Source organism: Lampris incognitus, chromosome 8, assembly GCF_029633865.1.
Source record: "Lampris incognitus isolate fLamInc1 chromosome 8, fLamInc1.hap2, whole genome shotgun sequence".
NCBI classification, from domain to species: domain Eukaryota; kingdom Metazoa; phylum Chordata; class Actinopteri; order Lampriformes; family Lampridae; genus Lampris; species Lampris incognitus.
The window spans coordinates 23831794-23973584 of NC_079218.1; the positions used below are offsets into that span (position 1 = coordinate 23831794).

General features: G+C 42.7%; 3 protein-coding genes across 3 annotated transcripts in view; 2 read left to right on the plus strand and 1 right to left on the minus strand.

Moving 5' to 3' along the window:
• vps37d (VPS37D subunit of ESCRT-I) overlaps positions 1-19482 on the minus strand; it is a 24134-nt gene extending 4652 nt beyond the window's left edge. The window contains exons 1-3 of the mRNA XM_056285514.1: positions 19267-19482; positions 14337-14508; positions 4388-4470 (exon numbers count right to left, since the gene is read on the minus strand). Coding sequence (XP_056141489.1) covers positions 4388-4470; positions 14337-14508; positions 19267-19389 — 378 coding nt within the window. The 5' untranslated portion in view covers positions 19390-19482. The remainder of the gene's footprint in view (positions 1-4387; positions 4471-14336; positions 14509-19266) is intronic.
• An 11068-nt stretch (positions 19483-30550) lies between these two features.
• Positions 30551-86583, plus strand: rabep1 (rabaptin, RAB GTPase binding effector protein 1). The gene is made up of 18 exons (XM_056284488.1): positions 30551-30685; positions 44215-44343; positions 44669-44872; positions 47218-47378; positions 47815-47934; positions 48596-48731; positions 50941-51119; positions 55237-55347; positions 57751-58209; positions 62879-62983; positions 63311-63427; positions 68373-68471; positions 68866-69006; positions 70919-71108; positions 72380-72435; positions 80278-80376; positions 80603-80719; positions 83142-86583. The coding sequence occupies exons 1-18, from the start codon at positions 30649-30651 to the stop codon at positions 83241-83243; spliced, it is 2562 nt and encodes an 853-aa protein (XP_056140463.1). The 5' UTR covers positions 30551-30648; the 3' UTR covers positions 83244-86583.
• A 1562-nt stretch (positions 86584-88145) lies between these two features.
• mpzl1l (myelin protein zero-like 1 like) lies at positions 88146-117772 on the plus strand. The gene is made up of 6 exons (XM_056285360.1): positions 88146-88256; positions 99599-99768; positions 108524-108728; positions 112848-112977; positions 115317-115422; positions 116374-117772. Exons 1-6 carry the CDS (start codon positions 88184-88186, stop codon positions 116473-116475), a joined length of 786 nt encoding a protein of 261 aa, XP_056141335.1. The 5' UTR covers positions 88146-88183; the 3' UTR covers positions 116476-117772.
• The last annotated feature ends 24019 nt before the right edge of the window (positions 117773-141791 follow it).

A 141791-nucleotide genomic window follows, 5' to 3' on the forward strand; every position in this document is an offset into this window, starting at 1 on the left:
TCAGCTGTGCCAGAGATGTACAAATGTGCCCCTTGTGTAAATCCTTTTAATAAACAAATGGATCCAGGTGTTTTCTCAGCACTATCTCAGAGGGATGGTTGTGGTGGGAGTTTGATTAATCAAATCAACGAAACACTGCTCTAACGACTCAGTCATGGAGCCACTGATTACAACCATGTGAGACAGAGGAGAGTGTTAACTGCATCGATCAATCTCACCCTAGAGTAGCACCAAGGTGTGGGTGTGGGTGGAGTTCATCTGTAAGAAATATGCTTTCCTCATCTTTATGGGTCATGCTAAGCTGCAGAAAAACTTGCACGGAGGATTTACAGGGACCAGTTTTAAATGCATCATGGTCAGAAAAGTACATATCATGCGATGTCGTAATAAAGCTGCAGTTTAAACTGAAAGTAGGAGTCAATCTATCCTTGTAGACAGAGCATACTTGAATACTGGTAGTATTAACAGACATTCAAGTGCAAGCATGAACCCCATCTTGAATTGAGAGAATTATTAATGGCATGCATGACTGACACAGACAAACTGTGAAGTGACTGGAGGAGAGAAACTAACTCATCTTGAGTAATGTATGTTATCAGAGTGTGTTGACTGGTTTGTAGCATTGATTTCTACTTTATCTTGGCATAAAACTGGTGGAAAATGCAGCCAATTGAAACTGGACTGACTGCATAGAGGGGTGCAGAGTGAATGAGCTTTTCAGCTAATTTTCTTTGCAAACTAAACAAACTGAGCTAAAATGTTCTCCATAGTCATTGAGAATTGTCAGGACAACAGTTGTACAACTAAAACGTGTTTTGGCTTCAATAGAGTGGAACATGGTCCACATAGGCCTGTGGTCAAATCAGCAGAGAACCTTGGAACATTGTCTAGAGGGAGATTAAATGCATTTGAAACATGCTCAAAAATAACTGTAGCTGCAAGTTTTAAAGAGCCAGGTTCAAGGTTGTAAGAGCCGGTTCATTATTTAGGGTCATTGAAAGATTGAGGGGGGGGTGAGCATCAGTCAGGAGGTTTACTCATTCAACAGATATTTTTGTCCAAGGTGACTTACAAGAGAGTCAGCAACCAGCATGCATATTTGTGTGTTACTCAGCAGGTATCTGAATAGTAATCATATCATGTAGCAGGTCATGTCAAGTGCAAACTAATGTCAGTGCACAACAGATAGATCACCAATAGTGATGGAAGCAGTGGGGGATTCAAATTATAAATTAGTGGGGCAATGTCATGGATCAGTATCACATGCATCTATGGATTAAGCTATGGATTGGTAAAGTATGGATTAAGGTACACCTGGAAAAGGAACATTTTTTGAGCCTTCCTTTTAGCCTTCTTTGAATCAAGTAAGTGAATCTGCAGCCCTGAAGGAAGACTAGATCAATCCACCATTTTGGGGCCAGGGGAGAGGAACATCTAGACCTTGAGCTCGGTCCAAGCAGTGCTGAAGTGGGCATCACAGACAGTATCCCTCCCAGGAGTGTAGATGGTAATATTAATATATATGAACAATACTTCATATTTCAGACTGATAAGAGAAGAGATAAGCTAGATAGATAGATAAATAGATAGATATAGATAGATAAATGATATGAATAACACTTTTACTTTAATATTAACTTTCTATGCAACATAAAATTAAACATTTTATCAATTTGCACCTTTTATTACTTTTCTTAAATGTTGTGTTCTAAGTGCCACAGTGAGCAAAGCATCAAGTCAAATTCCTGATAATGTGAAAACTTGGCAACAAAAAGATTCTGAGTCTGTTTCTATGAATTGAACTAAATAATGAATTGCATGCCCTGGAACTCTGAAAAAGCTTTGCTTTTATATTGTTCTATCTACCCACAAAAGGGGAGATTTATTTCAAGACTGTTAGATTTATCCCCTGCAGAGGAAATACTTTTGAACAGTGAATTTCTTTTGTGTGTCAGCGACACAGAAACTGTGCTCAGTAAATTTTTGCAGGGGTGAAAACCAGAACACGTCTCCAAGTACCCTTCCACGTTTAAGACAGAATCTTTTGCTACAATGCTCTTCTAAATAGCCCATGAGTTTAGTTTTCTGTTGTCAGCATCACAAAGGTAGCTGGCTTTTTGTAAGTTATTTCTACTTGGCTTGCTATAACATGGCGAAATTGACAAGGAGCAAACCATATTTCATAATGGGCATCTGGGTAGCATAGCGGTCTATTCCGTTGCCTACCAACATGGGGAATGCTGGTTCAAATCCCCGTGTTACCTCAGGCTTGTTCAGGTGTCCCTACAGACACAATTGTCCATGTCTGTGGGTGGGAAGCCGGGTATGTGGGTATGTGTCCTGGTCACTGCACTAGCGCCTGCTCTGATCAGTTGGGGTGCTTGTTCAGGGGGGAGGGGGAAATGGGGGGAATGGCATGATCCTCCCATGCGATAAATCTCCCTGGCGAAACTCCTCACTGTCAGGTGAAAAGAAGCGGCTGGTGACTCCACATGTATGGCGGCATGTGGAGGCATGTGGTAGTCTGCAGCCCTCCCTGGATCAGCAGAGGGGGTGGGGCAGCGACCAGGACAGCTCAGAAAGTGGGGTGATTGGCCAGGTACAATTGGGAAGAAAAGCGGGAAAAAAAAACAAAAACGAAAAGAAGAAAAAAATTCATGTTTCATAAAAATTAATCTCCGAAAACATCCTGGGAGAGTCACATAATGTGTGACGTCACAAGATGCCCATTGCTTGCAAAAAGCAGATAGTGTATGCCGTATTAGAAATAAATCAACATTTATTCATAAAACTGCTTTTAAATGTGAAAGTGGATCAAACATTTAGTTTGAGAAAGTTTTGTAATAAATGGAAGGCTTAGGCTATATTTTATCCAATAGGTTGAAAATTTTGGCTAAGCTAGGCTAGGACAATGCACAAGTGAATAGTACATTGAATTACATAATCATTAAAAATTTCTTCCCCTTTTATCCATCATCTCCTGAAGTTAATTGATGATACAGCTTCATATGTGATGGCAATGAGTTAGCTTAAAGATAGGAGGTTAAACCAGCTGGTTTCTTCTGCAGACACAAGAACCTGAAGCCTAATGCTCTAAAAACAGAAGACCAGAGACTTTAAGAGAACTCTTTTCTATCCCATTCATTCCTCCACAACATCAACTGCTCAGCAGTCATCCCTGTGGAATCGTTCAACTTACTGGGAACAACAATCTCCCAGGACCTCATGTGAGTGGACACCTCCGAATCCCTGGTCAAAAACACCTTGCAAAATATGTTATCTCTATAACGTGCTGTGGAAATTCAATCTATCATAAACAATGATGGCCCAATTCTATATGGCCATTGTTGAGTCCATCCTCAATCAGTTCTGCACCTCTCCGCTTCATGTCAGCCATCAAACAGGACAGAGCCAAACTACAGCACACCACCTAGTCAGCTCAGCTGAGAAGACATCATCTGTAGGCTGCCCACTTTCCAGACAACTCAATGGCTTCAGCTCTAGGGGGCGCAGTGGCCTGATCACTGCTGACCCTAGTATTATGCTCCTCCTTCTCATACTGATACAAGGACAGCATCTTCCCTTGAACCCTCATCAATGAAAGACTCATGCCAATTATACCATTAGTGCTGGTATCCAGGACCTGCTTCTGCTATTACTTAGTACATGGTCAAATATATGTTCTCAATAACCATATAGCTACTATAGTTATAGACTATAGTTAGTGTTAAGTAGTTTCCCTTATACCATCTTCAGAACTACTTAGGATAATATATGTGAGACCCTTTATTCCCTAATCTTTCTCCCTTGCCTACCTTATACTTGGATGTTCCACTGTGGTGGGTCTTATGCGTTTCCTAAAAGATTAGATTCCTTAAATGTGTAAACTTACTAGGGTAACAGAAATTATTCTAAATCTGATCTGTAAGTGCAGTCTGGTCACCAGATATTTTACTTTATTGTAGGCTAGTCTACATTTATGAGAAACATCCTTTAACTCACATGTGCCTGACTTTGCCTCCTTTGAAAAGTTTCACACACATTATGTAATGAGGATGGGTCTTTTAATGCTTAGGCAGTCTCATTAGAAAGTGAAAGGGCTGGGGGCACCCCGGTGGCCAAATGGATATGCTGCATGCCACGTAACCGCAATGTTCCTGGTTCAATTCCAGCCAGGGACATTTGTTGCATGTCATACCCATATCTCTCTCCTCTTGTTTTCTGTCTACAGCTTCACTGTCATCTATGCAATAAAGGCAACAAAAAAAATCTTGAAATAACAAAAGTGAAAGGGCTAAATATTTACCAACCCCCCCCAAAAGTCCTGCACCATAATGTAGACAAAATAGTATTTATCTTGAGCTCCAGGATAGCATTTGTTTCTTACCTCAGAATGCTCCTCGGCACGTGCCACCTCTTCCTGGAGTAAGCTCTGTGCTGTCTGCAGGCTGTGCTTCTGAGTGTGGGCCTCTGCAAGGACAAAGAAACATCATTGATTCACATGGGGGAGGGGAGGGAGTACTGACTTCACTTGAGTCAGAAGGGAAATCCAGTAAAATATGTCTTGTCCACATTAATCCCGAGAAATTGGAAAATGCAATTTTCCGGTTGAAAACAGATTTTTGACATGAAAAGCACACTTTCAGATTGTTTATGGAAAGTCTGCGATCCACTTTGAAATGCTTAAACACTTTAAGCATCTTCCATTGGGCATGCGTGGACCAGATGGCTAGAGCATGGACCACATGTCAATCATACATAGTGTTTTCAAAAAGCTCAATTTTCTTCATTGACGCAAAAACGCAGGGTCAGGGCTTTCAAATGTACCCACTTCCATTTATGAAGATACATTTTCAGTAGTCAAAGACACTGGCTTAATATGGCTGAAATGCCAAAACAGAGAGGAAAAAAGAATTTACCCTTTGAATTTACCCATGCGAGTATGGACATGGCATGAGAATAGTGTAAGAGAAATGCGATGTACAATATCACAAGCCTTTCAGGGCTTATGATGACATGGAGGTGGTTGTAAGGTGGTAGATGATTGAGTTGATGGTCAGAGCTCAGTAGATACAAGTATCATGTAATTTAGCTCAATTTCCTAGGTTAGTCTAATCTGTGCTAAAGGAAGACCATTATGGAGTGACTGCCATTAATTTTGGTTGTAAAGATTTTCCTCAAGAGCAGTTTCACTTTTTAGCACTCAATTTGTGGCAATAACACAATAAAAAGTAAGCACATCAATCAGGATACAAATATTTAATTCAAATCTCCTTTATTCAAACCACTCATGTCACTAAAGATAATCTTCTGAGGCCTGTCTGTGCAAGTTAACCCAAGAAACTGTATGTGCATGCACGCAGACAAATATTTAAATTATTTACATTGATGTCAAGACCAGTAAATTATTCAAGGGAAATTAACAATTAAGACACAAAAAGAGATTTTTAAAGACCAGCCTGAATGCAATATTCATATAAACACAACATGTTTTCAAGGAATGAGGCAATCACAACCTATCAACTTAACCAAGCTGACTTTTAAGTGTTCTTTAATTGGCCCCTAAAATGGAGCTATGGTAGTCACATTCAGCCTGCAAGCCAGACAGAGTTCAGTCATAATTGAGGGGTAAAAAAGGTCATGTTGGGGTGTCCAGGTAGCGCAGCAGTCTATTCTGTTGCCTACCAACACGGAGATGGCAGGTTAGGATCCCCGTGTTACCTCCGGCTTGGTCAGGCGTTCCTACAGACACAATTTGCTGTGTCTGTGGATGGGAAGCCGGATGTGGGTATGTGTCCTGGTTGCTGCACTAGCGCCTCCTCTGGTCAGTCAGGGCACCTGTTAGGGGGGAAGGGGGAACTGGGGGCAATAGCATGATTCTCTCATGCGCTACGTCCCCCTAGTGAAACTCCTCACTGTCAGGTGAAAAGAAGCGGTTGGCGACTCCACATGTATCGGAGGAGGCATGTGGTAGTCTACAGCCCTCCCCAGATTAGTAGAGGGGGTGAAGAAGCGACTGGGATGGCTCGGAAGAGTGGGGTAATTGGCCAAATACAATTGGGGAGAAAAAGGGGGGGGGGAATCTGACACTAATATATCTGAACCCACAGGGGAAGACTTGCCCACATCAAGACAGGTTGTGATAGAATGGACAGTGTGGGTCACAGGCAGTAAATCAAAACATTTCTAAGCAAGACGTTCTCTTAAAGATGGTTGATCAATGTCAATGGACTATGCCAGTACAGTTTGGGCAGTTGAAGAACAACGTCCCGATCTTCACTGGAATGAATAATTTGGAATTGTTGGATAGTCTCTACAAAAAGTTGAGGTGTGTAAAAAAACCAAAGTGCCTTTGTCTGAAAAAAGCTCATATCTAATGCTGCTCAACATGTTCCACTTCATATCTTCCCATCACCCCAGCATTAATAATTTAGCACTCTATTCCATGGCTTTCAGGTCAGGGCCAATGTTTTACAAACACCTACTTTAGACATAGTAAAAGTCAAGCATGCGTGAAGGAATGACCTTGTGCCTGACCCCACACTGCAGAAGTTGGAGATGGGGGAGTAATGAGAGGTGACAGCCAGGCAAACAAATACTTCTAGAGCAGCTGTATGTGACCTACATTGTAGGGGTTGGGGAGTGGGGGGAGAAAAAAAATTTATTCAGTGGACCTGGAGTCTAGTGTGGGCTAGAATATGCCTACAGGCCAATGCCATTGGGGATGGAGTAAGACAAGCGATGCATCTGGGAATGGGTCTGAGAGGATGTGGTTAAAACCTGTTAAGTGGCACTGCCAGAACAGGGATGTTGGGGTTGGGGGATGGGGATCATATCATGGGAAACCTGCATCTATAGGACAGCCAACACCAAAGAATAGTAAGGGGCTTGGCAGCAAAAATTTTAGCAAACCACAAGTGATTCATGAAAGGCACCAGAATGTGCATGAGATAGAGTGCAGCACAGACCCAATATGAAAGACAAGGTTGTCGAGAGCATTGGTTGCAGACCACTGTTCCAACCCATTAAATTTACTAGATACCTTCAACTATAACCTGCTTTTCAGCTGCGTTTTTGTCCTTGAATGTGTATGATGCATACGAAGAACTCTTTTGCCCAATTCCTTCACTCTGCTGGGCATGACTGAAGGAAAGAAAAGGAAAAATAGCTTTGATGCAGTAGAGTAAAACAGCCCAACATCCAACTCTCAGTTGTGTCTGGACTCAACCAGATTTTTCACTTGTACAATTTGTTCCTTTATTTTTTCAGTCAATAAGAACCTGGGCAGCTATTTTTCCTCATACAATTTTCTACTCAATCCACACAGCTGTTGTCTTGACTATGTTTTGAATTCATTACAAAGATGACAGACATATATAGTATGTTTTAGTTACAAAAAATATTTGAATAACCTGGGAGGGACACAAGACTTTTCTGGCAAAAATATAGAGCCAGTTTATTAAATCCGCATTGATAAATAAACAAAATATCAAGAAAATTGCATCTATATAACATGCACCACCATCTCATGATGCAGGCCAACCTTTGTAGCCCTTAAGAAGATGATCTCAGTTTAATGAATGAATTTCCAGTTACATGACCACTTGTCAAAGGCCCCTTGATAGCATTAATGCTGTTGACTGATGGAACATTTTTCCAAGGACCAGCTAGAAACACAAATTCATGTACTTCATGTGTCCAAATGAATACTTTTTTCAAAAAGCATTGATTCTATTTTACTGGAGGACTGTGAATTCAAGCTGAAAATGCCAGTTTAACATTCCTGGCAAGTTATCTGCTGCTGATATACATTGTGTCACAGATGAGGTGAGACATGTGTGTATTTAAAGCTACAATCCTGGAGATTTACATGCATGTCTTTGATACTTTATGTTGCTGGTATATTTAAGACAATAGCTAATACACAAATATTCAAATCATGAAGGCTTTTATACTTGCTCATTTTAATGTCTACTATTTTGTATCAAGTAAAATCAAGGTCAGAATTTGTAAGCTTAAAGCCAAGATGTGAAAGTTTAAAACTAAGATTTGAAAGTTTAAAAAATGAGATTTAAATGTCTGTAATACCTACTTCATGCTAATGTTTGTAGTGTAATGTTTGCGGTGTTCCAGAACTTAGTTTCTGAACACACCTTGCAGAATTTCAGCATACTCCTTTGAGGAATTCAACAAACCCACATTTCACATTTTGCTCTGCAACACAAATTATGGCCGATAATATCACGACTGTTAATTTTGAAGTTACAATGTGCTTCAGACTTCTATTAATTGCTTTTGTGGATCCAAATTCGTTAAAAAGTGGGTTGATTTGTGGGGATTATCTTGATGAACAAAACGTGTTCATATTGTAAGCCTTTGTTCGCTATAGAACTTATTTTCGTAATTCATCCAAAATCCAAATCCATAATTTTAGCATTCACGTGACCTTTTCCGGTTCCGGGTTAAAAAGGAGGCTGGAAGAAGAAACTCGCATTATGTTGATGAGTGTTAAATTGCCTTGATACAGTAATCTAAAAGCTCATTAAAATCTTATTAGGAATCAAATGTGTTTCATTGCAGTGAATTGTTAGCTTAATATTACGTTGGGATTTGTAGGTTGGTTAGACAAATTGCATCGCGTTGTTAGCATGTAACAAAGTGACAGTCTGTGGGGTAAAATGCCAAATCAAAAGCACAGTGTGTAATCAATGTGGGCTGGGGAATGAAGCACGGTGGCATAATGAATGTGGGCAGGGCTGGACGGTGAATGTGGGCAGGGCTGATCGGGCTGGACAGCCAACTCTGCCTTCTCACAGGCTGCAGTCGGTACTACTTGCTGGTCAGGCTGGACGGCCAACTCCGCCTTCCAGCAGGCTGCAACCAGTACTACTTGTCCCCATCTCAGAACACTCAGTGATGTTCTCTCAGATGCCAGGTCGAGCCATTGGCTCGAATGATGAGCCTTAGCATTTGGGATGCTGGTGCAATAGTCTGCTGTTCTAATTGGGGGCAGTAACAGCTTTTTTTTTTTTAAACAGAATCTATCAATGTGGGCTTTATTGGTTCAGGAGGCAATTTTGAGGCAAATATGTAGACTGTGTTTCATCTGTACAGGACAGGATGTTTAATTACAGCACAGCCATCTGTGATCACATTACACACAGAACTGAATGGTACCATCCTGTCATCACAATTCATCATTGTGCATGAAAGAACATAGACAACTAATTCTAACGTTTGGGCAAAAAAAAAAGAAGGTGCCAAAAAAAATAAAAATCTAAATTTAATGCCCTATTCATAAATTAAGGACAGTATTTTAAGATATATTAAAATGATCTTAAGAGCAACTGTTCTACAATACCCCTTATATTGAAGACACAATGGACGTGGCGAAGGCGATGGGCATCTCTCTCGTCAGCTAGAGTCTGTCGCTTGTGGGCATGTTGTCTTGCCTATAGGTGTATCGCTTTGATGTTTTTGTGCCCTGATTAATCAAATTAAACAGATCATAATAGCCTATATCACTTCAATCACTAACCAGGATAAAACAGATTATTCATGGCACCTGGATAACTTTGCTTCTGTACATTATATTTACAAACCAGAATGATGACAAAAACTAATATTTGGGGCCGTCTGGGTAGCGTAGCGGTCTATTCTATTGCCTACCAACACAGGGATTGCTGGTTCGAATCCCTGTGTTGCCTCCAGCTTGGTCGGGTGTCCCTACAGACACAATTGGCCGTGTCTGCGGGTGGGAAGTCAGATGTGGGTATGTGTCCTGGTTGCTGAACTAGCATCTCCTCTGGTTGGTCAGGGCACCTGTTCAGGGGGGAAATGGGGGGAATAGTGTGATCCTCCCACGTGCTACGTGGCGAAACTCCTCACTGTCAGGTGAAAAGAAGCAGCTGGTGACTCTACGTGTATCACAGGAGGCATGTGGTAGTCTGCAGCCCTCCCCGGATTGGCAGAAGGGGTGAAGCAGCGACTGGGGCGGCTCGGAAGAGTGGGGTAATTGGCTGGATACAATTGGGGAGAAAAAGGGGGAAAAATGTAATCCCCTAATCATAAATTAAGGACAATCCTGCAACCCCAATTAGGATAAGCGGCTTGGGTAATGGATATTAAAATTATCTTGAGAGCAACTGTTCTGCAATACCCCTTATTGATGACACAATGGACGTGGTGAAGGTGATGGGCATCTCTCTTGTCAGCTAGAGTCTGCTGCTTGTGGGCATGTTGTCTTGCCTATAGGTGCATCTCTATGATGTTTTTGTGCCCTAATTAATCAAATTAAACACATCATAATAGCCTATATCACTTCAATCACTAACCAGGATAAAACAGATTATTCATGGTCCCTGGATAGCTTTGTTTCTGCACATTATATTTACGAACCAGTACGATGACAAAAACTAATATTCGGGCTAAAATTTTCACAGTGGACCTTTTTCCAATTGGTTACTGTTTTTTTAGGGTTTTTTTTGTGCATCATGGCCAAATTCACTGATTAACTTTCCCACAGCACCGCCTGCTTGCCCTGTGCTACTAGCTATCACATCACGCTCTACACAAGTGACTGGCCACTTCCTGTTCAAAATGAATGGAGGTGGTGTTGCCAGCTAGCGAAATTCCATCCAATATGCTTTCAATGTTACAAGATTTTGAGCGCAATAGCGGGACACCTTATCATGACATACTACCTAGTTCACTGTTTATATGATAGGAGGGTGAGGTACTATGCACCGATTTACATGAATCTTTTTTGTACTTCTAGAGAATTTCACTTGGTATGAACCATAAAAAAGCTCATGGGGTAAATGCTAGTTTGGACATAGCCATATGATCACGATCCCATTTTTTTGCAACTGCAAGACTTGCTTAGACACCAACACTAACTTAAATATATTCATGCACACTGCCAGCTGGGTGTAACCCTTTACATATATTGTACCTTTGTGCCATCTGATGAACAGTCTGCTTCGTAGGCGCGTGTTCCTTCATAGATGTAAGTAATGGAGATTAAACACACCAAATATTAAGTGTGGATTGGACTAGATAGCCAAACACTTCATCACCCGCTCTAAATCCACAATACAAAACTGCACAAATGCCCTGAGAATTTGTCATATCCTTTGAAAACAGAAATACATTTCTGTATGTATTTGGAAATACATTTCTAAATACATAACATTTCGTTTCAGTTTTTAATGCTGGCCGACCCCATATGTCCTTACAGATCAAGGCATTAAGCCTGTCTTTTGTCTGCCTGGAAATTGTCAGTTTCAATTTCAGGGTATCGCATTTCATTTGTTAAAACAAATGAGGGGGCAGCTCAAAAGCCTTAATCCCCCTTTGATAACCGCACCCAACACCACAAACAAAAGAATGAAGACATATCTAGTGCAGTCTTGCAGCAGTATGCTAAGAGGCTGACTTGCGTTTGATCTGGATCTGCGTGTGGGTGTGCATAGTATTGCTCTTTGTGGTCAATGAATGAAGGTTGAATTTAACAATCTTTGATTGATGATTCCTCTCAGATTTACATGACATGGCCTTGGACCAACATGGACTCTTTTCCCATGCTCTGTTACGTTATTAAAATGGGTCCAAAGTTAATCAAGCTAATGCTGAAAGGTTTCTACGGAACAGGAAAGAATTGTGTTATAAAATAGGGGGAATGCGTCCTGAAAAATGCTTAACTTATAGGCCCAGGCCTGAACGCTGTATCCTAAGTTTGAATCCAGCTCTGCACATTTGCCGCATTGAAAAAAACTCCCATTAAAACTTCTCCATCTTTCTTCACTCTCCTGTCTAATAATGGCGAAATTGTCCAAAAATAACCTTAAAGAGTAGGTAAGCACTTATTTTTAGTGTCTCTGCCAACTCACATTTTGAAAAAGGCAAAAAAGTAGTGCATAGCAAGAAGACAGCCGTCAGGCTGAGTTTAGCTGGCCAACGCTGGAGTGTCGCCCTTCTACTCGGCTCATATTTTATTGGTTTAATGCATTGGACCCAACAAGTGTCGCCTATATCACACAGGTCTCAGCGTCTTTAATCCCATCATGTTAAGTAGCCAATCTGGAGGCAGTGGATGATAATGTGTTTTCCTCCGGACATAGGAAAATGCAGAGATTTCCTCCCTCAAAGCACCCATGTGATGAGTCTTGTTTTTTGTTGGACAAGGGCCTTCTAGGCCCATACCAACATGTTTCAGCTCAACAAATGTAAAAAAAAAAAAGGTTTCCTGGCAAGTTAAAAAAAGAAGAGAGGGTTACATGATCGACAATGTGCATGTGTACATGAACATCATCCATCAATTTATAATCTCACATCTTTAGACCCAATCCAATTCACTGGCAGTTGTGGTATATGAGACAGCCAGCAAATAATTCAGATAATACTGGTTGAGCAAAACTAACTGTGTGGCATACAGAGATATTCCACATTCCATGGGTGCATTCCACTTGGGGATCACATCATAGTTGACCAGATTTATCCCCTAATATATTTCGTCTTCCAACAGTAGGCGGCATTAAAAAACACAGCTGTTTGCCTTCAGACAGAACACTGTTGCTCTCTGCTACAATTATACTCGCCTCAAGAAATCTTCCTCATTCATTCTTTTTTCCTCCTAGTTTTTGCACCAAACGAGAATCAGATGTTGTGGAGAGGAAGGAAGAACTCCCACCCATCCTGCTTTGCAGGGGGGAGGTGGAACAGCGCATGTGCCTGTGTGTGTATATGCACTGACAGGAAGTTAAACATTCCACCCGCCTTCCATCACTGGGCAGCTGCTGGAGCTGTGGGAGGGGTTTTAAAACGCAAATAAAAAGTACATGAGTTCCTTAAGGTCAGGTTCAACCAAGGGATATGTCTAATCTATTAACGCTAACACAGCTTGTTTTGAATAACTAGTGAAGTACTTTCCCAAAATTAATTCAGGCGGTTTCATTCTATCACCCGCTTTGTTCTGAGTATCATAAACAATTTCAGGAAATTAGATTTTAGTGACCATTCTAAATAGAAATTAGAATTTAGAGACTTCGAAATGTTGAATTCAGTCTTACAAGGCTTTCCAGGCTTATGAGATTTCCCCCTGGTGCTGCCCTAACAGTTGCCCTTTCAAAAGCATGACTTGCCCAAACAAAGACAAGGCCCCTTCCACCCTGCAAATTCCTTGACAACTGCTGCAAGCCTCCTGCAGGCATTTGATATGCTCCATTTTGTTCCCACGATCATATTCAAGTTGGGCTTGAGCTTACACTGAGCAGCGGAGGGGCCAGCCTTACTGACATTCCGCATCCTCTATGAACAGTCATGTGAAACCTGACCCTCTTCTTTGAACTGGCAAGGTAGCAGAAGAGCGCCCAAACAAAAGTCTTTTCATGATTCACAGCAGCTTTTGAACTTGGCTATACAATGTTAGTGAGGGAAGCAGTGCAAGAGAGGTGAAGAGTCAAATAATTTAACTCTGCCGTCTGGTGCTGAAAGCTTGAATACTAGGATATAATGACTTCCAGTGAATACCTGACAATCAGGGTTATAAGGAGAAGCAAACACACTCAGACATCCAGCTCACCTTCATATCTATAATGTACATTGATATATATGAGGAACGTTAGGCAAATAGTAATTGCCATCCCATTATATTACCTAACTTACTCAGTCATAGTGTGCAAAACCATGGATACTAAAAAATAAAAAGTATACCGACAATAAAATGCTTTCTTCCCTTTCTCAGTTATGGAGTTCAAGTTTTTTGTCTCAGAGCAATTACATGGTAAGCCACCATGAGACATTGGTTATAATTACCTCTAACCTAGGTGGTTAGGATGCAACCTTTCTTTGGGATTCTGCGATTTCTGCATTTTCTGTTTTTGTTTAAGCCTAAGCTTGCATTGACATCACTGGTGTTACAGCAGATTTCATCACTTGCATGAAGTCTGCAAAGCACATGAAACCAATACAAGCAAAACACAAGCAATACCAAACTATTGCGAAACCATGGCATATTTGTGACTACAAAATAAGGAGGCATTAATCAGTATTTAGAAACGGACTATGTGAAAGTAGTCCTTACTGAGTAAACAGTTGCTGAGGGTTAGTTTACAGACTGAAGGCGTGCCGACCCTTGAGCGCATCCCATTCACTTCACAAGGCCATATTTACCCAAGCAGTCCTGAAACTTAAACTAATGACTTTGCCAGCACAACCACACTTCTTCTTCTTGAGACAGAGACAGTGATCTTCTGTAAGCATCCTATACGTTATGTGAAACATCAGTCCCACACTGCCCCCCCCCCCTTATGTCTTACAAGCATGGGGTAACTCACCAAGTTGACTCTGTTTTTCCCAGCATGCAGTTGTCAGGTTAGACAGTTCCTTGTATTTCTCAGCCAGCTGGAGTTTGCCTTTGTTAAGGCGGGGTCGCCGGGTGAGGCTCTTCTCAGCCAAACCCCGATTGGAGGTCAGTCGTGTCTCTCTGTCCAACTGCAGCTCCTGAAACTGAATGCAGGAACACAGTTGGGGTGAATGCAGGAACACAGTTGGGGTACGTAAAGCTCAGGGCAAACAGTGGAAAGGTCAAGGGATTATATCTCCTGGGTTCCTTTACGTTTTCTGTTCCTTTGACTTTTCTGATGACATCCCCATGTGACAACTATCACATTATTTTCATAAATGGTATTCATCAGTAGTGCTGCAGCTAAACAATTACTTTCATTATTAGTTGATTTGTCAAGGTTTCTTTTTTCGATTAATCAAATACTCATTCAATCTACAAAATGTCAAAAATAATTAACCCTGAGTAGTTTCCATAGTGATGTCCAAAGTGATGTCTTAAAACTGTTTCTTAGTTTGACCAGCAGACAAAAAACCCAAAAAAACAAGCATTTATCTAATTATGATATGAATCACAGAAAGGCATGAAACAATCTTGGCATTTGTAAAGATGTAACCAGGAAAGTTTCTGTATCTTTACATCATGAATGGCTAGGTCTATCTGATGAAAGAAGAAAACTTTGCACATCCAATTTTCAACACAGGTGCGTGGGACAGGAGCTCCCACTGCTCTTGCAGTTCAAACAATTATTCATTAGAGCCAGCGTCTCCGTCCAAACAGACCTTCATCAGAGAATGGAATGACTAAAATGATTGATTGATTACCAAAATTATAATCGATTAACTTTTGGTCCATCTAATTAATTGATCAACTAATCAGTTGAAGATTTGTTTGTTTTTTTGTTGTTCTTTAAATCGCTGATCTGAGAGTCCGGGTCTTTTTGGGCTGGTTATAACTTTCACTACTGTAATTTGAGGAGTTTTACTTTAAAGACCATTAAGATACATCCAGGGGGTGGAGGAGCATATTTAGTTTCTAAAACCTTCCTCCATTTTTCTCCTCGAAATGACAATTTAAACACTTGATGTGTTCCATGACTGGATGAAAACAAGCGGCCACAAGACTTTGGAATCTGCAGTGGAGCTGACACAGGCAAAAGTAACTGGGGTGGGGGTGGAGGGTGTTATGGAGGACACATAGCATAATATGCATTAGCAACGAGCGTACAGATGGAGTGGAAACAAAGCCAGACTTCTTTTTTTTTAACCCCTCCCCCTTTTCTCCCCAGTTGCACTTGGCCAATTGCCCCACTCTCCGAGCCGTCCCGGTCGCTGCTCCACCCCCTCTACTGATCCAGGGAGGGCTGCAGACTACCACACGCCTTCTCCGATGCATGTGGAGTCGCCAGCCGCTTCTTTTCACCTGACAGTGAGGAGTTTCGCCAGGGGGACGTAGCGCGTGTGAGGATCACGCCATTCCCCCCAGTTCCCCCTCCCCCCCGAACAGGCGCCCCCGACCGACCAGAGGAGGCGCTAGTGCAGCGACCAGGACACATACCCACATCCGGCTCCCCACCCACAGACACGGCCAACTGTGTCTGTAAGGACGCCCGACCAAGCTGGAGGTAACACGGGGATTCAAACCAGCGGTCCCCGTGTTGGCAGGCAGCGGAATAGACTGCTGCGCTACCCAGATGCCAAAGCCTGACTTTTTTGGTTAGACCATTGATGGGTCACTATTTTTGTGACAGTTATTCTTGCAGGTTTTTTTTTTTTGCTGGAGGGAAAATACTGGATGCCAATTTTCTGTGTTTAAGGTCAACAATCATCCTGTTTTTGCTCATATAAATACAGCTGTGAATAAATATTGATGAGGAATTAGGCCTAACCATTTGCAAAAAAAAACAAAAAAAACAAAAAACCTGACATAAACCTTTGCTCTCAGCGCAAAATGAAAAGGGAAAAATCAAATCTCGTCAGGCTCCAGTAGTGGCATTCATATAAATCCCTGACATTAGTTAACCGTTCCCCTCTTCCAAATGTAATATGATTATCCGTTTTTGCTTTAATACACACAGGCTTCCACATTCAGAAAGACTTGAATCTGTGCGGTGAGTGAGTGAAGCTTCGGCTGAAGAGGCTTCCCAGTCGTTCAGCCTTGGTTAAGATTCTGATCTGAAGCTTGATCACTGGGTTTTTCTCTCACGTCGGTGCAAAGCAAGCATCCACCTGAGCTCGCTTTCTGCCTTCACACTTAAATCACATGCTAATGTGAATAGAAACCAATAAACTGTACACATCGGTCACAGCGTTTACTGTTCATGGCAGTGCAACCTAATCGGTAACACTTGACTAAATACATGTTCAACAAGAGATGGAATTAACCTTAGTCTGATATTCTTAGTAGAGCCATGTTATATGATTATGAAATCATATTCTCTAAAATTGTGTACACATGACCATGTAGGACATGGATTGAAGCCTCATCTCCGGATATCCCTCTTGGCTATTCACACAGATATCTTTACCATCCTTCCCCGATTCAATCTTTTTGAGACTGCTGCCGATTTTGCATTGTGATTACATCCTCAAGTTCACATATTAGTACTTCTTTCCGGCTTTAGGAGAGATAGCGGTTCCCATTCGCACATAATGAGCCGTCTTCCTCCTACCTATAAGACTAAATCCATTCCCCTTTAAGTCAACATCATCCCGTCCTAGTCGGAAAGCAAGTCTAAAGGGGTCATAATACTAAATTGATGCATCATTATGAGTATTCTACCAAGTCCACAAAACCTAAAACCCCAACTTAGCATTCCATCTGAGTCAGCATTCAGCTACATTTTGCCAAATTGAATGTGTTGTGCCTTTAAACAGCAACTCTGCCTACCCTCCCCAAGGGCTATTTCTTTGCACCCAACCACAAGATTCCCTCCATTGTGAATCTTCCTCACAGTCACCAGTCATCAAAAGGATACTTGTGGGGCAATCAAAGTCCTTTGTTCAGATGAATTTGCAGAATGCGGACATAAATCAGAAGAAGCTCTGTCTGCGTGGACACAGACAGACGGGCTGCAGATCCGCTGTTCCGTTTAAACTTCCTGTGGCTGTACAGATCACAACACAGCTCATTTCAGTCAATGTGCTAATCATCCATGCGATTTTCCCTAAACAGGAATCCAACCAGACCCTTCCATTTCCTTCTTTGGCTCCTCCAGCCCATTTATAAAAAGAAAATGACTTTTAGTATCCTTTGGGACAGTGCACGTGGATTTTGATGGAATGGTTTGAAAAAGTTGAGCAGACAGTGCGTACCATCACTGACAAATGATGGCTGGGGAGCACTTTGGAGTTGCAGTACTGTGCCAGCTGAGCTTCTTTTTCTTTTTTTTCCGCAAAAGAATAGCCTAGGAGTGACAGTGTTGTATTCTGTGGTTCAACATATTTGGCCGCACGATATTCAGCACATACTTGTCTCCGTTTCTACCTTTGACTGTCTGAGGAAACAGCCTTCTAACAGAGGCTCAAGACTAATTAGGCCCTCAGAATACCACCAGATCAAGACTTGTTTCCCATTCTCCTGATGACAGCAGAGGTTAGCGGCTCAGTTCCTGTTCCTGTTGTCAGGAGCTACTGAGCCACTACAGGCATTCATCTTATTGTGCCATTAATGATCCCACTAAAATGGTTTGCCCCCAGAGAGTCGGAGACCCCCGGACATTTAATGACGCGCCCCGGTCCAAAGGCTCATGGGGCAGGCTGGGGGTGGGCAGCCGTTGTAACGTCACCTTAAGAAAAATTCTGTGGTGCAAACTGTAAGGACGAGGCAATCCACTGATGAACATCAAAACAACTGGTGACAGACTCTATATAGGGCAAACGTCTCCAGTACCCACAAGTATTATTAGTTAATGACTGTTATTCCACTGCCAGAGGGAACAGCGCCTATTATGCTACTATGTTCCCGGGACTATGGTTTGGAGTATATCTGCCCTTTTCCTGGAGGGAAAAGTTATTCACAGAGGCAAGTTTCAAATGTCACGTCTCACCAATAACTGGGCACCATCTTATTCAGTCCAACATAATCAACGTTCCCTTTCTGTCAAATTATCATTGCCAAACCTGATGGTAATAATAGGACAGAGAGCTGAGTGCTGTGGCATGGGTCTCAATAGTTTCAATGGAACAGAGAAGGGGGGGGGATACCAATACATTGCCATTAATACCAAAGCTTCATCCCTCTTGAGTGTTGGTCGATGTGGGGACAGGAATGTATAGCTTGTGTGTTTATGTAGATTATGTGAGTGTGTGTGAGAGAGAGAGACACCAACAAATGGAGTGCGAGAGACATATGGCTTGCGTATGTTCGTATGTGTGTGTGTGTGAGAGAGAGAGCGAGAGAGAGAGAGAGAGAGAGAGAGAGAGAGAGAGAGAGAGAGAGAGACAGACAACAGACAGAGAGAGAGAAACTGCGAGAGACAAATGTACGGCTTGTGTGTGTGTGTGAGAGAGAGAGAGAGAGAGAGAGAGAGAGAGAGAGGGGGGGGGGTGTTGTACATCTTCACTGCAAGGAGCATTTCATAATGCTTCATGGGGAGAACGTCTGCAAAACATCATAGACATCTTTGCAAAACATAAAATTGATATTTCAGGGTCTCATCTTTTGCAGCATCTTGAAATCGGCTGAGGCGAAATCTTCGCCACGCAGTCAATCATTCAATGAGCCGCGCGGACCTGATTGAACACACAATGCACATCATGTGCCATGCAAAACAATTCCAATCACAGCAGAAAGGCTCAGGCAGAAACTTCCAAATCCACGAATTTAAATAAATAAATACATACAAATGACACAAGGTGTGATAACAGAAGATTAGTTTCTTATTATTAGAATGCTGCCGCTTGCCACAACAAATTGATTACCTTTTCATTGAGTCGAATGATTTGATCCATTTTCTCCTCGTTCTGTAAAAGCTCCCGCAGTTCACTTGTACTCAGAGCCCTGTACCCATCAGGGCAATTGTTTGTGTCCTTAAAGTTTGACATTGTAAATCCTTCAAATTGAGATTCGGACGATCTGAAACACAAGCCCGCTCGGTTACATTTCGTTCACGCCGGAATGCGATGCGTTGACCGTACTACCAAACCAGTCCCAACGTAAAGCCAACATCCGGTTTTAGATGGATTTCCCCATTTGGGGTTTTCACAATAAAAGACTTTGTGACATTTCGCTCACAAACTTTCTACTAAAGGGAAACTCCGGTATTTTGAACTAAAAACCCCCTTTTCCTTTCGCTGGGAGTCACACCGAGTGATGTGATGCGGAACCTTTTAAGCTGGTTCAGTGCTGAACAAGCTTGCACCAGCTGACTGCTGCCCACCGAGCTGCAATGTAATGCACCGAGGCGACAGCTCTCGCCCAGTAACTTCCAATAAAAGGGCTCTTTTTTGGCACTTAATGCGTGCTTGATATCCATCCATCCATCCATCCATGATCCATCCAGCCATCCATCCATTATCCGGTCCGCTTATCCAGCTCTCAGGGTCGCTGGAGCCTATCCCAGCAGTCATTGGGCGGCGGGCCGGGAGACACCCTGGACAGGCCGCCCGGCCAGAGCCGGCACAAGGCTTTATGAGGCCCTAAGCAGAATTTGATTTGCCCACCCCCCACGCTAAGCCCACCTCCCATCACCGACAATATTGTGTCCATACTTGATCGTTACCATACCATGTCATGACTTACTACTGTGCTGGAAAGTCTTAAAATAAACCAGAAGACAATGCATTTACTGAACAAGTTAACTATTTTAATTGCTTCTGAACTGTGCAAAAGTGCAGAACAGTAACAAAAAAATGTTATTTTCTTGCATAAAAGGAAAATGCAAAAACAGATAATATTAAATAAATTAAATAGAAATTTAAACAATGACATACAATGAACAGAGAAACTTCTAACATCTAACAATATAACAATAAAAATTAAAGAAAATGTAGATGAATAAAAACTTTTTGGAAAACTACGGTGTTCAAAGGTGTGCTAATGGTTCAGAAAATATCCCAAAATAAAGTAAAGTGCTTTAATTTATCATTCTCCTTAAAATCTTTGTTTCCTGGCTTTTCTGGAGGCAAAGTCATTTATGACGTCATTGTAGGAGATCTCGCGGCCAACTGTATTGTTAATGCTCATACGTGCCAGTCCACTCAATCTCTGTCTTGAGCCATGGAAGATCTTAAGTATGTTTTTATCAATTTCAGCTTGGAAAAGCTACGCTCTGCAGAAGCTACAGGCACAGGGAGAGTGCAGGCTATCCTTAGAGCTACCCAAAGATTTGGATATAATTCACAAATCTGGTTTTCAGACAGGTAAGTCAGGAGCTCAAATGCTGTCATACTGGCTGGGGGGGGGGGTTCTGGAAGACTCTCCATTTCAGTAGCCAGTTCACTGCCATCAATGTCCGCTTCCTCTCCACATGCGAGTTTCTCCCCAAGAAGCCTGCATTGATCCCTTCGTGTCTGTGGGTCAAGTTGGCTGAAATTCAGCAGCACTCCAAAGTTGTCTCTGACTTTCCCCAGAGACTGAAAACGGTCCTCCAAAGACTGAAGGCTACAGTCTACAACAGCATTAAAAAAGGACACTTCCAGTCTCTTCATGGCGTCAGCTTGTGGCTCATCAGCTGCCTCATAGGAAAACATCCTTTTTGTAGTCCTCAATCTCTCCTCCTTCAGCACTGTTCATTTGCTCACAGATCTCTTTTGCTGAGACCTGTGCATCATTAAAACCAGTTCTCCTGTAACTGATTAAATTGTTCTTGTTTTTTTGGATGAGAGCCACTGCAACATCAAGTTGCATGTTGGCTGACTGAAGGAGCTTGCTTGTGGTGTTGATTTGTGACAGAATGCCATAACAGGCCACACAACAAATCTGAAATCTAAATGAGCCAATATCTTTGGCAAGGGAGTAGGCCTCAACTTCCACTGTTGAGTCATGACTGTTCTCCCTGACTTCCAACAAAGCTTCTCTCACCTTGTCTGCTTGGTAGCGCAATGGTTCAACACTTTTGATACAGCTTTCCCATCACGTTTCACTCCAGGACTTGAGTGTGATGGTCACATGCTTCCGCAAGATGGCCAGGCCATCACACGCGCGTGCACACACACACACACACACACACACACACACACATTCATACCTAGGGGCAAATTAGTATGGCCGATTCAACTGACCTACTTGTCTTTAGACTGTGGGAGGAACCCGAAGCACCCGGAGGAAACCCATGCAGACACAGGGAGAACATGCAACATGCAAACTCCACACAGAGGACGACCCGGGATGACACCCAAGGTTGGACTTCCCCGGGGCTCAAAGCCAGAACCTTCTTGCTGTGAGGTGACTGCACTAACCACTGTGTCACCGCACCACCCGCGTGCTTGATATGTCAGTAAAAAAATGTCCTCATAGATAGAGAGGTACTTTATTGCCCTGCAAGAGGAGGTCTGTTTTCACCTTTTGTACAGAACCTCGCATACACAGTGAATACATGACAGGGTTGCCAACTCTCACGCATCTGGCGTGAGTGTCACGCTTTCAGGCTCTGTCTCATGGTCTCGCACACCAAGGCAAGTCTCATGCCAGCATAAACATAACATAAAAGTCTTTCTGGTATAGCGATGGTCTCAAAGTCTTTCTGGTATAGTAATGGTTAAACCAAGTGAACGACTTTGACTCTAGAAGACAGCTGAGTATTCGAAAACTGGGCCTTTTATTATTATGGGTGTTTCCATGGAGATGGCTCTTAAATGACCCTGATTGGTGCGTGATGCTTATCTCCGTTTTGAATAAATGCTCTGTAAACAGCCAGCTAGCTTACATAAGCTGTCTAACGTTAAGTGCACGACAGAGAGAATGAAAGCGCATGCGCGCACGTGCGCAAAATCTCACTCCGGCCAGGTTACCGAATTTGGCGACTCTGCACATTATGTACTTAGAGAACAGGGAGACAATTATATACAAGAGTTTAGCAGTTCAGTGGGTTTAGAACTTCATAGCAACTGTGGAAAAACCACAACCTCAATGGTATCCAATGCTATTTTATTAACAAAAGTGCAAGTATTTTTTATTACATTCGTTTTGCTGGCTGTAAAGAAACTGCAGCCAGTTGCTATAGCATAAAACACAGGCAAGCAGAATACCAAAGAATGATAACAAAACAGTTTAGTAAATTAATTTCATTTATACTAGTACGACACAAACGGCATTCTGAGATGTTTTTTTCAACACTGTAAATAAAAAAAGAAAGACGAAAACCTATATAAAATACTTTACAAATTGTAAATTACAGGTATTAAGACCCCAACTGTGCTTCATACCACAACATCACAGTGTATGGAAAGAAAGAGAAAAAAAACCACATTGCCTCACATTACACTCTCCCTATGAAAAGGATTTACTAAACATTGCAAATACTTTTTGTACATGGCCCCTAAGTCTTTTATATTTGAAAAATAAATGTTGAATACGGTTTGATTTGGTTCGTAAATGTATTGAATTTACTGGATTTGTGAAGGGAGAAAAAAGAAATTTGGATTCACCAAAACTGAGATGCGTAACAGGAACAAAATGTGAAAAAGTTTAAAGGGGGTGTGTGAATACTTTGCGAAGGCATTGTATTTCCCACCTGGATTAAGTTTTTTTTGGGGGGGGGGGTTTGTACCCAAAATTGAGCCCAACTTTACCTTCAGCTAAAAAAAACAAACAAACAAAAAAACCTCTTTTGTGCTATTACTGAGTAAATAATTTTGCAGAGGCAAGAGGGCACCCCTTTTTCATCAGAAAAAAAATCTGAAATAAACATTATTTCAAGTCTTTGGAATTAATTAAATAAACTAACCCCAAATCCAACACATTGTGAGTCGGCCTGATATTGTTGCCAGTGGACAAGACCACCACATCAGATTGGTTATAAATGTCAAATTCTTCTTCTTCTTCTTCTTCTTTTTTTTGTTGATTTAAATACACGCAGTCACTTGTATTAACTCCATTAAATGACATTTTTTTAAACTACAAACATTTTTCAATTACTTTTTTAGAGGTATACATGTCATTGGTTTAAAACAAATATAGGGAGCTACTCAGAGAAGTGCAATACTCGAACAAGAGCCATGCAGTATACTATTTCTGTGCATGAATGTCTAGTGTGACATTGTGTAATTTTTCTGTTAATTTAGCGAACAAGGCGTAATCGTTGCCTCGCACAGGGGAAATGACTCGGCGAGTCATGATAAATATGAACATGGGATTTTAGATGTATCTGTCTGCAACAATGGATGACACATATTTTGCTGCAACCTCTACCACCAACAGACCATTGCTGAAGGAAAAAGTTGATAAAACTGATAATAAAAAAAAACATTGACCTAATTTCACGAGAAAGATCATTGCCTCGCCTCAAACACGGTAGATTAATGCACACTTTGACAGCTAAGTGCTTCATCTACAAATATACAACTCGAGGTTTTACAAATGGACATTTTCTTTCCTTTGAGTATTTGAAACCTTTTTGGAGCCACGTCACAGGGTTCCCCACAAAGCATTCGGTGAGATTTTCACTATCATTCCTCACGTTTGCCCCCTGAGTTGAAGCAAACTGGGCAAACAGTTAAACTAAGTGATATGTTCATACTTTGTGAAACCCATCTTTAAGTGTGATCTCTCCAAGTCATCTTGGATTTATCTCACGTCATCATAGTCCTCTTCGTCCTGATTATCATCCGCTCCGATGTCGTCATAGTCCTCGGTGGAGATGTTGTCCAGGCCGCGGCTTGCTGATGATGTCTTTAGCTTCTGGAATGGCAGTGGTGAAGGTGTATTCACAGTGGTGAATTCATCCTGCACTTTCAAGTAGTCCGGTAAGTCACCGATGTTCTCGTAGCTCTGGGCCTCTGAGAATATTTTTAAAAAAGAAAACGAAAAATAAACATGATGAAACGTCTGACTTTTCTTGTAGTCAGACACAGTAAGCTGTCATAAGGCATGCTGGGTGGCCTACCTTCCCCCTCCCACACTTTTCATCCCAACTGCATTCGGCCAATCACCCCACTCCTCCGAACTGTCCCTGTCGCTGCTCCACCCCCTCTGCCAATCCAGGGAGGGTTGCGGACTACCACATGCCTCCTCAGATACATGCGGAGTCCCCAGCCGCTTCTTTTCACCTGTCAGTGAGGAGTTTCACCAGGGGGAAGCACATGGGAGGATCACGCTATTCCCCCCAGTTCCCCTGGACAGGCGCCCCGACCGACCAGAGGAGGCACTAGTACAGTGACCAGGACAGATACCCACATCTGGCTTCCCACTCTCAGACCTGAGGTAACATGGAGATTCAAACCGGCGATCCCTTTGTTAGTAGACAACAGAATAGACCGCCATGCTACCCGGATGCCCCTCATTTTGTTTTGTAAGTGATTGTGTATAGGGGTAACGAGGTTGGTGACTGCAGGTGGACTGTTGGTGGACGTCCATTCCTTGCCCTGTGATGGCCAGGCAGCCTGTCCAGGGTGTCTCCCCGCCTGCCGCCCAATGACTGCTGGGATAGGCTCCAGCATCCCCGCGGCCCCGACAGCAGGATGAGTGGTTTGGATAATGGATGGATGGATGTGTATAGGTGCTGAAACTGTTGTTATTCCAGCGGTTCATGAACAGCGGTTTGTCTTATCTAACAGAAGTCGAACGACTTCTGATGGATAACAAATGCCGAAGTGAGAGAAGAATATCAAAATGAAGAACACTGACATCTCAGATAAGTGTGCAACATGACCCAACTCATCACACTATTCATTCAAGGCCATTTTCAAATGTTGACGTGAAACAGCCTCAAATGTCCACTGATTTCAGTTTCATTTTGATATCTTGAGCCATGGAGTTATTTCGGAAATGTTTGTATTGCGTGTTTGTGAGCTACAACATAATTAATCTATCTGAAGGTGTAACGCTCAACTCTATACCTTAACACTAAAAATTCGATTTGGCAAAACAATTTAGGTGGCCACCTTTTTCATTATCGTTTTTCCCATGGCCTTGCTGACAGAAATATTCAGTATATCCTATTACATTATATTGGTACTTAAGCCTTGGGGTTTTGGTCGGAAATAGTCATGTGATTTGTGTCTCTGTTGCCAATGCACCTGGATCAGGTGGCATATCAGTGAAATTGTATGGTGCATGGCTTATTTTGTAAAGTGTTGAACAGTGGAAAACATTTGATTCTGTTTTGGATAGTATTTAATCCACATCTTTGGGTTTCGCAAAAGGCCTCTGACAACACATACAAAATTGGTTTGACTGCAATCAGCAGCCAAACCAACATGTACCCTGGTTCTGCCGAATGACAGAGGCTAAGCAGGTATGGACTTGGATGGGAGACCTCCTGGGACAATAAGTTGCTGCTGAAAATGGTGTTGGTGGGCAAGTAGAGGGCAATAATACAATCCCATTACAGGGACACTTTCTTTAGGAGATGTCATCCTTGGGATGAGACACCAAACTGAGGTCCTGACTCGCTGTGGTCATTAAAGATCCCATGGCACTTATCACAAAGAGTAGGGGGTTCCCCGGTGTCCTGGCTAAATTCCCAGCCTGGCTCTCTCCATCTGGCCACCTAATCATCCCCCCATGTAATTCGCTCAATGATTCCTCCCTCTCCACCTCAAGCTGATGTGTGGTGAGCGCTATGGTGCAAAATGGCTGCCGTGCACCACCCAGGTGGGTGCTACACATGGGTGGTGGTTGAAGTGAGTTACCCCTTTCAATGTGAAGCACTTTGGGTATCAAGCTAAAGCGCTATATAAATGTAATCCAGTAAAAAACCCAGAGGTATTAGGGTGCCCTTTGTTCGTGTTGTCTCGTTGTACTGGTGATAATGTTTGGTCTCTGCTTCCTACACCTCCCTTCATACCACATAACATAGACCTTTGGCATAATGTCAGTCCCACTTCAGTATCTCGACTGGAATATCTTCAAATGTCCGACTGAATTTGGTACCACACATGAAAGTTTAATGGTGATTTTAATGAATTCTTCCCTTATTATTTCCACAAAAAAAAAGAAAAAAAAGCTTGCCTGTTGTGAGAAACTGGGTCCTTGGTGGCAGAGTTGGCACTTCCGCTTCAAGATCGTTTGGGTGATATTTCTCGGACCTTACAAGCGGAGAAGAGAGTACTGTGGTTAAAAGTTGAAATCGCATTGGGTAGTCATGGTCCCATGAGCTTGGGAATCCATTTAAATATCAAACCCAAAGTTTTCTTGTTTTTTTTTTTTACGATTTACTATTTCTTGCTCAATGCAGAATAGTGTGTGTGTGTGTGTGTGTGTGTGTGTGTGTATGTGTGTGTGCGTGCTTGCATGCGTGTATTACTGGGCATAAAATTGTGGTCCACTGTGAGATTGTGAAATCCTGCGTTTGGCTGTAAGAAAGAAAGAAAAAGAAACACTTTTACTGCAAAATCTAGAACAGTGAAGATCTCCACATGGCATCTTGCTTCAGTTTTGAGTATCGAAACGCTACATTGCATATATTTACATGACATATTTCCAGAGGTATGAAGCTGCAGAGTGGGGAACATGGGGGTGTGTAGTGTCAGTCGGCATGTGGTGTGAGACCCCACACACACTCAAGCCCCCTTGAGACAAATTTGTAATTTGTGATATTGGGCTACACAAATAAAATTGACTGGACTGACTGGACTGACACCCAGCGTAGTTTTAACCCGTCACTCCCCAAATGACATGGCAAAGGAAGGTCTGCATTCGGTCGAGTTTCGGTTTCAGCCATACGAACTCAAACTAGCATGCATTTGATAGCGGACCCTCCCAAAACAAAAGCAATTCCCATCTCTACAAAAGGTCCCATGATCTGCAGTAAGCTTCTAGCAGACACTGAACGTTTTCAATTACAGTCTGATTATTATTATTATTATTTTTTCCATCCAGGCACTTCTCAGATAAATTCCAGCACTGGATCTTCACTCACTCACTGTAACGTCTAGCCATATATTCCTTTACATTACTGACAGAGGGGAGAATGAGCATGCTCATTGTGAGAATAAGAAGAAAAAAAGGGAAGCAGATGAAGAAGAGGAAGATAAAGACTAATAAATGGGGTGGGAAAGAAGCAGGACAACGTTATCCAGTATCACTGTAAAAAAAAAAAAACAACAACTAAAAAAACAGAAATATTCCGGTAGCTGGGAAACCAATAAAATACCAGAAAATAACAGAATGTTTATTAATGGTTACAACATTTTCATGTTATTTTATGTTTCACACATACGTTCACAGTCTAATTTTGTAATTTTATTGACATTTCAATGTATTTCTGAAATACAGGAAAAATCTGTAAAATAAAAAGGGAAAAAAGCTGTTATATTACTCTTTTTTTTTACAGTGGCAGCGGCGCACCCCAATTCAACGTACCTTTTTTGGATATGCATTTGTTGATCAGAATGAAGATGATGGTTATCACCACAGACACGACAACCATTGCAATGATGATGAAAGACCACATGTTTCGACGTAAAAAACCCATGGGTGCTCCAATCTATACTGCACAGGGGGAAAATCATACAGAAGGATCAGAATGCAGCGATGATGTGTTGGTCTTCTGTCACGTTGCTGCTGATAAATAATGTACCAACCGTCACTTTGGCTTTGACTAAAGTGCTGCAAGTAGGAAAGAACTCATCCTCCACTTCCCCTTTTTCTTTCTCTGAATAAGTCTTGTGGTTATTCTGGGACGTAGAGTCAAAACAACCTGAGAAGAAAAGTGTAGCTCTGACAAAAGCCCTCTTTGAGGGAAAGGCTCTATTTCTGCTGTTAATAATGTTGAAATTAGCTCACTGTGTCTAATAACAATAACAGATGTGATTTTTCTTTAGTGGAGATTCTGGGGGGTTGGCCAATGCCATCCTCAGTAACCCCCCCCCCCCATGTTACCACCCCAAAAATAAACGAGAAAAAAAAACAAAGGGTATGATTCTATCATCTGCCCTATAATTCTTACAAGAGGCCTTCCAGTTATCGGCCCTGAGCTATTTTCCAGATATTTCATCAGCCTCTCGTACGGTATCGAGGGAGACGGCATTAAATTGCTTGCGCGCCATATTTTTTATTTTCTATGACCCAAAGAAAGCTTCTTATTTCTGTTGTATACTTATTGCAATAACTAAGTCATTTGCAACATCTCGCCAAATTATGTGACCTCATTTCTCGATTGCACAACTATCTATATAAGCTGCAATTTCATTGTTAAGGATGTACTTCAAATTTTAAGAGCAACTTGAATGCCCCCCCCCCCCCACCCAATATCACTGACCCCCTTTTCGGCCACCCCATTCAGAATTAGCTGCTAGCACCACTGGGGTTCAGCTATGACGTAAACAACCAAGCTAATCCCTGAACTGGGCTGCACACAGCAAATTTCACACAACTCTTTTATGCCAAGCATGAGTGCTATTTATTTTCCTTATCTCCAAGAATCAAATGGCACAAATGCTCATTTTGGTTTATCTGTGTTCACCACATCCTGTCGTATTAACATTGTGTCTTAAGCGTCTCAACAGTTTCCTTTCCCAGTCCAAGAAAATGAAAGCTAGAGAGCAAGTTACTGTAAGAAAGCAGAAGAACAAGCTCAATTATGTTAAATCACAATAAAGCATTGCTGGATTACATTCTAACAATGTCCACATGAATAGGCACACAAATGGAATGAATTTTTTTTTTTTACATTTTCAAAACAGACACATGGGCCATTTCAAGCCGTTCACTTTTATCTTACAACATCTCTATTGTTATATGGTAGTCTGATATCTTTTGGAAGATTATCATTTGATTACATTGCTTCCATTCTCATCAATGTGCCTGGAAAACATTGAGAATCTGTCTTACCTTTCCTGAAGAGCTGATCAGTTGGCAACTGAATTATAGCAACCTCGTTAGTTGATAAATGTCTAATTGTAGAGGATGAATAGAGTTGGAATCGTCATGATGTATTAAAAGGTCTTTTGTAAGGAAGTCAAAGTTAGTGACTGCACCATCCCCCCACCCTTTGCCATACTTGACTGAGCGCTGCATATGTGGGTGTGCGTGCGCGCGCGCATGAGGTGTGTATGTGTGTGTGTGTGTGTGTGTGTGTGTGTGTGTGTGTGTGTGTGTGTGTGTGTGTGTGAGAGAGAGAGAGTGAACATGTGACTGAGGAAATTTGTCTGGCAAAGAAGAATAGCCAATATGTTCATCTGTGTATACAGGAATCCAATTTCTATGCATGTAACCATCAATATTGCTCAGAGTCGAGGGAAATCTGAATCAAGACTTTCAGGGTCAAATTTGCTGTAGATTTTACTAAGCTCTTCATTTATTATGCAGTTAATTAACTGCCATTGCAAATAAGTTTTTTTTGTAGTACACTTTGTATGCTGATATTTTCACGGCTATTGAACTACAGTAAATGTGACCACAGCATACTAATATCTTAAGTCATACTAACAAAATTTTCATCAATAATTTGTTTTGTCAGGTAACTTTATTCAAGCCTGACAATCTTGCTCTTTACCCCAAAACTATACAAATCCCGGCTTATGATTTTGTGGACTTTTTTGGAGAGATCTGTTTCACTTCTAAATTCTGTGACACTGAAGATGTCAAAACAATTATGCTTCCGCTTATAACTATCTCAAATTAAGTAGAGGGAGTCATGCTCATATCTTGTAATACATATGTCAAAAATTCTAGTTGATCCTTTATTTCTATTTCACATTTGCTGTCTTGTTTAAAACGAATATTTATAGTTTATGTGGCGTTGATTTTTCTCTCCTATATGCCCCTCTAAAATCTGATTTAAAAAAAAACCTTGACTCTTGAATTGTCTATCTGTTCTGTGATCGCTTACATGTGCACCGTTTGTAGCTATTTGTACATTAAAAACATTCGTTGGATCCTCTGTACTGACACAAATACAGCAGATCTTGCTTCGAGGCAACAGAAGAAGACCAGAAGTTATTCCAGCTTGAATTAAAAAACAAAAAACAAAAACATCTTCTTATTCTTTGGATTTTTTTTTTTTGGCGGAATGAAATACCAACCAAAAAACAAACTTGTCGTAAAGGGGAGACATTTATTTTGAATATTCCAGCCCGGAAACCCGTGAGCACACCGTCCACCGGCAGCTTGACACCAGTTGCGATGTTAGCCTGTTTTCTTGAACACTCCTAGCTTCCATCTCCCTACATTGGTCATTGCCACCTACCATTAAGAAAACCATGGCCGAGGAGGCCTCGGGATCCTCCCAATCTGACGGTAAATAAAATCTCTTTCGGGGAAATATTCGTAATAAAGCGAGTCTTCGAGGTGATCTGGGCCAGCGGCCTCTGCATCCTCGGCTTCACAACATTAAGCCTGCATCCCCAGGCGACGCGTCACTGCCTGTCACTGTCTAAGATTTTATTTCAGTGGCCGTATTTTTTCGAGATACAACACGCACCGATCCCTGGAAGTGAACTTATGGCAGGTCTGTGTATGCATACCCGGAATGGCGTGTTATTACTAGTTAACGTAACGAGTTTATGTTTTTCGAGTTGGCCCCTTGTCTGGCAGTCTCAGTTAGCTCCATAATAACCGCAGCTAGGGTGACTAATCTAACCCACACTAAAAGGTCGACGCTAAGGCTGGTAATTTAGGTTTAACCGTCTCACCCTGGGCCTTGTCAGGACCTGACACAGCTTATAATTTAGCTTGGTTTTTGTTGTTTTTGTTTTGTTTTGTTTTACCCCGCTGACACTATGGAGTCTATGGGCCTGTGGGGGTGTTGACGGAGGTTTAACCTATAGCTTCGCAGCAGGGCAGGGCGATCATTCAATATCAACCGTGGTCGTCCTTCAGTGGTGTTGTGTAGGGCTGAACCTGATGCGAACAGTTCAAATGCAGAGAGGAGTGGTAGATAACAGGGCTTCGATCATAGTAGGTTGCATGCAAACATGGTGATCGCATGCTATCTCTATGCAACGCATACATGGTGAGTGAATCAAGGTTTATAGACAACTCAGTTGAATAGTGTGGAGGAGTGCAGAGGTTGTGTGGATTGGCAGGTGATACGTTGTTGGAGGGCTGGACCAGATGCAAACAGTTCAAATGCTGGACAAACAGTAAGATTTTGTGGGACAGTGAGAGACTTATCTTTATCTCCACTGTCCATAGGGTACCACTGTTCGAAGGTACTGAGTTTCATACCGTGATTTGCAATTGTAATCGATTCGGTGCAAAATCGCGATACTAATATGTGACAATTTCCATATATGGCGACGCTTCCACCCGGATCGCAATCGGCAGATGCTGTTGTTGTGATTTCTCCATCTGAATGTTTTAATCTTTGCTTTCTTTGAAACATTGCGGTTTTTACAGTTTGCTGTAGAGAAGAAAGAATGGTGTAATGAGTAGGGTTTTCCTAAAAATCAATGTATAGACTCATACAAAAATAATCCTTCTCAGTAATCACTTATGACCTCCTAGACGTGAGTTGCGTTGCGGTGTCTGCATCTGCAGAGACCCTGCTGTCCTCTGACTGTATTTTCTTAGTTTGCTGTGTACGGGACGTTTCTGGGCGTTAACCTTTGGGCAGCAGTGCTGTATAAAGACGTAGCGACCAGGTGCCAGATCTAGATCGTAAGCACGCATCTAAGAGGGAGCTACGACAATGGTGGACAGGACGCTGAAAAGACGCAAATATAGCGAGGTTAAACGGACAAAGCTCGTTCCTAAACGAGGGTGAATCTGAGGTTGGCTTTCGCTCGCTGGTGAGCATCGAAAGAGAGGATGGGATGAAGAGCGACGCGGAGTTGGCCTGTAGACTGGAGTCAAATTCTATAATTTCTGCAGCACCCCTAACAGATCACTGTATGGTTAAACGTATTGTTGAACCCACCAGCGCATGTTTAAGGGGGGGGGGGATACTGGAAATTTAACTCAAACCTCCTAAAGTGAGCCGTTTTGTCAAGAAATTAGATAAAAATCAGCAATGTAGTTGAAGATCCAAATTTTACAACTTACAGAGATAAATGGGAGTATTTAAAATACAAGGTACGTCAGATCTCCACAGCAAAGAGCAAATTATTAAGCAGGGACATTGGGGAAAAAATGGAATCATTAAAGAAATCAACGATATCTGTAATAAATCCCCACTAAGTGAGAATGACAAAAAAACGTATTCTCCTGCAGTCCTCGCAAGACAACATTTACATTACTAAAGCCAAAGGAGCATATATCAGATCAAGGGAAAATGGATAGAAGAGGGGGAAAGAAGTTCAGCATATTCTATAGATTAGAAAAAAAGAGATGAGCGGAATGCTGTAACAGCACTGCTAATCGATTATCAAGAATGTACGGTCCCTGATAAGATCTCTTAAGGACATTTTCCAGTTCTACACTCCACTCTTCCTCCTTTTCATGTACAGGTGCTGATGCTTTCTTAGAGCACGTTAAGGAATTGGTCCGTAAAGTGCATGAGAGCTTCAAAAATATATGTGATGCAGAGATCAATATGGGTGAAGTGGAAAAAGCCATGACATGTTTATCCTTAGGCAAATCCCCGGGTTTGGATGGTTTGAAAGTAATTTCTATAAGCATTTTTGGGACTATTTCAAAGAACTATTTTTCCCCCATATGTTAATAGAACTCTCCAAAACCCAAATTCTTCCAACTACTATGAAGCAAGGGATCATCGCCCTCATTCCCAAACCTGATAAAAATCCAAAATTAATCAACAATTTAACACCCATAACCCTGCTTAATAATAACTATAAAATTCTAACTCATATTTATGTGAACAGATTGAAAACCGGTATCACAAATTATCTTGGCCACACAATCAGTATAAAAGGATGCTCAATTCATAACAATATATGACTTGCACTTGACATATTGGATTACAACTATTTTTATTCCGTTTGTTTCAAACGTTAAAAAAATGAAAATGTATAATAAAAAGAAAACAAAAGAGAGAAAAAATCAGAACAAGCAAACGATATCGTCCAACATTTGTTTCAAATCTCGGCAGTTCAAAAAGGAGTAGGCAGAAGTTAAAATACTTTTTAATTCTACCCCCTTTTTTATTTCAATATTTTATCAGTGAACAGTGTGATTTAAATGAAAACTCAATCATCTACCACCAGTGACCATGATGTCTAGTAAATCAAACAAAGATAATTCATTCAACAGAACAAGAACAATTTGATTGAAGATGAAGGTTTTATCTTGTTTTTGGATTTTTTTAAAGCCTTTGACATGATTGAACACAAGTTTGTGTTTCGTACTTTAGAATTGTTTGGATCAGGAGAAAACTTTATTACTTTAGTTAAACTCATTTATGAGGATACTAATAACATAGTCTTATTACCACAAGATCCGACTCAAAGATTCTTAATTGACAAAGGAATTAAACAAGGTTGTCCCATCTCTCCTCTGCTTTTTATCGCTGCAGTGGAATTGTTCTCCGTTCTTGTGAAAAGTTCAGATTTTGAAAAATTGACAATATTAGGCAAACAGCTGACAATCAGCCAACTGGCAGATGATACAACCATATTCATGAAAAATGGTAATCAAATTCCAAAAATTCTGAATTCAATCGATTTCTTCTCTACTGCATCTGGTTAAAGATTAAGCCTTAAAAAAATTGGAATTTCTTCCAATTCATAACTCTCATCTGACAACAATTCATAATATCCCTGTTAAATCAACTGTTAACTACTTAGGTATACACATTACAAAGGATAACACACTGGATAATCCCAACATTTGGAATGATCTAGATAAATGTAAATCTTATCTGAATTCGTGGTCCCAAAGAGACATCTCTATTAATGGCCGAATTTTTCTCACAAAAATGGAGTGCATTTCAACATTAATTTACCCAGCTTACTCGATGTCACTCCCCAAAAGTGCAATGAAAGCAATGAACCAGGTCAACTTTAATTATATCTGGAAAAGAAAAACACATTATGGTTAAAGATTATGAGGAAGGAGGGCTAAAAGTCATTGACATTGAATCTATTAATGGTACTATCAAAATAAATTGGTTAAGGTCCTTTGTGAAAAATGAAAACAACTTATGGTTCCATATCCCAGGCCAAATTTTTATGGCACTTGGAGGCATCAACCTTCTTCTTAGATGTGATTATGCCCTTAAAAAACTCCCTATCAAATCATCCACGTTTCTTCAGCAGATGTTACTATATTGGAAAATGATCTACAAGCATAATTTTAGTCCCCATACTACTACATTGTGGAATTGCAGGTATGTGATATTTAGAAATAAATCCTTGTTTTATGAAAATTGGCTTGATTGCCTACCAACACAGGGATTGTTGGTTTGAATCATGTTACCTCCGGCTTGGTCAGGCGTCCCTACAGACACAACTGGCCGTTTTTGTGGGTGGGAAGCTGGATGTGTGTATGTGTCCTGGTTACTGCACTGCACTCTCTCCTCTGGTTGGTTAGGGCATCTGTTTGGGGACTGGGGGACTGGGGGGGGGGGGGGATAGCGTGATCCTCCCGCGCGCTACGTTCCCCTGGCAAAATTCCTCACTGTCAGGTGAAAAGAACTGGCTGGCAATCCCACATGTATCGGAGGAAGTGTGTGGTAGTCTGCAGCCCTCCCCAGATCGGCAGAGGGGTTGGAAAATAGGGTAATTGGCCAAGTATAATTTGGGAGATAAAGTGAGGGGGAAAAGCCACAAAAAAAAGAGGTTTGAGAAAGGAATATGGTCTGTAATGCACTTACTGGAAAATACAGGAAACGTTATATCTTATAAGAATTGTTGTTAAAAATTTAAATGACTGAAAACAATATGATACTGTTATCAAAACAATCCCACACTCTATAATACTGATGTCTTGTAACTTGTACCAAAGTAATGTAGATCCGTACCTTCCTAAACTTTTGGTGAATGGACATGATCTCATCAGTCTAAAATTGCCCAACACCACAATCCGGAGAGTCTTTGTCAAAGAATTATATCCATTTTCATCAAACAGAAACTCAGTTTTACAATATTTCTCCAAAGATGAAGCTTTGTGGTGAGGGACGACATGTAGGTGGCTGGTGTGACAGAGGAAGATGTAGAAGACAGGAAGAAATGGAAACGGATGATCTGCTGTGGCGAACCCTAACAGGAGCAGTAGTAGTAGTAGTCTCCAAAGACGAAGCTGAAAAATTGAGAACAAAATTCTTTAAGTTGCCAATTGCACTAAAAGTAAAGGACGTGCACTTTAAAATTCTCAATGGAATATATCCTTCTGGAGAATTTTTAAGACTAAGATAGGATAGGATAACTCAAGCAAGTCCTTCCAAATCCTGACCTGACTTTCTTGTGTTAAGGGTGGAGCTGGCTTAGCCAAGGGTGTATGAGATTATCACCAGATGCCTTATCAATTACCTTTTCAATTACCTAGCATTACTGAACGTTCTGGTGTTATGGACTTCAGCTGGATTCATAAACATGGTATTTTTGCATAATGTAAGCAGATTCTGTATGATTATCATGATAACAGTTTTCAGATTGCCCAGCACTATTCCACAATCAGGAAAATAACAGTAGAATAACAAAAATAAAACATAGTAAGTGTTATGAAGCTTCCCAATGTCTTGTTTGGGTCCAGTTATTTCAGAATCAGAATGAGAATACTTTATTCATCTCCGAGGGGAAATTGGTTAAATTTATTTATTTACCCAATTTATTTGTTCTTGTTGCATGTGATTTCAGTTGAGTGGTATTTGAGACCCACCACAGCTGACATTATGGGGCTCAAGTCCCACCTAAACAGAACTGGGGTTATGACTCCCAGAGTGGGGGGTTTGAGTCCCACCAAAAAAGTACTGAGTTTGTGTCCCAGAGGTAGCATGATCTGTGCTCCCAGATGAGCGAAACATCTACTTGCTGAGAACATCTGCTGGGCCAGATGTTTTTGTTTTGTTAGTCTGTTTTCTTCAATTTTTTTTTCATCTGCACTCTTTTACTTCATGTAAAATGTAATGCATTGCATTTTAATGTGCAGTATAAAAAAAGTTTGATTTATTGGTTAAAGTGATTGATGTTAAAGTTATAGATTTGAGTGAATGGGAAATACCTGAGTTTGATTTCTGCCATGGACTGATTTCATTAATGTTAATCTGAGTTCCTTGTCCTGACCTCCACCAACCCACTGTCTTTAATTTCACGTAGGCAGACTACCCTGTACAGGAAATCATAAATTATTTTCCAGTCCAATCAATATTTAATACAAACAGATGTCTGCCATTGTGGAGAATTTTCCTAAAGCCAGAAGTCAAACAGCTGATGCCGTGCCGTTATTGTGTCAATGTGTATGTGTAAACTGTGTTTTCACATGCACAATGAGTGAAATGTGAAGAAGGAAAAAGTAGCCAGGTGGGGGACTGGATCTCCAGGGGAATACCATCCTGGAAAAATACATTGGATAACCAATCTTTAGATGCATTGTGGCACCTCATTAACAAATAAGAGATGTGACTTCATTACTGATATGCTTGTTTATCCCAGAAAAGTATTGTGTACTTTCTGTATTACCTACATGTTGCATTGTGAAAAGGAAATGGTACTTGTTAAAACTTTGTGGCAGAGTTTTACATGTAGGCACCAGCATGTGTACAGTAACACGTCTGGACTATTTTCTAGGCAAACTTTAAACAAATTACAAGATAAAGAGCGGTCTTTTTTTTTAATACCCTGCGTATTTCATAGGAACAACCCTGTTTGCATGTGTGATACGTTTTGGAAATAATCTGTTGCAGTCATGCAAAAAATGAAATTAATTTGAAGAAGTCACTGCAATAACTATTGGGTAAATGAATTCAGTAGAAAGTGAAGTACCCATTAGGTGTTAGATTAGACCTTCTATTTTAGGGGACTGCCATTACCACTGCATTGGAACGGAAACTCCATATGTAACAGTTAAACAGTTGCAGACTGTGTATCAAACAGACAGACTTTTAACTGTCATTCAATTTCAATGTAACACTAACTGTTTAGGGTTGTGAGGGGTCATGATCACGAATTGTCAGTGTACTGTGGAGCATGCAGCTGTGCCACTACATGTGAGCAGTGTTGCATATAGAATCATAATTTTCACTTGTGGATTGAATGAGATACAGCAAAAGCAAAGCCCATTTCATCTTCACTGGCACAAATATGAACATTTAAACCTTAGTCTCTCTGATCCTCACCTACCAGGCTCTCAACATCCATATAGTATCTATATATCACCAGTCAGATCCAAGGAAATGTGTATGTACTAATACAAAAATTATAATTAAAAAGGTAATCTTTGGGCGTCTGGGTAGCGTGGTGGTTTATTCCGTTGCCTACCAACACTGGGATCACCAGTTCAAATCCCCGTATTACCTCCAGCTTGGTCGGGCGTCCCTACAGACACAATTGGCCGTCTGCGGGTGGGAAGCCAGATGTGGGTATGTGTCCTGGTCGCTGCACTAGCGCCTCCTCTAGTCGTTCGGGGCACCTGTTCGGTTGGGGGGGGGGGTTGCATGATCCTCCCACGTGCTATGTCCCCCTGGCAAAACTCCTCACTGTCAGGTGAAAAGAAGCGGCTGGCAACTCCACATGTATCAGAGGAGACGCGGTAGTCTGCAGCCCTCCCCAGATCGGCAGAGGGGATGGAGCAGTGACTGGGACGGCTCAGAAGAGTGGGGTAATTGGCCAAGTACAATTGGGGAGAAAAAGGGTGGAAAATTCCAAAAAAGAAAAAAAAGGTCATCTTTGCGCTCCAAAAACTGTAGGTGTTGTGCAGTGATGGGACCCTGAGAAGGAGGATTTGGACATCTAAATCGGTAGGAAAAAAGAGGGTTAAACATTTTTTTCAAAGAGCTTCTTAAAGGTGAAATCATTGTTGAAGGTGGTTTTCAAAATGAGAGTAGGGGGATTTTGAGGGGGACAAGGATACATCATCTGGTTGAAAACTGATCGCTCTCTGGTTACTGGCTTTGGGGCACAGTTCATGTTTACAATAGTTACTGGACTGTTGCGGGCCAAGGAATTCCTGTGTAACACAAAACTCAATTAACCTTACTTGCCTAAGCTGACTACAACTCAGTAACGTGTGCGGTTGTGCAAAACTGTTGGGAAAACCTGTTGCAGATCTTTTTATTTTTCATTGCAATATTAGATTTTATAATTGCTGAGCTGTTTCCACACATGCTGTTTTGTGCACTCAAAAAGAAATTTGCCAGAATTTGTTTTGTAGTCATTTTGAAACAGGCATGCAGGATAATGCAACTAAAAAAAAAGTTGTTTGACAAACTGATGCTTTTTGACCCGAGTTTTAGTTTTTAGAGATTGGAGTAAGCAGCTTGGCTGCATTGACCGAATTTATTGTTAGGTCTTTGTGTTTTCTATGTTGGCCTATATGTCGTTCTGTGTTTTTAAACCCCCTGCTATGTCAACATGCTGTCACTATGTGGAAACGAGACCACATTCTTCTGGAAAGAAAGTGTGGAATGTGGAGGAGTCCAGGATTCAAGTCACAGTTGGGTGAACCCATGATTGGCTTCCCTTATCCATGAAACTCAACCAGCAGCCTAGCGAGGAACCCACATGGCGCCGTAAGCAGCAGTTGAGAGTAAATGAACAGCTCTCAATTATCTGCTTGTCAGGAGGAACCAGGGAATAGGTGGTGTCACAGATGCAGTGTAGGGAAGCTGTGAACATGTCAGCAGACACAGGTCAACAGCTTACAAATGTTTAGGACCAGCCAAACAGCTGGTCCTGTTGCGAAGCTAGTTCATGGTTTGCTGTTGTTTTGTGGGAAAACAAGTTGTGCAAGGCAAACAGAGGTGGGAGTCGTAGACACATGGCTCGGATCATAATTGATTGCAATTTTTTGTACATGGTGAGTGAAACAAGGTTTATAGATGACTCAGTTGAATGGTGTGGAGGAAGTCCAGAGGCTGTGTGGATTTGCAGGTGATTAGTTGTTGGGAGGCCTAGATAAGTAGGGTGACACTTCTGAGGAAAGAAGCTTTGGGCTGCTGGTATTCCTGGGCTGCCGTTGTGTCCCAGAGGAAAGTTTTTTAACAGTTGCTGGCCGTGTCAGACAGTTCCTGTATAGAGAGCAGCTGGCAGATAACAATGACCCGCAGTAACGTGGGCAAACTGCTAGAGTTTCTCACCGGGGAAGGAAGTTATAAAGTGATACCAGACTGTCATGGAGGATATGAAAATGTTTCCATTTATCAACCTATGAAAATCAGCCACCATAGGGAGTGAGAGTATGACTGATCTTACTCAGTGGCTGTGAGACTTATCATTCGCTTTGGGCCTTTTTAAAATGAGGCTGTAGCATATTTTCAGTCCTGAGGGTGTATTTGTGGTCCCAGAGTAAGGAGTTTAATTAATTAAGTAATTAATTAAATAAAATATATTTATATATATTTTTTTCTAGATATACACTACCGTTCAAAAGTTTGGGATCACCCAAACAATTTCGTGTTTTCCATGAAAAGTCACACTTATTCACCACCATATGTTGTGAAATGAATAGAAAATAGAGTCAAGACATTGACAAGGTTAGAAATAATGATTTGTATTTGAAATAAGATTTTTTTTACATCAAACTTTGCTTTCGTCAAAGAATCCTCCATTTGCAGCAATTACAGCATTGCAGACCTTTGGCATTCTAGCTGTTAATTTGTTGAGGTAATCTGGAGAAATTGCACCCCACGCTTCCAGAAGCAGCTCCCACAAGTTGGATTGGTTGGATGGGCACTTCTTTGAGCAGATTGAGTTTCTGGAGCATCACATTTGTGGGGTCAATTAAACGCTCAAAATGGCCAGAAAAAGAGAACTTTCATCTGAAACTCGACAGTCTATTCTTGTTCTTAGAAATGAAGGCTATTCCATGCGAGAAATTGCTAAGAAATTGAAGATTTCCTACACCGGTGTGTACTACTCCCTTCAGAGGACAGCACAAACAGGCTCCAACAGGTACTATTTAATGAAGATGCCAGTTGGGGACCTGTGAGGCGTCTGTTTCTCAAACTAGAGACTCTAATGTACTTATCTTCTTGCTCAGTTGTGCAACGCGGCCTCCCACTTCTTTTTCTACTCTGGTTAGAGCCTGTTTGTGCTGTCCTCTGAAGGGAGTAGTACACACCGGGGTAGGAAATCTTCAATTTCTTAGCAATTTCTCGCATGGAATAGACTTCATTTCTAAGAACAAGAATAGACTGTCGAGTTTCAGATGAAAGTTCTCTTTTTCTGGCCATTTTGAGCGTTTAATTGACCCCACAAATGTGATGCTCCAGAAACTCAATCTGCTCAAAGAAGTGCCCATCCAACCAATCCAACTTGTGGGAGCTGCTTCTGGAAGCGTGGGGTGCAATTTCTCCAGATTACCTCAACAAATTAACAGCTAGAATGCCAAAGGTCTGCAATGCTGTAATTGCTGCAAATGGAGGATTCTTTGACGAAAGCAAAGTTTGATGTAAAAAAAATCTTATTTCAAATACAAATCATTATTTCTAACCTTGTCAATGTCTTGACTCTATTTTCTATTCATTTCACAACATATGGTGGTGAATAAGTGTGACTTTTCATGGAAAACACGAAATTGTTTGGGTGATCCCAAACTTTTGAACGGTAGTGTATATTTATATATATATATTGCATGTTTTGTGATGGAACCAATGGTAAAACAAGCATCCAATGTTTGCAGTGTAGGTCAGTGCCTACTCTTATGTGTAACAACAGTGAAGGTAATATTTTCAATGGAATGTCTATACTGGGAATGCTATTTTTTTTTTTATTTATTTCTGATTTTTCCCTTTTTCTCCCAATTTAGTGGCCAATCGATCCCTATTTTAATTCAAACACCCACCCTCGTACTGCATGCGTTCGCCAACTGTATCTCTCCGGCCGGCAGTCTCGAAAGAGACCGCCTCCCCACTTTCGTGACAAGGCGACTCCAGGCCGAACCACTGCTTTTTCCGACACACACAGAGACACATTCATATGACGAACACAAGCCGACTCCGCCCCCCTCCCGAAGACAGCGCTGCCAATTATCGCTGCTTCATCGAGTCCGGCCATAGTCGGATCTGACGAGACCGAGGCGCGAACCCCAGTCCCCAGTGGGCAACTGCATCGACACAAAGCCGATGCTTAGACCGCTACACCACTGCAGACCCTGGAATGCTATATTTTTTTAACTATGTTATTAATCTCCGTGGGGAAATTCTCTACATTTAACCCATCCTAGTTGTGTAGCTAGGATCAGTGGGCCACCGCCGTGCAGCGCCTGGGGACCAACTCCAGTTCTTCTTTCCATTGCCTCAGTCAGGAGCACAGACAGGAGTATTACCCCTAACATGCATGTCTTTTTCATGGTGGGGAAACCGGAGTACCCGGAGAAAACCTACTGCAGACATGGGGAGAACAGGCAAACTCCACACAGAGGATGACCTGGGATGACCCCCAAGTTTGGACAACCCCGGGTTTTGAACCCAGGACCTTCTTGTTGTGAGGCGACAGCACTTAACCATTGGGCCACTGTGCCACCCAGGGTCTTTAGGTTTTTAGCAGACATTTGAGATCTTGAATGAGTCAAAAAAGGCTGACTTAGATGAGTTGTTTTTACTCCATTCCACAGTGACCTTTAGTTTGACATTCTTGGTACCAATGCAATCCAGATCTCTAGTGTCATTTTATTTTGTCACTCTAGTTTAGACACAAAGTCTGATAGAACCACTTAAGTTTGTGTGGCTGCTGGCAGGTGCATAGAGGCAAGACATCTAAAGCACTATTGCCTCACCACTGGTTGGGTTGACATCATTTTATTTTCATGACAGCATAACTGACTTTTTTTTTGTTGCATTTTCCATCTTTATTGGATAGTGATAGTAGAGAGAGACAAAAAAGGCAGGGGAGAGAGAGGGGATGACATGCAGCAAAGGGCCCGGGCCAGATGCGAACCCTGGCCGCTGCAGTAAGGACTCAGCCTTATGTGGTATGCACTCTACCGGGTGAGCCACCAGAGCATCCCCAACTGACTGATCTTTGATTCAGCTGCCTGCGTGACTTGTTGTCATATGTTTGTTCACATTAATTTTATGTATACATCTATAAGAATGTCCCTGTTTTCAGGTCTGGTAGTTGCAGTAGTGTTGGACAATATGGGAAATATTATTATTGTAATAATCATATGGATTTTTAAACAATTACAGACGAGTGACGAATCAAACGAAAATCCTGAATGCTTGACCCCCTACAGTTAGGGGGTCTGGGGGCTCTGTTATGCTTTGGGGGGCATTTTCCTGCCATGGTTTGGGTCCACTTGTCCCCTTAGAGGGTAGGGTCACTGCAAATCAATACAAAAGTTATTCTGAATGGTCACCTTTATCCTATGATGAGACATTTCTATCCCGATGGGAGTGATCTCTTCCAGGATGACAGTGTCCCCATCCACAGGGCATAAGGGGTCACTGAGTGGTTTGATGAGTATGAAAAGGATGTAAATCATGTGCTATGGCCTTCACAGTCACCGGATCTCGACCCAGTTGAGCACCTATGGGAGATTTTGGACTGAGGTGTTAGACAGCACTTTCCACCACCACCATCAAAACACCAAATGAGGGAATATCTTTTGGAAGAATGGTGGTCCATCCCTCCAGTAGAGTTCAGAGACTTGTAGAATCTATGACAAGGAGCATTGAATCTGTTCTGGAGGCTCGTGGTGGCCCAACACCTTGTTAAGAAACTTTATGTTGTTGTTTTTTTTCTTCTTTAATTTGTCACCAGGTATGTCATGATACCTGCTTAAAAATGCAGAAATACCAAGAATCAAACTGAGGTTCATAACAGCACGGGTTTGTTAAAGTATAGTATCAAACCAGAACTAGTTTGCAAATAACACTTGCTGGAATATTTCAGACCTCATTTTATGAGAAACTTAAGGAAGGCTAATAAATCCTCATTATCATTCATTCAGACATTTTGTATCACGATGTGACGATATCTTAAAAGCTTTTTATTTTGGTCATCTTCAAATCAAAACAAGTGGCCTCCTTATTAAGTGCATGTAGCTAGTTCCCATTTCGCACTCTTTTTGCTCATATAATTGCCTAAATTCTTTGAGGCTTAGATCAAACAGAGTAGCATCATATAGTTCCTCCAAATTTTTCAGCCACACACTGACAGTGCAGTCATCCAGTTAAATGTCATCCCTGCAGTCATGTATAAAGGAGCTGATGGAGCCTCCTCCAATTTTCACTCTCATTTAGTGTTGCATAATGTTGTGCAGCTGCTTGGAACCACAGGTTGACAGCCAACATATACCAGCTCCCTGATTAGTCATCATTTCATAAAAATTTACAATAAGAGGTATGCCCATTTTTTTCCGAGTGTATGAACTGCCTTATTATTAAATTCTAATCAAAAGGTTAAAGGTTACCTAAGGGAAATTGGAGTTGATTTTCAACATAAAAATCCATTTTTTTTTAATGCAGGGATGCAATTTATCAGCATTTATTCTTAACTGTAGTTTTTATCTATCCGTCAAATCTTGTTATTCATCTATCATTTGTATGCTGCGATTACTCTCCTTCTGTGGGAATTTGGACAGCTACATGCTCTGGTGTTCCTGTAGTTCCTCTTTCCCTTTAGTTTCATACTCTTATTGCTGTTAATATGAACTGACAGAAGGATTATGAGTTGACCATACAGGCTGTCAGCTTTAATATGAGGATATTTTTAGCCATATCATGTCAAAAGTTTTAACAACTACTTCCCTTTTTTCTGTACGTGACCCAGGGGTGCTCCAGCAAAGAGTGGTGGCTCTGGAGCAGGAGAGAGCTGAGTTTATAAAACTCAAGCAGCAGCTAGAGGCTGAGTTCAACCAGAAACGAGCAAAGTTCAAAGAGCTCTACCTGTCAAAGGAAGGTAACTATCTTACAGTCCCATGCTTCCAGAAATTCTTCAGCCCTTCATGACTTGGTGTTTGCTTCGACAGTGTAAAGAGACTAAGTCGGTGTTGTGTCACTTTTCTTTTTCTCCTCTCCCCACTCCAAAAATGCTGAATTTTTTGTCATTGTTTTTATGCCTCCCTTGACTCTCCTTCCTTTTTCCCTTTTGCATCCCTCCCTCATTCCTTCCACCTCCATCATCCCTTTTCTTATTATTCTCCTTTATTTGACTCCTATTGCTGCCCTCACGCCTTCTTCCTCCCTATCAAATGTGTGTTAATCCCTCCCTCCTCTCTTTTCAGAGGAGCTGAAGAGGCAGGCGGCATCCCTGGATGGAGCCCAGGCCGAGCTGAGCTCCATCCAGGCCCAGCTGGCTCAGGCGCAGGCCGAGATGGAAAACATCAAAGCAGTGGCCACCGTGTCAGAGAGCACCAAGCAGGAGGCCATTGACCAGGTTCGCAGCCAGTGGCAGGAGGAGGTGGCCTCTTTGCAGGCTATCATGAAAGGTGAGCATGATGGGCTTAAGTTTTTTCTATGCTCAGTAAGGGAAATAAATTAAATTAAAACCCACCCATTGGCCACTCCTCTCCCCCATCAAAACAGCGTTGCTTGCACTCTCTCCCTCCAAGTGAACCGAGTATCATTTTATAATATGTGGCATAACCAGCACGAGCACTAAGAGAACATCTAATGTTTGCTAGCCTTCGCAGTCAATAATGGACTATGCCTATATCCTAAATAGGGGTGTGTGATATGAGGATATTAGATCATGAACGATTAAAATGTCTCCACAATTTGCCTTTACAGAGAGATCGTTAGAATCGTGCTACAGTGCACTTTGTATCAGTTGCAGTTCTGTGGCTCATACACGCATTCAAAGTTGTTTTCTCAACCAAATCTTATATCACACTATTTGCTCGTCTGTTTTGCGCTTTCCCTAGAGACACACCAATAAGCCAATAATAGCAAACAGTAGGTAGTGCCTTGGATTTCTTCCCCTCCCCCTTTTTTTTGGCAATGTAGCAGCATGGATGACAACTTGTAGGAATTTGCCTCTAAGAAGAATTTGACATCGTTAATATGGAACTGTTTGGATTTTCCAAAACCAACATGGCGCAAACATTGCAAAGATAATGTTTGCACATTGGATGGCAACACAACGAACCTTTTCAACCACCCCAAAAGAAAGTGGGCTGGGCGTCCGGGTAGCATAGCGGTCTATTCCGTTGCCTACCAACATGGGGATTGCTTGTTCGAATCCCTGTGTTACTTCTGGTTTGGTCGGGTGTCCCAACAGACACAATTTGCAATGTGTCTGCAGGTGGGAAGCTGGATGTGGGTATGTGTCCTGGTCGCCGCACTAGCGCCTCCTCTGGTCGGTCAGGGTGCCTGTTCAGGGGGGAGGGGGAACTGGGGGGAATAGTGTGATCCTCCCACGTGCTACGTCCCCCTGGGGAAACTGTCAGGTGAAAAGACGCACCTGGCAACTCCACATGTATCGGAGGAGGCATGTGGTAGTCTGCAGCCCTTCCCGGATCAGCAGAGGGGGTGGAGCAGCGACCGGGATGGCACGAAAGAGTGGGGTAATTGGCCAGGTACAATTGAGGAGAAAAGGGGGAAATCACCCCCCCCTCAAAAAAAGAAAGACATTGGGCCAAAGAGCATGCCGACAGTCTACAACCACGTAGCCAGAGGCTACAAGGCCAAAACAAATAACTCTAATGAAGGCATGTGAGAATGGTACTCCGTATGACAAGACAAGTAAGCGCTGGAAAGAGGTAACCGGTGCAGTGACCATGTCACAATTCTTATTGAATGTTCATACTTTGCAGAATTGCACACTTGATTAAAATCAGTCTGAAAACATACTTTGGCCTAAATGGTCAGTTTTATTCTTTTTTCTGTTAGGTTTTATTACCTTGTTGGGCTATATTTTTTAAATAGGGAAATTAGTTTGTTGTACTGTCCAGTAACTTGCAAAATAGTCTTTAAAACCAACATCAAAAAGAATCGTGATAAGATCGTGGATCGTGATCCTGCCAGAAAAAAGATTGTGATATGATATTTTAGCCATATCGCCCACCCCTAATCCTAAACATATGCAGATTGAAGTAGAGAGTCAAGTCAAGTTAGTTTTATTTGTATAGCCCAATATCACAAATTACAAATTTGCCTCAAGGGGCTTTACAACAACACAACATCCTGTCCTTGGACCCTCACATCGGATAAGGAACAACTCCCTAAAAAAAAACAAAAAACCTTTAACAGGGAGAAAAAATAGGAAGAAACCTCAGGGAGAGCAACAGAGGCTGCTCCTTCACTAGTGGCAGCCAATGCAAAAATGTCAACCTTTGGGGATATAGCAGAGTGTTAGTTAAAGTCCAAATTAATGAGCTATTGTTCTGTACCGTGGTCCTACCCGGGTAGCAGTATGCATCATAGGAATACACATGCATTTTATTTTAAACAAAACTGTCATTAGCAAGTTTCTTTTTTTAGTGTGCACAATTGATTTTGGTATAAAATCCAGCTCAAGGTCCCCAGAATACATAAATGGCTACATAGCATTTGCCTCCTTACCTCCGATTGTAATCCCTGTATACTGTAGTTACATTGTCTGCCTTTAATGTTGGTAGCTCTAGTATTAAACTGTTTATTTTCCCATTCAGTGCTGCACACAACCTCTGTTCTTAAATTGGATGTGTTCATAAAGGTTCATCAGATTCAAATTTACAGCTCATAAAAAGTCATGGGTATAACTATACTACAGCCTATCTAATGACGCTTAACTTGGAGTGGTTAATTAAAATGAATGCACTGAACTGCGATTACTCTCTGTACCATTCCTCAGACACTATATGTGAGTATGAGGTGCAGTTTCACCAGCGTCTGGAGCAGGAGCGCACCCAGTGGAACCAGTACCGTGAGGCAGTGGAGAGGGAGCTGGGCGAGCTGAGGCGCCGACTCACCGAGGGGCAGGAAGAAGAGAACCTGGAGGACGAAATGAAGAAAGTGGGCCTAATTATTGATCTATCTCTTGGGACTGAATTAGCGTCCCATCTAGGGGCTGTCTGTGCATCAGGTTGCAGCATGCTACAGAAATCGAAGATATTGTGCTGTGCTATACTCCCCTCTGGCTCAAAGAATGCAGAATACAAAGAATTTCTACACTGACAAGTCTCACTCATACCCTTGATCAGTGTTTTTGAGGCTTAAAAAATGTTTCTGTTGCAGAAGGTGCCATTATACAATAAGTCCATGTTAGTCTTGTATCATGTTAAACGTTGCCTTTTTCTGTAGTACAACTGGTAGCCAATCCAGGTTTGAAAGAATCTGGTGCTGAGCCTTTCATTACATCAGTGGTCTTATAAAACTAAATGAAATGGATGAAAAACATTTGTATATGAAGTTAGTTTTTAATAAAGTTGTCTCCCCCTACTATTTAAAGGCCCAGGAGGATGCAGAGAAGCTGCGCTCCGTCGTGATGCCCATGGAGCAGGAAATTGCAGCTCTGAAAGCCAAACTTGCCACTGCTGAAGACAGGGTGAAGGAACTTGAGGCCTCTAAGGTTAGTGATCCATGATTCAAAAAGTGAAATTATAATTCAGTAATGATTGTTAATGTGAGACAATACATTGCATTTAGCCTCTCTAACACAACCTTGTTATCTCCCCCCACCCTGATTACGACAAGACTTCCCTTTTACGCCTCCACCTGTTTCCTCCCTATATCATACCGTAAGATGCTCAGGAGAGACAAAAGAACTTTAAAAAATGAGTGTGCATAACTGTGAAATCTGTTTGAACATGCATCATTCATAAATAGATCACATTTGCACAAATGGAAACTAATATAATAAATTCAGATTCAGAACAGTAGATTGCACATTTTATAATAGACCATCTGTATTTAAATCAAAGTGGGCCACAGCAAATCTTGTTTCTCCTCCTCCTTTTGTTTATTATTTCTACAGGCCACACAAATATGAATACTAAGTTGTATTCCTTTCAACAATAGTCTGAATTGGTCTATTGAAAACACTGGCCAATGTGTTCCTCCTGCTGAATGAAATCAAGCAAATGCGTGTATGTGTGTGTGTGTTTCTCTGAAGAATGTGTCCATTTAAAATGGTGCCATGCAGAAGAATAGAACTGGTAGAGTAAGATAGAAGACATTAAGAACATAAATAAATTTGATCTGCATGTATCTGATTTTTTTTTTTTTTGCAGGTAAAAGAGCTCAACCATGTGCTTGAGGCTGAAAAGTCATGCCGCACGGACCTGGAGATGTATGTAGCTGTGCTGAACACACAAAAGTCTGTCCTGCAGGAAGATGCAGAGAAACTACGCAAAGAGCTCCATGAAGGTAAACCTTGTGATCACTTCTCAGATAGGCTCTGATATACGGTTGAAGTGATGACAGGTAGGATCTGAGTTAAAGTGGGATTAAAAAGATAATAATGATTATAATAGCTTTGTCTATATAGCACTTTTCTAAATGTTCTCAACAAAAGTGCCCGGAGTTGTTGTCAGTCAGTATGACAGTCTTAACGGCCTTTATGTTTTCCCTAGATTTACTTCACTTTGTTTCCCCAGAATTTATTTTCCCTTTACTAAAAATATATTACCAGTCCCACTGTCATTCAAATATGACAACTGACCATTTGTAATAGTTTATAATTCCAATGCCACAGGCCTAAATGTTGATGTGTAGTACATATTGCACCCTATTTTTTGACGCAATAGCAATATCTGTAAGCTATCTCGCTGTAATTTCATCATAATTCATTTATAACAACATTTAATTTTCAAAGTGTCTTAAACTATTACCACAGCTAGATAATGAATGTAATCTCTAATGCTTTTCAAGTTGGTTTGGGACGTGTATGAGCCTTCCATTACGTACTTGACCCACCTTGGTGCTGAATGCGTTGACAGCGCTGATCAAGGTGCCACATTTCTTTCTTACCCTGCAGCTAAAAGCTGAGCTTATTAAGCTTAGCTGTCAAACCTGTGAAAAATCACAAGTGTAGGAGCTATGCATCCCCTGATATTTCTTCATGCTCCTTGTTAGGTGACTCCAAAATGAATTTGATCTCAGGCAGTAGGTTAATAAACCTCTGCAGCACTTTGCAGAGACTGAATCACTATTACCTCTGCATGCGGGATCATAGTCTCCATTTGCAGTGTCAGTCTTTTATAGTAATAACTTAAATAAGTGGTGCTGCAATTTCTCACAATTGATGTCATGAGAGAAATCCACAACTTTACTATAGTAGCTAAGCTAGTACATTATGAAGATTCACATGAGGTTAATTTAAACTCTGATAAATCTGTGTCCTTACGACACAGTGCAGTCAAGCGTCAACACATAACATGCATTATGGGCACCTTTTCTGTATTTATTGTTACCAAAAATCTATGAAGGGGAATGTTGTCGTCACCCACAAACCTTTTGAACTCATATCCAACCTTATGTTTTGTTCTCTCATTTACTTTTGAAGTGTGAGGAAATACTTTTTATTTGACGAATCCATGAGAGCAATGCAAACAAACACCATTAGATACACTGACTTAATGTAGCCCAATGTAACACTAACTTTACAAGAGCATGTCATTGGCAGAATCAACTGGAAAAGTTGAAATTCATTTGACTGGTGCAAATTGAGATCAACAAGCCTAATCAATGGGTTGATGACCCCTGTTCTGAGGCATGTCTTATTTATGTGTTTATTACAATAATAACAATATAAACCATCAAATATTGTGCTGCAGATTCTTGGCTACTTATTATTAAGTGACCAGTTTGATTTAATCATATACACAGGTGCTTCTATAAAACTTAACCTGTCTCCCAGGGGCGTCCGGGTAGTGTGGTGGTCTATTCCATTGCCTACCACCATGGGGATCGCCGGTTCGAATCCCTGTGTTACCTCCAGCTTGGTCGGATGTCCCTACAGACACAATTGGCCATGTCTGCGGGTGGGAAGCTGGATGTGGTTATACGTCCTGGTCGCTGCACTAGTGCCCCTTCTGGTTGGTTGGGGCACCTGTTTGGGGGGAGGGGGAACTGGGGGGGGAATAGCGTGATCCTCCCACGTGCTACATCCTCACTGTCAGGTGAAAAGAACTGGCTGGTGACTCCACATGTATCAGAGGAGGCCTGTAGTAGTCTGCAACCCTCCCTGGATCAGCAGAGGGGGTGGAGCAGCGACCGGGATGGCTTGGAAAATAGGATAATTGGCCAAGTACAGTTGGGGAGAAAAAGGGGTAAAAATCCCCCCCCCCCCAAAAAAAAACTTAACCTGTCTCCCAAAAGCAGATTTGTATCTTTGATAAGTTCTGCCTACCTCGCGTGTGTCCTACCCAAGGAGTGCTTAATTCAAAAGATATGTCTTAAGCTTGACTAGACAATGTGCAGTTGTATCAAATTTGGGCTGTGTAGACTTAACTCCTCTCTAAATTGCAGCAGTTGTGCATACAAACTCTGTCAGTCTCTTTTTTTCTTTGCGGTGCAATCTAAACCTTTCCCCTCTCACTCTATTATTCCCTTTATCCGCTGCTTTGTGGGTCAGTGTGTCACAAGCTGGAACTGGAGCGCCAGCAGCACAACCAGCTGAAGCACACATGGCAGCGGGCCAACGACCAGTTCCTCGAGTCTCAGCGTCTGCTGATGAGGGATATGCAGAGGATAGAGAGTGTGCTGTCCTCTGAACAGCTCCGTCAGGTGGAGGAGATGAAGAAGAAAGACCAGGTAGACATGACTGTACACAAACAAATATGTATAGGCATTACATTTACATCTTACATTTTCTCATTTAGCAGACTTTTTTTTATTCAAAGCAACCCACAAGAGAGTCAGCAATTAGCAAATGCATCTGTGTGTCAACCTACAAGCATCTCAGAGCACTAGCAATCATATCAGAACCAAAAGTACATATCAAGTGCAATTAGTGTAAGTGTGTAATAGGTAAATCACCAATAGTGTCACAAGTAAAAGGAAGTTCAAATTAAGAATTACCATGACAATGTCACAAATCAGTGTAGCAGTCATGTAGAGACTGTCTACGAATTAAGGTAGGCCAGCAAAATTTCCTTTTTTGGGGGGGGGGGTTCTTAAATGAAGTGAATGAGCTTGTAGCTTTGACGGAAACTGGGAGTTCAACCATTTGGGGGACAGGTGAGAGAAAAGTCTAGAAGAAGGGCTTATCCCTTTTGAACGTAAACATAGATATTAGGTTTCCAGAGGTCAAATGAAGAGGGTGAGCGTATATGTACAAGTTGATAATGATTTGCAGGTGAGTCTGGTTAAGGTAGGCCAGGTAAGTCTAGCTCCTGGCTGCTGTGTGCACATCGTGGCAGGTTGGAAACTGAGCATGCAGCATCATTCTGGATTCTGTGAAGCATTTGGATAGCAGGGGATGGGAGATCAGTGATAAGTGCATTGCAGTAGTCTGACCAAGAGATGAATAGGGCCTGGACAAGGAGCTGCGCAACAAGCTCTGATAGGCATCATGTAGAGCAAAGTGGCGGGAATGGGACACAGCCACAGTATGGTAAAAAAAATTAGAGCTGGTTATCTATCATCACCCTGAGGTTCATTGGATCTGGATGTCATGATTTTTGATGTATGGAACCTGATCAATATGTCCCTGGAGATGGAGGATTTTGGAAGGGATGACCAGCAACTCAGAAAGGTTGAACTGTAGGTGCCACTCCCTCATCCATACAGATTTGCTAGCAAGGCAAGCAGCAACCTGAGTAGATGCCTCAGAGTCCTCTGGCAGAAAAGAATGGTTGAGGTCGGCGTCATCAACATAGCAATAGTAAGAGAAGAAAAATAGTGAGCTGAGCCTTGAGGCACGTCAGTTGTGACCCCTCAGGAGGGTGAACACTTGACATCTCCTTAAGATAAGTAAGTGTCCATTGGATCAGTTAAAACACTGAGCCAAAGCGTGAGATTGACTAGATTGGCACTGACCTGCCAATCAATTAGCGGGGAAGTCAGTTCAATCCCTGATGTGTTTCTTTTTGTGTGTGTGTGCATACGTGCATGTGGTTGCTTACACCTCAGACATTTTAAGTGTCCCGGGACTGCTGAATGGTTGCACTAGTCAACAAGTATTAAAACTGCTGCTCTTACTTATCATTGCTAGACCATAAAATAAAATGGTTTGCACTGTAGCATATAGTGGACTCGACTTACAGGCTGATACAATAGTGTAATTTGAACCTATATTTATATGCAATCATATAAGTTGTGTTCACAACTGTTTTCTAAATTTAGGAATTATTACATAGTAGACAGTTGTTATGCACATTTGCTAGTTTTTCCACTTAGAGAAATCTTGAATAGATTAACACTGCTGCCTATGTTGGAGTTACTCATATAAATAAGAGTACATAAAGGCAAGTTGGTGCACTTTCTAATCCCATATAATCAGAAAAGAGTTTAGATAGAAAAGAACTTAGTTAAAAAAATATCAACGCTGTCAAAGATGAGTGAGGATAATTAACATCTGTTCAAATGACAGAATTTACATATTTCTGCAACTATTATAATATTAATGAAGGAGTGCCTGGTCTTAGTGGATTACTGAAGTTTTTAAGGTAGGGTTCAGCAACTCCAGCAGAATGCGAATCATCTTCATAAATTGCTACTCATAGATTGATTTTTATGGATTTGCTCTTATGTTATAGAATAGAATAGAAGGATCTTTATTTTCACTGTACTCAGGTACAATGAAATTTTGCAGACTTCTCTCAATGTAGGTAAAATGAATAAATAAAAACAATATGAAAAATGGAAGCCACTAATTAAATTAATGAATAAAAGCATTACGAAAAAATTGAAGCCACTAATTAATTAAATTACATTTATACATTTAAAAAGTTAAAGACGTGGTCCGCGGTGGTGTAGCGGTCTAAGCATCGACTTTGTGTCGATGCAGTTGCCCACTGGGGACTGGGGTTCGTGCCTCGGTCTCGTCAGATCCGACTATGGCCGGACTCGATGAAGCAGCAATCATTGGCAACGCTGTCTTCGAGAGGGGGGCGGAGTCGGCTTGTGTTCGTCACATGAATGCGTCTCTGTGTGTGTCGGAAAAAACAGTGGTTCGGCCTGGAGTCGCCTTGTCACGAAAGTGGGGAGGCGGTCTCTTTCGAGACTGCCGGCCGGAGAGATGCAGTTGGCGAACGCATGCAGTACGAGGGTGGGTGTTTGAATTAAAATAGGGATCGACTGGCCACTAAATTGGGAGAAAAAAGGGAAAAATCAGAAATAAATTTATAGAAAAAGTTAAAGAGGTTATAAATTGTATGTGGTAGCAGTCTCTGGGGGTGGAGGTGGGTGCATGTGCGTGCGTGTGTGTCACAGTCTTTAGTGTGTGTCACAGTCCCTGATATATATGTGTGTGTATGTGTGTGTGGTGGTCCTTAATATGTATGTCTGTTTGTGCTCACAATACCTGTATTCTGTTTTGCGGTTGGGCAGGAAGGGGTGTGATGGAGGCCACAGCTCTGGGAAAGAAGCTGTTCCTCAGTCTGTTGTTGCAGGATCTTATTGTCCTGAACTGTTTGCAAGACGGCAGTGGTTCAAACAGGGAGTTGCCACAGTATGTGGTGTCCCTGACGATGCTGCTCGCTTTCTTCCTCAGTCGATTTGCATAGATGGTGTCCAGTTTTGGGAGCTCCATCCCAGCAATGCGCTGGGCCACCTTCACCACATGATGCAGGTCCTTTCGCTCAGTGGCTGTACAGCTGACATACTACACACTAATGCAGTTAGTCAGGATGCTCTCAATGGTACTCCTGTAGAAATTTTATCAGCAATTTCTGTGGGATCTGGGCCTGTTTCAGCTTCTTGAAGAAGAATAATCTTTGTTGGGTCTGTTTGCCACCTGACCTTAAAACTAAATCATGCTGTGCTGTTGATCCATGGATTTTGGTTAGGAAACACCTTTATTGTCTTTTGTGATAGCACACTTTCTGTGCAAAAGTTTGTATCCTAGGACTGATCCAGCATATACGTACTTCAAGGTCTGTCCCTTCTGCAAACAAATCCCATTCAGTGTCATCAAAGCAGTCTTGCAGCATTTAGATGGCTTCCTCAGACCACACTTGTACTGTCCTGATAGCTGGTTTTGTTCTGCAGATCCGTGGTTTGTAACCTGGGGTCAAAGTTGGGGGAAATATGGTGTGATTGTCCTAGATGTGAGGATAGGATCTCTTTGAATGCTCCTGGGATGTTTGTGTAGACTTGGTCCAGTAAGTTGTGCTCTCTTGTTGGGAAATTCACATTTTTATGAAATTTGGGAATGGCCTGTTTGAGATCCACATGAGTGAAGTCCCCTGCTACAATGATCACACCGTCTGGGTGTGCCATAAGCTGTTTGTTAATGTCGTGATGTAGCTTTTCCAATGCTCACTTAGCCTTAGCTTGTGGGGTGATTTATACTGCCATGATTGTTATTGTCGTGAATTCCCCCAGGAGAAAACAGTGATCTGCACCTTACCATTAGGAGCTTATGTCTTTTGCTTCTACCTGTTGTTTCAACATATTTTCATACCATTTGTTTGATGCCTTCTTGGCTTGTGTTTTATTTTAGTACTTTTCTTTTTTTTAATTGTTGCTTTAAAAAGTTACTTAAAATGTTGTTTCTTATTGTTGTTTTGTTTGTTGTATCTGTTAAAGAATTTGATTAGGATAAAGGTCTGACTCAATTTTTTAAAAATTAATAGATGTTTTTTTTTTTTTTTTGGGCTGTGGTTACATTTGTTATCAAATCCAAAGCTTAGAGAAACTTAGTTGAAGTGAGTTGGTGGAGCAATACCATCAGTTAGTAGAACTAAACTCTTAACTTCAATCCTAGGAGGAAGATGAAAAAGAGAGGCTGAGCCAAGTCAAGGAAATACAAGAGGAGGATGGGGGAGACCACACAGAGCCTTTAGATGACTTATTCTTAGGGCTGAGTGTGGAAGAGGTATGAGGATCATGTAATTTAATATGCCCTTTGGAGGGAAGCAAGTATGCTATTATTCTCTTGCATCCTATTATGTTTCCCTTTACTAATTTGATCTTCACAGATAAGCAATACGATACCTTCACTATTGTCCTTATCTAGACCAGTGGTTCTCAACCTTTTCGAGTTGTGACCCCCAAGAATAATCAGGTTGGTGTTCATAACCCCCCCAATAGCACTTGGATATTTAACTCACAGCACCCTGATGCAAAAACTTTGATCACTCATAAAGTCTGCCTGAGAATGTTCAGGGATTACTGTAATAACACATGAAAACTACCAAACTCGCACATGAAGACCATTGCTTTGCCCACAGACAGGCATTTTAAGATTTATTGAAAGGCATCTCATGAGCGTACACACCTTGACTCTCACAAACACACTCAATAAGATCTATTCTAAGGCAAATTATATCACTGGTACAGGCGATGTAATGTAAAAACCATTCCCCAGTCTAAATTATGTCATTTTACATTTTACACGGCACCGCAGAACTACTGCCATGGGCTATGCATCGCAAATTGTGGTCAATCGCTCATGGATGCAAATTGTGTTCATGTGCAACAAGCGCGTCCTGCTAAACGTTAGTTTGTGATATATTATTAACTATATCCATTAACGTTGTTCTGAACTGCCTCAGCTATTAGTCTGCTGTTCTCCTCGCTGTCCTTAGATTGCCGCAACTTGTGCGTTCTACTCGCATTTTGTACATAAGACTGACATGACACCTGTTATGAACATGGGGTCTTTATCAATGTTTATTACTATCATTAACTGTCATTTGGTTAATTATGTCATATTTAATGCAAAGTTAACATTGTTTGAGACATCCATTTTTGAGCTACAGACATGCAAAATATATCAAATCGAGTGGCTCAGTCACACTCGGGTTCTTACAACAAATAAATCTCAAACAATGTCAACTTTGGGCGTCCGGGTAGCGTGACGGTGTATTCTGTTGCCTACCAACACGGTTACCTCCGGCTTGGTCAGGCGTCCCTACAGACACAATTGGCCGTGTCTGCGGGAGGGAAGCTGGATGTGGGTATGTGTCCTGGTCGCTAAACTAGTGCCTCCTCTGGTCGGTCGGGGTGCCTGTTCGGGGGGGGGGGAATGCACTACGTCCCCCTGGTGAAACTCCTCACTGTCAGGTGAAAAGAAGCGGCTGGTGACTCCACATGTATCGGAGGAGGCATGAGGTAGTCAACAGCCCTCCTGGATCAGCAGAAGGGGTGGAGCAGCGATCAGGACGGCTCAGAAGAGTGGAGTTGTTGACCAGATACAACAAGGGAGAGAAGCGGAGGAATAAATAAATAAATAAATAAATAAACTTTGCATTAAAAATGACAATTGACCAAATGACACTTAATGACAACAGTCATAAAGATTAATAAAGATTCACTCATTTTCATGACAGGTGTCATGTCATGGCTGTGACAGTGTCATGTCAGTCTTATGCACACCACTTCAAATAAAGTGTGACCCATCTCTGATATAGTCTTTGATAGATCAACTATATATGTTAACCTTGTTGTTCTCGACTGTACCTGCCATTAGTCTGCTGTTGTCCTCGCTGTCCTTCAATTTTCTCAACAACCGTTCCTCCACGCACAATAGCAACCAAGACCGCTGGATCCCAGGGTCCACTTAAGAAGCTGACGATTAAAATGTGTCCCTATTATTTGCACAGAAGCTTTTATTACTGATGTACGTTTTCAGGTGAATCATATTACAATAAACTGAATGTGTTTTTAAAGGCAGTAATGATTTTTGTTCGATTTCTGTAACAATGCCTGCGTTATTATTTCATTCTGATCCTTATATGAGGAATGATTATTATTACCTACTAAACGTACAGACGTTTAGTATTGCATTGCTCTCTCAAAGAAGTGTTGAAGTATATTGAGGGCCAGCAGCAGCACAGCGCACCACTTTTTGTACTGTGACAGTACAGCAATTAAAGAGACAGTACGCCTATATTTTGCATCAGGTGCGCCGTGGGTTTCGACGGTTTCATGCTTGTTTTCTCCACAACCATCTGATGACTCCCAGAAATTATCTCGCGACCCCTTGGGGGACCCAACCCCTAGGTTGAGAAACAATGATCTAGATCATAATCATAGTCATAAATCAGCTTTGTATCTCAGGTAGTCACATAGACTGAACCAACAGGTAAAAAATTAACCTCTCGATGAGGCATGCTCTGGGAGAAAAAAAAACTATTAATGAGTTGCAGTTTCCCTTTCTGTTACCCTCTCTTATACTCAATATCTCTTTTATATTGTTGTCATTTTAAAAACTGCTTCTCTGATGAGTTTTCACGTTAAGAGAACAGTAAGCTCACTCTTCTTCTCTCCTTTATAGCCCCACACAAACCACAGCGCCCATGGCTCCATGCACTCTTTGGATACAGATGTGGTAGCAGGGGGGCTGTGTGACCCCTACAAAGACAACCTGCGGCGGGTTCAGTCCACAGACAGCCTAGGCTCCTCCCTGGGGGCCCAACAGGGATTGGGCGGTCACAACCATAAGGCTAAATCAGCCAGCCACCTGGACGAGTCAGACTTTGGACCCTTGGTAGGGGCTGATTGTGGGGTCATGGAGGGCTTTGGCGACACTGCCTCATTAAGCTCTATCAAGCTGACAGCCAGCCAATTCCTGCTGACAAAAGACCAGGAGAAGGCCATAAAGGCTATGACACCTGAACAGGAGGAGACGGCATCACTGCTGTCCAGCATATCCCACGCCCCTGACACAGCCTATTTGCCACCTCCGGGATACCGCCTGGTCAGCGACAGTGAATGGAACCTGCTCCAGCAAGAGGTTGATCACAAGGATTTGTTTTTATTGAATTCTGTTTTAGTATATAGAGATGGTCTTCTGAAGTTCAAATCAGAGCTCATATTTCTGTGTTTTTTGTTGTTGTTTTTTTAACAATTTGGGTCTTATTTTCATAGTGTTTGCCATTCCGCATATTGGTTGTGATATTTTACTCAGCCGACTTCATTGTTGAGATCTTGGATAGAGGACCACCGCTGGACATAGCTCTACAATGGTGTCTTTTGGTGGCATGGAATAAGTGTATTGGGCATGTTTCAGCAAGTTCACCCAGTTATCTAAACCAAAAATTTTGAAGTGAAAACCAAATTGGGAGTTAGTTCAATTAGTACTTGAAATGTCTAATATCAATGCTCAGTCCCATTGCTGAGCTCGTTTAAAGGGCAACGCCATCAGCTTTCTTTTCTGGGTTGTTCAAATGGAAACTCACTCAGCCGTTCGCAAAAAGGAGTGATGTGAGTTAGCGCTGATGCCTGACACCCCCCCCCCAACACACACACACACACACACACACACACATGCAGTTCGCTTACAGTGTAAGCATAGAGAGTGACAAAAGTGTTAAAAAATGCAGAAACCTACATCAGTTCACATGGGGAAAAGTTTTTAGAAGGACTTGGAAAAATAGCATTTTTATGCTAAAACATACAGTGCATCCGGAAAGTATTCACACCCCTTCACTTTCCCCACATTTTGTTCTGTTACAGCCTTATTCCAAAATGGATTAAATTCCTTTTTTTTCTCATCAATCTACACAAAATACCCCATAATGACAAAGTGAAAAAGGTTTTGTAGAAACTTTTGCAAATTTATTAAAAATAAAAAACTTAAATATTGCATGTACATAAGTATTCACACCCTTTGCTATGACACTCAAAATTGAGCTCAGGTTCATCCTGTTTCCACTGATCATCCTTGAGATGTTTCTACATCTTGATTGGAGTCCACCTGTAGTAAATTCAATTGATTGGACATGATTTGGAAAGGCACACCCCTGTCTGTATAAGGTCCCACTGTTGACAGTGCATCTCAGAGCAGAAACCAAGCCATGAAGTCAAAGGAATTGTCTGTGGACCTCCGAGACAGGATTGTATCAAGGCACAGATCTGGGGAAGGGTACAAAAAAATTTCTACAGCTTTGAAGGTCCCGAAGAGCACAGTGGTCTCCATCATTCGTAAATGGAAGAAGTTTGGATCCACCAGGACTCTTCCTAGAGCTGGCCGCCCAGCCAAACTGAGCAATCGGGGCAGAAGGGCCTTGGTCAGGGAGGTGACCAAGAACCCGATGGTCACTCTGACAGAGCTCCAGCGTTCCTCTGTGGAGATGGGAGAACCTTCCAGAAGGACAACCATCTCTGCAGCACTCCACCAATCAGGCCTTTATGGTACAGTGGCCAGACGGAAGCCTCTGCTCAGTAAAAGGCACATGACATCCCGCTTGGAGTTTGCCAGAAAGCACCTAAAGGACTCTCAGACCATGAGAAACAAGATTCTCTGGTCTGATGAAACCAAGATTGAACTCTTTGGCCTGAATGCCAAACGTCACGTCTGGAGGAAACCAGGCACCTCTCATCACCTTGCTAATACCATCCCTACAGTGAAGCATGATGGTGGCAGCGTCATGCTGTGGGGATGTTTTTCAGCGGCAGGAACTGGGAGACTAGTCAGGATCGAGGGAAAGATGAATGGAGCAAAGTACAGAGAGATCCTTGATGAAAACCTGCTCCAGAGCACTCAGGACCTCAGACTGGGGCGAAGGTTTACCTTTCCACACGACAATGACCCTAAGCACACAGCCAAGACAACGAAGGAGTGGCTTCGGGACAAGTCTGTGAATGTCCTTGAGTGGCCCAGCCAGAGCCCAGACTTGACCCCCATTGAACATCTCTGGAAAGACCTGAAAATAGCTGTGCAGCGACGCTCCCCATCTAACATTGCAGTGCTCGAGAGGATCTGCAGAGAAGAATGGGAGAAATACCCAAAATATAGGTGTGCCAAGCTTGTAGCTTCATACCCAGGAAGACTTGAGGCTGTAATCGCTGCCAACGGTGCCTCAACCAAATACTGAGTAAAGGGTGTGAATATTTATGTACATGCAATATTTCTGTTTTTTTTTAAAAATAAATTTGCAAAAATTTCTACAAAACCTTTTTCACTTTGTCATTATGGGGTATTGTATGTAGATTGATGAGAAAAAAAAGGAATTTAATCCATTTTGGAATAAGGCTGTAACATAACAAAATGTGGGGAAAGTGAAGGGGTGTGAATACTTTCCGGATGCACTGTATGTACTTCGACCGAAATATTTTTGGATTGAATACATGGTGAACTCTACTGGGAAGCCACAGAATGATATAAAAGCCTCGAAAACATTGACCCCTCCTGGGGGGGGGGGTTCCCTTTTTTCTCCCTAATTGTATCCGGCCAATTACCCCACTCTTCCGAGCCGTCCCGGTCACTGCTACACCCCCTCTGCTGATCCAGGAGGGCTGCAGATTACCACATGCCTCCTCCGATACATGTGGAGTCGTCAGCCACTTTTTTTCCCCTGACAGTGAGGAGTTTCGCCAGGGGGAGTAGCGCATGGGAGGATCACGCTATTCCGTCAGTTGCCCCTCCCCCCTTGAACAGGCTCCCCGATCGACCAGAGGAGGCATTAGTGCAGAGACCAGGACACATACCCACATCCGACTTCCCACCCGCATACATGGCCAATTGTGTCTGTAGGGACGCCTGACCAACCCGGAGGTCACACAGGGATTTGAACCAGCGATCCCCGTGTTGGTAGGCAACAGAATAGACCGCTATGCTACTCGGGCGCCCCTTGCTGTTGTTGGAAGGACAGATTTCCATGTCATAATTAGAAGCCGTTGTAAAGCTGTGTTTAGTGGTAGTATTGTGTCCAAAATCTCCAAAATGAAGCCTGTGATTGAAAATGATATCATAAACAATATGCATGATGGCAAAAACTATGAAAATAAGATCATTGCTGGAAAAAAACGGAATGCTCCTTTAAAGCTACAATCCTAAAGAGGATCAGCTTTGTTTATTTCCCTGGCACCCATGGTGATTCTGGCAACGCATTGGTGTTTGACCACTCTGAATTCAAGAGATCTATTTAAAATTAAACCATTACCAGTGTATCGCCACCTTCCTTACTGCCAAACAAAAAGCTTAAGGAAAACCTGCTATCTGCTTGTTAGCCATAAAACCCCACCTTCTTGTTCAAGGTCACCACCACCACCACCGCCATCTGCCTTATTCTTCCAAATATGGTTACTATGGTGAAGATGTAAAATTCTCAGTACCATATCATTTCTCCTGGCAATGTCGCACCAGACAGCAACCATAAAATGAGCAATTATGAAAGCAGTCTTGATCCAGATATCCTTGAATTAGCTGTTTGAAATAAACTAGTGCTATAAAGTCTCTGAAAGGATTTGTAGTTTTTCTAGTCAGAAAAAAACAGGCTGATAAATGAATGCCAGTCTTGGGCCATTTAAATGAGGAAACGATGAAAGAAGAAAAATTATAACAAAAAAAAAAGTATGAAGATAAACCAAATTGGTAGTTCCTAGGATGTCCAGAATTTTGTAGACTTTAACCTGCAAAAACTCAACTTGCTGGCTGCCCCTAGGAACTCATCTAGTTCGCTGGACTTCTGTGCTTTCATTCTAAAGGTTTAAAAAATTCGTTACTGCTATCTCTTGACATAGTTGAAGGTTTCCTTTTAATGGAACAGGCTCCCTCTACTCAATAGCAAGCTGTCAAACAATTCATCAAAGACAATAGGATGATGCTAACTTTTTTGCTCATGCAAAAATAATTACATTAAATGCGTAAGCTGACATTCATGTTTTTGCATGAGCTAGAAAGCTGTCATAGCCTTAATGTCCTTCTATCAATCTGACATTTATGTAGCAAGTTAACAATCATTAGTTACCAGCCACAGGTGGCCTTATGGCTATAGCCAGTTGGCTGAATTTGTATTGCAAGGATGAGAGAGACGTGGAAGTTGTTTTTAATTTTTCCTCACTAAATTGATACCCTGTACATTTTGTCACACATTGGTATTTTATAACCAGAAAGTGAAAGTCAAAGAAAGTTGAATCAGTTCATCTGGACACTGTTTACAGAAAATTAAAGCTGAAGAAATTTCATCATTGTTTTTAAATATCCCATATAACTGATGCTGCACGGTGGCACAGTGGTTAGCGTGGTCGCCTCACAGCAAGAAGTTCCTGGGTTTGAGCCCTGGGGTAGTCCAATCTTGGGGGGGTCGTCCTCTGTGAGGAGTTTGCATGTTCTTCCCGTGTCTGCGTGGGTTTCCTGCAGGTGCTCCGGTTTCCTCCCACAGTCCCAAGACATATAGGTGCGGTGAATCGGCCGTGCTAAATTGTCCCTAGGGGCTGTGTGTGTGTGTGTGGGGGGGGGGGGCCTGTGATGGACTGGCAGCCTGTTCAGGGTGTCTTCCTCCCTGCCACCCAATGACTGCTGGGATAGGCTCCAGCATACCCGCGACCCTGAGAGAGTAGGACAAGCGGTTTGAATAATGGATTGATGGATATGACTTGCTTGAAAGGAACGTTATGAATGTGTTATTAAAACAGTTAAGGCAAAGTGTTACCTGGTAATCTTTGTGGTCTGTCACCAGGTGAAAAACGCTGGCAGGAAGCTGGGCCGACGCTGTGATATGTGCTCCAACTATGAGAAGCAGCTGCAGGTCATCCAAGGTCAGGAGGCTGAGACACGAGATCAGGTGATTGTTCTACATGAGGCTGGTGTCATTTTTGGGAAGTGATATTAATATCAGGAACCGATATTGATATAGAGAGTACTTTTTCCCCTCCTTTTAATCCTTTAACTCATATAGTGTTTTTTAAGTATGGTGTTTGTTGAGTGAATCAATACATTGGGGTTAATCTGCCCCTACTTGCAAGATTAGACTACATTTTGGTTCTTATTGTATTGTTTTCTTAAATGTTTAGAGGATTTAGGAGTCGGTGCAACACCAGTTTTCTGTCATGAGTTTTTTCATCCTTACAGTTGAGATTGTGATGGTTAAATAACCCTTCGTCTCTCCCAGGTGAAGAAGCTTCAGGTGATGCTGCGTCAGGCCAATGACCAGCTGGAGAGGACAATGTCTGAGAAACAGGAGCTGGAGGACTCGGTGAAACTGGGCAATGAAGAAACCACTGCCAAGGTCTGGAAAGAAACTCAAAACACACAAATACTTTTAATTCTAAGCTCCAAAAAAAATCATAAGTATTTGCTTTCACAATCGGCATACTTGTATCATATCTTTTTTTTCATTGAAACAGTAATAGCTTCTATTCAAAAATGTTCAAAATCGACCTTTTTGCCTAGAAATATGTTTAAAAAGAACTGTCCCAATACATCACAGCCCAATTTTAAGTATGCGGGATGGTCTCTAATTCAGAAAGTATGAGCCATAATGGGGCATATTATGGAACATACAATTTGCTCAAAGTTGGCGCTGTAGTCCAGGAATGAATTGATACATTAGATTTCCAGTTTATGAATTTGTGTTGGTGTGCGCAGTGGTATAAGGTAGACAACATAAGATATTCAAATACGAAAAACGTCTCTCCATTCTCTGCAAATGGATCCATATTGCACATGTGAGTACATAGCCGTATAGTGCCTAAACATTTTATTGTACAGAAAGTATTCCGCTATTCCAATTCCAGGATTTAAGATAAAAGGTCTGCTTCAAAGGGCATCCAGGTAGTGTGGTGGTCTATTCCGTTGCCTACAAACACAGGGATCGCCGGTTCAAATCCCCTTGTTACCTCCGGCTTTGTCGGGCGTCCCTACAGACACAATTGGCTATGTCTGCGGGTGGGAACATGGATGTGGGCATGTGTTAGGGCTGGGCGATACGGCCTAAAAATAATACCGCGATATTTTTAGGCTGTATCGCAATACACGATATATATCTCGATATTTTTTGAAATCTTCTCTAAAGCATTTCATAAATGCTTGATTTAACCGTTTGATGCATACTATCACACCAGTATGATGACTCTAGTAGTCTCTGCAACATCTACTACTACTACTACTACTTTTGGCTGCTGCCATTAGGGGTCACCACAGCGGCTCATCCATTTCCATTTCTTCCTGTCTTCTGCATCTTCCTCTGTCACACCAGCCACCTGCATGTCTTCCTTCACCACATCCATAAACCTCCTCTTTAGCCTTCCTCTTCCCTGGCAGCACCATATTCGGCATCCTTCTCCCAATATACCCAGCATCTCCTCCACACATGTCCAAGCCATCTCACTCTTGCTTTGTCTCGAAACCGTCCAACTTGAGCAGTCCCTCTAATATAATCGTTCCTAATCCTGTCCTTCTTCATCACTCCCAATGAAAATCTTGGCATCTTCAGCTCTGCCACCTCCAGCTCCGCCTCCTGTCTTTTCGTCAGTGCCACTGTCTCCAAACCATATAACATAGTATATGTTGTAAAATATACTATGTCTCTGCAACATATGTGAGTAAAACATTCTCGTTTATATCTGTGTTTTCCATTAGAACAATTTTTAACTTTTAAATTCAAACAAAAAGGGGGAAACACAAACAAGTTAAATGTAACATACAATGTATTTATTTAAATCAGTCATTTGCATACTTTGACTTTTAACAGCTGTTAAATGAAAATAAATAATGGCATAATGTAGGTCTAGCCTACATACTGTACCCTTGTTCTATAGAGCTCGAGCTCAACAAATACCCTTAACAAAAACGGAGTTCAAAGCAACAAAAAAGTGCATTCAACAAGAAACCCTGAGAAAGGCATTTCAAAACAACATAGATTTAAGTGCGCTTTTAATGTGTGTTTATGACACCAGGTTATTAAAGAAAGAAAAAAAATAGCATAGTGCCTGAACCACCGAGGCAGAGTTCCAGGCCGTCACTGTGAGGAACCACTGTGCAGAATAACAGTAACGTCACAGAGGTGTGTGTGTGTGTGTGTGTGTGTGTGTGTGTAGGTATGTGTGTGTTGTGATAAATCACTGTGCATATCAATGAGGGAAAAATTGATTGGTGAGGGTTGTGTGGGAATATATGTGCATGTGTACAACTTGTCAGTACCAACACGTTGCCCAGAGGTTTTGTGCCAAAAACACAAGCCTATCAACGACTTCTGGCTTGAGCGATGCCCGGTGGCAAGTAACTGTAGTCCCACTGGTACTAAATACCCTTTCCGATGGGGAACTGGTGGTGGGCACACAGATAATTTTGAGCCAATTTTTTCAGGTTTCGGAACATTTTCTCGTGGTCCTTCCACCAGCACAGGGGATCTGATTCACAGTCCGCGCCAACAGACTGCAAGTAGGAATACAACTCTATTTTAACCTGCTCTCTGTGTGAGGGTGTGGCAGAGGATGTTGTTGCTCTTTTGAAGAAGTTGCAAGGGTTTTCTTTTTTGGTGGCTCTGATGCTGTTTGAGTTTCATGAGGCTGTGAAGCAGCTGACTCAGCTGTGCCCTGGTCAGACAGTATTTCCCCCATCTCCGACATGGCTCTGCACTTGATTCCCTCCACCTTTTCCTCTGAAATATAAGCAGTTTTGAACCTGGGATCCACCAACGATGCCATGTTCAACAGGTCGTTGGTGGCAGGGTCAGCAAATTTCTCCTTCAGGTAATCCAGGGTGGAGACTTTGATGGACTGGGTCAGTGCAGTGTCATCCTCCTGGATTGCAAAGATGCTGGAGTGGAAGAGATGAAGCACAGGCTTGACATAGGACACAGTGACGTAGTCCTCACCTGATAAAGCATCTGTGAATTCCACCAGGGGTTTTAGAGCCTTGTGCACTGACTTGAGGACTTCCAGGTTTTGCCAGGTCAGAACAAGTTACCTGTTTTTTTTGTCTGAGGCCAAGACTTGAGAAATTGCTCATTCCTTCTTCAGCACCCGCTCAATCATCTTCTGCCTGGATCCCCACCTGGTAGGGGACTCTGTGATCAGCTGGTGTGCAGGGATATTAAGCTCTTTCTGTGCTGTAGCCAGGTCTCTCCTCCTCTTCCAACTGAATGAGAAGCTGCTCACAGCCTTCTTGCAAATGGCAACAGAATGCTCAATACGGGAGTCTTTCATGCTTCTCTCTGAGAATAAAAACAAAAATTTAGAAATGGTCAAGTAATTGTAAAGAAATCCAACAATTTAGTCACTCAGCCTAACACCAAAATTATTTTGACAATTACTGATTTACTACAGATCTCCAACCAGATTGTTTTCTGGCCGCAATATAACAGTTGTGCTTCATATCTTTTTGATAAATACATAACCACACACACACACACACACTTTTTAATTGCATGAAACAATTATGTGCTCTCTTTGTGTTACGTTTATCAGTTGGCTGTTATAACATTGCTGCAGCTGATGGCCAAAACACTGCAGTCTTGTCCACTTGTTGAGGCTCACAGCTTTGATTATGTTAGCCCCGTTATCGGTGGTGATGCACATTTGGCAAGCTTCCGTTAAGTTCCACGACATGAGCGCATCTTGCAAGCCTTGTGCGATTATCTCGCCTGTACGGTCCTCTGGGAAAAAAACTCATTTGAAGGCACAAACTCTTCAACTCCCAATTGGCGACGTAGTGTACAGTAAAACTCAGATTTGGCTCACAGGTTCTGCTGGACCACAAGTCAGTAGTTGTGGAGAACTGGATCACATTTGTTAGCTGGTGGGCCAACCTTTCTCTCACTGAAATGTACAACTCTGGTAGAGCTTTCTCAGCAAAGAATTTGTGACTAGGCAATACGTACTTTGGATCAAGTGTATTAATGAGTTTTCTGAATCCAGGCTTCTCAACTACACTAACTGGGGCCATGCCTTTGGCGATGTAATGTATTACTGCGGCCGTGATTTCTTTCCATTTTGGACTTTTTTTGTCATATGGTACTAATTTGAAAAAAGGAAGCAGCCAAAGTAATTTGCTTCTGGCCTGGTTCTGTTTGCTTTGGCGTTTTATTTGGTGTGGCTGTTGATGTGGACATGCAGAGTTTCAGGCATTCTTCGTCGTGTAGTGAGTGGCGTTTCAAATGGTGAAACAGATTCATGGTACTGCTGTGGCTCCTTGTAATACCCAAACCACTGCCAGATGATGGATCTGGTGCTGTTTCTTTTCAGAACTAATGCGTCCGCCTCCATCTTCCATTACCGTTTCCGAACCCGACCATAGGCTGTGTAAAAATAACTCGACACATTTAACTTAACGTTAAACTCGCTTCGGTATTTCACTTCTTTCGCTCTCTCACAACTGCCCTTACCCTGTTCACTCCAGAGTCAATACCCACCTCACCTACGTCACACACACTCCCCCAGGAGATTGGTCTGGTTGGGGGATGGGCGGGTGAGTGTGTGTGTGTATGGGAAAGAAACATAGGGGAGAGCAAGTCTCATGATGGAGGCTTATAAAAATACTAGACCATTTGTACCCGGTGTTGGTGTTATAGGCATTTAATACATCACACGTAGAGCAAGCCGCGATACATCGAGTATATTCGATACATCGCCCACCCCTGTTATGTGTCCTGGTCGCTGCACTAGTGCCTCCTCTGGTCGGTCGGGGCGCCTGTTCATGGGGGAGGGGGAACTGGGGGGAATAGCATGATCCTCCCATGTTCTACATCTCCCTGGCGAAACTCCTCACTGTAAGGTGAAAAGACGTGACTGGCGACTCCATGTGTATCAGAGGAGACATTTGGTCATCTGCAGCCCTGCCCGAACTGGCAGAGGGGGTGGAGCAGCGACTGGGATGGCTCGGAAGAGTGGGGTAATTGGTCAAGTACAATTGGGAGAAAAAGGGGGGAGAAAATCCAAAAATAAAAAAAGGTCAGCTTCCTTTTAATTATTAATGTATTACCTATTTTAACATTAAAGGAAAGATCAATGAAATCATCCAGTGCCCATCTGAATGCTTTACATAGCAAACTGAAACTGCGTGAGTCACCATTGCAGGGTTCCACGGTTCTACATTTTATGAACTGACTACTCAGTTTACATTGGCATATGCTCTGCTTTTAAATTATAGGGATTTATTACACGTGGTGTGTGATGGTTGGTTAAAGCATTAACTGCCATCTCAGAGATGTTTGTGCCTATGTTGTGTTTTAGGTGTCAGCTCTCATGCAGAGAGTCCAGGAGTCGGAAATGCTGCTTTGCGCATTACAGCAGGCCTTCAGTCAAGCTAAGAGGAACACACAAGAACAGATGGTGAGCAGCACAACATTCTACATTCTACAGCGTTCCTTTTGAGTTTCCTTTCATTGCCTTCTGTTTTGATTTCTGGTGCCTTTATGCTTTTAAAATATTCTTCCCAAAAAATAGACAACAGCCAACTTTTGGACATTCATGTCCTGCATGAGATTTTAATTTTACCTATACATGTCTGTTTCTTTTTAATAAAATGAAGTTGGTGGTTTCCCCTACTATAAATGGTGGTATTGGAGAAATTAGATGTTGCAACTTCCAAAAGCAGAAATTTTCCTGTGACTCATCAACTAGCATGTGGCCCTCTGGTTCCATATTGCATTAGTCATACTGGAGATAGGAAACAAGCTGACACATAATATAATATGGCACTCTTTCTTGCTTGCTTTCTTGTTAGGCGGTGCTGATGCAGTCAAGGGAGCAGGTAGCAGATGAACTAAGTCGACTTCAGAGAGACAACGAGAGCCTGCAGGGCAAACACAGGCTGCACTCAGAGCTCCAACAGCAAGAGGATTTTGTGATGCCCAACACTGTACAAGTATGACAACCCAGAATCACTCTTTGAGACTTCCCATAATCATAAGTGAATTACATTTAATATGAATAGTGTAGATGACCCATCATTACCTCAGTATATTAATTTACTTTCACTGACTAGTAAAGGCAGTTGTAAATACCACATGGTGTCATTTTTTCACATTTGTTCTCATTGCTATTGCAAAAATATGCATTTTCATAGAATTTACTGTACATCATGTTTTTCTAATGGGCCAAGATTAGAGTGCAGAGGAATACTGTATTCCCCAGACTGCAAGTCGCACTGGAGTACAAGTCCCACTCAGCTAAAAACACGTTATTGTGGGGAAAAAAAACATAGATGAGTTTCTTCTGTGTGTAAGTCGCATGATGGTACAATATAGAGCCCTGCGCAGGACTGTTTTCTTAATCCCACTCCCACCCATTCCTGCTGTATTTCTGACCATTACTGCCCGCTCCCACAATGTGTGTGTTAAACTCCCGCCCACTACCGCAATGTGTGTGCCCACTCTAGCCCGCACCCGCAAACATTCTGACCATTCACGCCCACACAATAGAGTTCCATTGATTTTGTGTCTTCTCCTGTCCCGCAGGGAAAACATGTTATTTTACTGTGTAGTATTAATAAAGAGAGGCATACCTGTCAGTAATAACTTAGCGAAATTACGTTCTAGTGCATAATTGCATACATACTAGTGCAATAATTGCAGTTATTCTAGTTCAATAAGTACACCTATTCTAGGGCAAAATTACATTGTATTTATTTATTTTGCTTATTATTTTGGAAAATGTGTTGTTGGTTGTGGTTGTTTGTTCTGCCGAGGTTGTTTTATTTTGTTTCATTTCCCTGTGTCTTAATGCACTGATCAGCATTGTATTCTGTACAATGACAATAAAGGCTTTCAATTCAAAACTTTTCCTGGCAACGAAGTCATATGGCCAGATGTCTTTACAGCAACATACTACATTTCTTGGTAGTATCTTGTTTAATATATGCAAGGAGAAGTGCTTTATCTTTGTTGCCTCATCCCAGAGGTGCCATATTTATGGCCATTGTAGATCAATACTTTTGCGCATTTGTCACAACCAACAAAGTCCAGTTCGTTTCCGTCTTTGTCAGCAACAACTGAGGAATTTTTCCAAATGTCAGACTTGCCTTGATTTTCTTTTGTATTGTAATGACCTGCTTTGATCGTCTTTTCAACTTCATTTGTTAATTCCATCCTTCTGGTTAGCTGTAGCCGAATCCCGGACCCTCTCCTGCCCACAGCAAAGTTAAAACGGCCCGCTCCTGCGAGATTTGCGTTGGGTCCCACGGGATCCCAATCCCAATGTAGTCCTCCAGTACAGTATTTTCAATTGAGTCACAAGATTAAACTGTGTCATCTCGTGGCCTTAGTTGAAATGCAGTGTATTTGTCCGACAAAATTACATTGTGTAAGTCACTTTGGAATATAAGTCTCAGGACCAGCCAGACGAGTAAAAAACAGCGACTTATTGTCCGGGAAATACGGTAGTCAGATTTGGTTGGATAAGCATAATAGTTGAATCAGAATATCCCAATTTTTTTCCAGTTTCCGAAGCCACAAAGAGTTGCAAGAAATAGAGACAATATACATATAATTCTTTGTTCCATAGTTTTTTTTTAAATTTGTTTCATTTATCTGTAAAACATCCAGGCTTGCTTTATAAGAACATTGCACCATTTCTCTCATTGGATGGCTTTTGCCACCACTTTACATCAAACATTAAAAAAATGAGAAGGTGACATCCTGATCCAAAATAAGCTCTCTGCATTTAATTCCACATTCTCTTTTGTGCTGTAAGTCATGCAATAAAAAATCCAGTGACAGCCCTATGGTAATTCCTTAACATTGACACTCAACACAGTGTGATTGGTGATTCTCCTTTAGGAGCTTCAAGCCCTAGTGCTGCGGTTGCGGGAAGACATGGTGGCTGTGCACACTGCCACTGACCACTTGGAGGAGAAGCTAAAGGCAGAGATCCTGTTTCTGAAGGAGCAGATCCAGGCAGAGCAGTGTCTTAAGGAGAACCTAGAGGACACTCTCGAGCGGGAGATTGAGGGCTGCAAGGAGGAGATAGGTGAGACTCATTTGGTCACTCAGTGTTAAGCTGTTCTACCCAGAGATCGCTGCAGGGTAACACATAGTTATTAAGTAAAGTGCTATGTCATCCACACTTGATTTGGTCAATGCAAGAGCTGTGAAGTTTCATTTTTGGTGTGATTGTTCATTCTAATTTGCAGACAGATTTAATGACTCAATTCAAATGGCTCTGTCTTGATGATATGGTCAGGTGAATTTCTACATTTTAAATGAGAACTTCTCCGCACACATCATTCAAACACACCTTTTAATCCCCTGGATATTCCATCTCGCTGTTTCAAGAGGTGTTTAGAATTATAGTTAGCCTTAAGTAAGTGCCTTGCGTTAAGGCTATGGATGCTGCACAGTTCTTGCTGTCTTGTCACAAAGTTGCTTGTTTTTTTAATATATATATATATATATATATATATATATATATCTTTCAGAGACCTTGTCATTTTCTTTCTGTGGACAATTTTTCTTTTTCTTGTATTTATTTCACCACCTTCTCAAATGCTTCCTTCTGTTTTTTTCCCATTGATAACTGTTGTTCAGACATCTTGGAAGGTAGGGTACACACTTTAAGCAAACCTCCTTTAGCTTTGTGTATGCTAATAGCGTTGTCCTCAAACTAATAACCCTATGGAACCTACATCGCTGTGCTTTACTCTCAATTTGTTTTGAATAGTGTTTGATTAGTGGAGAAAGTGTGTCATTATCACTAGAGCATTTGCCATATATTTTCCTATGCTATAGGTTGGTTGACAACTGCATTTCATGTAACATTCAGATGTGGTGCCTTAATGTTATGTAATTGGAAATTACAGAATTGATTATTGGTAGAATTAAATGAAGGCCACTTGTGTTTCATGAATAACTAAAGAAGTGGCGTGTGTTTGATATGATGCATTTTTGCTTTCTAGCATTAAACCCCATGACTGGATGTATTAATGTGTTTACTTAGTGTTGATGTGTTGTATGCCAGTATTTAGTCTAACACTCGGTGGCCTATAGTGTCTGTCTATTAGCTGTAGGGGTTTGTCATATAGGTACCTTTCTTTTCTTCATGAAAACAAAACGCACACAATCACACATCATTCCTTCTAGTTAAGCAACTTTGCTCTACTTAGATTCACCCTGTAACTTGGATGAATTATTCTAAAACTGGCAGATAATTTTCCTATTGTTAAAAATTCCAGAAAGCACATCTGAGCTTTGACATTTAGACTTGCGTTGTAATGATGCTTGAACAATCTCTCCCCCCTACAGCGTCTTTCTCCAGTTTGAAGACGGAATTGGAGCGAGTGAAGGCGGAGAAGGAACAGGTAGAGCATTAACATAGAATTCTCTCATACCCTATCTATGCCTGCCTCATAAGTCCCAGTATAGATGAAAAATGCACTGCTCAAAAAAATAAAGGGAACACCTAAAAACACAATATAGACCTCGATGAATGAAATATTTCAGCTGAAAATCTTTATTTATTAGGCAGAGGAATGTGTTTAGAGCAAAATAACCTAAGAATGATCAATGGAAATCAAAATCATTAGCCCATTAAGGTCTGGATTCAGAATCATTCTCAAAATCAAAGTGGAAAATGAGAACATAGGCTGATCCAACTTCTGTGGAAATTCTTCAAGACAATTCAAAATGAGGCTCAGTAGTGTGTGTGGCCTCCACGTGCCTGTATGCACTCCCTACAACGTCTGGGCATGTTCCTGATGAGACGACGGATGGTCTCCTGAGGGATCTCCTCCCAGACCTGGACCAGGGCATCGGTCAACTCCTGGACAGTCTGTGGTGCGACATCGCGTTGGCGGATGGCACGAGACATGATGTCCCAGAGGTGCTCGATTGGATTCAGGTCTGGGGAACGTGCAGGCCAGTCCATAGCATCAATGCCCTCGACATACAGGAACTGCTGACACACTCTGGCCACATGAGGACGAGCATTGTCATGCATGAGCAGGAACCCAGGGCCTACTGCACCAGCATATGGTCTGACAATGGGTCTGAGGATCTCATCCCGGTACCTAATGGCAATCATGGTACCTCTGGCTAGCACGTAGAGGTCCGTGCGGCCCTCCAAGGATATGCCTCCCCAGACCATCACTGACCCACCGCCAAACCGGTCATGCTGGAGGATGTTGCAGGCAGCAGAACGTTCTCCACAGCGTCTCCAGATTCTCTCACGTCTGTCACATGTGTTCGGTGTGAACCTGCTCTCATCTGTGAAGAGCACAGGGCGCCAATGGCGAATCTGCCAACCAAGATGTTCTCTGGCAAAGGTCAATCGGGCTGCACGGTGTTGGGCTGTGAGCACAGGCCCCAATTGTGGACGTCGGGCACTCATACCATCCTCATGCATTCTGTTTCTCACTGTTTGAGCAGAAACCTGCACATTAGTGGCCTGTTGAAGGTCGTTTTGTAGGGCTCCGGCAGTGCTCCTCCTGTTCCTCCTTGCACAAAGGACCAGATAGCGGTCCTGCTGCGGGGTTGTTTTCCTCCTGCGGCCCCCTCCACGTCTCCTGGTGTACTGGCCTGTCTCCTGGTACCTCCTCCATGCTCTGGACACTGTGCTGGGAGACGCATCAAATCTTCTTGCCACAGCACGCATTGATGTGCCATCCTGGATGAGCTACACTACCTGAGCAACTTCTGTAGGTTGCAGATACCGCCTCATGCCACCTCTAGTGGTGAGGGCACTAGCAAAATGAAAAACTAACCAAAGATCGGCCAGAAAAGATGAGGACAGGCAAATGGTCTGTGGCCACCGCCTGCAAATCCATTCCTTTTATAGGGGTTGTCTTGCAAATTGTCTAATTTCCACCTGGTGGAAATTAGACAATTTACCAACAGGTGAAATTGATTCACAAATCAGTGTTGCTTCCTAACTGGACAGGTTGATATCTCAAAAGTGTGATTGACTTGGAGCTACATTGCATTGCTTATGTGTTCCCTTTATTTTTTTGAGCAGTGTATGTGGTTAGACTCCTACACAGGGAGCAAAGCAGCATACTTTCGAATGTTAAAATGGAGAAGGGTTACAGAGCGGATTTTCCAAACCACAATACAGATTCCAATAAATGCAACAGAAAATAAAGTAACAAGTAATTTTATAACACCAAAAAGAAAAGAATGAGTGTAGTGCCATTTGTATGAGGTGTGTCCTTTTTTTCTTTTTCTTTTTTTTGATTTCCCCCCCTTTTTCTCCCCAATTGTACTTGGCCAATTATCCCACTCTTCCGAGCCGTCCTGGTCGCTGCTCCACCCCCTCTGCCGATCTGGGGAGGGCTGCAGACTACCACATGCCTCCTCCGATACATGTGGAGTCGCCGGCTGCTTCTTTTCACCTGACAGTGAGGAGTTTCACAGGGGGACGTAGCACGTGGGAGGATCATGCTGTTCCCCCCAGTTCCCCCCTTCGGAACAGGTGCCCCGACCGACAAGAGAAGGCGCTAGTGCAGCAACCAGGACACATACCCACATCTGGCTTCCCACCCGCAGACACGGCCAATTGTGTCTGTAGGGACACCTGACAATGCCGGAGATAACACCAGGATTTGAACCAGCGATCCCCGTGTTGGTAGGCAATGGAATAGACCGCCACGCTACCCGGACGCCCCTGTATGAGGTGTGTCTTGACTGACCCAGTAAAGTCTGTTTGTAGGCCATGCCATTAAGAGAAATGAGTGTTCAGTACATTATAGAAAGCCCTATTCATTTCCATATATTTAATGACACCATACTACTATTGTTTATGTGATAGTTTTAGACACTCTGCCCAGAGAAATCTTCAGCTCATCTTTAAATCATTGCTTTGTGTGCTGGCATTGCGCTGCTGGCTTCTGCCACAACGCTGGCTGCTCCTCATCACCAGCTCTCATAGAAAATGAATGACTGCTGGCCTCTTTTGTCACTTATGTTTTGCTGTGAATGTAGGGTTGTGCTGAATGTATTTAACTGAGGACTGAAACAGAAAAAAACCCCACAGTTATTCAGGCGACCGAAAGGGAAGGGAACAGGTTGTTACCATAGTGCTCATCTAATAAAATTGCAACAAAGTTAAAAAAAATTAGAGGTTACTTTTCATGCAACATCAAATCCATGCATGCTTGAGTTATTGAAGGGCCTTGCAATTGCTGATAGGCAGTTTGAGCACAGTCACACATTCGTACTCAAAGGTGGAACAGTGGATGTTTGTATATAAGCAAGTAAGTATAGCACTTTTTAAAACACACAGTTACAAAGTGCTTCAAACACACACACACACACACACACACACACACACACACACACACACACACACACACACAGTAAACAAATAAAATAATTACAATATGAAACACGGCACAATGAGAAACAGATCAAGCTAAAACAAACCAAAACAAAAGACAGGGACAGGCATCTATAAAAAGGCTTACCTATAAAGATTGGTTTTTAGAAGCCACTTAAAACAGTCCAAAGATTCAGCAAATCTTATAGATTGGGGAAGATTAGTCCAGAGGCTTGGGGCTAAAACTGCAAAGGCGCGGTCACCTTTTGTTTTGCAGTTGGAGCGGGGGATGGATAAAAGACCGAGGTTTTAGGATCAGAGTGATCGAGAAGTGGAATGAGGAATGAGGAGATCAGAAATGTAGCTGGTGGCAAGGTCATGCAGTGCTTTATATGTAATCATCATGTAGTTTATTCTGAATTTTACAGGAAGCCAATAGAGGGATGCAAGAACAGGGGTAATGTGGGGATGGACCTACAGCTAGTTCTAGTTAGTAGTCTGGAAGCTGCATTCTGAACCAACTGTAAACAATTTAAAGCAGTTGACTGAGGCATGTGTAGAGGGAGTTACAATAATCTAGATGGGAGAAAATGAAAGTGTGAATTAATAGTTCGAGATCCCTAGAAGACAAGATGTATCTGATTATTGTGATATGTCTTAGCTGAAGAAAACAAGACTGGACGAGCTTAGTAACACGTGGTCGAAAGACATATACTGGTCAAAGATGATACCAAGAATCTTAGGGGTAGGTTTTATATATTTGAGTGAAGTGGACCAATAAACTGATTAACTGCAGTGGCAAAGTTCTCAGGTCAAATTAAGAGAGCTTAAGTCTTGTCTGAGTTTATATGGAGGAAATTAAGAGACGTCCAATCTTTGGTGGCGGCTAAGCAATCATGGAAGGAGGACAGTTGATTCAGGTTATTGGGTTTGGCAGAGAAATAGATGACATGTCTTGAAAGCAGCTGAACAAATGACCCAGAGGAAGCATGTATAATGAGAAGAGGATTGGCGCAAGGATTAGGGATGGGATGATACTGGATCGAATTCCAAATCATTTGGTACGGTCTTCACAGTTCGAGACGCTCCCCATTTCGCGAGATCGTGTGTTAGAAAGACAGGGATTTCACTCCTACCTAAAATGACCATGGGCAGTCAAAATCACTGCCGGCTTTTAAACTCTATATTCTGTTAAGATAAATACCCAATTGAGATATGAATGTATTGCATATGTGAGTATGTCTGTTAGGGCTAACACCAAAATGAACATTTTAACAACTTTAATACTGTAGCGAATTCAAGGAGGCAGATGGGAGTCCACTGCAGCTGGGATGCGAACCCGGGTCGCCCGCACCACGGGTGACTGCGCTAACCAGTCGACTAAAGAGTCCAACCCGTTTGCCAACGGGCTAGCGAGTCTACGCATCCGTGATCATTACAATACTATTTTTCAAACAATTTAAAATTGCCGCTGTCCAACACCTGTAAATACTGTAATGCCTTGGTGGTGGTCATGTTGCGTCTGAAACAGCGGCTGTACCCAGACATGTTGGAAATAATACCTGAAAAACAAAACGGAAAACACATATTGCTAATCTAACATAACAAGGCCTATAAAACGTGAAATGTAAAAAAAATACTGAATGTTGCGAAGGAAATGACGCAAACAGCACACGTCATAAATAGTGACATGACGCACACGATGATGCGCAAATTACGCGTGGTAATTTTGACAGCTCATAGTCATTTTTTTGCGTGCTTGACCGACATCTCGGAGTGGATGGCGACACACCACCTGAAGCTCAATCTGGACAAGACAGAGCTGATGTTCCTCCCAGGGAAAGGTTGCCCGCACCAAGACCTGGCCATCACCATTGACAACACCGTGGTGACGCCAACTCGGACTGTGAGGAATCTGGGTGTGATAATTAAATCATTGAGAATGAAAGATTTATCAGACATGGACCAAGCGTTTACAAGAGCAAAGACAACTGGAATAACAGGTTTAGTTGAACTAAAATTACTACAGCAGACTGTAATCAAATCATTTGGCCTTGCAGTTGAAAACACATAATCCATAGGGTAGCGGGTATTAAATAATAATAATAATAATATTAATAATAATAAACTATTTGTATAGGACTTTTCTAAACAGGGTTACAAAGTGCTTCACTGAACAGGACAAATTTGTTAAAAATTACAAAAAAAAGAGAAATTAAAAAGCACTAACAAATAAAACCATAAAATAAAAGCAAAAGGGAAGAGATCAATTGGTTAATTGAAACAATTACAAAAATTAGTAAGACTAAAAATGAAAACAGTATAAATAAATAAACACAAATATCAAACGTTTGTAAAAGCTTTCATAAAAACAAAAGTTTTAAGATGAGATTTAAAAGAAACTAGAGACTTGGTTTGTCTTAGTTCAATGGAAAGAGAGTTCTATAGTATGGGGGCTCTAACAGCAAAAGCCCGATCACCCTTGGTGACAAACGGTGACCTGGGAATAACCAGCAGGACCCCATCTGCGGATCTTAATGGTCAAGAGGGCATATACCAGGTCAGTGTATGCCCTTATATACATTTCAGTGGAAATGTATATAACAGTAATAATTTTATTTATATAACACTTTTCTAAAACAATGTTACAAAGTGTTTCACAATAAATAAATACATAAATAAAACCAGACAATGCAAAAATAAGAGTAAGACCAAATAGGTAAGAGTAACAATAACAACAGTATAAATAAAAACAAATATCAAACATTTGTCAGCATAAAGATGGTAGACCACATCGTGATTTTGAATGACCTGGCCAAGGGGCAGCATGTATAGAGAAAAAAGAAGGGGGCCAAGAACTGAGCCTTGAGGGACACCACAATTCAACTGAGCCACCGAGGAGGCAACGTTACCCAGAACAACAGAAAAAGTTCAGTTGGTGAGATAAGAGCGTAATAAGCTAAGAGCCGAGCCCTTGATGCCAACCCAAGTCTCTTAAGTGACGCAACACAATGTTGTGATCGACTGTGTCAAAGGCAACACTTAAGTCTAAAAGAACTAAAATCGAGCAGTCACCTCTTATCTGCAGTCAGCAGTGGGTCATTATTGACCTTAACTAGAGCTGTCTTGGTACTATGAAGTGCTCTAAAACCAGACCGGAAACTATTAAACATAGTGTTAGTGTTCATAAAAGAAATAATCTGAGAAGAAATTGCTGTCTCCAGAGCCTGAGATAGGAAAGACAATTTGGAGATTGGTCTGTAGTTATTAAGGGACAGGGAGTCTAAATTAGGTTTCTTCAGCAATAGGTGAACAATGGCATGCTTAAAACTGTCTGGAAAAGAACCAGAAGCCAGATAATTATTAAGACTTTGCAGAATAACAGCGCTGATACTTTAAAATACCTCCTTGACCAGCATAGTGGGAATGATGCCAAGGATGCAGGAGGAGGAGTTCATATTGGAGACTGTACTCTCCAACACTGAAATTGTAATTGGTTGAAACAGGGAGACAGAATTAACATGGGGAATGGAACCAATGCAAGAGCCTGGCTGGATTTGGGACCTAATATTCTTCACCTTATTTACAAAATGAGTGAGAAATTTTTCAGACAACTCAACATCAGGTTCAAAAAGAGAAGTGGAAGGACCATTAATAACAGAATCAATTACCCTGAAGATAACCGTAGGATTATGGTTATTTCTAGATATTAGTTCAGAGAAGTACATTGATCTCACATCCTTAACTGCCTTCTGGTAAATTAACATTTGGTTTTTAAGGGTGTTATGTGCTAATTTGGACTTGTTGTCTTCCATTGTCATTCTGATTTTCTACAGAGTCTTCTAAAGGTACAAGTGTAATCATTCATCCAGGGGAGGTTATTTGATTTTTGTTTCCTAGTTTTAAATGGTGCTATTTGGTCGAGGATGGATAGGCACTGATCAATGAATGATTTTAATAGTGCATCTGGATTGAGGAGGGATAAAGAGGGATTAAAGGACGATGAATTAAAACCATCACAGAATTTAACTGCAGAGCCAGCACTGAGAATGCAAGAGCATGTTTTAGGATAGTGACTAGGAGTAGCGAGCTGTAGTGAGACTTTGAAAATGACAGCGTTATGGTCAGATACAGGAGGATGTAGGAGCAAGACCGTTTAAGGCCTTAAAAGTGAGCAATGCAATTTTAAAATCAATTCGAAATATAACAGGGAGCCAGTGTAGGGAGGCAAGCACAACAAGCACTGGTCTGAGTCAACCTTAGATGTGAGTTGCATATTTACGGGCGTAAACGGTTTACCCTACTTTATGATATTATGAAAATAAAGACAGTGTTAGGGTCAGACTAAAGTGGTCACATAGCAAACCTTTTCTTCTTGGAATGCGAGTTCATATTAGATTTGGTTGCATTCTTGCGAGGGTCCACCTAGAAGGCTGCACATCCACAGACTGACAGGCAAAACGTTTGAGTGCTGCATATAAAACTTTTTTTTTTTTTCATATTTCCCGTTCAGTCAACTTGGGTGCTGTGCAAACGTCTTATAATGGCAGGGAAAACACTGGTTTTTCTGTGTGTGTATTTGTCCGCTGCTTCTCTGCTGAGCTCGTATACTACTGGGCCTGTCAGCCTAATCATTTTTGTGCACAGTTATTGACTGTGATCAAGGACCTCTCATGGTTGTGGTGATTCAAAACTTTTGAAAAACCCGTTTTACATCGCAATTGAGTGCTAACTCATCAGCTGTTTTTTTTTTCCGCTTAAGTCCGAACACTGGAGAAGGGGAGATACGCCTGGTGGGGATCTGCACTCTACTAAGTGCGCTCTTAAAGTTAAAAGTGTTTTTTCACATTGATATTTATGGCTTACATGTTTAGTGGTTGTCTTTCTCTAGTTGCAGAGCAGCTTAAAAGAGAATAATGAGACACTGGAGTGTGTACAAGACTTGAAAAACAGTCTGGAACAGCAGCTCAAGGAGCTGACCACCACCAAGGTCAGTGTGTGGCCCAGTCTCGGTACATATTTAGCTGTCACCATTTCCCTCTGTGACATGTTTTCATACCCTGTGGAAGTTTGACACTGACTCACCACCTGTGGTGTGTGTGTGTGTGTGTGTGTGTGTGTGTGTGTGTGTGTGTGTGTGTGTGTGTGTGTGTGTGTGTGTGTGTGTGTGTGTGTGTGTGTGTGTGTGTGCGTGTGTGCATTGTCCGCTACTATAGAGTGCACTGGAGAGCCAGGTGATGGATGAGAGAGACAAGGCCCAGAGACTACAGACAGAGTTGGATGTCAGTGAGCAAGTGCAAAAGGACTTTGTCAAGCTCTCTCAGACCCTGCAGGTAAAGGAGATATTACCAGGTGATGGTGATAATTAGTTTTTAAGACTGAGGTCACAATAAGTAAAAAACAAGTTATTTCCAATGAAATGTAAACATCTAAAAGCTTTTACTACATTAGTGGAAGAATAATCGATAAGATTTCATTGTCGTCAGCTAATTTGTCAAATATTGTCTGAACGATTCATCTTGGGAGAGAGGCCTGCACATGTCGTCACGTTCGCTGATGAGCCAAAACATTATGACCACCTGTCTGATGTGTTGTTGATCCTCCGTGTGCCACCAAAACCACACTGACCTGCCAAGGCATGGACCGCTGAAGGTGTCCTGTGGTATCTGGCATCAAAACATTAGCAGCAGATCCTTCAAGTTGTGTAAGTTGCGAAGTGGAGCTGCCATGGATCAGACTTGTCGGTCCAGCATATCCCACTGATGCTCACTTGGACTGAGATCTGGAGAATTTGGGAGCCAGGGCAACACCTTGAACACTTCATTGTGTACCTCAAGCCATTCCTGAATATTGTGTGCAGTGTGGCAGGGTGCATTATCCTACAGAAAGAAGCCACTGCCATCAGGGAATACCATTGCCATGAAGGGGTATACCTGGTCTGCAACGGTGTTTAGGTAGGTGGACTGTGTCAAATTGTCATCCACATGAATGGCCCCAGGGTTTCCCAACAGAACATTGCCCAGAGCATCACACTCCCTCCACCAGCTTTTGTCTTCCCACAGTGCATCCTGGTGCCATCACTTCCCCAGGTAAAACGGTGCACACGTACACGGCCATCCACATGATCTAATATAAAATGGGACTCATCGGACCAGGCTACCTTCTTCCACTGCTCCAAGGTCCAGTTCCAATGCTCGTATGCGCCATTGTAGACACGTTCGATGATGGACAGGGGTCATCATGGGTACTCTGACCAGTCTGCGGCTACGTAGCCCCATATGAAGCAGGGTGCGATGCACTGTATGTTGTGACACATTCCTCCCGTAACCATCATTAAAAAATTCTGGGATTGTGCCACAGTAGACCTTCTGTTGGATCGGACCAGACGAGATAGCCTTCGTTGCTCTTGTGCATCAATGAGCCTTGGGCTCCCAACACCCTATTTCTGCTTTCTGGTTTGTTCCCCCTCAGACCACTGTCGATAGGTACTCACCACTGTTGACCATGAGCATCCCAGAAGCCTTCCCATTTCAGAGATTCTCTGACCCAGTCATCTGGCCATAAAAGTATGGCTCTTGTCAAAGTCGCTCAGGTCTTTACTCCTGCCCATTTCTCCTGCATCCAACACATTGACTACAAGAACTGATTGTTCACTTACCATCTGATCTACCCAGGCCTTGACATGTGCCCTTGTTTGGAGATGATCAACATTATTCGGTTCACCTGTGAGTGGTCATAATGTTTTGGCTGATTAGTGTATATGTTAACTGTTGGTTTGATCGTGCTTTCAGTCAGGTGTCGATCATATTCTTTGTGACATACTTTGATTCGTACCAGCCTCAACTAGATTGGTCAGGATTTTGGGATACTGCCTCCTTGATTTTAATCATAGAGTAGTACCTTTTACTTTCTTTAGCCAGTCACAATCCTTGCTACTGCAGAAGCTGAAAATTGAGGTGAATACAGTTCCTGTAATTATGACTATTTAAGTGCCCTCAAGCCCTCGACCAGCTTCTCCCCCAAAGCCAGTAAAAGAGCATGGTAGTTCTACTTCCAACTGAAACCCTGATGACCTTATTCATGGAGATCTCAAGCTTATATATTATTTTGGGGGGGGTCCCCCCTTCTCCCCAATTGTACCCGGCCAATTACCTCACTCTTCCGAGCCACCCCGGTTGCTGCTCCACCCCATCTGCTGAGCCAGGGAGGGCTGCAGACTACCACATCCAATACATGTGAAGTCGCCAGCTGCTTCTTTTCACCTGACAGTGAGGAGTTTTGCCAGGGGGACGTAGCTCATGGAAGGATCACGGTATTCCTCCCAGTTCCCCCTCCCGCCTGAACAGGCGTGTGACCGACCAGAGGAGGCGCTAGTGCAGCGACCAGGACACATACCCACATCCGGCTTCCCACCCGCAGACATTGCCAATTGTGTCTGTAGGGATGCCTGACCAAGCCAGAGGCAACACGGGGATTCAAACTGCCGATCACCATGTTGGTAGGCAACGGAATAGACCACTGCGCTACCCGGGCTCCCCAAGCTTATGTATTGTGATACGTTACACAGTTAACTCTTCAGAGATTAAATAACAAAATATATATCTTCGTCACACTGCGATATATATTTAGAGAATCACCACTAGGTGAACTATAAATGGATGGATTCTTTTAAAGTAATACACTTAAACTGTGTCTTTCTCTTCCCTTTTATAATTGATCAGTTAAATTAGATGATCTTTGTTCATGTACCTACAGGTGCAGTTGGAGAGAATAAGGCAGGCGGACTCCTTGGAGCGCATCAAAATCATCCTCAATGACACCAACTTGACTGATATCAACCAGCTCCCAGAGACATGATACCTTTTTATGAAATAACTGCGCCACACTCTCCCTCTTCAGTGTCAGCAGCCCAGTAATGTTCTCTGACCCCTCCCTATAACCATAATTGAAGTGTTTGGAGGGAAAAGGACAGTCTAGACTTGAGGGGACAAAGGCCTTTTCTGTACGTTAAGACTCTTGGAATAAATTATGGACAGAATAATGAAGAACACTACTAAAAAAAAGCTGTAAATAACTGAAACGTCTGTCTATAACAGAAGAGGTGGAAGTCCATCTTCCTGTGTGTCTGGTCTATCTCTTGTTTCTACTGTAGATATGACTGTATTAGCGCAACCAAAAAGAAGTTTGTTGGCTTCTGAAGCACTTTCCATCAGCAACTTCTCTTTCCAGGTAAACAAAAACAATTGGACACACAATTATTCTACTGTTTTTCAGTGAGCAGTTGATAATCATTTTGTTGTTCCACTCACTTTTCCATCTCTTTCTTTCTATGTCTTTTCTTTTTGTTTTTGTTTTTTTGACCAAGGCTAGTGTCACTGTGTGAAAATGTGACTTGGTTTGGGAATGTCATCCACTGAGACCTATGACAAAGTTGAAATGAAGGAAATTATTGAAAATTATGCACATGCCACCCCCTTGCCCCTATCCCCCCCCAAAAACGAACATAACACATTTGTCAGCAATACTTTCTCTCTTGAGCATGTATCCTGTATACTTCTTAACCCTTGCTCTCCGTTTCTAACCAGAGCAATTTCTGAAAACTGCAGAAATATATTATGGAAACAGGAGTTCTGTTAAATGTTGTTTTTCTTATTTGTTATACTAGATGTCAATGAACTCGTTAAAACACATTTGTTAAGTCAGATTCTGTGAGAACACTACCACTGGTAAGAACATGGGTACACAAGTTAAGTGAAGTAAAGGGAAATTTCCCAACATGAGTGTAAATGGAGCATATTGGATCACTGAGGAAATTCTAGTCATGCTATTCTAACCTTAGTCCCATTTTTGGGTTGCCCAATCAATCTATCTTTTTATATGAATTCCTACTGCTTTGCTATGATGGCTAGCTAATCCCAAGAGAAGCACTAACACAGCACTCATGCTGGTTGTTCCTTAGATCTGCCTGAAAGGATTTGATAACTCAGTGACAGATTGAAGAGTCAAACTGATCAGGTTTGGAGAACACCCCCCCCCCCCATGTTTAGGGATGTTTTCTTTTGAATAACCTTAAAAAGAAAATTTGCGCTCACATACTCACATTGTTCTTTGTGGTTCATATTTGTACCTCTGCACATTCAGAAGGCACCATTTTCATCATCACTTGCATGGTGGTGAAATGAGTCATTAAGCACTTTTTGGATGGCAATTAAGTACATAGCATAATGTGGGTAAACACCTCTAGTGACCAATGATGAAATGTGCCTTTAACTTGGTACAAGTAAATGTGGGCAGGTGGGTTCAAGAAAACTAAGGTGGCAGATTTGGCAACAAGCGTATCAGTGGTTTGAGAAGGATATCCAAATTCAAAATTAGTATTGCCTGCTACCCTCAACCTGCGCATTGAAAGACTATTGACCTCATTAAATCAGCTTTCTCAGGTCATGACCAACAATGTTGACAACATTCACCTTTAAATAAAATTATGCAAAGTGATTTTTCTACATCAATCGTTATGCTACTCCATGGTAATTGTTCGGGCACAGTGAAGGATCACTTTTCTAATTTCTAACCACAAACCCACATTTGTAAAAAATCATACTGTCATTGCCCCCAATCTGCTATTAGATTTTAAGTAAGTGAGCAGTAGAATAGAGTTTTGAGAGCTAATGTGGTAATTGGATAGCAATGACTTGTATAACTTGGAGGAATATGAAAATACAGAGAAACCAACCAAGTAATGGTTACCATGGCAACAGATACGCGGCATCAGTAGCTGGAAATCATTTTTTTCATTGGCTATATTTTGTTTTTAGGCTGTAAACGAAAATTCTTGGCCTTGGATATTGATAATCCCACACCATTTTTATTATTTGGATGCTTTCAGATGTTTAACTTACCAAGTATCTGCACTTTAATGATCTAAACAATTTTTAAACTGCTGGTTTCTTAAGGGTTCCAGCATGAGGTTTAACGCTCTGCCCTCAGTGGCTGAGGTGGTTGGAAACCCCTAAATGCTTTGGTTGGTTTATGGAAAATGTGAGCATGAAAAGAAATGATCTCCTGTTGTAATACAATATTCCATGCAGGCAATGGTTTTTAATCATTGCACTTTGAACAGTTAATATATGTATATATATATATACATATATATATATATGTGTGTGTGTGTGTGTGTGTATACGTACAACAGTTTATGATTTAAAAACATAGTGATGTTTCTCACTGATTCTTTTAATTGCATGTATTATATACTTTATGGGTTGCACATGTCTATTGTCTTGAGTTGATATTTATCATAGAAACTTACAATGATGTATAGTGAGATGATGCAGGTGTTAGAGCAAGCCAGGTCGAGTTGCACTGAGAGAAATTGTATGGCTTTGGCTTGTTTGATTGTGGACTGCGATGATCTGTTCAACCCAGTATTGAAAATTAGTGTCACATTTCCTAAGAGATAGACATTGTTCGGTGTGATTAATTAACTCTTTGATTCTGGACATTATGCTTTAAGAAGGCCTTATTGCATTGGCTTGTTATTTTGAATTTGAAATTAATTGTTCCCGTAAATTTATTTCAAATGCCTAAATACTTAGGTATCTTATCACTTATAACACACAGAGCGTTTATATGAACTGGTTTCCCTTGGAAAGCATTGCTAGTTATCATAAACACTCACTACGTCCTTGCGATCATGGCTACTTTTATTTGATAATTTGTCTACCATTGTCTAACATAGTGATGCACGCAATTATCTGGAATATGTACTGCAAAACGTTCAACCCAACTTGATACAGCTAGACAAATGAAAGATGGAGAATTCATTTTGGGGTGTGATTGAATTCAGACTTTCGCTGTGAAATGTATGGTCTTCTTCGGTGACATAGTGGCCCTGAAAGCTGATTCTACACCATCTACCACCCACACATTGGTATGCAGTACACAAAAATATCAACACGCTGAATCCAGAATTTATTTAACAAAAATTTAGGTGTAATGATTTTTTTTTTTTTTGAAGATTTTGACTACTGGCTTTTTGGAAGTTTATAAAACCCATTGAAGCTGAAATTTTAAATCTGTTTTACTACCGCGTTTACTGAGACTAGAAATGGAAATACAATATTCATGGCCCTTAAAATACATGTTAAGCTGTCATACACTCAGCCATTGTATCAAAACCTAACAATAAATTTCAAACTGGAAAAAAGTCTCACGTGATAAATCACGATGTGAACAGTCAAGAGATGATGCATAGCCCGTACAAGTGAGTAAATATTGGTCCTTAGAATAAGTTTAGACGACTGAAAATTCAATGATCCCCTTAAGGAAACGGTGTCATTGCAGCAGATGATATATTTGAAAATAAAACAAATTGAGGCCACTGATGATAAAACCAAAGGCGTGCCAATTCACAGGAAACTCATTTATCATTCTACCACTTTCTGGAAGTGAACGTTCATATCTAACTCGCTAATCGAGATCTACTCAGTATAGTGTCTGTGAATGTTCTCATTCATCCAGGTCATGGTTATCCAAAGGAGTTGAATCAAGTGCAACTGGACTTGGTATATATCCGTGAAAATATATACCAAGTCCAGTTACACTTGATTCAACTCCTTTGGATACTCAGTATAGTAAATTGTCTGAGATTGTAAAGATAGCTTTTATTTAGTCTAATGTGATACATCTAAAGGTTCAACGTTATATTCCAGTCTCCTCCTGTAAACTTGTTTTAAGATTAATAATCTCTTTTTCCATATCATTCAAGAAAAGGTGAAAAGGCGTTCATACAAAATGTTAATTTATCTGAACTAGGGGCATGAGCAACATGTCAAATAATCGTTAATATAATTTTGAATGGCGTCTGGGTAGCGTACCAGTCTATTCCATTGCCTACCAAAGAAAGTACCAAAGAGGATATGTGGACAGCCAGTGTGGTCTTTGGTTTTATTGCTCAGATACAGCAACTGCCAAATGTTTTTGTTTATTGCCTGTGTCTAAACCACATCAATTTACCTCCATCGTGCAACTCAAGTGAACTGTCCGCTACAGTCTCTGCTTTGCATCTGTTCTCTGTCTTGAGGGCTGCTAATGGATATGACCCCACTCATATAACCCATCTCTACAACACACCAGCCAGTCTCGGTTTATTTTATTTTAAGTCAGAGAGAAATTGAAACAATATTTTCCAACATCGCCTTTTTTAATCTTCATTCATTTTGTATGGTCTGTTTCTACTGGGGGGAAAAGGTTTATATGGTAGAATTCGTCTTTTCTATTTTTATATTCTTAAAAGAGCTCCCCTAAATTAATTTTACCTTAGCCAGTCTTTTTGTCAACCGCTCATAATGTCGTCAGACACACGCGTTTACAAATAGCCTATTCAGCTCAAACCACCCGACCTTACTGCCGGTCATCATTTGTACGGTCATGCAAAGGTCAGCTCATGAATATTAATGAGACGTAGATCTCTCCCTCGCAGTTTCTGATACAATCTAAAACAGTTATGGATAAAAGTATAAAAACCAAATTGTAATTTATAACTTAAGAAAAGTTGCTGAATGTCGTATTTTTTCCGTTTAAGTTTTTCAGACTTAAATCTGACTACTGATTTCAGCCAGATTTTACCTCACTTCAGACACGGTAGTAAACGCCGATCGCGCTTCTCAACCACTGGAAGTCAGTAGTGAGAAAGAGTCGAGCCAGCTGCCACAATACACAAAGAAGAAACCACTTCGTTTGACTGGCTAAAAAAAAAAAAGGAGTCGAGATTGAGCAAGTGTCGCGTTTACAACATTATGGAGTCAAAATTGTTAAATACCACTTGTATATGTGCTTTAGTGTGTGGATTCGTGCTGTGTATTGTTTTCGGTGAGTACGCTCTTCGGATAACATTTTAGAGCTCTTAGGGAACTGAAAGTGCTAACGTTATCTTGCATAGATCGCAGGGCAGTAGCTGGTTAAACTTCACATACAGGTAAATAGGTGTGTCAACGGCGTCTACTAACATTTTTTCTCTTTTTTTGGCCTACGAACTTCGATCATTCTAAACTTAACTGTCTTTTGTCGATATAAAACAAGGGTTATGCGATGGTGTAACGTCAAGAAATCGGGTAACTTTGTCGCTGGCTGTCAGCTAACTAGAGCTAGCTTCTGCAGAAGCCCCATATAACTAAATCGTTTGATTCCATATTTGATGTTATCGGATGTTTTGCTCACTATGACTCATTCTGACGAGCAAAGAGACAGACCGCGTACAGTCTTCCAATTTTATAGTTGAGGATTAAATACATAAATGCATTGGTTCGACACAGCTGTAACGTCAGTGCAATCAGTACAAGAACTGATTTGCCGCTATCACGCCTGCTGCTACTGCTGCTATTAACACCGTTTATTTTATTAAGTGGTTTAACGGTAACAAAGCAGCGTAAACAATCGCATCAGTTTTGATTAGGAAACTACTGTATGTGAATTTTTCTGCACTTCCCGAGACCCACCCAATGGAACAGGTAAGGTACAAGCTTTGTTTTCAGTGCTACTTTCTCTACACTACGTATACATAACGCCAAGTTGTCTTGGTGCATGCTCAATAATACAGGTAAGAAAATCAGAGAAGGTTGAATCAGTTCATCTGGATACAACGTTTACTGACATATACGTTTCATCACTCGACATTCTTCATAAATTCTATAATTCCATTATAATTCTGTTATTGTCTTTCAACGTTGTATTCTGTAAATTATGTGAACACAACAGCCATTGCAAGTTGTCCGTCTTGGGAGAGAGATCCAACCTCTGTTGTTCTCTCTGGAGTTTCTTCCTATTTTTTTTTCTCCCTGTTAAGGTTTTTTTTTAGGGAGTTGTTCCTTATCCGATTCGAGGGTCTAAGGACGGGGTGTTGTGTTGCTGTAAAGCCCCTTGAGGCAAATTTGTAATTTGTGATATCAGGCTATACAAATAAAATTAACTTGACTCAACTAACGGACGTCCTCAGTCTAAACTGACTGCAGGTATCCATACGCAAATATGGATGTGACCATTAAATAGAGAGTCAATGTCCATGTGTACTTTTCACAGAGGATTTGGGAATGTTTGCAATCACAGCGTTGTAAGATGGCGACAGATGCATAAGACCGAAACAAACGACCAGTTTCATATGCAAATATGGGTGTGACGATTAACTAGAGTTTCAATGGTCGTGTACTATTCACAGAGGATTTGGGAATGTTTGCAATGGCGACCGTAAGATCTTTTCTGATCAGATCTGATCATTGCAAACATTCCCAAATTATCTTTGAATAGTACACATCAGAGCCCTAGAAAGAGAGAGTTACGTCAACGAGGGGTCAGAACGCGAGAGGGTCACGTGGTTCATATAGCCGCTGAATAGTTCCAAACGAAGCTTGGCGGGCCATTTAAATGAACTGCTTAGCCGCGATTTCTGGTAACTACTAACCAATATTTTCAGATTTTTACGGTAACACTTTAGTATGGGGAACACATTCTAAGTAAAAAAAACTTAATTACTAGTGAATTAGTAATGATCAAGATGTCACTTTAGTATGGGGAACATATTCTAAGTAACACAAACTTAATTTAGAGTAATTTAACACTATTAACACTTGTAGTTTTGTGTTTTGTTATGTAAGAACAGACCATATTCATTAAGTGTTAGTAAGGGAGAATAACTCTTCTTGTGGTACTACCACCTTATAAAGTCCATACTAAGCGAAGCATATTGAGATGGTACGACTAATAAGCAATAATTCTGAGGTTATAGAGGGAAAACTCATAGTTAATGGCTTACTGGTTGTATAATAAGGCCATGCAGAATAAGGCATTAATGAGTACATAATAATGACCAATTAAGAGCCAATATGTTGCTAATTTGCATGCTAATAAGCACCTAATTAATGGTGACTATGTTCCCCATACTAAAGTGTTACCATTTTTACATTTATGTATAGATATAGATATATTCCAACGTGACACATACTCTATGCGCATGTGTAGGAATTGACGAGCTGTCACGCTTTAAATTACATCGTTAATTTGATTCCAACGTGCTTGTAAAATGGTCATCATTAAAATGTCAAGTGTAGCTTCTTACCTGTAAATTAACCTTTGATTAATGCGAGAAACATACCTTCGCCATAGAATCCTATTGCCCCTGGTCGCACTGTTTGGCACTATCCAGTCGGTGGCTCCCATGATCCGCCATTGCTGTTAAATAGTTGGCCCATTAACGTCTACGGAGTTGACGCAACTCTCTCTTTCTAGGGCTCTGGGCTCTGGTACACATGGCCTTTGAAACGCTAGTTAATCGTCACACACAATATTTGCATATGAAACTGGTCGTCGGTTTCGGTCGTTATGTCGCCAGCTTACAATGCTGTGATTGCAAACATTCCCAAATCCTCTGTGAATAGTTCACATGGCCATTGAAACTCTAGTTTATGGTCACACCCATATTTGCTTATGAAACTGGTCAGTGGGTTCGGTCGTTATGCAACTGTATTGTTTATAAGGGGTGGGGATACCTGCAGTCAGTTTAGACTGAAGATGTCACTTAGTTGAGTGATGAAACGTATTTGTCAATAAACGTTGTATCCAGATGAACTGATTCAACCTTCACTGATAACGCTAAATTGAAGTTAAAAGCACACAATAAATATGATACGCTCATCTAGGCTTGTACTTTGCCATGCAGGGTGTGTACCAAATGAAATTAAGTTAGATCAGGTAGCTATGCCTTGCTATTTTTGACACTCAATGAATGTGAACAAAACAGGATGCCAGGTTTAATCCCTAGCTGGAAAAATCTGTGTAGGGGAAGTAAACATAAGTTATTAATTAAAGAAAACGATGAATGGAAATGGGTAATTATCAACAATTATTAATTCCAGTCCCCCTTTTTAAGTGTTGATAATATAATTTATTGGCTGCCCTTCACTGTCAGATAACTGTAACTTCAACCTTTGTGTCACATCTATTGTTGAATGCTGTGTCAGTAATTTTTCCAGTAGAGACTGGACTCAGGCTTTCCTTGGATTCTTTCAAAAATAATTTCTAGGCCTACAAAACAACTGTTCATTCTGCATTTCTAACCTGGTAGACAGTATTCCTCTGCGCTCTGTGACTGTAGTTGTTATGACAGTTAGTGGGACAGCAAGAGATGGAAAGATTGATAAAATCAGAAGTCAGTTTTTTTTCTTTTCTTTTTTTTTTCCCAGTACAAAAGGATTGGGGTTAACATACCTGATCTCGGAATAATTGTTAAGATAAACCTTAAGCCATAATTTGTAGGGATGCGATGGTCAGGGTTTTTGGGGCTGATCACCAGAATCAGAATCGGCCGATACTGTTTGGAGACGCATAAGAGCTCTAATGGATGGTATAACATCTATAGCCAATGCAGTTGATGAGCTGATCTGTTGCATGAGCTCTGAATGGTGTGAGCAGGGAAGTCATATTTCCGATTAATTTCCACTGATTGCCGGAGAACGTTGAAGGCAAGTCATAGTTGGCTGCTTAAGCAGATAGTTAGTGCCCATTTCCTTTCTAGTAGACTCTAGCATATACAAAGTACTATTCACCTAGCAGATACAGCTTGCTGTAGTCTTTTTGTAGGCTGGCCCAGTTGTTGCTGAATGCTTTCGAGTCGGGAGTATGCTAAGAGGGAATGTTTAAAATGACCGATATTCCATCTCCCTGCAGTTATAATATCAGAGATGCTTCGCTGTGAAAATACTCCCTTGGTCACATTGAGTTGGAGTGTATGCACCATACAGGGTAGAATGGGTAAATCCGCATCCTTCATGGCCGTTGCCATGTTCTTAGCGTTATCCCTTAGAATAGCATGTACCTTTCCTCTCGGGATTCCCCAGGATCAGAACATGTTACTGAATGCGACAGCCAGAGCCCCCGCTGTGTGTGGCACTGTGAGTTCTCAACAATGAAGAACACCGTTGTGTTGTTTGAAGTTTTGATCAATAAAGTGTGTGGTTAATCTTAACAGGGACATGCACGCGAACTCAGATATAACTTGTAAAACTAATTGATGTGACGTTGGCCTTTAAAATGCCGTCAATATGTGTATATACTGTTTGGTATAACTGCGGAAAGCATACATCCATGAAATATTTGCGACCTGGAAAGATATAACGTGGATCCAAGTCGGTAATAAATCATCGGAACCCTCGTCTTCCACTACAGAAAGAGGCTGCTGATCAAGGCCAATGAATTCCATTATCTTGGCTGATATTTCTTTTGACTTCTTACTGTCACTGCTATAGGGTTCATGCTGTTTAAATGTCTCCCTGACAACTGAAGAATGGAAGACTGAGTTGCTAAAGGGTTAACTCACTTTACTTTGCGCTGGCTTGCCTTTCATACTTGCGATATTTTTTAATGTGACAAATTCTGAAATGTCTAATGAGGTTCATGGTATTAAAATGTTGTGGTCCACCACGAGGGATTTCTGCTTCACACTCATTGCATATAGAGATTTTATTGTCTTCTTCGGACACCTTGTAGAACTGCCAGACCGGTGAAGCCATTTTAGCGAGCTTCTTTTGCTGCGCACAGAGCAATGTCTGACGTATTTTGCGTCATCTGATTAGCTCTTCTGATTGGCCTTTATTGAGAGCTCCGATCAAACTATGTAGAATGAAAATCGGCTGATAATGATCGGCAGCCAATCGATTGGAGCATCCCTAATAATTTGGATTTGCAGAGTATATTACCTCAGCAAGTTTAACCATCTCTCCATATGAATCCAACATTGAGTGAGAACAGCCCCGTTATAGCCCAGCTTCTTGAGTTCTCAGAAACATAGTATAATGGTTACTATTTTGTATAATTTGTTCATGAAATGGAGAATTGGTATACCTGAAAAGGAAATCATGGGCTAATGAACTCACAGCCTGTATGGTTGCCATCTTGCCATCCCTATTCAAGATTTTTTCAATAGCTGACACAGCAGCTCCATGTAATATTTGTGTGAGAGCTTCCATGAACAGCTCCAGGGAACACTATTTATTTCACCATGAAGCAAAATTACATTACAGTCATTTAGCCGACACTTTTATCCAAAGCGACTTACAATAAGTGCATTTAACGTAGGAAATCAGGAGAACTACTTGTTAGAGGTCATAAGTGTATCTTCTCTCTAAACAAGCATCTAAGAACAAAACCAGTGCTAAAGTAAAAGTGCAAGAAAGTTAAGTGCTATGAGCAAATAACAGGGTAGTAGTTCTTGAAGAGGAGAGTTTTCAACCTGCGCCGAAAGATGGGCAGCGACTTCGCTGTCCTGACAGCAGTAGGGAGTTCATTCCACCACTGAGCGGCCAGGACAGAAAAGAGCCGTGACCGGGTCAATCGGCAGCAGGGGCCTCTGAGCGATTGGGCAACCAGGTGTCCCGAGGCAGCAGAGCAAAGTGGTTAGGCAGGGGTGTAGGGCTTGACCATGGCCTGGAGATAGGAAGGAGCTGTTCCTTTCACTGCCCGGTAGGCTAGCACTAGAGTCTTAAACTGGATGCAAGCAGCTAATGGGAGCCAGTGTAGGGACATGAGTAGGGGAGTTGTGTGGTAGAACTTAAGGGTGGTTGAACACCAGATGAGCTGCAGCTTTGTGAAGAAGCTCCAGAGGTCTGATAGTCGATGCCAGCAAGGAGGGAGTTGCCGTAGTCCAGCCGGGAGGTGGTGTGTCGCCATCCACTTGGCGATGTCAGTCAAGCACACAGCAATGCGTGTCTCTACTTATGTGTCAGAGGGAGAAAAAGACAAGATCAGCTGGGTGTCATCGGCATAACAATGGTAAGAGAAGTCATGCGGGTGAATAACAGAACCCAGGGATGTTGTGTACAGGGAGAAAAGGAGAGGACCCAGAACCGAACCTTGTGGAATGCCTGTAGTCAGTCTGCGAGGCTCTGACACGGATCCCCTCCATGTCACCTGGTAGGAGCGACCTGTCAGGTAGGATGCAAACATTGAGTGCAGAACCTGTGTGACACCCAGCCCCCCTTCTCAAGAAACCATCACTTAACCCCTCTGATGTAAAAAACTACCCTTCTACTCTTTCTAGCCAAAACTTTCGAATGTGCTGTCTTTAACCAATTTTCTTTGTACCTCCACCACAACAACCAATTGGACCCCAACGAGTCTGGGTTCAAGGTGGGTCACTCGACAGAGACGGCCCTCCTTGCAGTGAAAGAATTGCTGCACTCTGCGAGAGCAAACTCACTCTCCTCTGTCCAGATACTCCTGGACCTGCCAGCTGCGTTCGACACAGTGAACCACCAGATCCTCCTCTCTACCCTCAAGGGGCTGGGTGTCACAGTCTCTGCACTCAATGTTTGCATCCTACCTGACGGGTCGCTCCTACCAGGTGACATGGAAGGGCTTTGTGTCGGAGCCTCGCAGGCTGACTACAGGTGCTCCACAGGGTTCGGTTCTGGGTCCTCTCCTTTTTTTCCTGTACATGACATCCCTGGGTTCTGTTATTTACTCGCTTGACTTCTCTTACCATTATTATGCCGATGACACCCAGCTGAGCTTGTCCTTTCCTCCCTCTGACACACAAGTAGAGACACGCATTGCTGCGTGCTTGACTGACATCTCAGAGTGGCGACACACCACCTGAAGCTCAATCTGGACAAGACAGAGCTGATGTTACTCCCAGGGAAAGGTTTCCCACACCGAGACCTGGCCATAACCATTGACAACACCATGGTGACACCAACTCGGACTGCGAGGAATCTGGGTGTGATCCTGGACGACCAACTGTCATTTGCTGCAAACGTTGCATCGGTTGCTCCTTCCTGCAGATTTCTCCTCCATAACATCAGGAGGATTCGCCCATTCCTCACCGACGAGATGGCACAGGTGCTTATCTAGGCTCTGCACATCTCCCGGCTGGACTACAGCAACACCCTCCTTGCTGGCGCCCCGGCGTCGGCCATCAGACCTCTGGAGCTTGTTCAGAAAGCTGCAGCTTGTCTGGTGTTCAACCGCCGTAAGTCCTCCAACACAACTCCCCTACTCATGTCACACTGGCTCCCAGTAGCTGCTTGCATCCAGTTTAAGACTCTGGTGCTAGCCTACCGGGCATTGAAAGGAATAGCTCATTCCTATCTCCAGGCAATGGTCAAGCCCTACACCCCCGCCCGACCACTTCGCTCTGCTGCTTTGGGTTGCCTGGTTGCCCCATCGCTCAGAGGCCCCTGCTGCCAATCGACCCAGTCACAGCTCTTTTCTGTCCTGGCCCCACAGTGGTAGAATGAACTCCCCACTGCTGTCAGGACAGCGGAATCGCTGCCCATCTTTTGGCGCAGGTTGAAAACTCACCTCTTCAAGAACTACTTCCATTTCTTGTTCTTAGCACTTATTGTATTCACTCATTTAAAAAAAGAACTCTTGCACTTTTACTTTAGCACTGTTTTTGCTCTTAGATGCACTTATGACCTCTAATCACTAGTAGTCCTCCTGATTTCCTACGTTAAATGCACTTATTGTAATCCGCTTTGGATAAAAGCGTCGGCTAATGACTATAATATAATGTAATGAGGGTAGAGAGGAGGATCTGGTGGTTCACTGTCGAATGCAGCTGACAGGTCCAGGAGTATCAGAACAGAAGAGAGAGAGTTTGCTCTCGCAGAGTGTAGCGTTTCTGTCACTGCAAGGAAGGCCTTCTCTGTTGAGTGACCCACCTTGAACCCAGACTGGTTGGGGTCCAGGAGGAGGTACAAAAAATTTGGTTAAAGAGCACGTTCGAGAGTTTTGGATAGAAAGGGTAGAAGGGAAACCGGTCTGTAGTTTTTGACATTAGAAGGGTTAATTGATGGTTTCTTGAGAAGGGGGGTGATTCCAGCAGTCTTGAAGGCAGATGGAAAGCATCCTGCCTGGAGGGAGGTGTTGATGAGGTGGGTAAGAAAAGGAAGGAGTTCAGGTGCTATAGACTGAAGAGGGGAGGGGACCGGGTCAAGGGAGCATGTGGTGAGGTTGAGGACCTCGTCGGGGGAGAGGTGAGGGAGGGTGCGCTAGGGCAAGGAGCGCTAACCGGGCGGTGAGAAAAGGAGGACCTGATGTCGTTTACCGTCTTGTCAAAGAAGTTAGCGAAGTCATCAGGGAGAAGGAGATTGAAGAAGTGTAGAGAAGGTTTCATAGGATTAGAGGCAGAGGATAGGATTTTAGAGCGATCAAAGGCAGCTTTAGTAGCAGAAAGGGAAGAGGAGAAAGTGGAAAGAGATTGGAAGTTGAGAAGGTCCTCTGGGAGTTTGCCTTTTCTCCAGTTGCGCTCTGCCACTCTTAGGCTCCGTCTGTCAGTGTGTACTGAGTCAGACAGCCAAGGGGCAGGTGGAGTTGGGCATGCAGGCCTGGAGGTGAGGGGACAGAGATTGTCCAGAGAAGAGGAGAGGGTAGAAAGAAGAAGATCAGTAGCAGTGTCGGGGTAGGAGAGCGAAAGATTCCGGTGTAGGAAGGATAGAGGTAACGGAGGAAGAAAGATCAGTGGCGGAGAGAGAACGGAGGTGTCTACGGGGAGGGGCTGAGAAGAGAGGGAGAGAGAGTTGGACATGAAATAGTGGTCAGAGAGCTGGAGGGGAGTAATGGAGAGATTGGAAATAGGACAGTGTCTAGTAAAGATAAGGTCCAGCTGGTTGCCGGCCTTGTGGGTAGGAGGAGGGGGTGAGAGGTGAAGGTCAAAGGAGGAGAAGAAAGACAGAAGCGGATCTAGCTTGTCAGTGTGAATGTTGAAGTCACTGAGAAGGATAAGTACAGAGTCATCAACAGGGAAGTGCAAGACAAGTGTGTCAAGCTCCTCCAGAAACTCACCAAGGGGGTCTGGTGGGTGGTACACAACCACAATGCTGAGTTTGACTGGCTAAGAGACAGTAACAGCATGAAATTCAAGAGGGCGGAGAAAATTGTGTAATGGAAACAAGAGTATTTCTATTTCGGGGAGATTAGCAGGCTAGTACCACCACCTCGCCCCCCAGCTTTGGATGTGGATATGTGTCCTGGTCGCTGCACTGGTGCCTCTGGTCATGGTTGGGGCACCTGTTCAGGGGGCAGGGGGAACTGGGGGGGAATAGCGTGATCCTTCCACATGCCATGTCCCCCTGGTGAAACGCCTCACTGTCAGGTGAAAAGAAGTGGCTGGCGACTCCTCCACATGTATCGGAAGGGACGTGGTAGTCTGCAGAGGGGGTGGAGCAACGACTGGGATGGCTCGATAGAGTGGGGTAATTGGCTGGACACAATTGGGGAGAAAAAGGGGGGGAAATCCCAAAAAAATGTTAAAAATTGTTTGTATTGCCCATTATCGTGAGTTACAAATTTGCAACAAACCTTGCATCGGATAAGGAACAACTCGCTAAAAAAAAAACCTTTAACAGGGAGAATAAATGGGAAGAAACCTCAGTGAGAGAGGGATCTCTCTCCCAAGATGGACAGATGTGCAATGGATTACAATTTACAATTTCCTTTTATCCAAAGTGACATACATTTGAGAGTTAATGCAACACAAGCAAGGATCTAGTCAGGAGGCAACAATGCAAATAAGTATAAATTTTTTTTAAAAAAAAACTAGGTTCAAGTCCGATAGGACTTAGATGTCAACAGGCAGTGCACAAAGGCAAAGATGCATAGAAGCGCTTTATTTTTTTAATACCATCAAGTGTGGAGGTGGTTGAGAAAGACCTGTGTCTTTAGCTTCTTAAAGATGGAGAGGGACTCAGCGGATCGAATGGCATTTGGTAACTCGTTCAACCACCAGGGAACTACAGAAGAAAAGAGTCTGGCTAGTGACTTCGGGCCCCGGTGTGGCGGAAGTGCCAGGCGCCTTTCATTGGCAGAGCATAGTGAGTGGGACTGAGTTGTTGTGTGTACACAACAACAATGGATGTTGTGTGTACGCAATTTACAGAATATAACATTGAAAGAGGATAACAGAACAATAGTGGAATTATAATGTATATAAAGAATATGATGAGGATGCCAGGCAGTATCCAGATGCTGCCGGAACAGCTCAGGACGAGAGCCACATGACCACCATCACCTTGTAGACCTAACAGTAGGACAGACTACACATGCACACAAGAGAGACTCGCATCACGCCATTCACATACAACGGAGAAGAGACGAGGGGAATAAAAAGACATTAGCTCGGGTCCTGGGCTGTTCTGGGGGCATCTGGACACTGCTTGGCATCCTCCTCATCATATTCTTCATATATTTTATAATTGCATTATAATTCTGTTATCCTCTTTCAATTTTGTATTCTATAAATTGTGTAAACACAACATCCATTGCACGTTGTCCATCTTGGGAGAGAGATCCCTCCTCTGTTGCTCTCCCTGAGGTTTCTTCCTATTTTTTCTCCCTGTTAAAGGGTTGTTGTTTTTTTTTTAGGCAGTTGTTCCTTATCCGATGTGAGGGTCTGAGGACAGGATGTTGTGTTGCTGTAAAGCCCCTTGAGACAAATTTCTAATTTGTGGTATTGGGCTATACAAATAAAATTGACTTGAGAGTGCAGATGGAAAAAATGCAGAGAAAACATTCCTTCTGCCACCACTCCGCAGTGTGTGTGTGTGTGTGTGTGTGTTCAAAAAGCTGTATGAAAAATTGTCTCTTCTTCTAAAGTTTCAGAGTTGATATCTAGCCTGATACAAAGATTTGTCAATTAAGTACTAATCTACTACTACTTTCGGCTGCTCCCGTTAGAAGTCACCACAGCGGATCATCTGTTTCCATTTCTTCCTGTCCTCTGCATCTTCCTTTGTCACACCAGCCACCTGCATGTCCTCCTTCACCACACCCATAAACCTCCTCGTTGGCCGCCTTCTTTTCCTCTTTCCTGGCAGCTCCATATTCAGCATCCTTCCCCCAATATACCCAGCATCTCTCCTCCACACATGTCTAAGCCATCTCAATCTTGCCTCTCTTGCTTTGTCTCCAAACTGTCCAACCTGAGCTGTCCCTCCAATATAATCGTTACTAATCCTGTCCTTCTTCATCACTCCCAATGAAAATCTTAGTATCTTCAACTCTGCCACCTCCAGCTCCGCCTGCTGTCAATTAAGTACTAATGGTTTTGTCAAATGTGCATTTGGTGAGTACTCACCAAATCAGGGCGCTCAGTTACACCAGTACCCTGATTCATTTTGATAACTGCAATCAGAAAAATCACTTTTGCTTCCTCATTTTATCAACAGGTACAACCCCCACATCAGCAATTGAAATATATACTGTTGCAGAAGTGGTTTTTGAGAATGGCACCACAGGTATCCTTAAATGTTCTTTCAAATCCCAAGACGTGGTCAGCAGTGGAGCTATAGTAACCTGGACCTTTCAGCCGGCTGGATCCCTCGAGCTTCCCCATCTAGTAAGTCTTTTCTTGGCTTAGATGTTAATAATATTTCCTAGAAATATTTGTCTTTGCCCCTGTGGTTTCAGCCTGCTTGATAGAATAATGGCAAGAACACTCCTATACCTGTATATAGAATAATGGTGTTGATTATGGCCATTTAGATTGGGGGAGGGGGGTTGGCTTTAAAGACTGCCTGCAAACTGCAGCATAACATGTTGCAGCTGTCACTTGTTAATTAAATTGTATCGTTTGGCTGTTATCCATTTGATCTTCTGCTTGGATGTTGGCTAGATCTAAAAGTTAGCAAAGTAGAAAAATTACCTCTCGCAATGTTGTTGAAGCTGGAAAGAAGGAAAATAATCAAAACAACACCAGGTAAAATTTTGCTTTAACATCCATCCATCCATTATCCAAACCACTTATTCTGCTGTCAAGGTTGTAAGGATGCTGTAGTCTTATCGCAGCAGTCATTGGGCGGCAGGCAGGGAGAAACCCTGGACAGGCTGCCAGGCCATCACAGGGCTGACAAACTTGTCAAAAATATTATTTAGGGACTTTCATCTTTTTCAGCTGTACTTGTGGTTTGGCTCTTTACAAGTTGTAGAGTAGCTCAGCAGCTTCTGTTTGTATCTCATTTTGGTTGCATAGTGTGATTACTATGGGAGAGCGACACGATCATCATTCAGTTCAGTTCCAGAGAAGCCTTGTTTTCACTATTCAATTTGTCTGCCACAGGGTACGAAATCTCTCAGGAAATACAGGGATTGCTTTACAGAATACAGGCTTGGAAATTTTACTTAGTGTGAACATAGCTCCATTTCTACTGCGATAGTCTTTGAGCTACAGTGCATCCGGAAAGTATTTACACCCCTTCACTTTCCCCACATTTTGTTATGTTACAGCCTTATTCCAAAATGGATTAAATTCATTTTTTTCTCATCAATCTACACACAATACCCAATAATGACAAAGTGAAAAAGGTTTTGTAGAAATTTTTGCAAATTTATTGAAAATAAAAAACTGAAATATTGCATGTACATAAGTATTCACACCCTTTGCTATGACACTCAAAATTGAGCTCAGGTTCATCCTGTTTCCACTGATCATCCTTGAGATGTTTCTACATCTTGATTGGAGTCCACCTGTAGTAAATTCAATTGATTGGACATGATTTGGAAAGGCACACACCTGTCTATATATGGTCCCACTGTTGACAGTGCATGTCAGAGCAGAAACCAAGCCATGAGGTCAAAGGAATTGTCTGTGGCTCTCAAAGACAGGACTGTATCGAGGCACAGATCTGGGGAAGGGTACAAAAAAAATTCTACAGCTTTGAAGGTCCCGAAGAGCACAGTGGTCTCCATCATTCGTAAATGGAAGAAGTTTGGATCCACCAGGACTCTTCCTAGAGCTGGCCGCCCAGCCAAACTGAGCAATCGGGGCAGAAGGGCCTTGGTCAGGGAGGTGACCAAGAACCTGATGGTCACTCTGACAGAGCTCCAGCGTTCCTCTGTGGAGATGGGAGAACCTTCCAGAAGGACAACCATCCCTGCAGCACTTCACCAATCCGGCCTTTATGGTAGAGTGGCCAGACGGAAGCCTCTGCTCAGTAAAAGGCACATGACAGCCCGCTTGGAGTTTGCCAGAAAGCACCTAAAGGACTCTCAGACCATGAGAAACAAGATTCTCTGGTCTGATGAAACCAAGATTGAACTCTTTGGCCTGAATGCCAAATGTCATGTCTGGAGGAAACCAGGCACCTCTCATCACCTTGCTAATATCATCCCTACAGTTAAGCATGGTGGTGGCAGCATCATGCTGTGGGGATGTTTTTCAGTGGCAGGAACTGAGAGACTAGTCAGGATCGAGGGAAAGATGAATGGAGCAAAGTACAGAGAGATCCTTGATGTAAACCTGCTCCAGAGCGCTCAGGACCTCAGACTGGGGCGAAGGTGTACCTTTCCACATGACAACAACCCTAAGCACACAGCCAAGACAACGAAGGAGTGGCTTCGGGACAAGTCTGTGAATGTCTTTGAGTGGCCCAGCCAGAGCCCAGACTTGAACCCCATTGAACATCTCTGGAAAGACCTGAAAATAGCTGTGCAGCGACACTCCCCATCTAACCTTACAGAGCTCGAGAGGATCTGCAGAGAAGAATGGGAGAAATACCCCAAATATAGGTGTGCCAAGCTTGTGGCTTCATACCCAAGAAGACTTGAGGCTCTAATCGCTGCCAAGGGTGCCTCAACCAAGTACTGACATCAGATGGCGTGTTGAGCCATTTTGAACCCATGAAATGCCGATTTTTATAATTTGGTAAGAAATGTCAATATTAAACACCAGTATTGATGTGTTTTATCACTGTACTGTAGTGACCTACTTGCAGGTTACATATTCACCACACGGACCAGAGACAGTCCCTTGAAGACAGTGAGAGGGGTTAGCAAGGGGGATTGTGGGTAGACACGAGGCTGAGGTTTTGTTATTGTAAACTGTTCACTTAAAATGAGTTGGAGGAAATAAACAACCCCACGCCAGTGTGGTCAAAAGGAGAAGTGGTCTCGTCGCCTTTCTTACATCCTCCACATTGGTGACCCCGACATGAGCCATGGTGAATGAAGCTACCAGTGCAGTGGCAGTGGCTAACGCCGTCTTGCTAAAACTGTCTGACTTCTGGGAAATGGCTGCAGCAGCGTGGTTCGCTCACATCGAAGCCCAGTTTGCTATTAGGAACATCACCGTGGAAGAGACCAAGTACTACTACGTTGTAGTAGCACTCGGATCATCTACGGCGTCACGGATATTGGGCCTGCTGCAAGCCCCGCCGCCCGTGGATAAGTACGGCACAATTAAGAGCTTCTTGCTGCAGGCTTTTGAGCTAGCAGAGGTGGATCGGGCGGACTGGTTGTTTTCTTTGCAAGGCTTGGGAGACGGCAAGCCATTGGAGCTAATGGACAAGATGCTGACTATGCTGCATTCGTGCGGCCCCCGCCTTCCTTTTGGCCAGCTGTTCCTCTGTGAGCTCCCCTCCCACGTCCGTGCTGCCTTGGCTAGCTCCAAGTTGTCCACCACCAACAACTTTCGGGAGCTGGCCGTGGAGGCTGACAGGATTTTTCTGGCCAGCCGACAGTGGTGTGCGGCCGCTCTGCTGCCTGCCCGTGCTCTTCCATCACCGCCTTGTAAGGCTGCAGCAGTTTCTCGTCGGCAGCAGGACTCAGGAGGACTGTGCTTCTACCATGCTAGGTTTGAAGTCAAAGCCAAGCAATGCCGTGTGCCTTGCGCTTTCAGTTGGGTGGGAAAAGCCAGGGCCGGCACTCAGTAGTAGCTCTGAGCGTTGGCCAGGAAGGCAGGCTGCTGTTTATTCAGGACACCATCTCCGGCCGGCGGTTGCTAGTTGATTCGGATGCGCAGCGGAGCATCCTGCCTGTGACACCAGTGGACGCGATGGCTGGCAGATTCGGCCCCCCCACGGATGCTGCCAACGGCACCCCCGTCCGCACCTATGGCACGAGGTATGTGGAGGTGGTTTTTGGAGGTCAGAGATTCGGCTGGGACTTTGTGATGGCAAAGGTGTCCATTCCCCTCCTGGGTGTGGATTTTCTGCGCGCTTATGGACTCTTGGTGGACGTTAAAAACCGCCACTTGATTGACGCCGTCTCCTTCTGCTCCTAGCCATGTATGCTGGGGGAGGCGGGTCCCATCGCCTTGTCCAACATGCTTACCACCGGGGATGAATTTCAGTGTTTGCTCACTGAGTTTCCAGACTTCACAATGCTCATCTTGTCGTCAGCAGTCACCAAGCACGGAGTGGAACACTACATCATTACCACTGGCCCCCCAGTCTACGCCCGTGCACGACGCCTCAACCCAGCCAAGCTCGCCGTCGCCAGGGAGGAGTTTGCCAACATGGAGCGCCTCGGTATCGTGTGCTGCTCCAACAGTCTGTGGGCCTCCCCCCTGCATATGGTCACGAAGGCTAACAGCGGCTGGCGCCCAAGTGGTGGTTACCGCCGCCTCAACAACGCCACGATGTCAGACCACTAGCCCGTCCCGCACATCCAGGACTTTTCCGTGCACTTGGCGGGGGCGGTCATCTTCTTCAAGGTGGACCTCATGCACGGATACCACCAGGTGCCGGTTCGCCCGCAGGATGTGCCGAAGACGGCAGTATCACGACGTTCGGCCTGTTCGAATTCCTGAGGATGCCGTTTGGGCTAAAGGGGGCTGTGTAGACCTTTCAGCGGCTCATGGACTCTGTGCTGCGGTATATGCTGTTGCTGTTTGTTTACCTTGACAACATTGTCGTGGCCAGTACGTCCGCGGCGGAGCACCTGATCCACCTCCAGCAGCTTTTCAAGCGGCTCAGCCAGCATGGGCTCATCATCAACCCGGCGAAGTACCAGTTGGGCCTGCCAGCCATTGACTTTCTCGGGCACCGGGTTACAAAGGACAGAGCGACCCCCCTCCCTGACAAGGTGGACGCCATCGCCAGATTGCCACGCCCAAACACGGTGAAGACCCTGCAGGAGTTCCTGGGCATGGTGAACTTTTACAACAGGTACATTCCCCGGGTGGCTCACCTCATGTGCCCCCTGTATGAGGCTCTGAAGGGTAGGGACCCCAGGGCCCAGTGGACTAGTCAGAAGAGAGAAACCAGGCATTTGAGGATGATAAGGCTGTGCTGGCTGACGTCGCCTGTTGGCGCACCCATCACCAACTGCCCCTGTAGCATTCACCACGGATTCCTCAGATTACGCCGAAGGGGCTGTGTATGAGCAGTGGGTGGGTGCAGCCTGGCAGCCGCTCGCTTTTTTCAGCTGCCAACTGCGCAGCAGTGAGAGGAAGTACAGCACCTTCAACCGGGAGCTTCTTGACCTGTTTCTCGCCATCCGGCTCTTCCGGTTCCTACTGGAAACCCGCCGGTTCTCTGTGTTTTTGGACCACAAGGTGCTGAGATTCGCCATGGCCAAATCCACCGAGCCATGGTCTGGGCGCCAGCAGCGCCAGCTCTCTTACATCTCAGAGTTCACCACTGACATCTGGCACGTCGCCAGCAAGGACAACTTCATCGCCGACTGCCTCTCCCGGACGATAGTGGGGGCCATCCACTTGGGACTCAACTGCGCAGCCATGGCTTCAGACCAGGCTGCTGACACAGAGGTGCAGGCCTACCAGACCACTGACACCGGCCTGCAGTTGAAGGATGTTGTGTTCGACGACGCCGGGGCCACGCTTCTGTGTTACATTTCCACAGATCAGCCCCTGCCCATGGTGCCCACTGGCTGGCGGCGGCGGGTTTTTTGACGCCGTCCATGGCCTTTCACACCCAAGCGTGAAGACGTCAACGAAACTGGTGGGGGCCAAGTTCGTGTGGCATGGCCTCAGGAAGGATGTCAAGGACTGGGCGGGCACCTGTGTGGTGTGTCAGCGCTCCAAGGTTCACCGCCACACCAAGGCACCCCTGGTGCTGTTCCTGGTGCCCGGGAGGGGTTTCGACCATGTCAGTGTGGACCTAGTGGGACCCCTTCCCTCCTCCCGGGGTTTCACTCACCTCCTCACCATGGTGGACAGGACCAATTAGGTGGCCAGAGGTTATTCCGTTGTCATCCACCATGTCTGCCGAGGTGGCCCGGGCGTTCATTGAGTCCTGGGTAGCCTGGTTTGGCACGCCATCTGACCTCACTTCTGACTGGGGCCTGCAGTTCACATCTGATCTCTGGACTGCAAGCGCTAAAAGCCTAGGGGTGAAGCTCCACCGCACCATGGCGTACAACCTGCAAGGCAACAGTTTATGTGAGCGGTTTCATCGTTCTATGAAGGCTGCTGTTCGTGCCAGCCTCAAAGACAGCAGCTGGGTTGACCAGTTCCCATGGGACATGCTTGGCCTGCAGACCGTCCCTAAGGAAGACTTCCAGTCCTTGTCGGCCGAGCTGGTTTATGGCCAGCCACTGCGGGTCCCGGGGGAATTTCTCCCGGACGGCTCGACACCCTGGTCTGCTGCCCGCCGTGCCGGCGTTTTCACTCCAGTCCCAACTTTGTGGCACTGCCTCCCTCAGTCTTATATCCCCAAAGACCTGCAGTTGGCCGGGTATGTCTTCATCCGGCACCACAACCACCGTACCCTATGGCGGTCCCTTCCGTGTGGCCCAGCCCCCTCAGCGTGGACGCCCCCCTGCCCCTACACCTTTCAAGAGGAGCCGTTTCAGCCGCATTATTCATCCCCCACCACGTTGATTTTTTTTTTTTTTGTCATTTTGAATTCTGAGGGGGCGTGTGGAGTGACCTACTTGCAGGTTACATAGTCACCATGCGGACCAAAGATGGTCCCTTTAAGACAGTGGGAGGGGGTTAGCAAGGGGGATTGTGGGTAGACACGAGGCTGAGGTTTTGTTATTGTAAACTGTTCACTTAAAATGAGTCGGAGGAAATAAAAGACCCCATGGCTGTGTGGTCGAAAGGAAAAGCGGTCTCGTCTCCTTTCTTACATCCTCCACTGTACAGTTTTATCATTTATTTTACAGCTCAAAAAACACATGTTTAGTACCTCTTTAACAAAAGAAAATTAAATTGCCCTATTTTAAGCAAATTGACTTATTTCTGTTTCCATGCAACAAGTAAGTTGCAGTGTTTGAGTACATATTTAAGGGGCGCTATAAGATTAAGATTGATTTAATAGATACATGGTACAGTAATGGGTCTATTAACACAGTTCAATCTGTACCTTGGTGCCTTTCTTTAAGAGAATGTGTAAAGTTGACTTGCTGCAGTGGATAGTTTTTTTTTTTCTCTCCAATTGTACTTGGCCAATTACCCCACTCTTCCAAGCCATCTTGATCACTGCTCTACCCCCTCTGCCGATCTGGGGAGGGCTGCAGACTACCACATGTCTTCTCCGATACATGTCGAGTCGCCAGCCGCTTCTTTTCTCCTGACAGGAGTTTCGCCAGGGGGACATAGCACCTGGAAGGATCACACTATTCCCCCCAGTTCCCCCTCTCCCTCGAACAGGCGCCCTGACCCACCAGAGGAAGCGCTAGTGCAGCGACCAGGACACATACTCACATCTCGCTTCCCACCTGCAGACACAAACAATTATTTCTGTAGGGATGCCCGACCAAGCCAGAGGTAACATGGGGAGTCGAACCGGCAATCCCCGTGCTGGTAGGCAGTGGGATAGACCGCCACGCTATCCGGACGCCCCCCCAGTGGATAGTTTTTGTAAAGGCATGTGGTAAACACCAGTGTTGACTCTACACTGTCTATAATGTTGTTTCATAAGTACAAAATGAATGCTGAATATGGAGCTGCCAGGGAAGAGGAAAAGAGGATGAGGTGAGGGAGGACATGTAGGTGGCTGGTGTGACAGAGGAAGATGTAGAGGACAGGAAGAAATGAAAACGGATGATCCGCTGTGGCGACCCCTAATGAGAGCAGCTGAAAGTAGTAGTAGTAGATAAGTGCAAAATGAAAATGCATATCATGCTCAATGGATGATATCTAGGGAATGGGTCAATTGAAAAGGCTTATGCAGTAACATGCCCACGTACTGATCATTGATCAGCAACATGAGGCGTTTGTGTCTCCTGTTACATGATGTTGCCTGCTCGTATCAGATAAAACATAAACTCAGTACAATAACTGCGATCTCATTCAGGCAGGGGTGTTTCCCAAACCCTGCAGAGGTTTTAGTTGCAAACAAATTCTAGCCTACTTGAGAAAGCGTTTTGGTTTTGTGCTCAACATTGATGGAGAACGTGAAGACACTGGCGATTTAATTTGAGAAAGGTAAAAGGTGTCAATATCAAAATGTCATAGCTGTCTTCAGTGAGGAGAGCTAATGTTCTAACAAAAAAAGGCATCAGTTATATTTTGAGCAACAGGACTGATGAGTTGCAGCACCAGATTAATCAGAATTCAGATTCAGAATCAAAATAGAAAATAATTATCACCTTGACAATCCTAGTGGAAAGTGCTCAGTGCAACTATGTTTGTTTTTGCTACTGATCCCGTATTTCAGCTAAGCTAATAGTTCAGGTCTAACAAGTCTAAGGCTTTTTCTATTCACAGAGAATGCGGAAATGTTACCAATAGAAAAACTTATTTGGGAGGCGTTCTAAAACTGCCACAGATTTGAGTTTGTTAAAATGAATATAACATAATATACTTACTGGCCTATCATCCAACCCACCGGTTAATATAGCCTGGTTAAACCCTAGTTTGAACTCTGCTGGATAATGTAATTGCCAGCTAGCTTGCAAAGTAGAAAACCAGCAGATTGGTTAGCATCCTGCCTGTCCTGAGTCCTGCCTGCCCTGCCCTGAGTCGCTTCTCAGCCCTTATAACCCCTTTCAACAGAATCATTATGGAAAAGCTATGAGTTTTTGTATGGGCTCTGTCTGTTGCACATGTAGCTTTGCTGTACCGGTTTCATTGGTGTTTCCCCCATGTTGTTGCTGATATGACTCTTTTTTGCTGTGGCACTTTCCTCACCTTGACAGCCATAACATCCCTCACCCTTGGCAGCACCATGGCAGATTTTAAAGCCTATACCCCAAATATCTCAGGACATTTCAGGCTAACACAGGTGATGTAGTTATGTGCACAAAGGAACACTTATCGACTCAGACTAATGATGTTAAATATATCATATTTATTGTTATACTTTTAATGTGAAAGTTGCCTTTTGCTGCTTTTAGGCTGGGTTTTTCCTTCTTCTGGATCATGTATGGTATCTAACTCAATATTGACATGAATTCTGTCTTCTTAGATTTTCTTCTTCAATGGAAAGGAATTCCCAACACCAGAGTACAGAGAGAGGCTGCAGTTCATTGGAGACCTAAATAAGAAGGATGCTTCAATCCAGCTGTCCAAGATTCAATTCAGCGACAATGGCACCTACTACTGTGATGTGAAGAACCCCCCAGATTTCGTAGTCATTCCATCTCGCACTGTGCTCAGGGTTGTTCCTAAAGGTAAATGGACTTCCAAGCTACTCGGTATTAGAAAGCTTGATTTTGATATTTTGTTTTGTTCATTCAAAAGGGTGAATACCTACACTAGGGGTCGTAAACCTTTTGGATGTTGCGTGCCACTTCACAAAGTTTAGAAAAGAATCACAGACCCGAGTGTCAGTTCATTTTCTTAATGAGCATTTATCTATTTATTTACTGCTTCTGCTTGTCTCCCCGTCTAGATTCTGCATGCCAAACGATCTGCACTCTACATACATACACACACGCACACACACACTTTATTATTTGTGCAAATGTATGAAAATTACTAGGGCACAAAAGAAAATTAATTCAGTCTTACCGATTTAGCGCGACCCTTGTTTGTCACAATATCTGGTAGCCACTGCTAGATGTAGAATGTTGTTTACATCCACACTCTCGTCAAGAGCTACGCTGAATACCGACACATCTTTCAATGCAAGAGTTTGCTGGTGCCTTACGTTTCAGCCATGTCTGTAATGCACCTTTCTACAGTTCTTGCAGAAACGGGCAGTTCTTTGAGCTTGTTGATGATTGTGTCTTTGTTTGGTAACCCATCAAATATGACCTCCAAGCTGCTGAAGAAAGTCTCCTTTATGTACTCTCCATCGGAGAATGGCTTCCCATGTTTAGCATTGCACTGTACGACTTTACAGCTGCCCTCTGTAGCTTGGTTTTTGGTGGCACATCGGGTTGTAAACACACTGCTTTGCTTCCCATACTGGGCTGCTGTCCTCTTGATTGATTCAGCTTTATCAACCTTATCTTCGAAGTTTTTCTCGTGCCTTGTTTCAAAATCAAATGACCTTTTACACTTGAAATTCGACACAAAGTTTTTGCAGCAGAGTGCACACAGCTCCTTTCGTGAAATAAATCCAAATTCGTTTCTCCAAGATGGCTGAAAGAGGCAAATAATAGACAATATTGCTTCTGCCATCATCAGTTGTTCTTGACATAAAGCAAAAAAAAACAAACTGGCTACCTATGCTACGTTTTCACTACTGCTGTAATGCTGCGCTCGTCGGCAAGTCAGAGTGAGGTGGGGAGGAGGGGTATGATAGACCACATCAATTGTGTGCACTCTCTTGCTGTCAAAAGCAATGGTGTATTTTGGGACTAATTAATTATTTCAGTATTTTAAATCAAGTTGTTTAGTTCACCATTAGGCTAAATTTTATATTGAAATGTGTTTTATCAAAAAAATCTCTACTACTACTACTACTACCTCTGGCTGCTCCCGTTAGGGGTCGCCACAGCAGATCGTCGGTTTCCATCTCTTCCAGTCCTCTTCCTCTCCAACTTCCTCTGTCACACCAGCCACCTACTTGTCCTCCCTCACCACATCCATAAATCTCTTCTTTGACTTTCCTCTTGCCTGGCAGCTCCATATTCAGCATCCTTCTCCCAATATACCCAGCATCTCTCCTCCGCACATGTCCAAACCATTTCAACCTTGCCTCTCTTGCTTATTCTTTATGCATACCTCTACCTCTCCAGGCTCTCCTCAACCTGCTCACTACAGATCACAATTGCAAACATGATAGGGCTCAGAGCCAATCCTTGATGTAATCCCACCGCCACCTTGGCACACCTCACCACTGTCACACTGCCCTCATCCATATCCTGCACCACTCTTACATACTTATCTGCCACTTTTGACTTCCTCATTCAATACCACACCTCCTCTCTTGGCACCCTGTCATATACTTTCTCTAAATCCACAAAGACACAATGTAACTCCTCCTGACCTTCTCTATACTTCTCAATCAACATTCTCAAAGCAAACATTGCATCTGTAGTGCTCTTTCCTGGCATGGAACCATACTGCTGCTCGCTAATCGTCACCTCTCCTCTAGCTTCCATGACTCTTTCCCATTACTTCATGCTGTGGCTGGTCAACAGTTCTGCACATTGCCCTTATTCTTGAAAATTGGTACCAGTATACTTCTTTTGCACTCCTCAGGCATCCTCTCACTTTCCAATATTGTATTAAACAATCTAGTTAACTCCACTGCCATCTCTCCTAAACATCTCCATGCATCCACAGGTATTTCATCTGGACCAACCGCCTTTCCACTGTTCATAGTTGCCCTTACTTCATCCTCGCTAATCCACAATTCCTGATTCACTATCCCCACAGCATCCAACCGTCTGTCTCTCTCATTTTCGTCATTCATCGGCCCCTCAAAATACTCCTTTCACCTTCTCAACACACTCTTCTTGCTTGTCAGTACATTTCCATCTCTATCCTTCATCACCCTAACCTGCTGTACATCCTTCCTAGTTCGGTCCCTCTGTCTAGCCAATTGGTACAAGTCCTTTTCTCCTTACTTAGTGTCCAACCTCTCATACAGCTCATCATACACCTTTTCTTTTGCCTTCACCACCTCGCTCTTTGCCTTATGCCATATCTCCTTGTACTCCTGTATACTTTCTTCATCTCTCTGACTACCCCACTTCTTCTTAACCAACCTCTTCCTCTGTATACTTTCCTGTACCTCCTCATTCCACCACCAAGTCTCCTTGTCTTCCTTCTTATGTCCCAATGACACACCAAGTACCTTCCTAGCTGGCTCCCTCACTATTTCTGCAGTAGTATTTCTGTCCAGTCATCTGGCAACTCTTCACTACCACCCAGTGCCTGTCTTAACTCCTCCCTGAACTCCACACAACAGTCTTCCTTCTTCAATTTTCAGCATTTGATCCTTGGCTCTGCCTTCACTCTCTTCTCTTCTTGATTCAAAAGTCATCCTACAGACCACCATCCGATGCTGCCTAACTATGTTCTTCGCTGTCACCACCTTGCGGTCTCCAAAGCCTTTCAAATCGTGCCTCCTACATAAGATATAGTCCATCTGTGTGCACCTTCCTCCATTCTTATATGTCACCCTGTGTTCCTCCCTCTTCTTGAAATATGTATTCACCACAGCCATTTCCATCCTTTTCACAAAATCCACCACCATCTGTCCTTCCACATTCCTCTCCTTGACACCATACCTACCCATCACCTCCTCATCACTTCTGTTCTCTTCACCAACATGCCCATTGAAGTCCGTTCCCATCACCACTCTCTCCTCCTTGGATACGCTCTACACCACTTCATCCAACTCACTCCAGAATTCTTCTTTCTCTTCCATCTCACACCCAACTTGCCGGGCATATGCGCTGATGACATTCATCATCAAATCTTCAATTTCCAGCTTCATACTCATCTCTGTCCGACACTCTTCACCTCCAACACACTCTTGACATACTCTTCCTTCAGAATCACTCCTACCCCATTTCTCTTCCCATTCACACCATGGTTGAAGAGTTTGAACCCACCTCTGATGCTCCTGGCCTTACTCCCCTTCCACCAGGTCTCTTGCACACACAGTATGCCTACCTTTCTTCTTTCCACCATATCAGCCAGCTCTCTCCCTTTATCAGTCATAGTGCCAACAAAGTTCCGACTCTCACCTCCACATTCCTACCCGTCCTCCTCTCTTCTCTCTTGCTGCCTTGGGACATGCCTTCCACCTCTCCTTCTCCTTCGCCCAGCAGTAGTAGTTCTCACTGGCACCCTGCTGGCCAATAGTACCAGTGGTGGTCGTTAGTAACCGGGGCGTTGGCCGATCTAGTATAGAAATCTAATTTATGATCTGCATATTTTTATTGAAAAAGTATGTTAAATATTTTTATTGAATTGCTCTGTGTGCCTGTGTTAATGTTCTCGCATGCCACCGTGGGCATCCGTGTCATAGGTTGTTGACCACTGACCTGGAAAAACAAATCATTCAATGTAATGAAAACTAATTTTAACTTGATCACTACCAACACGTTACTAGTATTTGATAGTGAGTAGAGTTCTTCGGATAAACTTGTTTCAGTTTAGCCATACTTCAAACATGCAATTTAGATCTTGAATAGTACTAAGTTTGTCTTAAGAGACTGTCAGTAGTTTAAAAAAATAAAGCTGACTTGTTTACACTGTATCCAGCTTTTGTTTGAAGTATTCAGATTCAGATTTCACTGCAATTATTGAACTTTTTCTTTTGTTCAAAATGTTCGGTCAGGGTTTCTAATGTCCTTTATTATGTTGATTGTGTATTTTTTTTTCAGGATCTCTTCCTCAGAGTAACACGACTGCCATAGCAATAGCAGTATGTTCTGCTGTTATTCTTCTCCTCCTCATTGCCATAGGGACCTGCGTTATCATAAAGCAGAATCATACCCGTCAAGAGTGTGAGGGGTAGGTGTATCTTCTTTTCTGACTACATATTACCATTAGCGATTTGAGTTTTTAATCATGCCATACCAGCAAACAGATGGGTTGTATTTCCAGATTGGTTTTACAGCCCCATTTGAATGGTTGTGGCTCGTAGCAAAACAACTCGCATTTCCATTTTACTCTAGCCTGAAATCTCTGAATAAGGCTTTTTTTTTTCCTTCATTGGGTCTTTAATTGGAGTTCAGGGGTAAGGATCTGTATTGTGTGTAGAAATGTGCATCTCCATATACAAGATTATACTTTAACCTTTCAGCCCTCGAAGTACATGTAGTGAAAAGCAAGGCAGCATTCTTCAATAGATTTCAAACAGTGTTGGGTTGAGGGTTTGCCTAAATCTTGCGTCCCCCCCCCACACACACTATCTATCCAGCCTGTATTACTGAATATTAAATTATGTAATTAACCAGCATACATTAACACATCACTAACTCTCTCAGCATGGAAAATGAATTATTTTTACCTGTGAAGAGCAAGTGCGTTTTCAGCTTGTCTAAGGTGTTACTAATGAACCCTATTAACAAGTTTGTTAGAGAGAAATGTATCACAATACAAGCATTTATTGTTGCGTTCTCTCAAAGTTGCTTTGTCACATATTTCTAGCTTGATAGTAAAAGCATTCCCAAGATAATTTGACAAATAAAAATAAGATTTATTTCTTTTATGCACAAGTCTGGTGTCAGGTGAGACGTTCCCTACAGTAAAGTCTTGCAAACAAGAACTTTGTCAATCACTTCATAGCCAAGTCATTTTCAGGTTAACACCCGAGCTCCTTATCTGATTGGTAAATATAATGTGAAAAGAAACTTGCCTATTACCTTTCTCACCATGCGTCAGGGGAAGTGACAACCAAATCAAAGTTTTCATGATAATGACAGTAATGGAGTGGCCTCTCTGGGTAAATAAAAACCACTGCCCAAGACAAATTTTGTTTTTATATTTATTTCAAGGAGCTTTAATTTAATGCCCTAATCTGGGACTTAAACTTTGTGTCTCTGCTTAATGTAGTTTTCAACTAAACTATAGTGACTGCAACTTAATTACATTACCTACAATGGCTTGGGTGAAGATGGATTGTGCTCCAGTATAGATAGTGGGGTGAACCGCTTTACTGGTGGAGTTGTTGGAAGCATCCACATAGTTCCAGTAAATAGGGTTTTTGATGTGTAACTTACCAAAATACCTGTAGTAAGGAGGGGGATTTGTCATACAAACTACCATGCAGGACAAAATGAAAAGAACAAAGTGGCGTGGCAATTATAAGACTACCTTTGTTCTATTACACATGGACTTTAAGCATCTATCTAAACAATGTAAGGTCATGGTGAAAGATTAAGCAAACATCAAATATGAATTGCCCTCACACAAAGCAATCATTGGGATTATTTGTTTTCAATTGTTATTTTTTTCCCCCACTGTTAATGTGAAAACACAGCCAATTCATAATGACCCCAATCCTACCAATCTCATTTCAAAGATTTGTTTGTTGTCTGACATTCATCTTCCATCATTGTCTGCTGGTTGCAATAAGCATTTAAATCTAACAAGTCTCTTCTGTCCATTTCACTCTACTCACCTTTCATCAGTTTGCTTTATTATTGATTTGTTGATAACAGAAAAGTGAGCGTGCGTGTGTACGTGTGTGTGTGCTGTAGGTTATTCAGGTTTAACCTGGTTTCTGAAAGGGGTTAAAATCCAGAGCAGGCAGTCACACTCCTTAAATAACTTGAGATTCTTTGGAGTGTATGTAAGAATAGATTAGAGAGCTTTGACAGAGACTGCCTAGGGTCTTGTTATTGATAAGACTCAAGTAAGAGTATTAATTCCCCACCAAGAATATGCCTTCCTATAGTACATAGTCAAGGCTCAGCGTTTTCAGTTTTTATTTTTCAAAGCCATCCAGCATGCCGAATTTCGCCACAAGAGGACACTGTTACATAACCTCACACGAACAGGAACAACTTTTGGATCTGTGGAAACATAAAATCCGGGTGAAAATCAGTTTATAAATCAGGGTATTTTTCAGTGAAAATCGGTAAAATCCGAAAACACTGAGCCTTGTACATGGTCTAACTTGTTTTGCCCAGTGTCTGTCTCTCCGTTCAGTATCTCTGCCTTAGAGCTGGCAGGCTATGTGTTCACAAAAACTGCATCCATATGTGCCCATCTCTCAATGTTTTATTTTTGTCTGCCCTCCATATTTATGTTTGTCTCTGTCTCTGTTGCAATTTTTATGTACATCAATGATTCCTGAACTGCTCAAAATTGCACAACACCACTGCTGAACTGTAAACGTAATCTAGATGTATGTCCATGGAGAGTGTGAGCTCTCATGCTTCACAACCCCAAAAGAAGGTGGAGCGTAGCTTGGAGGGCTCCAAGCGTAGCAGCTCCTCGGGCCCAGCACAGGTAGTTTTTATGTTTTAAATAAATAAAATATTTATTTTATTTATTTAAATAAATGTATTTAAATAAGTGGATTTATTTATTTAAATATATAAATAAATTTATTTGCTCCTAGCTGTTTTTAAAAATAAAAACAGCTAGGAGTGACCAAGCAACCTGCTCACTGCCACCCATTGAAATGCCTAGACAAACTGGAGGGTAATAGTTATTACACTTTAACTTCTGTCTTTTCCCCCAGGGTTACTTACTGCTAAATTCCGAGGACTCATCACAGATTATCAATTCCATATCTTTGTTGGAAACACTCTTGGGAACCGAGAATAGAAGGAGCATATGAACCCAAAAAAAAAAAGCAAGGAAAAAAATCTGTCATGTAGTCATTTGTGTCCACTCACAATGTCTAGGGAGCCAGACCAATGTTATGATTTGATCATATTTATCTTTCTCAATGACTATTTCTGCCCACTCCCAACTGCGTGATTTCAGTAAGGCAGTGCCATCTTAGAAAGTAGACAATCAAATCTTAGCTTTGAAGAGGGCTGTGTATTTGAGATGTAACACAGCAGAATTTTAAACGGAAAATGTTGGCAGTGATGAATTAATTGTACCAAGGAAGCATTATCATAGAATAGGAAGTCATAAGATGCATGGACAGTGCACAACATGCATGTGTGGGCTGTCTTGAAATCACGCCAGGTTGTAGGATTTCATCACTTTCTTGCCAGCATTTTTGCTGTGGACAAGATTAGGAAGATTCTGCTCATTATTGATTTTAAAGATCTGAATAATGTGGTAAAACAGAAGTCTTGGTATATTCTATGGTTCTTTAGGCATAACTAGAGGGATCAGGATACAAACAGTTGAATCTGTCTTGTTTTTGGTTCATTGTTTTGAATTTAACCTTTCCATAGGTTTTACTTTTAATCTTTCTACATTTTCTCAATCTGTTCCCAGGGACCGGTGATATATGCCCAACTGGATCACTCTGGCAGAACAAATCCCACCGCATTCCATAAGATGGAGCCAGTAGTCTATGCTGACATTCGGAAAAACTAAAGAGAAAAGGGAGGAATTGGGGACCAAAAAAAAGTTAAGGATTACACCTTTATTAGCTGCTCTTGAAATGAGTAAGTGGGGAGGGGGTATTTTAACTAGGATGAAAGAAATTGCAGATTTATTTAAAGATTGCAGTTTAAGAGGGTTTATTGTACCAATGTCATATAATGTATTCACCAGGGCTTGAAATTTAGACATGCCAACTTGCCAAATGCAGGTAAAAAGACGAATTAATGCTGTCAAACTACTAGCCAACTTGACAGATGATGAATCTAGTTCTAAATAGTTCTACATCAGCATCTGACTGAAGCAAGCTGAAGCCATAATTCTCTAACTATACTTCTCATGAACACAGTGTTGTGACGTATAACACAATGTAAAACAGAGCCCTCATTTGTCAGGTCTGCTTCAGAATTGACTGAGCATGAGTGTCTCTGGCTCTCCCGACCGTGTGCAAATGAACACTATTGTTTTCTCACACTGACATTTCCTTAACCAATCCTTAACAATATTGAAAACAGAGAAGACTGCACACGTAATGACATATTTCACAGATTTTTTTTTTTTTGTCTTTCAGTTATCAGAATGCACACAGAAGACAATTTGGCCCGAGTCACACTCCTGACAGAATCATTTTACTTTAATAGTTTTATTTTATTTTCTTACACTCACACATGCCTTTTGCGTGATGCCAGGCAAGTAGCAATATTGCTAACCTGTGGCGGCAGCATGAATGTCTTTATATTGTTTCCTGCAAGACGTACCATAATAGACGAGACAAGGAAAAGAGTTGTCCAGAAATAGCAACTGCTCTTGATTCATCTGTGATATCGCTAGTTCTGAGTGACTAAGTGGCTAAGAAGTTTAAAATCTACTAGCCGTATTGTCTGGTGATTAAAAAAGAAATATTTCAAGCCATGATATTTACCAACTAGATGCTGAAGAAATTATGCAATGGCATTTGAAAAACCTAATTACACATACAGCTAGGGCTGGGCGATATGACCTAAAATTCATATTGCGGTATAAATTGAATCCCTTCACGGTAACGGTATATATCGCGATATAAACTTAAGTGTAAAAATTATAATGGAAGTGTTTCTGAATGGGTTGTATAGTCCCTTAGCAAAGCTAAATTGATAAAAAAAAAAAACAGATATAATGTAATTTTGAGAACATTTATTGTGCAGATCTCAAAATTAAAACTCAGCACTCTATGGTGCAAAATAGTGCAAACGAACACAAATAACATTGCTGATATTTTAAATAAAAACAGTACAACAGGCTGTTGTCTATAATGCAAAATAGTGAAAATGTTGTCAACAACAATTGCTCACTTCTTCAAGAACACAAAAATAAAGTGTATATTGTAAACAGTACTTCAAGTAAAAGAGGTTTTCTATAATGCAAATTGCAAAAACAATGAAAAGGTTAACTCCAGTTCACTTGCTTCGTGAGGCTGATATAAGGCTCCATGGTGCGACTCGACCACAAGTCCGTAGTAGTTGCGAAATACTTTAATTCACGGAGGTCTTTTTCAACTTTCTCTCGGAGCTGGCCATACAGTTTGGGCATTTCTGTCTCATTAAAGTACTTGCGGCTCGGCACTACGTATCGTGGATCAAGGGTTTTAATCATGTCTTGAAACCCGTTGCGTTCCACTGTTTGGAAAGGGACCACGTCTTTGCATAAGTGTATCGTAATGGCTTTTGTAATGTCAGTCCAACGCTTACTCTTTTTATCATAGGGAGTACTCTTCGAAAAAGCTTGCGCAATAGAGGTCTGCGGTTGGGTAGTAGGGCAAACTTTTTTCTTCCCTCCTGTGTTCGGAGACTGACTGGGCGTTTGAGTCGAGCGCATCCTCTGGCTCTCCTCATACTCGAGGACATGTTTTGTTTTTAGATGGTAGAACAAATTGCTCGTGTTACCTTTGTTTGCAGGCACTGTCACTCGACACATCTTGCAAATGACATTTTTCTGCTCACTATCCGACTTTTTAAATCCGAACCAAGTCCAAATCACTGAAGTAGCACCAGTTTTTTTAACCAGCTCCCCCTGCGCCGTGGTCTCTGTGCTTGAAGCCATTTTCACACTGAGGCAGATACGATGACGTCATCAACAAGCGTTATCGCGATTGGTCGGTAGAGTCCAAATCTCTACCGTAGGCCAAATTTATATCATTTATACCGTCTACCTCATATACCGCGCACCCCTACATAAAGCATGAGTTAAGCTCTAAAATATCTTTGCTTAAGGTGGTTTTGACTTTACAGTGGTTGTAGTGATAAAATGTGGATTCATAAATGGATGTTATTTCATACAAAAACAGATTATTTTTCATTTGCCATGCATACACACTGTAACCGACGCTTTAGAAAGTGTTAAATTCCATTTACTTTATACAGTCAAAGAAAATTTAACATAATAATGGTTTCTTTGTGTGGTAAGTTTAGCCACAGCTGAACTTTGGATGACATACCCATTAAAAGTCAATCACACACTAGTGTTCCCACAATTAAAACCAGTTTCACTGAAGCTAGCAACCAGCTGTCTCACATTTGCCCTCAGATGGCATCAAGACAATGTACGCGTGGTGTGTATAATGTTAGATTTTACATTGTCTTTTGTAAATTTGCATGCAAATATTAACTTCCCCAAAAAGAATTTGGTTATCAATTAATAGAGAAACTGTTAAAAATGGTGTCTGTCATCCTATCACTGTTTATATGCAGGGTTTTTTTTTTTTTTTTTTTAATGCATGCTGTTGTGGTCCCCTTAAACACTGCCTTTGTCTGGATTTCTCCTGGGTTCGATGATTAAAAGATGTCTTAACCCCAATCCCAAACCCCCTTAAACCGGGATCAGACTACACGATATTTTTGTCTTTCGCGATAGTCACCATGTCAAATTAGGCAATCATAGTGCCATACATTCTTGCTGTGTATTGGCCAGGAGACTGGCAACTAGTGATGCACATACATACAGCGCATACTCACTGCAGATCGCGCTTTTCTTTTTTTCTTTCTTCTTTTTTTTTTTTTTGCCTTCAGTAGCCATGGGGTTAGTGGTGTTGTTGATATGGATAAGAGCACATTGTACAAAAACAATATGGCCTTCCTTAAAAATAACAAAACACATTAACAAAATGACGGGAAAGTGAGAAAAGGTGTCAACGTATCGAAATATTGTAGGAATTGCAGGAAAGTAGAGACAGACAATTTCTCTCATTGACTACACGAACGCATGTGTCTTTTATTTTCTTTATACAAAGCCAACAGCCCGAGCAACATGATGCTGCCCCAACCAATCATCGTTGTAGCTCACCCTGTCAATCCAGAAACACTTATTAAAGCTACCAGAACTGATTATATTGGATTGTGTCCAGAAAGTCTGCTACCTACGTACCCCCAGAATTCACCATAATAGAAAAAGTCAATGTGGAGGGGGTCAGATGGCCCAGCCGCAATGGCTTCACCGAACAGGTGCAGACCTTGGGTGATGGGTGCGCCAGCATTGTTGCGTCAGCCAGAGCAGTCTTAGTGTCTGCAAACGCCTTGTCACTCTCCGTGGACCAGTCCACAGTGTGTTTGGTGGCCTTGCTTTTCAGGGCCTCATACGGAGGTTGCATGAGTTGAGCAGCTCAGGGATAAAGTGGTGGTAAAAGTTCACCATGCTAAGGAACTCCTGTAAGGACTTGACTGTGAGCAGTCGGGGGAAGTTCATGATGGTGTCCACCTTTGACGGGAGGGGTACCGCCCCGTCTTTGGTGACTTGGTGTCCGAGGAACTCGATGGTGGTCTTTGCCCAAACTGGCACTTGGCTGGATTGACGATCAGCCTGTGCTGGCTGAGCCGCTCGAAAAGAGTCCGAAGGTGGGACAGGTGTTCCGCTTTGGAGGTGCTGGCGACGAAGATGTCATCTAGATAGACAAAAACAAAAGGCAGGTCCCATAGCACCAAATCCCTGAGGCACTGGAATGTCTGCGGGGCGTTCTTGAGGCCAAACGGCATGCGCAGGAACTTGAACAATCCAAATGGGGTGATCACCGCCGTTTTGGGGACATCCAGTGGGTGGACAGGCACCTGGTGGTATCCACGGATGAGGTCCACTTTGGATAAGATGACCTTTCCAGCCAGGTGGGCAGAAAAATCCTGGATGTGTGGGACTAGGTAGTGGTCTGGTGTCATCGTAATGTTGACTCGACGGAAATCACCACATGGGCACCACCCGCCGCCAGGCTTCGTGATGATGTGGAGGGGTGAAGCCCACGGGCTGTTGGAGCAGCGAATGATGCCAAGACGTTCCATATTCTTGAATTCCCTGGCGGCGGTGAGCTTGGCCGGGTCAAGGCACCAAGCCTGAGCATAGAGTGGTGGGCCAGTGGTGGCGATGTGGTGCTCCACTCCGTGCTTGGCGGTGGAATACAAGAAACTGGGCTGTGTGAGGACCGGGAACTCGGCGAGAAGCCGGAGAAAATCGTCTGTGGCGGAGAACATGCCAGACAGTCTGATGGAGTCCGCTCTGCTGAGAGTACACACATATGAACTGAAAGTGACAGCATTGATTAAGCGGCGGTTTTGACACCAGCAGCCCATAGGCGCATAGAAAATCCGCGCCAAGGAGGGGATGGCCACTTTTGCCGTGACAAAGTCCCAACCGAACCGCTATCCTCCGAAACACAGCTCCACATACCTAGTGCAGTAAGTGCGGATGGGCCTGCCGGTAGCGGCTTCCATGGGGGGGCCATATCCGCAGGACAGGATGTCTACTCTCGATGCGAGCATCATCATCATCAACCTTTATTTTAATAGGCAAGTTAATTAAGAGCAAACTCTTATTTACAATAACGGCCTATGTTGGGGGTAAGTGCCCCCTAGGGGAAGGGGATGGGGAGTAAAATAAAAAAGAGAGGTAAAAACAAGGAACAGCAATGACATGACAGGCCAAGTACACAGATATACACTACCGTTCAAAAGTTTGGGATCACCCAAACAATTTCGTGTTTTCCATGAAAAGTCACACTTATTCACCACCATATGTTGTGAAATGAATAGAAAATAGAGTCAAGACATTGACAAGGTTAGAAATAATGATTTGTATTTGAAATAAGATTTTTTTTACATCAAACTTTGCTTTCGTCAAAGAATCCTCCATTTGCAGCAATTACAGCATTGCAGACCTTTGGCATTCTAGCTGTTAATTTGTTGAGGTAATCTGGAGAAATTGCACCCCACGCTTCCAGAAGCAGCTCCCACAAGTTGGATTGGTTGGATGGGCACTTCTTGCGTACCATACGGTCAAGCTGCTCCCACAACAGCTCAATGGGGTTCAGATCTGGTGACTGCGCTGGCCACTCCATTACCGATAGAATACCAGCTGCCTGCTTCTGCTCTAAATAGTTCTTGCACAATTTGGAGGTGTGTTTAGGGTCATTGTCCTGTTGTAGGATGAAATTGGCTCCAATCAAGCGCTGTCCACTGGGTATGGCATGGCGTTGCAAAATGGAGTGATAGCCTTCCTTATTCAGAATCCCTTTTACCCTGTACAAATCTCCCACCTTACCAGCACCAAAGCAACCCCAGACCATCACATTACCTCCACCATGCTTAACAGATGGCGTCAGGCATTCTTCCAGCATCTTTTCATTTGTTCTGCGTCTCACAAACGTTCTTCTTTGTGATCCAAACACCTCAAACTTGGATTCATCCGTCCACAACACTTTTTTCCAGTCTTCCTCTGTCCAATGTCTGTGTTCTTTTGCCCATCTTAATCTTTTTCTTTTATTGGTCAGTCTCAGATATGGCTTTTTCTTTGCCACTCTGCCCTGAAGCCCAGAATCCCGCAGCCGCCTCTTCACTGTAGATGTTGACACTGGTGTTTTGCGGGTACTATTTAATGAAGATGCCAGTTGGGGACCTGTGAGGCGTCTGTTTCTCAAACTAGAGACTCTAATGTACTTATCTTCTTGCTCAGTTGTGCAACGCGGCCTCCCACTTCTTTTTCTACTCTGGTTAGAGCCTGTTTGTGCTGTCCTCTGAAGGGAGTAGTACACACCGGTGTAGGAAATCTTCAATTTCTTAGCAATTTCTCGCATGGAATAGCCTTCATTTCTAAGAACAAGAATAGACTGTCGAGTTTCAGATGAAAGTTCTCTTTTTCTGGCCATTTTGAGCGTTTAATTGACCCCACAAATGTGATGCTCCAGAAACTCAATCTGCTCAAAGGAAGGTCAGTTTTGTAGCTTCTGTAACGAGCTAAACTGTTTTCAGATGTGTGAACATGATTGCACAAGGGTTTTCTAATCATCAATTAGCCTTCTGAGCCAATGAGCAAACACATTGTACCATTAGAACACTGGAGTGATAGTTGCTTGAAATGGGCCTCTATACACCTATGTAGATATTGCACCAAAAACCAGACATTTGCAGCTAGAATAGTCATTTACCACATTAGCAATGTATAGAGTGTATTTCTTTAAAGTTAAGACTAGTTTAAAGTTATCTTCATTGAAAAGTACAGTGCTTTTCCTTCAAAAATATGGACATTTTCAATGTGATCCCAAACTTTTGAACGGTAGTGTAGACATCACAATCAGTACAACAAAACATTCATAGTGGTCATACTTGCGTGTGCAGAGGAACAAGGCTGACATATAGCAACAGGTAAGACATAGCACACACGTTCACGCACAGTAGAGCAATAGCAGCAAATATGGAATAACCCAGGAGTAGGTTAATAGACGTAAGCAGTGGTGGCAACATACGACACATCCAATGGTAACATACAACACACACATAAAGCATTAATGGTATTGGCAGCATACAGTATCAGCAGGGTTAGACAGTGGACAGTTAATTACAGCAGACAGCGCAATTAATGGGACAGTATAGCAGGCAGTTAGGGGGCAAACAGACATACAACTCAGGCAGTTAGGATATACAGTACATTTAGCAGCGATTAAGCAGACAGCAGGGGTGTAGCAACAGGTTATGACATGCCACACGTTTAGCAGGGTTTAAAACAGACGGGAGGGGGGGCAGCAGGTTAGGCTATGACATAAAGGCAGAGTATAAAACAATCATGGGAGCAGGAAGACAGACAAACAGTAATGGTGGCAAGGAGTTGGCTCAGGTAAAACAGCTGCAAGAGTGCACTAGTGTATTTGTTATGGTTACCCTAAAGGAACGGACGGAGATGAATTTTTCCATATCCATGGTTTTTTGTAGCCTGTTCCAGCTATCGGCTGCTGCATACTAGGCAGGATGCTCCTCTATGTGCCCATGTCGCACAGGAACTGCCATCCAGAAATTGAGTCTTTGATGAAAAGCAGCCTGCCGGTTTGGCTGATGCACATGGCCACTTCTGAGTGCCAGCCCCGGTGTTTCCCGCCGCGCTTGGCTTTGGGTCCAAACTTTGCATGGTATAAACACCAGCTGTGGTCCTGCCATCGTTGAGGAGCTGCTGCTGCGGTGGCGACTGTTGTGTCTCCAGGCAGTGCTGAAAATGTTCGGGCAGGAAAAAACACGGCTGCGCAGTGCTGTTGACCAGCCAGGAAATATTTATCAGCCTCCTCAGCCAGAGCACAACAGTCAGTGATGGCGGTGTTGACTAAAGCAGCCTGTACCTGAGAAGGCAGCTGTCACAGAAACAGTTGCATGAAGAGGAAGTCGGCTTTGTGCTGTCCCAGGATATGCAGCATCCTGTCCATAAGTTCAGATGGCTTAATGTCACCGAGGCCCTGTAGAGGGAAAAGCCGGCTGGCCTGCTCAGCATCAGAAAGTTCAAACGTTTTCAAGAGGTGAGCCTTGAGTGTCTTGTATTTATCCTGCTGCAGACGATTTTTGAGGAGGCTCACCACTCTGGTTGCTGTTGAACTGCCGTGAGCCAACACTACATAATAGTATTTTGTGGCGCCTGTGGTGATTTCCCGCAATGCGAACTGTGGTTCGGTCTGGGCGAACCAAGTCAAGGCTGACGACTCCCAGAACTCCAGCAGCTTGAGAGAAACTGCATTAGTCATCATGTTCACGAAGAGTTGTCTCTGGAAACATCCAGCAGACAAACGTCAGGGTCACCAATGTAGAAATTGCAGGAAAGTAGAGACGGACACTTTCTGTCATTGACTACACGAACGTGTGTGTCTTATTTCCTTTATACGAAACCAACAGCCCGAGCAACATGGCCCTGCCCCAACCAATCATCGTCGTAGCTCACCCTGTCAACCCGGAAACACTTTCTTACAGCAACCAGAACCGATTATGGTGAATTGTGTCCAGAGAGTCCGCTATTAGCTCGCCCTGTCAACCCGGAAACACTTTCTTAAAGCGACCAGAACTGATTATGGTGAATTATGTCCAGAGAGTCCGCTACAATATGAACATTTACAGAGGATTTTTGCGTTTCTTTTTGAGTAAGCAGTATGGAAACCCAGTTGAAACCAGTCTGTAATGGTCCTCACAGCATCCAATATCTGTATAACTCGCACACCAGCCAGTAAGAGCAATCCCAGTCCACAAATTAGGGTCATTCTGTGGTAAATCTGCAGTTTTGGAAAGATCCTGGTGTTCAGATACATCCATAGCAGAACCTGAGGGAAATGTGACTATGGCTACATGCTCTCAGAGGGATCTCATCTCTCCGAAGTGTTGAGACACAAAATGTGGATTGGCCAAACAGAAAAGAAGAAGAGTGGCTATGACTGTATTCCCAGGGCTCTGGACTTGTAGTGAAGGGTGTTCATGATGCTGCTAGATCAGTATGTTTGATTTTTGTTAATTTTTCTGTCCTTTCTACAGCTTTGTTTTTGATTTTCTAAACAATGGGGAGGATCTATGTCGTAAACTCGTGGTAGCCATTGCGGTCCGAGACAAGGTCACCAGTTCTGCATCTTTTGCATGCTGTTGTATTTGAGGTGTTGCAAAGTCCTCTTAAGATGTGCGAGAGACCATGCATGGCCTGTCCTGGAAGGCTGCTTTTAAGGCTGTTGTGGATTTGAGCAAAACCAGCCTGCCTCGAACCCCTGTGTCACCCACCATTTGAAAACATTTTGGAAAGTCCAGATTGTTTGAGTCAAGCCGTCATAGCAGCGTCTCACTAATGGAGGTCAATCGCGCACCACGAGCGACTACGTTAACCAGTTGACTAAAGGGTCTGACCCGTTAGCCAAGGGCTAGCGAATCTATTTATCCATGCACATTACACACAGCTTAGCCTATTGCACGCAATGTTTCTGTAACGGTAGTTACATACTGTAACTCTAGATTCTATGAGTATAGGCGCAGCCCTCTAAGATCTGGGCTCTGCTGGCTCCGTTATAGCTTAAAAAAAACTTTTGGGAGCCGATTGTACGACCTCATCTCATTATAATGACAGGTTGCGGCCGTAAGTGGGGCCCTCTATTAGATGGGTATTCTTAAATCTTTTCAGTGCTGCGCGCATGCGTGAGGGGATAAACCCACTAGCGATACCCTTAGAAGGCAAAGCCTACACGAAATAAAACTTGCCCGACACGCTGCTTTGTCACTCTCTGACCTGCCCAGCCGAACCCGTGATATTTTCTAGTAAGCTTACCCGAACCCACAGGTCAATCCAAGGTACCCGCAGGTTGTGGGTAGACCCGCCACATCACTACTGGCAACAGTACACGTATGACCCCAGTCAATCATCGTATGCTGCTTTTCCCAATCTTGCGCAAGTTCATTGGTCGTCGGGGAGGATGGTCAAGAAATTGCTAATCATGGCTACTGAGGCGCTATGTCTGATGCTGGCAGTCAGTCCAAAAATGAGGAAGAAAACGATTGTGGATGCTGTTGCGGCTAGTGCTACTGGAGAATGATAACCTAGCATAGTTTAACATGCTTCTCATCAGGTTGCTTATGTGTCTCCGCTATTTCTCGCCAACATTTAGCCTACTTTTTTTGACTCTGTCATGGTCCTCCCTCAAGGAAATGTCAAAAAGGCAAACCTTTCCTCAGTTTTGTCGTTCCACCTGATGGCAGCAACAGCAGCATCGCTTTCTCTTTGCCATTTTTATATATGTGCGACAGAGAGCACTCTGTCATCCTATTGGTCAACGTCAAGGAACACGTCGTAGGAGATGTCAGACTAGACAGGAAAATACAAAAAATCTGATATGCTTGACTTTTCATTGGGATGTTGTGGGGTGTCCCAGATGCCCAAGGCTCAGCGTTTTCGGCTTTTTTTTTTTTTTTTTTAAATCCGGGAATTTATCGGTGTTTATTTTGAATATTAAAAAAACCAGGTGAAAATCAGTTGAAAAAATAAAGCATACAAAAATCCGGGTGAAACTCGGACTATAAAAATAACAATGCAAAGATCAGGGTGAAAATCAGAGTTTAATTCCAAACATTGATAATTTACTGATTTTCAGTTACAGTCGTTTGTTAAGTGAACACTGCTGGAAAAAAATGTTTCTGCTATACCAGCACAGTAGGCTATAATAACTCGCCGCATGGGTCCGTTTGCCTAGGTTATTTAAAATAAATAAATGACAAAAATGGAAAAGGCATTCATATTTGACACCAATAGGCTACTACATGAAGCCTATAAAAAGCTTTTCAACAAAGCAAATAACATGCACGATGATAACCCATTCCAATTTAGAACGTAATATACTGCTGCAGGCAATCTCTTTTACTGGAAAAATAGGTACATTACCACAAGACTTTTTTTTTCTTAAGCTTAATTTGCCCGTATAAAGTATCTATGCAATATTTATTTGAAATAAATAAATGATCAAAATAGAAAAGGCATTCATATTTGAAACCAATACATGAAGCCTAAAAAAGCTTTTCAACAAAGCAAATAATATTCCACATGTACGATGTCGATGAACCATTCCAATTTAGAATGTAATATACTGCTGCAGGCAATCTCTTTTACTGGAAAAGTAGGTACATTATCACAAGGCGTTTATTTTCTTAAGAGTCATTTGCCAGTATTAAAACATCTATGCAGTATTTGATGTACAGTATTGCTCGTAATAATAACGACCTTCCAGAGACTTGTGTCTTTCGGAAATGCATGAAAAGATGTCTTCGCATTACAATCTTTAATTGCACAATTAGACCTTGTTGGAAATTAGCTATAATTACCTTTCTCAGCAGAACTTTTTTCCCCTTCAAGGCAGTGCTAATGGTCATGCCAGAAACCCTGTGTTGTGTATGCTCGTAACAGCTTTTATAGAGTGTCTTGTCCGAGGGATTCTCTGCGACAGTCTTGAATGTAGCCGAACTTGGAGAAGGCCCGTTATGCATCCAGGTGGGACGCAGAGGATGTGTGAGGCTGTGCGACTCAGTGTTGGAAAGTCATTAGGATGAATTCACCAGTATTCCAGTGGTGTGATTGTGAGGTTATCTGGGGTGGGATTGCCATTTATGCATTGAATTCGCCCTCCATGCTCACCTTGTCTTCGTTAGGAGCCACGAAAGGAGACATGATCTTCATGTAATCGCCGAATTTATTTAATGTGAATTCCGATTTGCGGTTTGGATCAAACAGCTCGATTACTCTCCAGAATGAGACTTCGCTGTGAAAGGCCTCCTGTGACAAGTTGCGAACCACAGTGGCCTGCCATTTCTATGACAGCTCCTTGTGAAAATGTCGGAATCCATCTTTCAACGTGTCTTGATCTCTGACAGGCAACATTGACAGAAAGAGACTCGCTGTCTCCGGAATGTAATTGGATGTGCAATTTCTGGCCATTTCGGCGGTGATGTGGCGTGCCAAGATTTGATACACTTGTGTGTTTGAGAAAGTGGCGTCTTTCGCAGATCATGACTCCAGTTTCAGATGGGCCTTGTGAAGTGGTTGCAGCGTTTCAATCAGAAATTCCAACTTGGTTCGCCGGGTCTGCTTGATTACATGGGAGCTGGCTTGCGCTTTCAGTCTCTCTGCTTTCCCGAAGTTGAATTATTCGTGTTCCAAAAGCCGCGTTAGAACACTCCATGCCTTTTGCACACTCTGTGCCACCAAGTACAGACTGAACCACCACGACAGGAATCAGCATGCCGCCCTGGAATCCGACTTCCTCTGCGATGTCACTGAAAAGATTTCTGACTTTGTTGGCATGCTTAAAGATGGCCCCGGCATCAATGATGGAACTTCCTCACATCAGCCATAGCTGGGGTGCTGCAGGCATGAGACACCGCTACATGCAGTAGATGAGCAGGGCATGACAACCGCAGGAGGTCGGGTTTCTGATTAAGTTTGACGTCTTGAACATACTTGGCACAGTATGATGCTGAGTCTGAACTCACCGCTGCTACTTTCTCCCAGGTAAGCGAGTTTTCATTCATTGTCATGGTGATGCAAGCTGCAAGATTTTCACTGTTTGCTGACTTGATGAAGTGGAGGTCTGCTAGTACCGGAGCGGGCTTCTCCACTGTGAACTTGAAAAACGAGAATAAAATCACCGGTGTAGGTCGATCAAGCATATCTGGGGTTTCTTTGAATATCAAAGAACTGGCTACGTTTTCATTAAGTCTGTCTTTGATTTTGTTGGCCAGGGCCGTGTCGTTTTCCTCGAGATACTTTTTTGAGAGGTTGGTAGAATGTGTCAAGGTCTTTGCGGCAGGGCAGTGCATTCCAATAAAATCTCCTAGTTGACCATTTGCAAGGGCCAGTGGTTGACCGGAAAAACTCTGTGCTCGAACAAATTCATTTGCGACATCTTGTTGGTCCCTTATGCACTGGCGAGACCATGTAAATGAGCTCTCTAAACTTCTTTGGCTCCTAAGTTCGCCCTCCTTTAAACAACAGTGTGATTTGCTTTCAACATGCTCTTTAATGCAGTCTGCACGCGTATCTATCTCTACTGCACACCATTTGCAGTGCAAACATTCAGTTGTTTCACCCGTTTTTGTTTTTTTAACCACTTCAAGTGAATCTGGCTGATCTGCTGCATAGATCTGCTGCATAATCAGCAGCTTGTTTGCATTTTCTTCCCAATTTGCTCTCCACTTACCTATTTCCCTTTCCGGAAGCTTGTTCCGAGCCATCCAGTATGTCAAATTATGCCACAAGAGGACACTGTTACATAACCTCACACGAACAGGAGCAACTTTTGGATCCATGGAAACATAAAATCCTGGTGAAAATTAGTTTAAACCGATCTGCTCCTTTTAAAAAAATCCGCATATTTTTCAGTGAAAATTGGTAAAAACTGAAAATGCTGAGCCTTGCAGATGCCACACAGCTGTTCTTCGATTATGTTACACTACATGGGGTAAAGACACTCGTTCCTTGACACTGACATTCATAATCGGGCCCGATGCTGGAAAATGGTCGGCGACAACAAAATCGTGTAGTTTGATATTGGCATTAGGTATTGTGAGGTTTCTTGTCAGTCATTTTGAAATATGTATGTTAAAATCACCAGCTAAGATGTCACTTTAAAAGTTTTCGTTTACATTAAATCCACAAATCAAGTCTTTACAAGAAATTATACAAAATACACTAAATACATATTTATTATTATTATTATACAAAATACATGGCTCCTAGCTACACAGCTAGGATGGGTTAAATGCAGAGTGTAATTTCCCCACAGGGATTAATATAGTATCTACTAATAGTGTATTTTGTGTAATTTTTTGGCTGCTCCTGTAAAGAGCAGGAGGCTGGCTAGGGGTCACCACAGCGGATCATCTGTTTCCATTTCTCCCTGTCCTCTGCATCTTCCTCTGTCACGGAGGAAGATGAAGAATCTTCAGAATCTTCCTCTTTACTGAATTACATGCAAACAGTGTATTTTGTATAATTTGTGTAAATTATACAAAATAAACTGTTTGCATGTAATTCAGTTCTTTTATAAACATCATAAATGTCATAATAGACATAATTGGTCTTGTTTAGATATGTACTCTTTGAATGATTGCTTTTTTATTTCAAGGTAATTGGGCCAAATATTTCATGTCAATTCTTTGATATTAGGATGTGCTTTTGAAATGTTTTTAAGCTTTAAACTACATTCCAAATCCACTGTCTTATTTTCTTGTAAATGGTTTTTTCCCCAATGTCATGATATTAGTGCATCCAGTTCAGCTTGTGACTCCTAAATGCAGTAGATTAATACTTCGATCTGTACATATTTCTTGCTCTTGTAACATATAGTGCTATTTACTGTAAATCATTCCTATATCATGTGGCTGTGGATATCTTGGCATAGAAAACTCAGATACTCTAGGATTCTAGAAATTGAATTGTATGCTTAATGTTATCTCTTGTTGGTCTTAATTATTTCACAAGCCTCCAATGGGTAAATGAAAAGCCTTCCAGATAAATATTTTGTGTTGAAGATTCTTACTATTTTGAATATTCACACATTTAACGCTGGTCCCTTTTTATTTTTGTTCTTATCCGTGACTTGCTGCAGGATTTAATACTGTTTAAAAATTGTGACATTGACAAAACTATGAGATTTTCAGTTGAAGCTCATATGCAACATTTAAAGCTGCATCTTGGAATGTTGTGATGGTAAAATATTACCTATTAATTGCTATCAGAATTAAAAATACCCCAGCCCCAAAGAAATTTGAAAAACGACAAAACTTTCTTATGTTTATTTGCCGATTTGCCAATTGCTGAGCATGTCCCATGCTTTTCCACTAAATCTCTACTGGTGCAGAGGGAGTGATGTATTTTACATATTTATAGACTGGCTTTTATCTGACGTGTTATATTTAAGGTATTTAAATTGAAGTGGATTACTTTGGTTTTGTTGGTTATGCAAAAATGAAAAAAAAATTAAGAAGTCACAGTGTAGGAAGCCATGATCCATGATTGTTTTCTTGGGTCAATCAATCAATGTAAAACAGAGTTTTTTGGAATTGCGATTGACTAAAACAGCATGCAGCTTCATTTACCACCATTGGGCAGAAATTCCCTTATGCAGCTTTAAGTTTGAATGAATGCAGGTTGCATTGCAATATTCATTCTACTCAATGTGTCTTGAAATATGTGGTTTGTATTTTTAGTTGGTAAATAATGTGAGTAATTTGATACTTGTATAGTATGTGATGTTGTAAAATCTGCACTATATCTTGCATATCGAACGCTTTTGTTTTCCTTCACCTCCGAATGAACTTTGACTCTGTTCAATGTCTTAAAACTGGAATGTTGTATATTTAGTGCCTTTTACATTTCATCTGCTAACTTGAACATCTGCTCAAAATAGAAAAGATTCTTTTATTTTACTTTATGTATTTTTATACGCATAATATTGCATCTGTATTCACTGTTCAGATTTTATACAAAACCAATTCCTGGCCAATCTCTTGTCTACTTGTCATCATTAAGTCATTGAAACGTTTCTATTTTGTGATTTATTTATATTTTCTTCTGTCCGTTTTTTTTTTTTCATTTTATCTTAAGAACCAAGCCCTCAGCCACGAGTATGTAAAATCACTGCTCTAAGGAAGCACTTATGATATGAAAATATTGAAAAAATATCTTCTCAGTGAAGTTGCACAACTTTTAAAATTCACGAGCTTGCGTAATTTTTTTAAATCCCATTCATAATAAATCTCAATTTATAAATTTGCATTTGTGGTTTTTAAGACCTATTGGTTGGCATCATCTGTAACCTACTTGCTGGCCAACAAAAAAAAACATGACTCACTTTATAATTTGAATTTTAGAGCTAACTAGACTCTATCTTCCTTGAATTAACAAACTGCCACTCGGTGCTGTTCTTAACCTCTCTTTTCTTTATGCTTAAGGTTGAAGCCAACTACCATGTATGCCATGCACTCACCTAAACCTTTGTTACAAGTATTTGTATTGTGAAATGGATCTATAAACTATTTTATTTTACCAATGTAATGAAATAGAGTGGCTACAAGTTAAATCGTGGTCTGGTCACTGACAAGGTTAGTACCTGAGAATGAGTAAAGGGCCACTGACTAAAGCCTTGTACAACCCATGGGTTGGGTCCAGTGTCAGTCTTAGAAGCTGTTGACTATATTATTTTTGCAAGGGCCCATAGAAAGATCTTGCTCTGGAGCAGCATATTTTGTTAATCCAACAATGGGTCAATTATTTTCAGTTCCAAAAGAACATTATGGTCACAACCCCACTACATTTGCTTTTATTCATTGTGATGCAATAGCAAACATAGGGGGAGCACATTTTCAAACATTAGCTCACCAGGTTTTGACTACCTTCTAATCTATTCATTTACTTGCCGTCATCCAATGGGCTAAAAGAGACTAATTTACCATTCTTTTATTTTATTTTGTTTTTATTTTTTTGGATAGGCTGTAAAATAGATTACTGGATGCATGGTGAATTTTTCAACCTATCCATGCAATCATGATTTGTGCATCTTTTTGGCTAAGATTACTTTTTCATCTACTACTACTAATACTACTTTCAGCTGCTCCCGTTAGGGGTCGCCACAGCGGATCATCCATTTCCATTTCTTCCTATCCTCTGCATCTTCCTCTGTCACACCAGCCACCTGCATGTCTACCTTTACCACATCCATAAACCTCCTCTTCAGCCTTCCTCTTTTCCTCTTCCCTGGCAGCTCCATATTCAGCATATTCTAGGATTACTTTTTAATATTTGCTGAATTCTATCACCAGGACTTTGGCTGGCATGGAATGACATCACAATTCTTCTAAGTGTTCAATACTTTATTATCATGCCATGCAAAGTTGAATGTAATTTGTGTTGGTGTAGCTTGGGGTACAAGTAAGACACCAGCCAAAAAAAAATAAAAAATAGTATGTTGGTGAAGAGATTTAATCTGATACTTTTCCAGAAACATAACACACCAGAAAAGTCATCTGTTTACCTATAATTATGACCATAATTATGAATGTACAGACCAGCCTCTGAACTGGGTACCAGGCTACAATAAGCCTTGGCTGTCAGCCATACCATTCGTCTCTTGTTGGTGACTGGTGAGATCAGATAGCGCTGAGAGCAGTGGAGGGGGATATTGAGCTACAATTTAATCCTGTGGTAGTGTCAATTTCTCAAATAAACTGAGATGAGAGAGGTCCACTTGCCTCAATGACATACCCTGCTGCCAAATCTTCAAGCCAGATTTCTTCATACGGACAACACCAGGTCTTCTTTATCAACGATTATTAGATTCACTTTCTCTGGCTGTTGATTAGGCCTATGATAAGTACTTATACTGGTGGCATGGTGGTCCAGTGGTTAGCACTATCGCCTCACAGCAAGAAGGTCCTGGGTTCGAACCCCAGGCCCTCCCAGGTCCTTTGTGTGTCGTTTGCATGTTCTACCCGTGTCTGCGTGGGTTTCCTCCAGGTGCTCCGGTTTCCTCCCACCATCAAAAAGACATGCTTCTGTCTACTCCTCAATATTCCTGTCTCCCCAGGCGTTGCAGCTGCCCACTGTTCCTTTATACAGGATTGGTTAAATGCAGAAAACAAATTTCATTGTAACCGAACAACTGTACAATGAGCAAGTACGGTGGATTTCTATTTTTTTCTGATTTGTCCCTTTTTCTCCCGATTTAGTGGCCAGTCGATCCCTATTTTAGTTCAAACACCCACTCTCGTACTGCGTGCGTTCGCCAACTGCATTTCTCCGGCCGGCAGTCTCGAGGGAGACGCCTCGCCACTTTAGTGACCAAGCGAATCCAGGCCGAACCACAGCTTTTTTGCGACACACAGAGACGCATTCATGTGACGAACACAAGCCGACTCTGCCCCCCTCCCGAAGACAGCGTTGACTATTATCGCTGCTTCGTCGAGTCCGGCCATAGTCGGATCTGACGAGACCGGGGCGCGAATCCCAGTCCCCAGTGGGCAACTGCATCGACACAAAGCCGATGCTTAGACCGCTACACCACCGCGGATCATACAGTGGAGTTCTTCTCTAGTTGCCATCAGTCAGGCAAGCAACTACATCAAATGGAAAAATCCTGTTTGGTACCATGTGTAAAAATACATCACTTTGTATATACCTTCCCACTTTTGATTGAAAAAAAATCTTAGTTTCCAAGATGTGCAATAGGATTAAAAATGTATGTTCAAAAGTCTAGTCTGTCATTTGTGCCTTTTTAAAACCACAGACAACCGAAACTATTTGATCTCCTTTGGTACGATATAAAGGCACAGATCATTTTGACAAACTACACAATCTGCAGCCCATCTGTAATGCAAAACCCCAGCCAAACCTTGAATTCAACTGCATTGTCGTCATCTCTTCTCTAGAGGGCACACAAGATCGTTTAATAAAGGGCTAATATTTACCCTGCAGTTTACTGCACAACCTCAGGGGGGAGATTACGTTCAGTATGGCTCCTCATCTTGTTTGTATTATATAGTCATGTGCTCAGATAAGGTCCTCTTATCCCAACTGATTCTCGAGTGAGGACACAGAATATACAAATACGTCATGAAAGGTGGGCTGAGGACAAGATGAATGAAAATTAGAACAATGTATGTGAGTCCCAGAAATAAACAGACAAAACCTCTGGGAGTACAGCGTGTTGTCATGTGCATGATTTGGACAGAAGAGCAGTTAGCCTGTAGCCTTAACTGATGATTAAACCTGTTTAAAAGCCCCAAAGCTAGATTGAGTCTCTCCTGTAGGATTGAAAGGGGTTTATTTGTCAGATAGCCTTTCTTGTCTACACAAAAGCTGAACTATTTGAGCCATGACAGTATCAGAAATTAAAAAATAAAAAAAGTCAATTTTATTTGTATAGCCCAATATCACAAATCACAAATTTGCCTCATGGGGGCTTTACAGCAACACAACATCCTGCCCTGAGGCCCTCGCATCAGATAAGGAACAACTCCCTAAAAAAAAAAAAAAAACCTTTTAACAGGGAGAAAAAAATAGGAAGAAACCTCAGGGAGAACAACAAAGGAGGGGTCTCTCTCCAAAGACGGACAGACGTGCAATGGATGTTGTGTTTACATAATTTACAGAATACAACATTGAAAGAGGATAACAGAATTACGTATAATGGGATTATAAAACATATGATTAGGAGGATGCCAAGCAGTGTCCAGATGCCACTGGAACAGCCCAGGACCCGAGCCACGCAACCAGCATCACCATGCAGGCAAAAAACAAAACACAGTCACACATCTGAGTGAGCAAAGGATATAACATTGAAACAGGATAACAAAATTAAATGGCTTTATAGATATATAAAAAAGAAAATGTGATGAGGGGGGTGGCAAGCAGTGTCCAAGTGGCGACCACCATCACCATGGAAACCTGGGAGGACAGACGGCAAGTGCACACAAGGGAAACTCATGACACCATTCACACACACAAGAAGAGAAAGGAGAAGACATTCAGAGAGAGAGAGAAAAGACAAGTGAAAGAAGAGAACAGTTTGCAATAGTCAATCTATACTCTATAATCTCATCGGCAGAACAGTGGTTGGTAAATTTATTGAGACCGAAACTGACCTGCCATGCAGTACAGGTTGTGAAGTATTAAATTTAAAGGCAACTAATTGTAGGCTAAGGCAAAAAAGATGAGTTTACGTTTGGATTTAAAGGACTCAACAGACTCTGATTGTCTGACAGCAGCAGGCAGGTTATTCCACAAGAACGGAGCCCGGTAGGGAAAAGGCCCTGCCACCAGCTGACTTCTTTTTAACGTTGGGTACACACAAGAGCCCTGTATTTTGAGAGTGAAGAGCTCAATATGGAATGTACGGTTTAAGGAGATCAGACAGGTAAGATGGGGCAATTCCATTTAGGATTTTATAAGACAGCAGAAGCACCTTGTATTCTGGTCTAACATGGATAGGAAGCCAATGAAGGGAGGCAAGAATTGGTGTAATGTGGTCAAATTTTCTAGTTTTAGTTAGGATTCCAGCTGCAGCATTCTGAACCATCTGAAGACTTTTAGTACTAGCATGTGGCAGACCTGAAAACAGAACATTACAGTAATCAAGTCTGGATGAAAAAATGCAAGTATTGGAGTGTCTGCGTCGGCCACGGACAGGAAAGACCGAATTTTAGCTATGTTATGTAAGGGAAATTTGATAGTCTTGGTGATTTCTTTAATGTGTTTATCAAAGGAAAGTCTTGGATCAAATGTAAGACCAAGATTTTTGGCTGCCACACTTTGTGAAATCAGAGTTGTCGAGTAAAAATAAGAGTAAACATAAAAAACTATTAATAAAGAAGAAAGAAAGGAAGACACTTCATTTTTGTCATTGTACAGGTTACAACGGAATTTGTTCTCTGCATTTAACCCATCCTATTGTATAGGAGCAGTGGGCAGCTGTAGCACCCGGAAGCCAACTCCAGTTCTTCTTTCCATTGCCTTGGTCAGGGACACAGGCAGGAGTATTAGCCCTAACATGCATGTCAAATATCAAACATTTATAAAGCTTTCACAAAAAGAAAAGTTTTAAGATGAGATTTAAAAGAAGCTAGATACTTGGTTTGTCTTAGTTCAATAGGAAGATAATTCCATAGTGTGGGTGCTCTAACAGCAAAGGCCCGATCACCCTTTGTGACAAACCGAGACCTTAAATAACCAGCAGGGCTCCATCTGCACATATTAATGGTCAAGAGGACATATACCAGGTCAATAAATCAAAAATGTATGTAGGAGAAAGACCGTTTAAGGCCTTAAAAGTGAGCAATAAGCCTGGGTTAGAATCCGGCTTGGGCCCTTTGCTGCATGCCATCCCCTGTCTCTCCCCTGCCTTCCTGTCTCTCTCGACTATCACTACCTAAAAAGGGCAGAAAATGCCACACAAAAAAAGAGGGAGCAATAAAATTTTAAAATCAATTTGAAATATAACATGGAGCCAGTGTAGGGAGGCAAGCACAGAAGTGATATGGTCATGGTTCTTTGTCCCAGTAACGTGCCGAGCAGCGGCATTTTGTACCAACTACAAATGGTGGCGGGAGCCCTTGCTGGTATCTGAATAAAATAGTTTGAATAGTCAAGCCAAGAATCGATAAAAGCATGTACAACTTTTTGCAGATGGGCAGTTGATGAAAATGACCTAATTTTGGAGATTACCTTGAACAGGAGAAAACATGACTGAACATCTTTGATTTGACTTTCAAAACTGAGGTTAGCATCGAATATTACCCCAAGATTCCTAACAGCATGCTTAAGACTACCTGACAGACCACCAAGATTAGTACCAAAAGGACTGGTGGAATTTGGGGGAATGAACAGAATGACCTCAGACTTATCATCATTAAATTTAAGAAGATTTTCAGACATCAAGGATTTAATGTCAGAGAGGCAAGTTCTGAGATTTGTTGGTGCACTAAGATCTGTGGGTTACATTTCACGAACTCCAAAATGGCTGAGAGGGTTATTGCATTGTGACATCATCCACAATAGCTCGCTGGAAAAAAGAAAAACGATGGAGGTGCATTCCCCGTGCCAATCCCGGACAATATGACCCCCTGTGGTCATATGTCCTCCCACCGACCCCGTATTAGCACGCCCACCGGAAGCGCTATTCCTCTTTCCATCTCCAACTAAATGAGATCGGTCGATGGCTGTTTCTCTCTCGCTGGGACTAAGAGTAAACCTGCAAATACGCAAGTAATCTAGTGATATACTGGTATATTAGATACTAACTTATAGTTAGTTTACCTTTTATCGCCAAGATGTTCGTTAATCCGGTCGATGTGGCCGGATTCTACGCTTGGTGCGGTTGTGTTAAACCGGCGACGCTCCAATGGGACCCCCATCCGGACTGTGTCTCCCATATCCCGCATGTTCACTACACGGGCTACTTGAGGGATGTAGACCGTAATGAGATCGACTGCAATTTCTGTAAAACCATCAGAGGATCGGGGCGCCAAAGGTGGGCTGCCCTGTACCGTCAAAGATGGGGACTTGCAGATCCCTTCGCACCTGCTAAGGAGGCGGCTAGCATGGTGCTACCTAGCTATAGCCATGGGGCGGAGGCTAGCAACATCCCTCCGTTGCTTCCTAGCTACAGTCACGGGACGGCGGCTAGCATTAGCATCCCTCCGGAGCCAGAGGCTATCCCACCATCCGGGGTAGTTAGAGAGGACTGGACCAATGAGATCCTATCTCTCCCTGGTGAATTCGTGGCATGTTATTCGGCGGGTGCGGAACCCGAGGATTCACTGCCTGAGGAAGTAGACGATCAGGGCGTGGAAGACGACCAGCCAAATTCGTCTCAACCAAACAAAGATGGCGACGCCATGCAACGTGGGTCCGAAACATTCCTCGCCAGTTTCCGCGATCTGTTCGCGCGAGCGGTCAAGTCTGCCGACATCGTTACCGAGCCGGGCAATCCTCAAGATCCGGTGGTAGCCGATTTTCCACGAATGGCAGAGAGGGTCAGGGACTCCACTCTACCACCTTATCCTCACATCGAACGAGCGTTTAAGCGGGCGGAGGCGGATCCGCTACTTAAATCGTCCTCAAAGTTCAGTCAGAAGGGGGTTGATGTCAGTCGAGGTTAGGAACCTGAACTACAAAGACTGGAAAATTCCGCAACCAGAGAGGGACGTTTTATCGTTCAACCCTAACACCAAGGTGGGGTCTCGCGATACTTCCAAACACCCTTCGCAGTGGGGCCAACAGGTGGATCGTTACGCGTGTGATGCATGGCACGCCAGTACACGCGCAGCTGGACTCGTCTCAACGGCTGGGATGATAACGGCGTACATGCGCAAGCTCTGCAGCCTATCAAACGTCGAGCAAAGCAAAGCCGCCATCGCTACAGCAGGTATCGACGGGGCCGAGTTCGGTGACGTAGTGGCCAGCGAAGCAGGTTGTGAGTACATCTTGGAAATGGAACGCATAGCTGACTCCCTGGGATCGCTGCTGTATTCCATCGCTCTAGAGTGCGGTTCTAGCGCAGCTGCCTCCACCCTTTCGCGCAGACGTCTCTGGCTAGAGACAGCCGGGGTAAAAGAGGAATTCTGCAAGGAGTGGATGGCCCACTCCTGCGCAGGGTACCAGGGCCTGTTTGGAACGACCCCGGACATTATCAGCAAATACAAGGCCGCCCAGGCCGAGCGCGAAACCTTGCACAAGGAGCTTCTCCCGATGATGAAGAACCCGCCTACCCCTAAGCCCGCGGTGGGCAAAGGGCAGGGGGACAAGCCTGCGCGCAAGCAGAAATGGAGAGAGACTTATCCAAAAAGAGGTGGTAAAGCGGGGCGCGGGCGTGGACAGGGCTCACGTCCAAACTCCCAGTCTTCCACAGAACCAGCGGCCAAGCCGGACAGCACAGACACTTCCAAGAAGGGAGCTGCCAAGTGACGTGTTTCGGCAGGATGTTACGACCCACACCAACAGACTGATTCCAGAGCCGTCTCCGGCGATATGGACGCTTGTTCAGGGGACACAGTGTGCGCAGGGCTAAACACTGCGCCTTTTATTTTGGTTTCTGATGCACAGTCTACTTGTTCTATTCCAAAGGTTGTGAATGTGAATAAAAGTTTTTATGTTGGTGATGATGGTGATTGCGTATTAAAAGGTTTGAAACGCAAGTCTGATTGTCTGTCTGAATCTTCAGGTAAAGATGATGATAACAATATAATAACATCCCTGCTGGAAATATTGGATAATAATGACATGAGCGCAAATGCGCCCCTGGGAGGGGACTATGATGCGACAATGTTTAGTCTCTGATGGGTCAAATGGTAATTTGGAAAGGTTCAAAACGCCAATTCCCCCATCTGGGTCTCCTTTACAAGGACGAAGCCCCTCCATGGATGCAGGGCATGGCGGGCGGGGCTTCCCCAGACCCTTTACGCGCAACTTACGCGCGCTACCTGAACAGCAAGGTAGAGGAGGCAACGAGACCTCTGTCACGCATGTTACACAGGTGGAAGGAATTGGTCCCGTCGGCTTCTGTTTTGGATCAGATAGCCCACGGACACCAAATCCTTTTCGAGAACGGTATTGTACCCCCGTACTTGGGAATAGTGCATACGGAACCGGGGTCGGTGGCCGAAGCACAAATCCTAGACAACGAACTCACAGAGTTACTCTCGAAAGGGGCAATCACGGTGGTTCCTCCCCTAGAAAGAGAAGACGGGTTTTACAGCCGTTACTTTCTGGTCCCGAAGAAGGATGTGGGCATGCGCCCAATCCTAGATTTGAAACCCTTCAACAAGTATGTAGAGAAGGTCAGTTTCAAAATGCTACGCACACCGGTTCTGCTGTCAATGGTGACACAGTCCAATTGGCTAACTTCGGTCGACCTAAAAGATGCTTTCTATCATTGTCCGATTGCGGAAAGACACAGAAAGTATCTTCGGTTCTGTTACTGGGGTCAGTGTTACCAGTACACATGCCTCCCGTTCAGATATCGCCTCTCTCCTCTGACATTCACAAGGTGTGTGAAAGCAGCGCTCGGAGTGTTGATGCGCAAAGGTATGCGCTTGGCATGGTTCCTAGACGACCTGTTGGTGTTGGCCCGGTCGCCGGAACAAGCAATACTCCATACTCAGGAGTTGATGGAATTCATGGAGTACATGGGTTTCACTATCAACATAAAGAAGAGCGCGCCATGGCCTTCGTGCCAGGCAACGTATATGGGTCTGAGTTTGGATACGGTATCCATGCGCGCAACCCTTACGCAAGAGAGATGGCATTCCACCAGGACCACGTTAGCACATTTCGTCCCGGGGACATATGTCACTTATTGGATGATCAGGAGGCTGCTGGGCCTTCTGGCATCGGCTCACCAAGTTGTTCCTTTAGGTCTGTTGTTCATGAGGAGACTGCAATTGTGGTTCGCAGTTCACTTCTTGAAATACGGCAACGAACGCCGGTACAACAACCATCTTATCCTGGTCCCGCGCGTGGTAGCGCAGGACCTAGACCACTGGAACAGAGCCTGCGTGGACATGTCTGGGGTCCCTATGGGCCCCAGGGGACCCGAGGTAACGATTTATACGGATGCGTCCCTCTCGGGTTGGGGGGCCATCCTTGGCTACAAAACAGCGCGAGGAGTGTGGCCGTCTGGGGAGAAGGTCCACATCAACGTGCGCGAGACGGAGACGATTTGGCTGGCTACCCAGCATTTCGCTCAGGATCTCGTAGGCCGTCACATACTGATAATGACAGACAGCATGACGGCCAAGGCCTACGTCAACCGCCAAGGCGGTATGAAGTCCAAGCGTTGCAGAGAGTTGGCCATGCAAATTTGGATTTGGGTCAACAGCAATGCGCTATCAATCAGGGCGCTTCATGTTCCTGGGAAGGACAACGAAGCAGCGGACATCCTCTCGAGAGGCGGCCCGCATGCGGACAATTGGAGCCTCAACCCAGCCATAGTGGCTATGATCTGGGAGAGATTCGGGGTAGCTCAAGTGGATCTG

Excerpts from the sequence above, each read along its gene's own strand:
- rabep1 (XM_056284488.1), top strand. The coding sequence starts at position 30,649 with ATGGCCGAGGAGGCCTCGGGATCCTCCCAATCTGACG. Across the intron at positions 30,686-44,214 it reads GGGATCCTCCCAATCTGACG|GGGTGCTCCAGCAAAGAGTG; the intron begins GTAAATAAAATC and ends TACGTGACCCAG. Across the intron at positions 80,720-83,141 it reads AGCTCTCTCAGACCCTGCAG|GTGCAGTTGGAGAGAATAAG; the intron begins GTAAAGGAGATA and ends ATGTACCTACAG.
- mpzl1l (XM_056285360.1), top strand. The coding sequence starts at position 88,184 with ATGGAGTCAAAATTGTTAAATACCACTTGTATATGTGCTTTAGTGTGT. Across the intron at positions 99,769-108,523 it reads CCCTCGAGCTTCCCCATCTA|ATTTTCTTCTTCAATGGAAA; the intron begins GTAAGTCTTTTC and ends CTGTCTTCTTAG. Across the intron at positions 108,729-112,847 it reads GCTCAGGGTTGTTCCTAAAG|GATCTCTTCCTCAGAGTAAC; the intron begins GTAAATGGACTT and ends TTTTTTTTTCAG.